General features: G+C 41.4%; 1 protein-coding gene across 2 annotated transcripts; it reads left to right on the top strand.

Annotated features, from left to right (window-relative positions):
• The first annotated feature begins 44363 nt into the window (after positions 1 to 44363).
• LOC117421116 (rab11 family-interacting protein 5-like) lies at positions 44364 to 120919 on the top strand. 2 transcript variants are annotated; one of them, XM_059034606.1, is made up of 6 exons: positions 44364 to 45030; positions 93536 to 94032; positions 95302 to 95953; positions 101736 to 105392; positions 115350 to 115506; positions 118062 to 120919. In XM_059034606.1, exons 1-6 carry the CDS (start codon positions 44654 to 44656, stop codon positions 118275 to 118277), a joined length of 5556 nt encoding a protein of 1851 aa, XP_058890589.1. In that variant the 5' UTR covers positions 44364 to 44653; the 3' UTR covers positions 118278 to 120919. The 2 variants fall into 2 exon arrangements, with proteins under 2 accessions (XP_058890589.1, XP_058890594.1); XM_059034611.1 differs by lacking the exon at positions 101736 to 105392 and having other exon boundaries at positions 44370 to 45030.
• Positions 120920 to 121896: the final 977 nt, after the last annotated feature.

The following is a 121896-nucleotide window of genomic DNA, read 5'->3' on the forward strand; positions in this document are numbered from 1 at the left end:
CGCCCTTATCCAGGGCGACTTACAATTGTTACAAGATATCACATTATTTTTTTTACATACAATTACCCATTTATACAGTTGGGTTTTTACTGGAGCAGTCTAGGTAAAGTACCTTGCTCAAGGGTACAGCAGCAGTGTCCCCACCTAGAATTGAACCCACGACCTTCTGGTTAAGAGTCCAGAGCCCTAACCACTACTCCACACTGCTGCCCAATTTTTTGCAATTTCACCCAATAATATCTTTTCAGTGTAGCCTTCTTAAGGGACTAAAATCTGACTTATAAAAAAACTTTTTGGAGTAATTTTAATAATAACCACATCAAGGAGGCTGTGTGGTCCAATGGTTAAAGAAACGGGCTTGTAACCAGGAGATCCCCAGTTCAAATCCCTCCTCAGCCACTGACTCATTGTGTGACCCTGAGCAAGTCACTTAACCTCCTTCTGCTCTGTCTTTTGGGTGAGACATTGTTGTAAGTGACTCTGCAGCTGATGCATAGTTCACACACCCTAGTCTCTGTAAGTTGCCTTGGATAAAGGCGTCTGCTAAATAAACAAAATAATAATAATAATTTCAAAACAGGCCCTGTCTAAACACCGGACACTAAAAAAAACATCCAATTGTGTTCATGCATGACTTTATACATATCAAACTCTGCTTCTGATACCACGAAGAATCCCCTTGCTATGATCCTGGAGTGTCTTTGTGACAATGTTACCTTGCAGTCCAAGAAACTGCACTGTATTCATTTCACAAGGCTAAAGCCAGCCACCAGTGTGCTCTCGATCGATTCTCACTTTGCGTGACAGCTTGCAAGTAAACATGCCATAAACTATTCATCAGCTCAAAAGCTCTCTGGAGCGTTCCCATTTAACCTCTCTATTGTCTCTTTATTCTCTGATAATTGTCTGACATTTCTCCCAGACAGCTCACTGAATGACTCTGTCCTAGGCAGGATCAAGTGTCTCTGGATCACTGTCACTGAACAGGCCCAGTATATCTCTCTGTGTATCATATAGAAGCACACCACCTCATGACATGCGACAGCGTTTTAGTTTGACACTGCACAATAACATCAAAGCAACCAGAACAATGGAAGAACATGAATGCATGTGACACAGGGTAAGAGGAGTTGGTACAAGACTGACCCCTAGGGTGTAAATGAGGTAATGCACATAAAGGGACATACAAGGGCTCTAACAGCTCTATCAAGGGAGCCTGGCTCTTTTGTACAGTGGTTAAGATGAGTGTGAGGTTTTGGGTTTGCTCCCAGCCCTCACATGTGAATTGGGTTGCCTAGTCTTGCCCTGTTGCTATCCTCTGCTATGGAACCGTAAACCCCACATACAATATTTACATGTAATAAACAAAGGAAATAGAGAAATGATTCCCCTGAGTTCTGTTTAGACTGACCTAACACTCCTCTCAGAGCAATCTATTTTCATAAGAGATGCATATCTATCAAACTGTAGGCAAGTGGATACAGATAGAAAGATAGATAGTCAAATAGTCATCAGAGCCCTTGACAGATTCCAGATAGAAAAAAGCCATGTAGCATAGATTCAGTTAGTTACGAGACATTAACTATAGTACAGTATACTATAGTAATCCATGTTGTGTGTAACAGTAAGCTGGTGTCTTTGCCACTTTTAAAGTATATATACAAAACCGTACTATTTTTATTAGTTCAGTCTCTCTTGACTTATTTCTTAGCAGACACCCTTATCCAGGGCAACTTACAATTGTTATAAGATATCACAATTACCCATTTATACAGTTAGGTTTTTACTGGAGTAATCTAGGTAAAGTACCTTGCTCAGGGGTACAGCAGCAGTGTCCCCTCCCAGGATTGAACCCACGACCCTCTAGTCAAGAGTCCAGAGCCCTAACCACTACTCCACACTGCTGCCCTTATTTTATATTTTGCCTTAATTTATCAGTGTATATTAACCCTTACTATTCACACACATACTGCAGTTTCCCATGGCTATGCAAGGCATTTACTATTGTCATGGTTAACATGCTATACCATACCCATCTGTGATTCACCATACTTGCCCATGCTTTCACTATGGTTTGCCACTTTGCTCTGCTTCTAAAAAGAGAATGAAGCATAGACTAGGATGCGATTGTGGCATCCACAACAGCTTTGTCATGAAGCACAGCCTGTTAACAAAGAACAATACTGTTACCTTGGCACCGGGCAGCTTGTTCCGACTAATCTGCTAACAGGCAATGCCCGCCAGCGGGTGGGGTTGTGAATAAATGTCTCTTGACTGGATACTGTGCGGGTGAGGAAAGGGCATTAACCAGGATTAGCTTGACCTGCAACGCAGACTACAGGACCCCAGCGTGTACCGTACACACGCGCTGGCTAGCACAGCTACGATATACCTACTGCCTTCGCTAGAGGGAGACTCCTTAAATGGTTACACCCACCCCTCTGGGTAGTAAAAAAAAGGATCCATTGACTGGGGCAATATCCATTTCAAAAAAGAAATGTAATTGCTAATTAGAGCAGATGCTGATGTACAGTAAAATGTTTTTTATAATACGCACAGGCTTCCAGGGAGCACAAAACACCTGACCTCAGTGGAATCGTAATCAATCCCAAACACATTTATTCTTTACAGAGGCTGTGTACAGAACAGACGAACTTACTCCGAAATCCACGTTTGTCAGACATATGATTTTGTATAGTTTATGGGGTTTTTTTTTTGTTTGTTAATGAAGTTGTTTTGTACTTTGAATGTAAGTCTGGCAAGGATGGAGTTAAAATCCTAGCCCTGCGAAGATCCATGTACAGAATGTGGTCAGATTCATGTCCAGTGTAAAAGAAGAGTCTGCCCCTTTGTTCTGGGGCTCTTGCTCAGAACACATGCCAGAGCAGTGCTGTGGATGCTTCAGCACCAATATTGGGTGTTGCTTTTAATTAGTATATTAACTGCTGTCTCCTGTCTCCTATCTCCTGGCTGTCCTACGTATCCCACTAGCAAGCCTTGATCTCTGTAGTCGGAGCTGGAGTTCAGAACACCCGAGTGACCTGCAAATTGACATTAAAACCTGCAGACCCTCAAAATAAAACTTATATGTAAGATCGTTGTTTGGGTAATGTAAAAAATTGGAGTTTGTAATTATCAACGTAGGAGTCTATGAACACCCCAATCACTGATGGGTTCATAATTCAAGTTGTTATTATTTTAGTAATTTATTTGGCAGATCACCTTTATCCATGTTGCAAATTGTATCATTTTAAATTAACAATGTTTTTATTTTATTTTTCTTGTATTGATTGGAAATGTCATTGAATAATTTAGGTCAGATTAATCATTATCTAAAATGTTCAAGAGGATTTCACATTAGGACAGGGCCTAATAGGAAATGAGCATGTCTCCTTTATACTGAGTCTCACATACACACCAGCATTCAATATGACCCAAAACATTATTTATCTATAATGCGACAAACTGTCTTTGAGATCATGGCTGTGAAAATCCCTAAAAGTTTTATTTTCTTCCAGTTCCAAAGAAGCACAGCACCCTGGGTTCTGATTTAATCAAGGGATTACCCCCTACATCCACTAGCACTGAAAAGCATAGTGGTATTAGGGCTTACAAGACACACATCTCCCCCCAGAAGGATCAAAGGCAGGCAGGCCTGCACCCGCAGGAGAGGCTCTGGATCTGTAGGCCCCGATGGGGATGATGAGTCAATTATACCCCGTCCCCTCCTATCTGCACACCCTGTTGTGTTATTGTGGAACCAGGGCTGAGGGTTACCCGGGCACGGGATCAACAAACTCTGACGCTGTTAACAAAACAATCTGCGTCAATTGAAAACAAATCACTGGACATGAAGCATGGGGTGCTAAGGCTGGCTGGCACACCTCAACTGAGCAACAGGCTTCCCTCAACTGAGCAACAGGCTAATTCAAGGACTTCATGGAGTTCATAGACTTCTTTGTGTTTGGAGGTCATGACAGGTTTGATTCCCAACACAATGGCCATGACTATAGGGAGGGGGAGTAGTCAATTCCAGTCTAGGTAGACAAGACATTCATTATTCTTTTACTAGGAGAATTATTATTATTATTATTATTATTATTGCTGTTGTTGGCAGTAGTAGAACTGTGATAGGGTTACCATTATTAGTATTTATTTCTAAGCAGACGCCATTATCCAGGGCGACTTACAATTGTTACAAGATATCACATTATTTTTACATTCAAGTACATTATTTTAATTTGTACACATAATTTTTTTACATACAATTACCCATTTATACAGTTGGCTTTTTACTGGAGCAATCTAGGTAAAGTACCTTGCTCAAGAGTACAGCAGCAGTGTCCCCCACCTGGGATTGAACCCACAACCCTCTGGTCAAGAGTCCAGAGCCCTAACCACTACTCCACACTGCTGGTCTACAACTATTCTGAGTGGGCCTCTTGCAATCATTCAAATATTATGTTTTATTGATTTATTGTTTTATTGGTTTATTTATTTATTGTTTCATTTTTTGATGCAGGTGTTTTTAACTGAGTTCAGGTTCAGCTGCCTTCTGTAGATATATGTGATGTAGGCCAAACTGTCTTCTCATCTAGTGCATAGCCACAGTGTGTATTGTCAGCTATGCAAGAGGAAATGTGACCCAAAGGAGCTGATCACTAGATAGCACTGACTCTTACTTCTGATACAACTCTTTCACTGAGCTCATCTATGGCAGACAACTAGATCTAAAGAGCAGCTCCTAAGCTTGGGTAAAAGCACCCTGACACGAATATCAAGTAATTGCAATAAGAACCACAAACAATTAAGAAAATGCTTGCGTCTCAAGTTGGGCTATAATACCGTAGCACTGAAAATAATAGCACATTACAGTCACAGTCCTGACAACTATGAATGATATCATATGACAATTTTGAAAATGCTATACTTCCTTGAGCTCAGGCATTTATCTTTTTGAAGGTGCTGGCTGATGAGATTGTACTGCACCTTTAGTGTAATTTTCACTTTTTCCAGTAGAGGTCACTCAAACTGCATGAAACCCCAGGGTACTGAGCTATGTACTGAGATTGCAGAGCTGCCATGTACTGATCTGTATTACTAAGTTCCACCAGTAGGTGGCAATGGAGAATGTCTTATCCAGGTGTTCATTTTAACTCTTTCTCTGCTGGTTTCTGTTGCAGGCATTCCACAACATGTTGTCATACTTGGGGAAACACTCCCAATTTGACAGTCTTCTATGTCTTTCATGAAAATCAAAGTTAGCAATCTTGGTGAATTAATCTGAACGTTACTAGCCTCTATTTTTACAGCTTCGTACTAATAAATGTAGGGTTAGGGTTGGGGTTGGGGTCGGGGTCGGGGTCGGGGTTGTGGTTAGGGTCCCATATTCCTATAAATAATACTTTACTAATCATTTCTGGCCTTTCTCTAGCACAATTAGTCTGCAAGACCTTTGACGTACTTATACTATATATCTGCTTGCCTGCTTTGTTCTGGTCGCTGACATCACAATGTCTTTGTTTACATTCTACTTCATTACTCACTGTTGCAAGAAAGTACAAATTCAATAACCCAATATCTATAAAAAAAAAAAAGAAAAGAAAAAACATTTATAAACACATTTCAGTGGTTCTCTAGCTGTCTCACACCCATTGGCGTTTGACTGACACCCCTACAGGTCACATATTCTGCTTTCCCATAACTGGCTTCCAACGACAATTTAGCAGATAATTAAAATTCTAAACCAAGTTAAACCGTACAAAGCAGCGAGTGTTCCTGAGCCCTGTAAACCAATCCTGAAAGAATAACACATGAGGGCCTGCCAGCTGTCAGCAACAAGTGCCCATCATTGCGGGTCACTTATCCCTCCTGAATGCCCGGCTGAATGACTAGAGGAGAAAGCTATGCTGGGCAGAGCTCAATTCATTAAAACATAACAGCCGCCGGCAGACAATGGAGCACTTCACACCGATTAAGGGAGAGGTTAAAGTGGGATTTTATTTTCCTAGAAGGGACTCTTCTACAGCAGGGCTACACAGTGAACAGCCTTCATCAGATTTCACAACCAAACTCAGTGACCGCTCCTACCTCCCAGAGCCCCCTGTCCAAACCACACTGTTTACTGTTTACCAATAAAGTGAACTTTTTAATAATCAACCAATATACACCCCACAAGCGTTCATGGAGTAGCAAGACGGCCAAATAACTATCAAGCCTAGGGTTACCATATGACTCCATGCACACGAGGACAGTTCTCACACCCCAATGCATTCTGGTATGTGTAATCCGGCTGTGAAAAGTACCTGAGACAGGTAAAATGTACCAGAATGCATTGCAATGTTAAATAAAAGATTAAAAGTATGTTTATGTATATATTTTTTTAAATGATGTCTCAATCCTAATATTCTAGGTGATGCAAAACTTTTGACCATAGCTGTAAGTTGTCTCTTACTATAACAGGACCCATTCCACACTGTCTGAGCAATCCACACTGCACAAGATGACATTGTTCATATCAATAAGAAACACCTTACTTACAAAGTATTAGCTCATATAAAACACCAGTCACAGAGAGCAACTGACAAACCAGAGCAGCATGGGAATGGTTTCAATGTGTTCATCTTCGCTTTAGCCAAGCTGATCAAATGGATTTACATGAGCAGCAGTTTTGGTTCTTGGCATCAAGCACCAGCTTCACTGCTTGGCTTTAAGGAAAAGGACACTTTCTCTGGGGCAAAGCTGCTTTGGGACGGGCCTAATCTCGCTTGAGCTCCCAAAATATTAGGGTAAGAAAGGAACCCCAGGACTGTCGGTTAGCACAGGCCCAGTTACTAGATAGGTTAATTTCTACACCCTGAAAGGGAGAAATCAAGACTCCCGAGACCTGATCTGCGATTGCTGTTGCAGGGTGGGGTTTCATATCTGGGATTGCTGTTGCAAGGTGGGGTTTCATATCTGGGATTCCTGTTACAGGGTGGGGTTTCATATCTGGGATTGCTGTTGCAAGGTGGGGTTTCATATCTGGGATTCCTGTTGCAGGGTGGGGTTTCATATCTGGGATTGCTGTTGCAAGGTGGGGTTTCATATCTGGGATTGTTGTTGCAGGGTGGGGTTTCATATCTGGGATTGCTGTTGCAAGGTGGGGTTTCATATCTGGGATTCCTGTTGCAGGGTGGGGTTTCATATCTGGGATTCCTGTTGCAGGGTGGGGTTCATATCTGGGATTGCTGTTGCAGGGTGGGGTTTCATATCTGGGATTGCTGTTGCAAGGTGGGGTTTCATATCTGGGATTGCTGTTGCAAGGTGGGGTTTCATATCTGGGATTGCTGTTGCAAGGTGGGGTTTCATATCTGGGATTGTTGTTGCAGGGCGGGGTTTCATATCTGGGATTGCTGTTGCAGGGTGGGGTTTCATATCTGGGATTGTTGTTGCAGGGTGGGGGTTCATATCTGGGATTGCTGTTGCAAGGTGGGGTTTCATATCTGGGATTGCTGTTGCAGGGCGGGGTTTCATATCTGGGATTGCTGTTGCAGGGTGGGGTTTCATATCTGGGATTGTTGTTGCAGGGTGGGGTTTCATATCTGGGATTGCTGTTGCAGGATGGGGTTTCATATCTGGGATTGCTGTTGCATTGTGGGGTTTCATATCTGGGATTGTTGTTGCAGGATGTGGTTTCATATCTGGGATTGCTGTTACAGGGTGGGGTTTCATATCTGGGATTGCTGTTGCAGGGTGGGGTTTCATATCTGGGATTGCTGTTGCAGGGCGGGGTTTCATATCTGGGATTGCTGTTGCAGGTTGGGTTTTCATATCTAGGATTGCTTTTGCAGGGTGGGGTTTCATATCTGGGATTGCTATTGCAGGATGGGGTTTCATATCTGGGATTGCTGTTGCAAGGTGGGGTTTCATATCTGGGATTGCCTTTGCAAGGTTGGGTTTCATATCTGGGATTGCTGTTGCAGGGTGGGGTTTCATATAAGAACATAAGAACATAAGAAAGTTTACAAACGAGAGGAGGCCATTCAGCTCATCTTGCTCGTTTGGTTGTTAGTAGCTTATTGATCCCAGAATCTCATCAAGCAGCTTCTTGAAGGATCCCAGGGTGTCAGCTTCAACAACATTACTGGGGAGTTGGTTCCAGATCTGGGATTGCTGTTGCATGGTGGGGTTTCATATCTGGGATTGCTGTTGCAGGGTGGGGTTTCATATCTGGGATTGGGATTGCTGTTGCAGGGCAGGGTTTCATATCTGGGATTGCTGTTGCAGAGTGGGGTTCATATCTGGGATTGCTGTTGCAGAGTGGGGTTCATATCTGGGATTGCTGTTGCAAGGTGGGGTTTCATATCTGGGATTGCTGTTGCAGGGTGGGGTTTCATATCTGGGATTGCTGTTGCAGAGTGGGGTTCATATCTGGGATTGCTGTTGCAGAGTGGGGTTCATATCTGGGATTGCTGTTGCAGGGTGGAGTTTTCATAAAATGTTAAATCCAGCCTGGGTCATGAGTAAAATGAATATGATGGTAAGGATTGCGCTGAACTGGAGTTCTTTGTGGAAAACCTCTTATACTAGGGCTCATTAGCACCCTGTCTGACTGTGCTCCTTGCCATCACTCCTTCACCTACAGAAACAGTAATCAAAATGATAGCATGGCAAAGCAACAATGAGAATAGTACTGCATCATTATAAGCCTGGGGACAGCAAGGTTACATGTATGGGGTGCTTGTAAATGGTTTTCAGTTTGTATTTGTTAAACAGTTTTTGTGAATCTCTGCTATTAATTCCTCCGAGACCACTAACCAATGAGCAACTCAGACTTATTCTTTCATACAACTTGCAATCCATTGTATTCCACTCTGCAGTCCATAGGCCTGACCAGAGGAGTCCAATACCTTCTTAATGAGCTGCTGCTGAAACTCATTTCTCAGATCAGATCTTTAACAACTGAGTTAATAGAATCAGAATCAGGTCCCGTGCTCTAAGGCAAGGTTCTTCAGCACCTACTGCATCTCAGCCTTCTAACCACTGAGCAGCACAACCCACTGCATCTCAGCCTTCTAACCACTGAGCAACACAACACCACTGCATCTCAGCCTTCTAACCACTGAGCAACACAACCCACTGCATCTCAGCCTTCTAACCACTGAGCAACACAACACCACTGCATCTCAGCCTGCTAACCACTGAGCAACACAACCCACTTCATCTCAGCCTTCTAACCACTGAGCAACACAACCCACTGCATCTCAGCCTTCTAACCACTGAGCAACACAACCCACTGCATCTCAGCCTTCTAACCACTGAGCAACACAACCCACTTCATCTCAGCCTTCTAACCACTGAGCTACACAACCCACTGCATCTCAGCCTTCTAACCACTGAGCAACACAACCCACTGCATCTCAGCCTTCTAACCACTGAGCAACACAACCCACTGCATCTCAGCCTTCTAACCACTGAGCAACACAACCCACTGCATCTCAGCCTTCTAACCACTGAGCAACACAACCCACTGCATCTCAGCCTTCTAACCACTGAGCAACACAACCCACTGCATCTCAGCCTTCTAACCACTGAGCAACACAACACCACTGCATCTCAGCCTTCTAACCACTGAGCAGCACAACCCACTGCAGCCCAGCTGTTCCTCTAACCACTGAGCAACACAAACTTACTCACTTCCATACTGCAGCCTAGCAATCCCACTACAACACTTCATAATCACTGAGCTACTCAACCCCTACCTTCCACATCGCAGCACAACACTTGATCCACTGAGCAATGGAAACTCACTGCCTTCCACGCAGCTGCGCACCACCCTAACCATTGTAGCTCCAGTGTTATAGTCCTAAAATATAGCCACTAAAATATAGATATTTTTTAAACAATAATTTTATTTGTACACTGAACTTCTAGTAACACATATAATCGGAAATGCATTCATCTAATTTCTAAAAGTATTTCCACAAAATGTCTTTTTAGAATGCTTTACTTTACGTGTCTGTGTGTCAATGGCTCATTGTAAATGCCTGAGCTGACTATAGAAAATAATACTGGAACTGTGTTCCGGCATGTTCTGGCTTGACTACACCACTGTTTAGCTGAGAAAGCACAGCAACTAACTACCCTTACCCCACTACAGCCCACCAAGCCTATCAAACTCATCATGGTCCAGCGCTCTGACCACTGAGCAACACAAACCCATTAGCTTTCTTCTTTCAAGCCCACTGCAGTGCTTTTGCATTGTGTTGCTGTTTGTTTCTTTGTTGGGTTACTACAGTCCAGAACTACTGCTGTTGCCAAAAGCTTTGCATTACCTACAATTTTAGGATTGAGACATAATTTTGATATATATATATATATATATATATATATATATATATATATATATATATATATATATATAAACATAATTTAGATATTTTATTTAGCGTCATGTAATCAAAGAAACTACAAAATGATATCTCAAAAGTCTACTGGAAGCCATAATAGTAGTACAGTATTTCATGTTAGATTTTGAAATGTCACATTTTTCAATTGTTGTCAGTTTTTTGTTAAGTATATGGAAAACTACAAAGTGTTATGTAATTCAGTATGTTAGTGTAACATTATTCAGCAGGTTTCATTTGACTTTATGAAGTAAAATGAGTTAATTATATAGGGTGCTGCAAACCTTTTAGCCATAGCTGTATAGCTGCAGGTTCCTGTTCCGAGCTTATATTTTATTACCTTATTGATTTTACCCCAGAGGAAAGACGTTTTTGAAATCTCAATTAAGAGGCTTCCACTTGGCAACTTTGGGAACAGTAGTGAAGTATTTAAACACTGGGAGCTGTTTAAGGAGTTAGCTGGGCCCCTTTGATCTGGAGCGCTTTCTTATCTTACAAATTAATCTTGCCTCCCGGAGCTGAACAAATGCATGTAGCATAAAGAGGATAAAGAGAGAGGAAGAAGGAATATAATTAAAAGGAGAACGACCTTTTCTAAGGCCCATGGCGTCCCCTCAGATAAAACGGATAAGACACGTACCTCCGTGCCTTTATGGGAATCCATGTTCATTAAACAGCTGCTTTATCAAGACAGCCATCAGGCATTGGTGCGTTGCTGCACAGTCTTATTACAGACCCAGTAGCTGAGATAAAGAAAGGAGAGAATGTCCATTTAGAACAGGGGATTAATGCATTTTAAACACAGCTTAATGAGCAAAATAACCTCTGCTGAATTGCTTCACTGTTTTATTTAATGGGTTCGTTAATGGGCCCAATTTGGAATGCGTGGGGGGGGGGGGGGGGAGATTTTTTTTATTATTATTTTTACAAGATTAGAAGGCCTAATGAAAGGGTAGTTAGTTTTGTTAATAAATTGCTTCATAAAAGGGTTTTTAAAATGTTAATGTTTGCAAAAAAAAGCTAGGGAGAACCAGAACTCCATTCTCCATTCTGAGTTGAATGTCCAAAGTTTTTGATGTCATGATGTGAAAGGTGCAAGTTAAAAAGGGCATTAGTTCATGTTTTTGTATTGTTTTTACATTCTTTTACTCAGTTTTTTTTAAAACAACTTAAGGTAATTTACTTTGCATTTGGTTTTGTCTTTAAATATAATCTACATTACTGCAGCAATGTCCCACAATTATGTGAAGTTTTACATCAACATTCATGCATTATTACTTAGCCTTTTGTGCTCTCTACATCATCAGAAACCTCAGCAGTTTGTATTACCTAAGGGAAGTGTAGCTAGTTTTAACTCCCTCCACGCTGTTTAAAGTCCTAAGTATGCCATTTGCACTTGTCACTTAAACTGTCTGGCCCTGTCTGGCCCTGGTCTTTTGTCATTTGGTATTGTGTTTTTTTTTTTTTTTTTTTTTTTTTCTTAATTTAATGAACATTAAACCTTTTTTTTTTAATTAATCAAAATTTCTTCTTGTTCATGAATTGCTTTTCCTCCAGTCTGAAAGCAAGCAAAGAGATAGCTGTCATCCCTGAGTTTTCCACCAGATGGTGCTAGAAGCTGAAATAATAATACCTGACCATGTGAACTGTCCCCTTGCATTTTTAGGGGTTAACTCTGAATGGTTATTTATTATAATTATTAAAATGCTTTTTGATATACTGTATATATATATACTGTATATATATATATATATATATATATATATATATATATATGTGTGTGTGTGTGTGTGTGTGTGTGTGTGTGTGTGTGTGTGTGTGTGTGACATGTTTTGTGTTCATGTTCTTTAATCCAAGTTCAGTGCCACTCCTCTGTTCTAGTTGCCTGCCATAGACATATGTAACCAAGGGCAGATCAGATAGTCTTGAATTCAGGGAAGAACTTTAACACAGAGAATATGAGTAATTGCAATAAGAGCCACTCAGAATGATTACATGCCTCTTAAAAAGACAAGGCAAGAGTAAAAAATAAAAATAAAATAAGTACAAAAACTATCATTTGAATCTGCTTACTCTTTAAAAGAACAGTACTTTACTGAAAGACACTTTCAAATGATGAGGATGCTTGCGTTAGGGGAACTGGAAAGGTCAAGTCAACTGTGAGATATCACCTCCAGCAGAAACTGATCAAGCCATTCGCATGCTGAGATTAATACAATATCCGTTCTGCCATGGAGAAAGATCTGAGAGTGTAAAACAACACTGCTGCAGTTCCAGGGGTGCTTTCAGCACACTTTTAACAGGACAGGTGATGGTGGGCTGGGCCTGAGGCACAGGGGAGAAAGGTTTGATCCCACATAGTTGCCTTTCCGCGTGTATTTGGCAGAGGGAATTAATACTTCAAGGACATTTGCTCTGACATTGATGGCACAGCTGTCTCTTATTCTTAACCCTCTGTATGCCATATGCCAAGGCTACCGTTTTCTCTCCACATGTCCCATGTTATGATGCTTTGCGGTGGTACAGGTTACCTGTCCTGGCTGTCACCATTGCAGAATCATTTTGTTGGGAGGGGGTGTGTATGAACAACAGATATCCTATCCAACCATTTTGCATTGGTAGTACATGAAAGGCATTTGACTGCTTTGGGGGGAGTGTTTTGCAAGGCTACAAAATATCCTTGAACCTGAGTCAGCCCAGTTTCCTGTACAGATGAAAATAAAGCACAGAGGGTGGGGGGTTCAAAGCAGGGAATCCCACTTGAAACACCCTGAAGTCTGGGGAGAAGCGCTTCAGCTGCTGTCTGTGTAGCACTCGTTCAAGGCCAACGCGCCCATACCTGAGGTCTCTCTGACAGGAGCTCCATAGTTAGTTACCAATCCCTTAGAAAAGTATACCCTAGTAAGAGCCTGCATAGTGTAGTAAAGCACAGGGAAACCACGGTCAAACATAGACAAGCATTGTAAAGAATCGTGAGATATGGTGAAGCATATTAATAAACATGTCCAACCAGGGTAAACAATGGAAAATGCATAATATAAAAAGGGAAAGCATAGGGGAAACACCAAGCAAAAGTACTGAGATAAACTTTTATAAAGAATATGTAACACACACACACACACAGTCTCACACACACATACACACACACACACACAAACTCTCTCTCTCACACACACACAGTCTCACACACACATACACACACACACACAAACTCTCTCTCTCATACACACACAGTCTCACACACACATACACACACACACACACACAAACTCTCTCTCTCACACACACACAGTCTCACACACACATACACACACACACACAAACTCTCTCTCTCACACACACACAGTCTCACACACACATACACACACACACAAACTCTCTCTCTCACACACACACAGTCTCACACACACATACACACACACACACACAAACTCTCTCTCTCACACACACACAGTCTCACACACACATACACACACACACACACAAACTCTCTCTCTCACACACATAGATACACAGACACTCACACACACAGGCACACACACACACACACACACACACACACACACACACACACACACACACACACACACGCGTTTATTTACACAGGCGTTGTTTGTTTCAGCGTCAGTGATTCACTGTGTGTCCTCTAGATGGAGCACTGGACCCAGCCTGCTTTTTACTCTACTTCAAATGCTCAAGCCATCTATAAGATCTGAACCTGTCAAAATACTCTTCAACACATATGTGACTCCATGCTTTCCTTGTCTGTGAATCAAAATCAAACACCCAGCCTAGATTTAAGAAACTAACTGACTTAGAAAAAAACTCCTACCGTTACTCCTACTTCACATTAACAAAGACCTATAAAAAAAAAAACGGGCTGTCCCTTTTAAAAGCATAGCAACGTGTAATAAATAGTTACAGCACAGCAAAGCATATGTAAGCATTGTAAAGCCCAGAGGGGTATGGTAAATCATAGAAAAACAAAATAAACATGTCAAAAAAACTACGGTAAATGCACAGTATAACCACAAGAAAAGTATTTAGGAAAACTGAAAAATGACTGTGCATATTTACCCTGGAATGCTTTTATAAGGGGTATCAACCTACAATATACCACTGAGAGAATATATATATATATATATATATATATATATATATATATATATATATATATATATATATATATATTGTATTGAATATATATTGTCTTGCTGCTACACTACAATTAAAAAACAATGAACTCCTTTGGTTTGGGCTAAAAATTTCAAAAGTGCCGATCCATGCCTTAGTAAAAGCATAGCAAAGTGCAATAAAACATAGTAAACGCATGGTAAAGCATAGATAAGCATTGTAAAGAGTAGCAAGGTATGATAAAGCATATTAATAAACATGGCAAACAAGGGTAAACTATGGTGAATGCACAGTACAACCATGGGAAAAGAATGCAAAACCTAGTAAAACTGCAAAAAGACTGTGAAAATGCAGCGGTAAACTTTTACAAGGGGAGTGGAGAAGTGTGCAGCAGTGATGTCATAGAGCAGCATAAACAAAAGGTAGAAAAACTAGTTTGGTTTCCAGTTCCAATTCTGGGGTGTTCTTTTGCTGATGTGGTGACCAGAATCTAACACGTTGGAATTCAGGGGGCTTCAGCAAGAGAAGCCCGGAGCTGGTAAACACATTACCCCAAATAAGCCAAAAACTAAACATGAAACTTACCGTGCCTCCTGAATTGCCAATGTGCATCATGATGGACATAATGAAAAAAATAATCCTGCTATGTGATGTGCTGAATCACTCCCAGTGTCAGACTTTGTAATTGATCTAATGGACCTAAACAAAGCCTCTGATTAGTGGAAAGATACATCCTCATCTGCCAACAAAAGCCCACTCACAGCCGGCTCGCTAAAACAGTGTGTCACTGCTGACAGCACAGAAACAGGGGTTAAAATATTGCATTAAACAATCTTAAAGAAAGTTCAAACATAAGAACATAAGAAAAGTTTGGGAATGAGAAAAGGCCATTCGTCCCTTGCTCGCACACCATTCTCCCCTACTGGAGGGAACTAATTTAAAAGCACAGAATCTAGTCTTTTTTAAAATGTTCCCAGTGTTTTAGATCCTACTACTATTCCATGAATGAATAACTGTTTGTGTAAAAAAGTGCTTCCTACCTTCTGTTTAAACATACTTTTTATGCCCTCTTCTCTCTGTGCTAAATCTGAAGTAGTCTTGGATTCATTTGATCTATACCATCTAGGATTTTAAAGACTTCAATCAAGTCCCCTCTTTCCCTTTTTTCTAGTCTGTTTCTAAAGATGTCACTGGAATGCCCTTTTTACATCCCCCTACCCCCTTAATATTGTACAATGTTTGCAAACCTAACCTGGCTTTGAATTTGCATTGAGCTTGTCTGGAGACTCCTAACTGCCTGCACTGAACTGCCACCCACATTCCATTCCAAGCATGTGACAATGTGACCTTTCAACTCTGCCATACTCTACAGATATGTAGGCAAAGAGAGTAGTTGGGGCTGGCAGAGTTGAAAGGTCATGTTGTCACATGATTCGATGGCAGGAGGAACGCTGTTTGGTCCCTGCACACCAGGTAAGAGCAGGTTTAGGGAAACATGATACGAGCACAGAACTCTAATACAGTAAATAAATGAATAAAACAAAACCAATAGAGTGACATTTGAAGATATTTAGTCTTAAATTCAGCTGTACAAACATTGCTTTCAAAATTAAATTATTCTTTAAAAAAATATTTCGATTATTTAGGGTTTAGGCTATTGTCCTTCCTTACTATGCATATGTTTATTGAACAGTATTGTTCTTGATAATATTGTGACGCGGACACAATTTTTTCAAACTCTTGAATGCATTCATTTCAGTGTAACACTTAGCACAATACATAATAATAACACCAGCAACTAAATACACCAATAGCTGGTCATTTATTACGGCAACATTTCTATATAGAACGTGCAGTACCTCTTGGAGTAGCGGGGGGGGGGGGGCTGTTGAGTCACATATTTGATAGATTTAAGTTAACACAAATGACTACCTTAATTCGAAAAATGGGTTGCGCCGCATGTTCAGTTTTCCCCTTAAGTTTAAGGCCTTTATTAATCCCTTTATTAATCTATTATGTCACTGGGTACTTCGCAACCCTGTGATTCTTAACTAACTATTGAAGTTTACATTTATGACTTGATAAAAAGGGTGCTGCTTTATTTAATGATGTATGTATGTGTGTATTTTAAATCACACTTCAGCTCCTTTGATTAGATAGGAGGCTGTGTGGTCCAGTGGTTAAAGAAACGGGCTTGTAACCAGAAGGTCCCCGGTTCAAATCCCACCTCACCCACTGACTCATTGTGTGACCCTGAGCAAGTCACTTAACCTCCTTGTGCTCCGTCTTTTGGGTGAGACGTAGTTGTAAGTGACTCTGCAGCTGATGCGTAGTTCACACACCCTAGTCTCTGTAAGTCGCCTTGGATAAAGGCGTCTGCTAAATAAGCAAATAATAACAATTGGTGTTTTTTTGCTGTTATTTTTTTTCTTTAAACCCTTCAGTGTCAGTCTGTTATTTTATAAGGGAGTCTGGTAGCTTGTTTCAGACATTAGGTGAGTATAAAATCTTCTACAATACCTGTTCCCTTTTGGTATTTTAAAAGGCACATGGTAAGTTGCCACAGAGACGTGCCCACTCCCCATGTGAAATGGTGACAGACTCAGAACAGGCCCTGGGTATACAATGGAATCTGGGAACCACAGAAAACATGAGGGGGCTGCAATGCAACTTTAGATACCATAACAGAGCCCTGTCCAGGGAACAAACAACAAGCCAATTTGCATGAGGTTCTCCCACACATCCAGCCAAATATTCAGAGCGTTACTGGCCATTCTGAGGAATCTTAGTTTTATTGTCAGCTGTTGTCTTGATGGTGTATTTTGTGATAGGGAGCAACATCAAGACCCACGGAATAGATTTAAAGTAGGTTAAAGCTAATTAAATAATTGCATCTTATCTGCCGTTCTGTTCCATTTGTGTGTGTAAATATTATAGTCTCTTCTACAGGTAATTTCAACTCAGCAATGTGAAATTATCTTAGCTTCAATGACTTCCTGTCATTAACCAACCAGCTGGTCCCTCTGATCACAGACATACTTTGACCCCTGAGACATTGCTGTGGTGAAATGGGAAGTACAAGTTTAATAGACTACCTGAAAGTAATGAATGCAAACTGAGAGCTTTATTTAATCTAACATGGTATGGTACCAGATATATATATTTTTTAAAGGGTAATGTTTGCTAGAATATTTTATGTGCTTCTTTCAGAACTGCACACGAGACATCTATATCGTGTACATGTGTAATGCACCAGGGCTGAGTTATGGCTCAGCCTCTGTTCCACTCAAGAACAGATATTCTTCTGGTAAGCACAGCAGAACTTCTTGTCTGAAGGCCGGGGGCTGGAGATTGATGTGCTCCCTGCAAGGAGCTCTTCTGAACCGTATGTTTAAACAGCTGCTGAGATACTCCCATTAGTAATCCTCTTAGGGTTTTAATGGGCATCCCCTGGCAGAGCACCCAACCTTCAATCTACTCAAACACAGCTCTGTAGCCTGGTGTCAAGAGTTACAGCAACCGCCGGTAATATCATTCGATTTCTTCATTTGCGCTAGTGTTCCCCTTGTAGAGTAACATCATTGACTCAGGTTATAAACATCATTAAAACCTGGCAACTGTGCAATTGCTGGCTGGTTAATTAGTGATTTCCATTACACGAGAGTAGATGTTAAAACTTCATGCTGATTTGAACTCGGCTCTCGCCAAGATAAGCACCAACTAAGACGTAGCTTTACAGTAAACTAATGTGATCCATATTGTGATAAAGAGAGAAAGTATCGATGCTGCAAATCTCCCTCCCGATTAGAAAGGGCGCTGTGTAAGGGGGAAGGTAAGCTGCCTCCTAGATCTGCCACCTCGATGGTAGGTGGAAACCGGAAGGTGACCATATTAGGAGGGGCGCGTAGCTGCAAGTACTCAGGACGATTCCATTGCAGTCAGCTGCGGGGCAGCCCTCTATTGGAGAAATCATGGCGACGCGTGGGCTGCAGGGAGGAGTTTGCTGGGTACAAAGGGGAAGCAGCTATGTCAAAACCTCCCCTTGCGCTGATAATGAAAGGCAAACGGCCGGAGCCTGTATTGTTTTTATGATTTTGGTTTACGTGTGTTTTGTGTTGCAGAGGAGGAGTGAGCCGCGGACCGGCGGTTTATAAAGAGCACGTCCTTGCACTGCACAGCACAGCACCGCACCGCACCGCACCACTCACGGCACCACGCTTCTCTGGAGCGAGAGCACTGCGCGCACAGAGAACGCGGGGACGGACAAAGTCCCGTTGTTGTTTATTTTTAGAAAAGCTGCCGTGTACCCCCCCCCCAATACCATCGCTGGTAAAGGGGTGGACTTATTTTGTGTTCTTTGTTATTATTTTTATTATTATTAAAGTCCACAGACTGTTTTTGGGAGAAAAGGATTGTGTGGACTGGATTTATTTACTGCACCACTGCACATGATCACACTATGTGTCTCCATTCATTTACGTTTCCTTCCATATGATGATGTAGATATCCTTCTGTCTGGTGTTAATGGCTGAAGTGTAATGCTGGCTCCAGGGATCAGCTTATTTTGCCTCCCTGGCGCATCAGCACACACAACGGCTGCGATGCTGGCTCCGGGGATCAACCACAGTGCGGCCTCCCCAGCGCATCAGCATGACAACCGTCTGGATTGAGCTAAGTAGGGTACATCTCTGGGGTTTTCAAGTGGGCACCTTCCATCCAAACACAAAGGACATGAGGGATCCTCTCCTACCCAGAGGTTTAGGTTCTGTGGTGATGGAAGAACATCATATGTTGACCTGTTGAGGAAACTGATCCTGCTCTGTTCCATTGACCATAGGTCTTGCCAGCCAATCTTGCGTTGTTCCACACTCTCCAATCTCATCCATTCTCCCTGCTTGGCCTGGGAAATGGCCTTTATACACCTCATCCTCTCCTCCTGCTTTTGCACCTCGTTGACTACCAGCTTCCTCCTTTGAGCTGGGGCTGCCTTGTGCCATGTAGGAGGAGCTGAACTGAAACCAAGACCCCCTCTTCCATGCTGAACTTGCCCCATGATATCACCAATTCGAAGGGCAGCCTTTGCATCTTCCACAGCTTTCTTTGCCGCCCACTTTCTTCCAGTTTTCAACACAGGTGCTGCCTCCCTTACGCATTTGTCGCGTGACTCTACTAATGTCATTTCCAGTCTGACCTTGGCGCACTTAAACTCCTCGGTTAGAGCAGAGACTGGTAGCTGCAGTATTCCTTTACCATAAAGTCCTACTCTGCTGAGGCAGCGTGGAACTCCCAACCATTTCCTGATGTATGAACTGATTAAAGCTTCCAGCTTCTCTACTGTTGTCAAAGAAACCTCGTACACAGTCAGTGGCCCCAGCAACCTCGGCAGTAGACCAAACTGAAAGCACCAGAGTTTTAGTTTACCTGGTAGAGCGCAGCTGTCTATGCTCTTCAACCCTTCCACTGCTTGTTGTCTAACTTCTCCCACACGAACTGTGTCCTTTAGATCCCCGTCGTACCATCTCCCAAGACTCTTCACTGGCTTCTCAGACACTGTTGGTATTGCCTCACCATTAATGAAGAATGTTTTATCTACTACTTTGCCTTTAATTATAGAGATGCTCCTTGATTTAGTGGGCTTGAATTGCATTCGTGCCCATTCAATGTTATTGGTTAATTTGCCCAATAATCGATTAGTGCAGGCTACTGTTGTAGTCATGGTTGTCATGTCATCCATGTATGCTCGAATTGGTGGTAGTCGCATTCCAGAAGCCAAGCGCTCTCCTCCTACTACCCATTTTGATGCCCTAATGATTACTTCCATTGCCATGGTAAAAGCCAGTGGAGAAATGGTGCATCCTGCCATTATTCCAACCTCTAGGCATTGCCATGTAGTGCTGAATTCTGAAGCTGAAAAACTGAATTGCAAATCTCCAAAATAGGCTTTCACTAAATTTGTTATTGTCATCGGTACACTGAAAAAATCAAATGCTGCCCAAAGTAGTTCATGTGGCACTGAACCATATGCATTAGCCAAATCCAGGAATGTCACATGGAGCTCCTTCCTCTCCTTTTTAGCTGATTGAATTTGTTGCCAGATCACATTGATGTGTTCTAAGCAACCTGGGAAACCTGGAATGCCCGCTTTTTGTATTGAAGTGTCAATGAAGCAGTTCTTTAATAGGTAAGCTGACAATCTCTGAGCAATAATGCTGAAGAAAATCTTGCCTTCTACGTTTAATAGGGAAATGGGACGAAACTGACTGATGCTTGTAGAATCTTTTTCTTGGTACAACCTCTTTTTCCCATGCCACTTTCATCAATTTCCACAGAATTCGTAGAACTCCTGAAGCACTCTTGTACACTCTGTACGGAACTCCATTAGGCCCTGGAGATGATGAAGCCCTTGCTTTTTTCACAGCTTGCTCTATTTCTTTCCACTTAGGTGCACAGTCCTCCATTTGGTATTCTGGTGGATTGATAGGTGGGATGTCTGACGGAATTGACATAGGCTCCTGCCTTTTTGAATCTGTATGTGTTTCCTCCAAATATCTCTCCAGCTCAACCTTAGATGCTTTTAGTGTGCCATTCTTCTCACTGGTGAATAACTTCTTTACAAATTTGAATGGGTCTTTATAAAAGTTAGCTCTCGCACGCTCCTTCTTTTTGTAGCGTTTCCGTAGGCGCTCAGCTCTGCGCAATGTTGCAAGCTTATCTTTTATGACCCTTTGTAAGAGATTGAGTCCCTCCTTCTGACTTTGTTCTGCTCTTCTCCATTGGTTCCTCAGCTGTCTCCTTTCTCTAACTAAGCGTTCAATCTCCTGCTGCCGTATAGACTTTCCAGGAATAGTTTGTACTTTTTCCTTCCTTTTTTCAACTCCAAACCTCTCACTTCCATATGCGTAGATGATGTCCCCAAATTTATCCAGCTTCTTTTCAACTGTTCCACTTAATCTTTCCAATGCAACGCAGAGATCTGTGTTTACTGTGTCCCATGCAGTTTTCTCACAAGCTCTTGGCCATTTAACTCCAGGCTTGTGCCCGTTGAGGTTCTTTTCTCTCTTATGCTGGTTTGTCTGACCGGGTTCACAAGGATCATTAGGTTCATCACTAACTGTGTCCATGCAAGTCCTCCTCACATCTATGACAGGGGTGCTGATATCCTGCGAACTGTGGTTTGCTTCCTGTCGCTGGATTTCATTCGACTGGCTTGACTGACTTCGTAAGAAGTACTGATCAATGCAAGGCCCTTGTCCCTTCTCCCTCAAGCATTTCATTCTCCCTTGATGAATCTTCATACCCCTGACCGTTGTCGCCTTGCTCCAGCCGCAGACACAAACCTGGAGTTCCATGTCTTTGTTAACTGCAGATCTTGAACTAGTCTTTTGTGAAGTACTCTCCATACTCATATCCGTTTCCGTTCCTAAGTCGTTAACCGTGTTGTCCAACATTGAGTCATCTTCCGCCCCCGCTCTCGCAGACTCTAGGGGTATTTTTCTCTTTAATTTCTTAGAAGCCTTGGGCGGTGTCTCCAGCATCCTGTAAACAAAGAGCTGGATACTGCCGACAAGGGTAGCTAACCCTTACCAGCCCCAATGGGGTCTCTTTCCTCCTGTCAGCTGTCTCTCCAGGCTGTCACAAGGTCTTTCCCTTGTTGCCAGCTGCAGTAAGCAAGGCAACAATTATCCAACATGAAACAACAGTAGAGTGATACAGAACGCACATAGTAGGATAAACAATAAATAATCAAACAAAGACGGTGTGACTAAAACCCGACCGGTACTGTCCGATACCGTCCGGTACTGTCCGATACCGTCCGGTACTGTCCGATACCGTCCGATACCGTCCGGTTCTGTCCGATACCGTCCGGTACTGTCCGATACCGTCTGGTACTGTCTGATACCGTCCGGTACTGTCTGATACACTTTTAGTCCCATCTAGTCCAGTCCAATACACCTATAGTCCTGCCCGGTACCGTACACCTTAAGTCCCGTCCGATAAATCTGATAGAGTGATGGAGACGAATATAATATTAGTGGGTACACACTGTATAGGAAAGACAGGCAGGACAGAAGAGGCGGAGGGGTAGCGCTATACATAAGAAATAGCCATGAAGCCCAGGTGTTAAATCAGGACAAAGAAAACAATGCAGAATCAATATGGGTCAGAATAATGGACACAAATTCAAAGGGCATAATAATAGGAGCATGCTATAGACCGCCAAATTCAGACGCTGAGCAAAATAATCTGTTGTACAATGACATTAGAAATGCGTGTAGAAAAGGAGAAGCTATACTAATGGGGGATTTCAACTTCCCCCATATAAAATGGGAAAACCCAATGGGGGGAACGACGGAAGAAATTGAAATGGTGGAAATGACAAATGACTGCTTCCTAACGCAATTTGTCAAGGCACCGACTAGAGGGGAGGCATGCCTTGATTTAGTCTTTTCAAATAATGAAGACAGAATAACTAAAACAGAGGTCAGAGAGCCATTGGCAAACTCAGACCACAACATGGTCTCATTTGAAATATTTTTTAAAACCCCAAAAGTAATGACTAAAGCTAAGGTTTACAATTTTAGAAAAGCAAACTATGAAGGTATGAAACAGAGACTAACAGAAGTAGATTGGAATAAAATAGAGAAAACATCCACAGAAAAAGGGTGGCTGTTTTTTAAAAATGTAGTACTAGAGGCACAAAACAATTACATCCCAAAAGTAGACAAATCTAAATCTAAAACAAAATGGCCAAAATGGTTTAATAGGTTTAAAAAGGCACTTTACAGAGCGTTTAAAAGGGACCAAAAACAAAGCACACAGAAAGAGTACTTGGAACTGCAAACACAAGTCAAAAAGGAAGTTAGAAAGGCCAAGAGAGAGATAGAAATCAATATTGTAAGGGGGCTAAAACCAATTCCAAAATGTTTTTCCAATATTATAACAGCAAGAGAACATTCAAAGAGGAGGTTAAATGTCTAAGAGACACAAATGGCAAAATCATAGATCAAGAAAAAAAAATAGCAAATATATTAAATGATTATTTTTCACAGGTTTTTACAAAGGAGGACACGGACAACATGCCCCACATGTCGACCTGTTCCTATCCAGTTTTAAATAACTTTAGCATAACAGAGGCAGAAGTGTTAAAGGGACTAGGAGCTCTTAAAATAAACAAATCCCCTGGGCCGGATGAGATCCTCCCAATAGTACTCAAAGAAATGAAAGAAGTTATTTACAAGCCGCTAACCAAGATCATGCAACAGTCTCTTGACACAGGGGTTGTACCGACAGACTGGAAAATAGCAAACGTAATACCAATCCACAAAAAGGGAGACAAAACCGAACCAGGTAACTACAGACCAATAAGCCTGACTTCTATTATATGTAAACTTATGGAAACTATAATAAGATCCAAAATGGAAAATTACCTATATGGTAACAATATCCTGGGAGACAGCCAGCATGGTTTTAGGAAAGGGAGATCATGTCTAACTAACCTACTTGACTTTTTTGAGGATGCAACATTGAAAATGGACAACTGCAAAGCATACGACATGGTCTATTTAGATTTCCAGAAAGCTTTTGACAAAGTCCCGCATAAAAGATTAATTCTCAAACTGAACGCAGTAGGGATTCAAGGAAATGCATGCACATGGATTAGGGAGTGGTTAACAGGTAGAAAACAGAAAGTACTGATTAGAGGAGAAACCTCGAAATGGAGTGAGGTAACCAGTGGTGTACCACAGGGATCAGTATTAGGTCCTCTGCTATTCCTAATCTACATTAATGATTTAGACTCTGATATAGTAAGCAAACTCGTTAAATTTGCAGACGACACAAAAATAGGAGGAGTGGCAGACACTGTTGAAGCAGCAAAGGTCATTCAAAATGATCTAGACAGCATTCAAAATTGGGCAGACACATGGCAAATTAAATTTAACAGAGAAAAGTGTAAAGTATTGCATGCGGGCAATAAAAATGTGCATTATAAATATCATATGGGAGATAGTGAAATTGAAGAAGGGAACTATGAAAAAGACCTAGGAGTTTATGTTGACTCAGAAATGTCTTCATCTAGACAATGTGGGGAAGCTATAAAAAAGGCTAACAAGATGCTTGGATATATTGTGAGAAGTGTTGAATTTAAATCAAGGGAAGTAATGTTAAAACTCTACAATGCATTAGTAAGACCTCACCTAGAATATTGTGTTCAGTTCTGGTCACCTCGTTACAAAAAGGATATTGCTGCTCTAGAAAGAGTGCAAAGAAGAGCAACCCGAATTATCCCGGGTTTAAAAGGCATGTCGTATGCGGACAGGCTAAAAGAATTGAATCTATTCAGTCTTGAACAAAGAAGACTACTCGCCGATCTGATTCAAACATTCAAAATTCTAAAAGGTATAGACAATGTCAACCCGGGGGACTTCTTTGACTTGAAAAAAGAAAAATGGACCAGGGGTCATAAATGGAGATTAGATAAAGGGGCATTCAGAACAGAAAATAGGAGGCACTTTTTTACACAGAGAATTGTGAGGGTCTGGAACCAACTCCCCAGTAATGTTTTTGAAGCTGACACCCTGGGATCCTTCAAGAAGCTGCTTGATGAGATTCTGGGATCAATAAGCTACTAACAACCAAACGAGCAAGATGGGCTGAATGGCCTCCTCTCGTTTGTAAACTTTCTTATGTTCTTCTTATGTTCTTAACCTACTGCTATTTTTATTTTCTTTTGGTATGAGTAAAAGGTATGAGTAAGACTTTCTTTGCAAATGCAATTAAAGACTTCAGATTCTGAATTATAAGTTCACACATCAGCTGGTGTTCAGTGACACCAGCTATTAGGTTTTAGCCTATAGGTCACAGCCAGATACATGCTTGAACTTGCAAGTGGGAGCACCGTCGCTGCCTTCATGAAAAAGGCTTTCCTGTTAAAAATGTCATGATGGGTTTGCCTTTGCGTCTTAAACATAATATTGAGGTCCTTCTAATGCTTCTCATTAATTAATTAATTAATCTGTAAATATAGGCCTGTTATTTATTATTCATATTTATTGCTATTCATTCTTATATACACTGCTGTGTAAAGGTCTTAGACACATTCAGGAGTTACGATATATGACTGTTATGAGCACCAACAATTTACTCAAAGCCTCCACTAGTGTTTTCCACTATTACAACAACTTTGACTGTTATTAATACAGCTTAGTTTGGGTGAGAAGAAACCAAGCTTGTCATTTAGCAATCTTTAATTCACATTGATCAGAATCTTCAAAAACTTGTGATCACAGCAACTCAAAGTAAACTATGCATGAGCAGCTAATTTGAAGTGTTGTAGTAGCTAATCCAATAATAGTAACAAAAGTAATGTGTAAAAATAAGCGTGATTTATACATAGTGTAAAATCATAAAGACAAGCATTAGATCAAAAGTGACAAATCAAACAGTGAATCAACTACAAACCATCGTTAACAACACGTGGCTAATTAAATTGATGTGAGCAAGCCCGTTACATATAAATATTATTTTTGATAAAATTGTACAAATGTATATTGTAGCCGACTGAAAATGTTGTAATTAATATATATATATATATATATATATATATATATATATATATATATATATATATATAAGATAAAATATGAATAGTAAATAACAGATATGTATATTTACAGATTAATTAATTAATATGTAAACAGATAAGCAGGTTCATCTACCTCATTATTCAGAACTATTATTATTATTATTATTATTATTAGTTATTTCTTAGCAGATGCCCTTATCCAGGGCAATTTACAATCGTAAGCAAATACATTTCAAGTGTTACAATACAAGTAATACAATAAGAGCAAGAAATACAATAACTTTTGTTCAAGCAAAGTACAAGTGTGACAAACCAAAATTCAATAATACAGCAGATAATAGTGATAGTTACATCAGGATATGATTAAATAGTGATAGTTACATCAGGATGTGATTAAATACAAAGTACTACAGGTTAAACAGATTAAGCAGATTACAGTATTCTGAAGTACAGGATTAAATGCAGTAAAATAGGGGGCAGATAAGAGCAAAATAAAGCACATTTACATGAAGGGTGATAGTGTCCCAGGATACAACCAGAGGAGTTCTACAGGAACCATGAACAGCGTTCCCAACATTCCTACTTCGAGTTCTGCCACTGCAAAAACTAGGCTATGTAAAATATATCAAGTAATCTTTAAATATACATTTATTATTAATATGTATTCGTATGTGTATTGGACGGTACCGGGTGGGACTAAAGATTTATCGGACAGTACCAGACTGGAATAAAAGTGCATCAGATGGTGTAGCGGAGAGTACCGGACTGGAATAAAAGTGTATCGGATGGTGTAGCGGACAGTACCGGACTGGAATAAAAGTGTATCGGATGGTGTAGAGGACGGTACCGGACTGGAATAAAAGTGTATCGGATGGTGTAGAGGACGGTACCGGACTAGAATAAAAGTGTATCGGATGGTGTAGAGGACGGTACCGGACTGGAATAAAAGTGTATCGGATGGTGTAGAGGACAGTACCGGACTGGAATAAAAGTGTATCGGATGGTGTAGCGGACAGTACCGGACTGGAATAAAAGTGTATCGGATGGTGTAGAGGACAGTACCGGACTGGAATAAAAGTGTATCGGATGGTGTAGCGGACAGTACCGGACTGGAATAAAAGTGTATCGGATGGTGTAGAGGACGGTACCGGACTAGAATAAAAGTGTATCGGATGGTGTAGAGGACGGTACCGGACTGGAATAAAAGTGTATCGGATGGTGTAGAGGACGGTACCGGACTGGAATAAAAGTGTATCGGACGGTGTAGAGGACGGTACCGGACTGGAATAAAAGTGTATCGGATGGTGTAGAGGACGGTACCGGACTGGTATAAAAGTGTATCGGATGGTGTAGAGGACGGTACCGGACTGGAACAAAAGTGTATCGGACGGTGTAGAGGACGGTACCGGACTGGAATAAAAGTGTATCGGATGGTGTAGAGGACGGTACCGGACTGGTATAAAAGTGTATCGGATGGTGTAGAGGACGGTACTGGACTAGAATAAAAGTGTATCGGATGGTGTAGAGGACGGTACCGGACTGGAATAAAAGTGTATCGGATGGTGTAGAGGACGGTACCGGACTGGTATAAAAGTGTATCGGATGGTGTAGAGGACGGTACCGGACTAGAATAAAAGTGTATCGGATGGTGTAGAGGACGGTACCGGACTAGAAAAAAAGTGTATCGGATGGTGTAGAGGACGGTACCGGACTGGAATAAAAGTGTATCGGATGGTGTAGAGGACGGTACCGGACTGGAATAAAAGTGTATCGGATGGTGTAGAGGACGGTACCGGACTAGAATAAAAGTGTATCGGATGGTGTAGAGGACGGTACCGGACTAGAATAAAAGTGTATCGGATGGTGTAGAGGACGGTACCGGACTGGAATAAAAGTGTATCGGATGGTGTAGAGGACGGTACCGGACTAGAAAAAAAGTGTATCGGATGGTGTAGAGGACGGTACCGGACTGGAATAAAAGTGTATCGGATGGTGTAGCGGACAGTACCAGACTGGAATAAAAGTGTATCGGATGGTGTAGAGGACGGTACCGGACTGGAATAAAAGTGTATCGGATGGTGTAGAGGACGGTACCGGACTGGAATAAAAGTGTATCGGATGGTGTAGAGGACGGTACCGGACTAGAATAAAAGTGTATCGGATGGTGTAGAGGACGGTACCGGACTGGAATAAAAGTGTATCGGATGGTGTAGAGGACGGTACCGGACTGGAATAAAAGTGTATCGGATGGTGTAGAGGACGGTACCGGACTGGAATAAAAGTGTATCGTATGGTGTAGCGGACGGTACCGGACTGGAATAAAAGTGTATCGGATGGTGTAGAGGACGGTACCGGACTGGAATAAAAGTGTATCGGATGGTGTAGAGGACGGTACCGGACTAGAATAAAAGTGTATCGGATGGTGTAGAGGACGGTACCGGACTGGAATAAAAGTGTATCGGATGGTGTAGAGGACGGTACCGGACTGGAATAAAAGTGTATCGGATGGTGTAGCGGACACTATCGGACTGGAATAAAAGTGTATCGGATGGTGTAGAGGACGGTACCGGACTGGAATAAAAGTGTATCGGATGGTGTAGAGGACGGTACCGGACTGGAATAAAAGTGTATCGTATGGTGTAGCGGACGGTACCGGACTGGAATAAAAGTGTATCGGATGGTGTAGAGGACGGTACCGGACTGGAATAAAAGTGTATCGGATGGTGTAGCGGACAGTACCAGACTGGAATAAAAGTGTATCGGATGGTGTAGAGGACGGTACCGGACTGGAATAAAAGTGTATCGGATGGTGTAGAGGACGGTACCGGACTGGAATAAAAGTGTATCGGATGGTGTAGAGGACGGTACCGGACTGGAATAAAAGTGTATCGGATGGTGTAGAGGACACTATCGGACTGGAATAAAAGTGTATCGGATGGTGTAGAGGACGGTACCGGACTGGAATAAAAGTGTATCGGATGGTGTAGAGGACGGTACCGGACTGGAATAAAAGTGTATCGTATGGTGTAGCGGACGGTACCGGACTGGAATAAAAGTGTATCGGATGGTGTAGAGGACGGTACCGGACTGGAATAAAAGTGTATCGGATGGTGTAGAGGACGGTACCGGACTAGAATAAAAGTGTATCGGATGGTGTAGAGGACGGTACTGGACTGGAATAAAAGTGTATCGGATGGTGTAGAGGACGGTACTGGACTGGAATAAAAGTGTATCGGATGGTGTAGAGGACGGTACCGGACTAGAATAAAAGTGTATCGGATGGTGTAGAGGACGGTACCGGACTGGAATAAAAGTGTATCGGATGGTGTAGAGGACAGTACCGGACTGGAATAAAAGTGTATCGGATGGTGTAGCGGACAGTACCGGACTGGAATAAAAGTGTATCGGATGGTGTAGAGGACAGTACCGGACTGGAATAAAAGTGTATCGGATGGTGTAGCGGACAGTACCGGACTGGAATAAAAGTGTATCGGATGGTGTAGAGGACGGTACCGGACTAGAATAAAAGTGTATCGGATGGTGTAGAGGACGGTACCGGACTGGAATAAAAGTGTATCGGATGGTGTAGAGGACGGTACCGGACTGGAATAAAAGTGTATCGGACGGTGTAGAGGACGGTACCGGACTGGAATAAAAGTGTATCGGATGGTGTAGAGGACGGTACCGGACTGGTATAAAAGTGTATCGGATGGTGTAGAGGACGGTACCGGACTGGAACAAAAGTGTATCGGACGGTGTAGAGGACGGTACCGGACTGGAATAAAAGTGTATCGGATGGTGTAGAGGACGGTACCGGACTGGTATAAAAGTGTATCGGATGGTGTAGAGGACGGTACTGGACTAGAATAAAAGTGTATCGGATGGTGTAGAGGACGGTACCGGACTGGAATAAAAGTGTATCGGATGGTGTAGAGGACGGTACCGGACTGGTATAAAAGTGTATCGGATGGTGTAGAGGACGGTACCGGACTAGAATAAAAGTGTATCGGATGGTGTAGAGGACGGTACCGGACTAGAAAAAAAGTGTATCGGATGGTGTAGAGGACGGTACCGGACTGGAATAAAAGTGTATCGGATGGTGTAGAGGACGGTACCGGACTGGAATAAAAGTGTATCGGATGGTGTAGAGGACGGTACCGGACTGGTATAAAAGTGTATCGGATGGTGTAGAGGACGGTACCGGACTAGAATAAAAGTGTATCGGATGGTGTAGAGGACGGTACCGGACTGGAATAAAAGTGTATCGGATGGTGTAGAGGACGGTACCGGACTAGAAAAAAAGTGTATCGGATGGTGTAGAGGACGGTACCGGACTGGAATAAAAGTGTATCGGATGGTGTAGCGGACAGTACCAGACTGGAATAAAAGTGTATCGGATGGTGTAGAGGACGGTACCGGACTGGAATAAAAGTGTATCGGATGGTGTAGAGGACGGTACCGGACTGGAATAAAAGTGTATCGGATGGTGTAGAGGACGGTACCGGACTGGAATAAAAGTGTATCGGATGGTGTAGCGGACACTATCGGACTGGAATAAAAGTGTATCGGATGGTGTAGAGGACGGTACCGGACTGGAATAAAAGTGTATCGGATGGTGTAGAGGACGGTACCGGACTGGAATAAAAGTGTATCGTATGGTGTAGCGGACGGTACCGGACTGGAATAAAAGTGTATCGGATGGTGTAGAGGACGGTACCGGACTGGAATAAAAGTGTATCGGATGGTGTAGAGGACGGTACCGGACTAGAATAAAAGTGTATCGGATGGTGTAGAGGACGGTACTGGACTGGAATAAAAGTGTATCGGATGGTGTAGAGGACGGTACTGGACTGGAATAAAAGTGTATCGGATGGTGTAGAGGACGGTACCGGACTAGAATAAAAGTGTATCGGATGGTGTAGAGGACACTATCGGACTGGAATAAAAGTGTATCAGATGGTGTAGAGGACGGTACCGGACTGGAATAAAAGTGTATCGGATGGTGTAGAGGACGGTACCGGACTGGAATAAAAGTGTATCGGATGGTGTAGAGGACGGTACCGGACTAGAATAAAAGTGTATCGGATGGTGTAGAGGACACTATCGGACTGGAATAAAAGTGTATCGGATGGTGTAGAGGACGGTACCGGACTGGAATAAAAGTGTATCGGATGGTGTAGAGGACGGTACCGGACTGGAATAAAAGTGTATCGGATGGTGTAGAGGACGGTACCGGACTGGAATAAAAGTGTATCGGATGGTGTAGAGGACGGTACCGGACTGGAATAAAAGTGTATCGGATGGTGTAGAGGACGGTACCGGACTGGAATGAAAGTGTATCGGATGGTGTGACTGGTTTTAGTCACACCCAATAAAGATAATCTCTGTCGCAATTACCAATAGAACGTTATTTTTACCATTGTTTTCTTTAAAAAAAAATATATATATATATAAAGAGAAAAACAATGAGCTTTTATTTTATAAATTGATTTTTGGTTTTGTTTATTGTTTGGGTTTTAAATCCTTATTTATAATCTGGACATTGTCTGAGGAATGAACGGAGCAATTACTGAACAGTCCACGATGGAGTCTGAACTACCAATACAATCTCTCATTAAATACCACTTTAAAATGCCTCCTAAATCCTAACTCACTATGTTTCTACATTCAGCTAAAGCTTTTCTCTGCTGAATCTATATGTGAATGCAGCAACATTACTGAACTGTCTGCGTCTCGCTTTGTTGTTGTTGAAAGATGCTGTGTCTGTGCTCGTGGAGCTGACCGTTTGTGATTGGCACTCGGCAGTTGCAGGTACAGAATTGGTAGCTTTCGTCAATGCAAAGTATTGATTGGCTGGTTTTGGTGGACAATAAAATGAATTTGGACCAATTATCTTTGTTTAGTATTTACTGAACTACACTTAAAAATACACCAGCGGGCATCTACCGTCTAGAGCCCACTAAAACTGGAAGCTGATTGGCTGACAGTACTGAATCGTTTTCTAATAGACGGTAGATGGCTGCTGGAACATCTCAGCACCAACTGTGAATCAAATTTGAAATCAATCCGAGCAAGTGTTGCCTTGTTCTTTTTGACTTGCTGTATTTTTAAGCATAGTTTATTGGACAGTAAATACTAAACAAAGACACAATGGTAGAGCCATTATCAACGGGCACTATGGCTTAAATGAACAACAGTACTTGAGGGTCTGGATGGACGTTTAATTGGTTTAACTGGAACAAAGAGCAGGCCTGGAAGAGCCAACTTTGACCACCCCTGCTCTAATGAAGTAATTTGTCTGGAACCAATAAGATGACAGAGGAGGGAGTTGTAGCTTCATTACCTAAGGCAAGCCCTTCACAGAATCACTGGATCTCTTTATGTTCCAGTGAACACAGTGAGAGTCTGATGAATACAGTGAAATTCAATGGCTTCACACTTTGTTGAGCGCTTCACAGATACTGTGTCCGGGAACTCGTCCAACGATCAATTGAATAATGTTCAGATTCAGTCATTGCATTGCCATGAAACATCATTGCTCATTTTCTTCACAGACAAACAGCTCTGTCAGTGTGATCATTTCACAGTTATGTTCTTGAAATACAAATTCAGAGAGTGAGGCACAGCATTGATAGATGTAGTATAGGAATGTATTGGATCTGAATGTTTTGCTCAGGGTCTCGCCTCAACTGAGGTGCGACTTCCAACAATGATGGATTAATAACAAAAAACATTTACACAAAATACAAAACATAGAAAGAAATCAATGCTCGTCCAAGCTGAGCTATTACAGTGAACAATGCAAATCAATTAAATGTATTTATACAGCGCCTTTCATACTACAGTATCTGCAAGCGCTTTACATGTCAGTTAAAACTGACAGAAGTGTGCAATATCAAGAAGCAGTGCAACTGATAAAATAACAACAACAACAACAACAACAACAACAACAACAACAATAATAATAATAATAATAATAATAATAATAATAATAATAATAATAATAATAATAATACAAAAATATCAATAAAGTAATTTAAGAAAACAGGAAATGAATGAGAATGATTGATAAAACACAAAAAATACAAAAGGAAGTAAAAAAATGTATAAAAACATTTATATTTTTAAGCCAGGTCCCAAGTCCCAAGAGCACAAGCATCCTATCCTATCCTGACTGTATGACTCATCCAAAAATAATGAGGCCGCTGTCCAAGAGACTGAGCCACAGAGCACGATGTTTATCACACCCCTGTCTCTGCAGTGCTGGCAGCATTGGTTTTAATTGCAAACTGGGTGACATGACACTGTCAGTAATTAATACTGTGTTGGCTCTCAGGGCAAGTGACGGTTACACCACTGCGCTTCAGGATACCAACAGGTCATGTGCATCCTTCAAGATTAAAAATGTGCCATTCAACCCCAAAACAAACATGACAGCATATTTAGCAATGTTGCACTGCTATTTTGCATCTAGTGGTCCAACGAGTGCTGGGATATTAATTGACCTTTTTGACCATTAGAGACAATACTCACAAGACACAGGGATTAAAAATGGGATTGACTACAATCACCAAAAATGAAATATTTACTATGTAAGATGTTTCATCTTAAATGGAGCTACCATATAGTAAATTTGCAGAACATGACTATAGTCACATGTATAGAATTACCTTAAAAGTGGTCCTATATATATAGTTTAACATGTTAATTTCAGTAAATATGACATTAAAGCTGGCAGTCCAATTTTATCATTTTATTTTATCCTCTTGTTCATTCAAGAATAAACTGAAACAAATATATTGTTAATTATGCACTGTAAATGTATTGTTAATCATGTAATGTAAATATAATGTTAATTATGTACTGTAAATACATTGTTAATCATGTACTGTAAATACTGTTCATTCATTTGTACAGTTTTATTACGCAGTTTTGTAACATTCCTTTCTGCAAATGAACTGATACAGCAGGTTGCATCTGTAGATAAGCATTTGATTGTAACCTCTACATTACTTCATTTTATTTAGATATGTTTTAGTTTTCTGTCAGCTTCCTTGACCTGCTGTACAAGTTTTTTTTTTTTTGTAATATTGCATTTCCACTCCATTGTTCCAGAATAACCTTCAGCTTCTGTAGATATTTGTATTATACAGATGAAATGTGAATTTGAACTGAGCAACCAGGAGATGCAGCTTTTATATATTACAAAACAAAAGTGTGTGCTACATACATATCATTTTTTTCACGTCTGTGTTCCTTTTTTAAATAACAGTGATACTCAGGAGACACCCATCACCATTGCAGTCCTACTTGAATCTCAAGCACCACTCCACCCTAACCACGACCCGTTGCTAAGGGCAGCAGTGTGGAGTAGTGGTTAGGGCTCTGGACTCTTGACCAGAGGGTCGTGGGTTCAGTCCTTATGGTGGGGGACACTGCTGCTGTACCCTTGAGCAAGATACTTTACCTAGATTGCTCCAGTAAAAACCCAACTGTATAAATGGGTAATTGTATGCAAAAATTATGTGTAAAAAATAATGTAATTGTATGTAAAGATAATGTGATATCTGGATAAGGGCATCTGCTAAGAAATAAATAATAAATGAATCAACGGCATTACAGCATTTCTTGAATCTCAAGCACCAGTCCACTCTAACCACGACCCGTTGCTAATCAGATAAATGAATCAACTACAGCCCGACTTGAATCTCAAGCACCACTCCACTCTAACCACGACCCGTTGCTAATCAGATAAATGAATCAACGGCATTACAGCCCTACTTGAATCTCAAGGACCACTCCACTCTTCCTGCTTCCACTGCGGTATTTGTTTCATATGCCAGTCATGCTTAGTGTGCAAGTTAAAGGTGAGTGATGACACTGTCTAATGAAGATTCCAGTGTCCTACTGCAGTTCTCTCATGTGGGTCTTTCTGCAACATATCTAGAGTATTAGATCATTACCCCCCCAACCCAAATATGATCTCACTACACTCGACTGTATTTAAAACACAGTAACATTTTACGAATCTCATTTACAAGTTTTATTTTCTTCATTCAATGAAGGGCTCTTTGGCTCTCTTGAAAGTCACTCTTGAATGGATTGCAGTCAGACAGCAGTCAGGGGGTGTTTGTCAGTTACAACACAGACTATGAGAGTTCATGTTATTTGATGCATTCAGATAATGAATTCCACTGTCGATCAGCTGCAGCACATGAAATCCGATCAAGCGTTTCCCTTTTACAACTTCGTCAGCAAAAGAAAACTAAAAACAAAATTAACGCTTAAGGCAGCTTATACTGTAAGAACTGTTCATTTTCAAGAAAAACCTTTACACAGCAGTAGGTTTTGCCCCATAATGTTTTCTCTGTAAGGTACTGACTGTCCCTTAAAGGACTTTCAATGAATTACCCATCTGCAGCACTGGCCTTGGGATACCAGTCTCTTGTCTTTCTCTCCTGCAGCACCTCTGGAATCAGGAGGCACAGTTGCTGACTTTTCCATCCCTGTGGAATTATTTTCCTCTGGATCTCTGTGAAATCAAACCCCTGACTACACTTGTACTCATTGGATCTCTGTGAATTAAAACCCCTGACTACACTTGTACTCATTGGGTCTCTGTGAATTAAAACCCCTGACTACACTTGTACTCATTGGATCTCTGTGAATTAAAACCCCTGACTACACTCTTAATCACTGGATCTCTGTGAATTCAAACCCCTGACTACACTCATAATCATTGGATCTCTGTGAATTCAAATCCCTGACTACACTCATAATCATTGGATCTCTGTGAATTCAAACCCCTGACTACACTTGTAATCATTGGATCTATGTGAAATCAAACCATTGACTACACTCGGAATCACTGGGTCTCTGTGAAATCAAACCCCTGACCACACTTGTAATCATTGGATCTCTGTGAAATCAAACCCCCGACCACACTCGTAATCATTGGATCTCTGTGAAATCAAACCCCTGACTACACTCATAATCATTGGGTCTCTGTGAATTCAAACCCCTGACTACACTCGTAATCATTGGATCTCTGTGAATTCAAACCCCTGACTACACTTGTACTCATTGGATCTCTGTGAATTCAAACCCCTGACTACACTCATAATCATTGGATCTCTGTGAAATCAAACCCCTGACTACACTCATAATCATTGGGTCTCTGTGAAATCAAATCCCTGACTACACTCATAATCATTGGATCTCTGTGAAATCAAATCCCTGACTACACTCATAATCATTGGATCTCTGTGAAATCAAATCCCTGACTACACTCATAATCATTGGATCTCTGTGAAATCAAATCCCTGACTACACTCATAATCATTGGATCTCTGTGAAATCAAACCCCTGACCACACTTGTACTCATTGGATCTCTGTGAATTCAAACCCCTGACCACACTTGTAATCATTGGATCTCTGTGAAATCAAACCCCCGACCACACTCGTAATCATTGGATCTCTGTGAAATCAAACCATTGACTACACTTGTATCCAACTGATTCATTTGTTCAGAATTGCTTTTACCTAATGGAGCTGGCATCACTGATGCCTTGCATGAACGGTGGTCTATAAAATGACGATGATTATTATTATTATTATTTATTATTATTATTATTATTATTATTATACAAGCACAATGAGAATGTCCAATAACTATGTCCCCTCTCAGGGGTGTCTAGATGACAGTCTTTTCAGAATCTTTCCCACTCACAGGGGTTCAAGATTGCACGATTCACCCTGCACAGCACACGGCCGTGTCTTTTCTAGAGCATAGTGAGATCTGCAACATCTGCAGAGCTGCTGGGGCCATGGTAATGCGCCTTTCCTCTTGAACCGCGCACACGAATGACTACGTGTGAATGTTAGTCTAAACCCTGCCTTAACAACACTGGAACCTAATTATAGAATCATCTGTACCCCATAGGGGTTCATTGATTGAGTGACCATGTAGGAAAGATCCAGACCATTCCCATTAGGTCAGTTTCTACATACCATTGACATTGCATGGACTTGTAACTTTGAAAACAAAAATATGTGATCACAGTTTGCATTCCTGGTACTACACGCCAGGTGTTCTCAAAGGTCCATTGAAGACTGTCTGACAGTATCTGAGCTACCAAGTGTAATAGACTCCTTTATTACTGTAATTAAATATACTAGTATTCAGACGTATCTGTTTTTGTACATTTTAACCCTTACAATGAGCTCCTTGTTACAGGACCTGATATATAAAGAGTTATATGTGACCCCCTGTCACAAAGACGGCCAGAGTGGGTGGCGTCAGACCAGAAAAGGAATACACAGAGACGGTGATGGTGATGAGCTGAGTGCAATGGCTGCACTCAGCGTTTAATAACAAATAAAAGGTTTTAAACAGTACACAAAACAGGACACGGCACTTGCGCCAAAATAAACAGACAAACAAAACGGACTAACACTAAACAAACGGTGCACGGACAGACAGACAGACACGGTGAGTACAAACAAACTTATCTTTACGTTTTTACTGATTTACTTATTTTAACTCTCCTCTCTCTCTCACCCGTTCTCCTCTTCCGAACACCCAACCCTGACTGAACGAAATGTGCGTCTATATATACTATTGTGCTGGGATTCAATTACTAATTAATTATTCACTTGAATCCCAGCACGTGAATTAATTCTGTGCAACCCCGTGCTCACATATTACATTTAACCAGCACGTGAAGTGATTTGTGCTCTCCTCGTGCCTAAATACAAATCTACAATTTAAACACACGTGAAACACAGACCTGTTTATATCCCGTGTACCAATCTATACACCGACATTAACACACGCAACATCCAACATACAACACAGATCACACAAATGCACACAGGGGCGGGGCACTTTGCCACACCCCCCTACTAGCTAGGCTTATTTACCTTGCTCAGTACAGCACAGATTCACACCTCTGTAAAGCTCCAGAACCTAATACTAACAGTACAGATTGAAGAGAATTTACCAGCTCTCAGGTAGGTAAACAATCGCTATCCGGATCAGTAGCAATATTCGTTTAAAAGTAATAAGATAAGAACTTGATAACCACTATATATTTTCACTTGGCATATCATTTAGCTGCACTAGTTTCCTGTATTGTACTTATTTTCTTATCAGCGGTCAGCAGATTTGCATTGAACACATAGCAACTAAATCACAGTGACTCTTGTTTTTTTCAATCAGGTGAGGCCTCGTACCAACTTTCTCTTTTGTTTTCCAAACCAAGACATGCCTGGATGTGAATTATGTTTGTCATCCATGGCCTGACTACTTTAAGCCAAAATGATAGCAGGACACAGCTACAATACAGCTACAATACAATACAATACAGTCATTGCAGAACTTTAGTACAGTGCTCTATATCTTCTGCCCTGCTCTAGATAACATCCACGTTAATTAGACTATATAATTAAAAAAGAAAATCAGCAATACAAGTATGTGATTAATGAGAATAATGTGGTTATGGCTTCCTGCTCAAACAAACACAGTACATGTGGCATGGAAAATTGCTTGCTTACTTTCCAAATGCATTCATTTTTTATGTGAGCAATATCTTCAAACTTCAGTCTCCTGCATGCTGTTTAGCATCATTAGATAAATCAACAGCAGTTTATTTAGTAATAGGGACACACAGCAGTTACAAGATCAATTTGCATGACCAAAAAAAAAAATGGATGTATATATTTTTTTCATGTAATTTTTCAATGCTGGGGATTCAGACCCCATATGATTAACCAGTACCATCAGAGTCTTTGTATCATATGCTTCCCAATTCATGTCAACTAGGTGGTCACATGGTCACAATTACAGGAAGTAAATGTTTTTTTAAAAACATTTAAACACATAAATAAATAAATAAATAAATAAATAAATAAATAAGTAAGTTATTTCCTACTCAGATCACACTGCTGGTATTTTCTAGTAAAAAAAAAAAAGAAAAAAAATAGCTTGCAGTATGTGCATGTTCTATAAAAGCAAATTTGCCGTTTACCACACCCCTTCAGTGAGTGGACCACAAGCACGTGTTGATGGAGATAGGTAAGTTTAAATGCCTCTTTTCAAAGCCAGTGACTCTTTTAAGAACATAAAACTGGATGATAAACATATGTGGACTAATGCTAAGTAAACCTTCCATACCTTTACAACATGCAATCAGAATTTTAAGGCAAATCAGTAAGAAATGAAGCCAACAAGCCTGAACATTTTGGCTAGTACACTGAAGAAGGTACTGGCTGAAGCGACTGTCTGCTTGACTTTGTTAATTATAGAAAAGGGGAAGGAAAACACAAGTAAACAGAAAAAATAAAACACCAGGCTGAGGCCTGACAAACCTGACCCAGATTGACAGCAAGAGACTCCCCATAGGGTAGACTGGAGATATGCTGTTGTGCTGTGTGTTTAATGGTGGTCTGCAGTCTGCCGTGTTGAGTTGCTTGTCATGCCATTGGATTTCTAATATGCTCATAGGGGTTGGCAGTGCTATTCCAGCTCATAGGCTTATTAAAGTTCCCCTCTGATAACAGAAAACATGTTCTTCATATAGGCTGTGCATTGAGTGCTCCTGTGAACATTGGTTAAGATGCAAAGAATTGGAACTTGTAATAAAACTAAGGTGACCACATGGCTCTGTGTTCAACGGGACAGTCTAGGCATTTCAACTCGCAACCCAATGCATTCTGGTAAGCGTAGTCCTGCTTCTCTTAAAGGAAAGAGTGGTACCTGAGACAGATGAAACGTACCAGAATGCATTGGGTTGTGAGTTGAAAACACTGAACTGTTCCAAACTGTCCCGCTGAACACAGAGCCATATGGTCACCTTAAATAAGATGCACATGAGCCCAATTAGGCCCATAACATGCTGTCTTAGATGAGAATGAGACAATGGTTTTGTTATGGTATCGGATGTACTCCAAGACATTATTATTATTATTATTATTATTAGATTTTTTTTTTTTTTTAATTTGTTACTCAAGTAGGAGCGGAATAGCACGTTGGTTTTGGAGGATGGAGTAGTTTTTTTATGTTAATAAATAATAAATTTAATGCCTACCTGTCTTTGAAGATCTGGGTTATTTGCAAACATGGTGCTTTTAGTGTGCATTCTATCTGTCTATCTATCTATCTATCTATCTATCTATCTATCTATCTATCTATCTATCTATCTCATTTGATATCATGCAGCTGCATAGTGTTTAAAGTCTCAGAAGCTGTTGCTCTATGGGATTGTTGGGGTGGGGGGGGGGGGGCATTTTTTAAACAAAGTCCCGACGCAAACATAAAGAACTGGTGGGATTCAGAGGACAAGGCTTGACCAGTAGCTCCCATTTTTTACTATAGTGGAGACCACCTTGGATTATACGGATCCCTCCACGGACCACGTATGGGATTAAAAAACATTTGGCCAGCCTTGCATCACAGAGCAGAGTGTGTTATCAGATGTGTACAGGATGGTGCAGGCTCTGTTGCTGTTTCAATGTTTGGAATGTACTCAATACTTCGATGCGTATGAAGAAGCGATGAGCCACACCTGCACAGATATAGACGGCTCTACTTCATTGCAGTTGGCCAAGACTGCCGTGTGCATGGAAAAAGAAAATGCTGAGTGTATGTGCTTCTTTTTGGAACTAGTTATTGTACAAAGTGTGGACTGCTGCAATCGAAGGAGTGTTTTTGGAGAAGGGCATATGCTAGTTTTGTGAAATATACCAGGGCTTTAGTTCAGCATTTTACAGCATGTTAAATTTCCAGAAAGCTTTTGACAAAAGTCCTGCATAAATGCATGCACATGGATTAGGGAGTGGTTAACATGTAGAAAACAGAAAGTACTGATTAGAGGAGAAACCTCAAAATGGAGTGAAGTAACCAGTGGTGTACCACAGGGATCAGTATTAGGTCCTCTGCTATTCCTAATCTACAATAATGATTTAGATTCTGGTATAGTAAGCAAACTTGTTAAATTTGCAGATGACACAAAAATAGGAGCAGTGGCAAACACTGTTGCAGTAGCAAAGGTCATTCAAAATGATCTAGACAGCATTCAGAACTGGGCAGACACATGGCAAATGACATTTAATAGAGAAAAGTATAAGGTAACCAGTGGAGTATCGGTGATCTGATTCAAGCATTCACAATTCTAAAAGGTATTGACAATGTCGAAAAAGGGGACTTTTTCGACCTGAAAAAAGAAACAAGGACCAGGGGTCACAAATGGAGATTAGATAAAGGGGCATTCAGGACAGAACATAGGAGGCACTTTTTTACACATAAAATTGTGAGGGTCTGGAACCAACTCCCCAGTAATGTTGTTGAAGCTGGCACCCTGGGATCCTTCAAGAATCTGCTTGATGAGATTCTGGGATCAATAAGCTACTAACAACCAAACAAGCAAGATGGGCCGAATGGTCTCCTTTTGTTTGTAAACTTTCTTATGTTCTAAGCCTAGAATCAATTTCTTTGTACAGACCTCTTGCTTGACAAGTACCACACCAGTGATACGTCCCATTTTCTCCACATGATTTATGTATCAATCAACCACAAACTCCTCCCCTAGAATTTAGTCCGATTGAGCTGCTGTAACCCATGTGAAAAACAAAGCCTTTTTTTATTAAAAAGATCAGCTGAATATGCATCTAAAAATACCAAATATATACAAAAGTGCTTTTAGACATTGTTAGGGCTACCGGTATTATGTGCTAAAATGTAATCTTTTAAAACATTATTTAGGGTACACTACATTTGTAGTTGTGGTAGGTGTTCATTTTGTTGGTTAATGGAGTGATTCGGTTCAATAAGAACCACTCATGAAGTATGCAAAATATCAAAGGCTTGTCCTGTTACGACACACATAAGCTGACTAATACCCAAAATGACAGTTGATGTCATGTGCCAGGTTTGGGCATACCAGCTTCCTCCCCCTTGAAACCTGCTTCCCACAACCTCTGTCTGCGAGTCAAAGGGCATGTTCCAGCAGCAGCAGCAGCAGCAGTCAGAGTAGGACGCTCAGCATGACACAGCCACAGCTCAGCAAACGCAACAGAAATTACAAAGGGATAGATAGGCTGTTAATACAAATTATCATTTTCGCGTACTTATTTATAGAAACTGAACAGCTGGTATTTTAACTATGAGCTGATTTAAGGCAACAACCACCGTAAAAAAAAAAAAAAGACCGACATGAGGAATGTCAGCAACATATCCCCTTGACACGGCTATACATTCAAAATTAGAGCTCCTGGTAGACGAAACATTTCACCACGACATATATATCAACAGTACAGAATAGTAAAAATAACAAATTGGCAATTAAATGTTTCATCACAATTTGAAAGCAATTCTCTAGATATACATGTGATTCTCTCTCTCTCTCTCTCTCTCTCTCTCTCTCTCTCTCTCTCTCTATATATATATATATATATATATATATAATCATATATATGTGTATGATGGATGCAGAAAATGCAACACTGTGATAAACTACTGCATCCTGGTCACATGGTCTGATTGCAGACAGTCCATTGGAGTTGATTTGAACTCATGAAGTACCTACCAGGAAGCAGCAGCTTGATCTACAGTGCTGTATTTGAGATCTGTGTATTACAAACCAAAATATAAAAAACACTAGCAAAGGATTGTTTATCGGAAATGGGGGCGGCAGTGATGATATTACTATGTGCCGATAAGTTGAAAGAAAATGGATTTAAAACCTTGGTTAGCTCATTTTAACAGTTTTTGTAATAGAGACCCCCCTGCTGAAAACTGAGAGACAAACAATAAAACAGTACTGTACTGCAGTGCATGGAAATGGGTATAATATCTGCAAGTACCTTAAGGCTTGTCTCTACAAAAGTCAAAGACTACTTTTATGAACTGTAAATTCAAAGAAAAAAGTGTCGACTGTATGCAGTATATTGTCCAAGTATCACAAAGCCTGTCTTGCACTGGACGGTGAATAAACATTTCTGTACAATAAATGGTTTTGTGTGTGTTTTGTTTTTTGACATGTTGGCAAGGAGGTTTCAAGCGTGTGAGGAAGCTTATCCCTCAGTCTCACACTAACTTGTAATCTAAACAACTTTTACCACCAGTCTTCTTTCTGATTAAATGATCCTAGCTGCGCTGAATTACACATGTCATAATAGTGTGACTAGAACCAGTAGAAAATCTGTTGGATGCCAGTTGAGGCTTTACCAGTACTATCAGTGAGAACCAACAACCCAAACCCCCCAGAGCTAAATAAGTATATGTTATTGGCCATTAGTTTAGATAAAGGGGAATGGGTTGTTATATTAAGACATGATTTTGTGCAGATACTGGCAGTACCAAAATGTAAGTGCCAGTACAAATCCACCTGCTTTTAATCCCTACCTTTTTTTATAAGAACAAACCTAGTTTAGATAATGTAATTGAACCCAGTAGACAATCCACTGGCAGCAGTGTTTTGGGGGTTTCTTGTTAATACCAGTACAAATTATACTGCCAAGAAGCAGCTCCAAAAAGTCTGCTGCCAGGAGATTAAGATCAGGGCTGAAGAAAGAGACAAACTTCTATTTTATTGACTTCAAGTTTAGAGAAAAATACAAATTCTGTTAGTCCTTGCTCAACTAGTTACAGTAACCTAGTTTCATGCCAAGTATTTCATAACAGTATTTGTGCAAGATGCAATATTCTTATTTATTTCTTAGACACCCTTATCCAGGGTGACTTACAGTTGTTACAAAATATCACATTACGAAATAACACATCACAGAGCAGTTATAAAGTACAGTAAAATCAGTAGAAAATAAGATCAAAATCAAATAAGAGCAAAGTAAAGAATACAGGAAATTACATTTAAGAGCGAATTTGACTAAAAGCAGCAACATTGTATTAAAAATGTTTGCTTATAAGAGTCAATTCCATTAAGAGCATGTAATAAGTAATATAAATGCACAAGAACGATTTCAAATAAGAGGAATTACAAGAACCATGAATGCAAATGCCTTGTACAAGATACAGAAAATAGTTAACTAACAGCAGTAGTAGAATACAGCAAAATATGGAGCAGTTCAGTGCAAGTACTGGTACAACTGGGTGACATAGTCCATTATAGTCGAGAATTTTCCCGTTTGTTTGCAGGCCGACCTTAAGACACCCACCCAAACGCTCAGCCTGTCACTGATAATATGATATGAGACGCACATTATACAGCAGTTTTAAACAGCGACCGGTCTCTTCCTTCCTTGTATTGCAGGGCAGACAGATAACGGAGAAGTGACGTCACCCCAATGCTTTGGTCTCCCAGCCATTCAGTGAAGTTGGAGCAGCGCTGCGGAGATCAGAAAGGAACTAGCTAGCATAGCAGAACAGCAGGCAGCGCCGGACAGAGCAGGAGATGCAGAAACCAGAACGATAAACATAAAATAATGCGCAACTGTAATTGAACAGGTTCCAAGGCTAGAGCAAGGGGTGGTGACTACCAACACCGCTAAAAATCTGTATTTTTAAAAATTATATATATATATATATATATCATGTCGCTATTCAACGTAGACGATGATCATAGATGGATGCCGACCCACGTCCAGGTGACAGTTTTACGGGCTTCGGGCTTGAGGGCAAAAGGGAAACATGGGACCAGCGATGTGTACACTATCATCCAGGTGGGGAAAGATAAATTCTCCACCTCTGTGTTGGAGAAGACAACGTCTCCCGAATGGAAAGAGGAATGCTCGTTCGAGCTGCTCCCCGGGGTCCTGGAGGCAGACGATAGGTCCGCTTATCCCCCGGGGAGCAGTGATCTGATCCTAACCGTGATGCATAGAGCATTGATCGGAATGGATAACTTTTTGGGGCAAGCTGTTATCCCGCTGTATAACATCTTTCAGGAGAAGAGGTCGCGGAAGAACGAGTAAGTTATTTTCAATTTCTGGCTTTAAGTTGTTTTGTGGGAGGGAGGGAGGGAGAGTTTTCAACCATCATCCTGTGCTCACGACTCGTATTTTCTTGTCAGTCTAGAATATGTATGTAACACAGTTTACACGGGCCTTGCCTGAGTGTTATACTGCACAGAGTTTTATTTGGGTGGCAGCACACATTGCATTAAAAGAAAGACGTTATGATGAATGGTCGGGCGTGTTTCGCAGGTGTAACCATGCAAACATGTCCTTCATTCAGTTAAATTACCGCTATGCTGTGAAGCTGTTTAGGTGCCTATGTAGGTGCAGAGCATGAATTTCAAGTGATGAACTAAGTATTATAGTTACTGACTTTGCTGTAATCATACAATGCGAGTTTAATTACTCGTTTTAATATTTCATATAATTTTTTTTAAAGTGTTGTAAGCCTAGTGTTATAATTTGGTATAATTTGATCAAGGTTGGAAGAGTTGGCATCAGTCTATGAAATGCTTTTTTTTTTTTTTTTTTTTAAACATACTAGACACGTGTTCAGGCAAAAGTACTGACCTCCTTAGGGATTTAATTTAATACAGATTAACCGAGGCCCTGAGAGCAAATTGTTTTGCTGAGGCCTTGCTGAACACGACGCTGCATGCCCCAGTCATGTGGAAAAGAACTATAAATTAGAATGCACTTACACCTGTCCAATAATACAAGCCCATTTTCCAATTGCTAACTTTACTGGGATGTCCTACAGTAAAGGCTGCCACACACCAGACACGGTGCCAATTTTTTAATTGTCGACAAGACACTTTCGCAGCGACCTGACCATACACCAGAAGCAACACAGAGGCGATGCTTTGAAAACTGACAGATCTCGTTAAATGTAACTACTATCATGACTGGTACATATTGGTCAACACGATGTGGAAATTGAGTGTCCTAATCTGATGGTATTACAACACCTATGGCAATAAGTCCTACATACCAGGCTCATGGATTAGGGAGTGGTTAACATGTAGAAAACAGAAAGTACTGATTAGAGGAGAAACCTCAAAATGGAGTGAGGTAACCAGTGGTGTACCACAGGGATCAATATTAGGTCCTCTGCTATTCCTAATCTACATTAATGATTTAGATTCTGGTATAGTAAGCAAACTTGTTAAATTTGCAGATGACACAAAAATAGGAGGAGTGGCAAACACTGTTGCAGCAGCAAAGGTCATTCAAAATGATCTAGACAGCATTCAGAACTGGGCAGACACATGGCAAATGACATTTAATAGAGAAAAGTATAAGGTACTGCACGCAGGCAATAAAAATGTGCATTATAAATATTACATGGGAGATACTGAAATTGAAGAAGGAATCTATGAAAAAGACCTAGGAGTTTATGTTGACTCAGAAATGTCTTCATCTAGACAATGTGGGGAAGCTATAAAAAAGGCCAAGATGCTCGGATATATTGTGAGAAGTGTTGAATTTAAATCAAGGGAAGTAATGTTAAAACTTTACAATGCATTAGTAAGACCTCACCTAGAATATTGTGTTCAGTTCTGGTCACCTCGTTACAAAAGCGATATTTCTGCTGTAGAAAGAGTGCAAATTATTATTAAAACCTTAATATTATTATTTATTTCTTAGCAGATGCCCTTATCCAGGGCGACTTACAATTGTTACAAGATATCACGTTATTTTTACATACAATTGCATTATTTTTTTACATTATTTTTACATACAATTACCAATTTATACAGTTGGGTTTTTACTGGAGCAATCTAGGTAAAGTACCTTGCTCAAGGGTACAGCAGCAGTTTCCCCACCTGGGATTGAACCCACGACCCTCCGGTCAAGAGTCCAGAGCACTAACCACTATTCCACACTGCTGCCCAGAGCAACCAGAATTATCCTGGGTTTAAAAGGCATGTCATATATATATATATATTAGCTCAAAGAGCCAGATATATATATATATATATATATATATAATATAAATTTAGTCGTCGTCAATTTTTTACCCCGGTTTTCTCCTCAATTTAGTATGCCCAATTATTATCTGTATCTTTGGCTCCGAAAACGTGCTCCTGCCAAGCCGTCATTTTTCACACTACAGATCCACAGCAATGCCACCAGACCTATAGTGCCGGAGGACAACACAGATCTGGCGGCTCCACTGCAGAAACAGAGGCGTCCTATCGACCACAGCGGTTGCTGATGCGCGGTGAGCTATGGATTCCCCTGCTGACCTAAGCCCTCCCGACCCGGGCAGCGCTCGGCCAATTGTGCGCCACCCCCTAGGAACTCCCGGTCACGGTTGGCTGTGACATAGCCTGGATTCGAACCTGCGATCTCCAGGCTATAGAGTACATCCTGCACTCCGCGCGGAGCGCCTTTACTGGATGCGCCACTCGAGAGCCCCTAATCTATTCAGTCTTGAACAAAGAAGACTACGCGGCGATCTGATTCAAACATTCAAAATCCTAAAAGGTATAGACAGTGTCGACCCAGGGGACTTTTTTGACCTGAAAAAAGAAACAAGGACCAGGGGTCACAAATGGAGATTAGATAAAGGGGCATTCAGAACAGAAAATAGGAGGCACTTTTTAACATGGAAAATAGTGAGGGTCTGGAACCAACTCCCCAGTAATGTTGTTGAAGCTGACACCCTGGGATCCTTCAAGAAGCTGCTTGATGAGATTCTGGGATCAATAAGCTACTAACAACCAAACAAGCAAGATGGGCTGAATGGCCTCCTCTCGTTTGTAAACTTTCTTATGTTCTTATCCAGTTCCTTCGAAATGGACTCCCATATATTGTCTTTCAAATCTGTATCTATATAATTGTGATGACCTTTGTCATGAAGCTCTGGGTAGTTTAAGTATTCAAGTATTATTGTTTCCTCCATCAATTTGGATACTGCTGCGCCTTGTTGGACCACGTGCATTAAAGCTGTTCTCCAATTGCACAGTTCCCTAGTTATTTATTGTGCAACAAATCACAAAAAATAGGATTCAATCCTTCCTATATCAAAAGTATAGGTTCTATTCATTTTGTCGTATCGCTGCACAGTTTCGCTTGTCATATTGCGTCTGTTGGGTAGCAGCCTTAACACAGCGATGACATGTCCTCCAACTGTACCGATTTTTCCGGTGTAATACCATTTGTCTTGGTTTGGTACCCGATCCACATAGCGTGGACCGAATTGTGAAATCCACTCCGCCCGAGTACAGTGAGTATGTCTTATGACAGAAGTCACAAAGCTCACATGTTTTAAAACAAACTGAATGCTCTTCTATGACATTTTCAAAATTATTCGAAACATAAACTTAAACATATTAAACTACGGTCAAGGTAAATACAGCCATTACCTTGATAAACTGAACCCCGTCCACAACATAAACACACAGGATTAATTCTGGAAATATAATCATACATTCCTGCCTGTGGCTGTATTTCTGTAATGTGTAGTTTTTATAGTTTAAAAGGCAAAACTATCTTCAATTTGTGCTAACCTTGTAATGACAATATCAGCAATATAGTGTACCTAAATTCATCTGTTAAACGTTGGAGGGTATGCCATGAACACGGTTGTGTTCTGACAGAGCTGTAAACCCACAAGACCTTCCCAGAAGGTTAGCCTAAACCAGGGGTGCCAAGCTGGGGGGGGGCTGGGGGGGGCTGGGGGTAGAGGGCATTCACATAGTTGACCATCTACGATGGCTGTGTTTGCAATGTCCTCCTTGTCCGGTAAAAAAAAAGATTAGTATATATTGATGCAAATTTCCACAACATATTCTCACATAATCCTAAGCAACGTTTGAAAAAATACATACTTTCTATAAACTACGCAGGACTGATTTTAACGGTGGGACATTGGAGCAAGAATGATGTTTATGGTAAGCATGAGAGATCACAAAAACATCAAAAAGTCAGCGACGCTCAGAAAACCAGCGCTTCAATAACATCTTTCATTGCCAAAGAAAAAATGCAAACAAGAAAGTTAGGTATGCAGAGACCTTGACATGTTGTGACTAGTTCAGCAAATCTGTAGTAGACATGTTCCCAGACGCACAAATTGCAAAGTATTCTACAGGAAAGTCTAAAAGTCACGCAAATAGTGAAAGAATGTTTCTATTACAATTTCAGCATCAACATTGCTTTAGAAGTTACGTTTGCTAATATGTGTCCATATACAGCAATAGTGTGTTCATTTAAAATAGAAGATAGTTGACAATGAAATGTTACTGACAGTTACTGTTTTTCCCATCACAGTATGTTAACTGTATTTGTAGATAATCCATTAAGTGCTGTATTAACTAAAGTGTAGAGCTTCCCCATGTTTTGGTTGTTTTTTGAAAGAAAAAATATATAATGAACTAAAAAGAAAAAAATAAGTCTTAAACAATCTGATTTACATTTGCCACCTTAATTGATTTATTGTTTTAGAAAAAATATTTCCAAAACTTCCATTTGAGAGAATTATTTGTAAATGTAATATAAACTGATATTTGTATTTGTTTATTTAGAAGATGCCTTTATCCAAGGCAACTATGTGAACTATGCATCAGCTGCAGAGTCACTTACAATTATGTCTCACCCAAAAGACAGAGCACAAGGAGGTTAAGTGACTTGCTCAGGGTCACACAATGAGTCAGTGGCTGAGGTGGGATTTGAACCGGGGAGGTCCTGGTTACAAGCCCTTTTCTTTAACCACGGGACCACACACGCGAGTCTCATCTGAAAAAAGCATCGCTTTAGCAGCGGTTCTCAAAATCAATGGTATTGCGAACATCCCCCCCCCCCCCTTCTATTAATAAAAATTACTTCACGACCCCACTGCCCTGTGTTACTGCAGAAGTATTGATAAGTAAAACATGTGTTACAAGGCATTGTCAACAAAATTAATATAGTAATTGCTTATTTTTTTTACAGCCAACAGTATAAAAAATAATTGCATTCCTTAGCCTACCTAATGGGAGGGGTGAGCTTGCATGGTGCTTCAGTGCCGGCATAGCCTTTCACACAGGAGTTAAGATGCTTCAGTGCCGTCTCTGAACCACCTCGAGACGGCATAAAATATGACGGCTCTGTGACGGTATAGGCAATTCACACAGACCAAAATGCCTTATCAGTGCCGGTACTGAGCCGTCATAACTTGTCTGTGTGAAAGGGTATTTAGATTGTTACATCAAGGTTGTGGGATATTAATATCTTCCTATATTATCTCCTGAGTGTTCTGAACTTTTATATGTTTAAAAATAAGGCATTATTTGGTACTGGGCCTGCATGCCACAGGTGCAGATTGCTTAGCTTTAAAATGTTGGTAATTTTGTAATTTGTATGATTTTATAAATCTAGGAAAACACAGAAAATGCTCCTGTAATAATTTCAAAGTTATCTGCAAAAAAACCAAGAGCTTCCAGGGGCCTAAGCAGCCCCTGGACCCCCGCTTTAATGTTGCCCCTCCCTTCTGAAATCTGAGTTGGTGCCCCTGGCCAAACACAGGAAAACAACCCAGAATTCACTTTCAGTGTATAAAGACACAAGTGGACATTCAATTGTACAACAAAAGGGCAAAAACAATTGTGTCTTGGTGCTATAGATGTTGTTGTGTATGGTTTATCACCTGTCCCTGTTTTCCCTGGATCGTCCTGGTTTTGGGGAAGGTGTACCGGGATTTCAATATGCCTTCCCAGGACACTAAAAGATCCTGGCTTTTAAAACTAACCTGGTTTTATATCTTATGCGGCCACATCCATGTAGATTACTACAGCAACACCGCCATTTAAGTATCATGAGTTGAGCACAAGTTGGATAACAAGATAGAATATCACTGCAACAGATGCACAATATGAATTGGTTGTCAATACTATAATAGTAATATATCAATGTTACCTATTCGATGGACTATAGGATTTCAAGAGAGTTTACATTTTTAATAACCGCCCTTCTGTTCAGATGTCCCAGTTTTTTTTATACCTTAGAGGTGACCACCCTGATGTGATGAGGACACAGTGCTGCCCTGGCCCTTCAGAATTTGCCAGCTGGCGTCTCGGCAGGTGGAGAGTATTGATCTGACCTTTTCAAGGGCTCTGCGCAGTGGGAGTGTGATGTGCACAGGGTCAGTGGTACTGTAAACACCATCTGCTGTGCAAGGGATAGAATACTGTATTACTGCATGTCAGTGGCTTGGGCATTAGTAGAAATGACTGTGGAGTTCAAATCGACACCGCAGTGTGACTATAGCTGTAAATAGGTTAACAACTTGGCTTTTTTTTTTGTGTATGTGTTGTTTGCAGGCCAGAGTAACTCAAATGCTGTGCAACATCTGCAGTGGTTTTCAGTGAGGGTATTAATTTCAGTCTCTCTGCTCCCCTTCAGGTACTGCAGCCCATTGGGGAGCATGGGCCCCCCAGGAGACAGCCTGCTTTCATAGACTTGTGCTAGTCACATGGTACACTGTACCGTATCAAATGAGCTTGGAGTGAATTACATCAGACTCACATTCAAGTGCAGAGTCATGCTGTAAAGAGCTAAAATCAATGTAAACTTCCTGGAAGGTGAAGTAAGCTTAAATAGTAGAGGGCAAGATGAAAAAAACAAAACCACAGACACATTTGCAGTTAGAAATCCATGTTTTGAATGATCAGGTACAGCTGCAACATGGTCAAATTAAAGCCTGTGTCGTGCACTATAAATATCAAACATCCAAACTTTCTACTGTTGACTATCTGTTTTAAAATATGGGGCCCAGAGTGAGGGCTGAGGTCAATTCCTGTTTTTCAATTCAAATTCCTTTTTAAAAATACATATTTTAGAGCCATAACAATTGTGATCTGCTTTCATTGAAGCCAATTTAATTGACTAACAGTGACTTCAATTAAAGTAATGTGTTACCACTGTGAGCAGCTAATTAACAGAATACTGCCAATTGCAATTCTGATCAAAGATGTGTTGGAATTGATTTCATTTGAAGGAATGGGAATTGAAGTTGGGGATTGATTTTAAAAAGGAATTGGAAATGGATTTGGAATTAACTCTGACCTTGCATACAGTTCCTACGGTATACCCTAACTTTGGCTGTGATGAGAGGTACTGCCCACCATACTGCCAAAAACTAAGGAACGCAGTTTTAAATTGTATACCTGTATCAAGTGAAGTGGCAATGTGTTGCCGTGGAATAAGTTCTAATTTACAAGACTATGATTAGGAGTAGAAATCATTGGTTCATCTACACTGTAGAGTGCTGTCCTGTATCTCTGGGAGTGATGCACTGTACAGTATCACGTGTCTGTGCTGCATTCAATACCTGGAGCAGTGTAGTTACTCATTCCAGATGATTCCCATTGATCATGCCTTCAAATTGCATTTCTGAAGTTTGGAAAGAAGCGACATCTCTTCACTGTAGGGAGTCTTGGGAGCTATGGAAGGGCTCATATTGCAGTATCAGTGTATGCAGGTACAGTACTGAGGTTATGATGTTTATTACTTGGAGAATATTAAACCGACCAAGACAAGCTCGTGTGAATAATACCGAACTTTGATTTAAGCAGCAATGACGGCCAGTCTGGTACTGCTCATCAGCTCTTGATCTGGGATACTGTATATTCAGATGCATGAATGATGTTTACAGAAAGAGGCAATTGCACTGTATTTGGTTCTGGACTGTGACTGCACGCTGCTCTTGGTCGGTTCACATACGCAATACTGTGAAACTCTTGGGTAGCTTTTCCCTGCTTCTCCATTTCCACAGTTAAAATCCAGTACACATTTCATAGAGATCGTGTTGAAGCTCTTTATGTTTAGGGAGGGGAACACATCAATGCAGTTATCCAGGGGTAAGCATGCATCAGTATCTAGTATCGCAGTGTATTCCAGCTCTAATGTCCCATCTTCCCTGTTCCTGTGCTAGCTCTGCTCACTGCTGGGACAGTGATGGGAGATATTTTGCTCACAAAAATGTCAAGCAAGATCATGATCAACTGTAAAACAAGCTATTAAATGTGTATTTACATAAGAAAAAAAAGTGTATTTGCTTATACCCAGATACTCCTGTTTCCTTAGACCTTTCAGATTGTAAGTTTGGACAAGGTGTTTGCATTTCAGGGCAGTTCCTGTTTTCACTAGCGTGTGACTAAGACCAACCGATATGATCAGTGAATAAGGGTCCACATATTGCGTGAAGGTCCGATAAAGATCAGAAGCAATGTTTTGACTGAGAGGCCATGATCCGGTTTTATCCAGAAAGAAACTGGAGAAAATAAATTGCTAGTACTACTTTTATTTTAAAATGCAAAAATAGTCACATACGTAGATGTTTTGTAAAGAATACATTGGGAGTGAAACCTACAGACTATCTACTTTATTCTTTATTTTTATTTATTTTTTTGAACAGTTTAACTATTTTGGTGCTGCAAACGCATAAAAAAGTGTATTTGTCATATCTCTATCTATCTATCTATCTATCTATCTATCTATATGTGTGTATAATATATATATATATATATATATATATATATATATATATATATATATATATATATATATATATAATCTCCTTCATTCTTTCTTCCGGGTAGCAAGTTAAGGCTTATAATTTAGGAAGGTAATGCTTTATTTTTCAAATAAAATACTTGTCGTTTATTACCATAGAAACCTTGCATAGCAGCCAATTATTTTTCGCTTTCAATCGGGACTTGGAGTTCTCATCATATCTGCCATATTTATGATGATTTTACAGGTGCCCGGATGTGCAGAAAACCCAATGTCGTCCGATATTGATAATAAAAAAGCAAGTTTGACTGGCAATATGAGGAAGTTTGGGTTGCTGTAAATACATATTTGTCTTTAAAAGACAAACAAGCTAAAGTTTATATCCATTGTCATAATGAATGCAATGTAGCTGTGTTGGTTTTCAAGATTCCAAGACTAGAGCCATGGTTCTGTAACTCCACTTTGGGTACCGAGGTGGTTAAGTGTTCAGTTATCACGGCATGCAATTAGCTTTGCTAGTAATTAGTATTGCTCTTGGAGGCTTCATGGTATTCACTGTTATTGGTGGAAACACATCAACAAAAGAACTTTGACATTGTTTTGAAATCAGCGCTGCAATTAAACCTACTTTCATTATAATCTTAAATCCCCAGCTAGGTCATGTGACAAGTAATGCGCTTGACCGATCCGGTAGTCACTTTTAAAATGCAGTAATACTGTACAGTACGAAAAATGTGGTGAAAATAGTAATTGACAGACTGACAGGGTTGCATCACAGCCCAGGATGTTGCCAACAGGAAGAGAGACTCAGAGCACAAAGCTGCAGTGAAGCGCTAATGTGCATGTTTATTACAATGACACCCTTTTGTATACACCTTTTAACTGGAGCCTAATTAATCCATTAATCATTTATTCAACTTCCGGCTCCAGCCACATTCCATGTACACCTTATACAGACAGGGCTTTCACCCTGCCACACAGACGTTTAGAGTAGACTAGAAGTCTTTTTACTCAGTTTCTTTAATATTACAAAATATTACAAAGTGTTTAGCCGTCTAGTGCTATTTAACAAAACAAACACAGACAGTTACTAAACAGAAAATACCAACAAAACACTCACAAACTCTTTATTTTATTTTGGGGATATCTCCCGGTCCTTCCAGTCTCCTCGTATCTCTGAAACCCAAGCGAAGGAAAAGATTTACAATTTTCCGGCCCCTTTTATGCGATTATGCATGACCCCTTGGCAAACGATTACAGCTGACTCTATTGCCTGCAGCTGCTACCTTGTTTACCTTCCAGGTCAATACGTTCCTGCAGCTGAGTCTTGTCTTTTTCCAGGCTGACTGACCTCCCGACCCAGGGAATGAACTGTCAGGCCAACCAGTCCAAAGCCTTTCCCTTTCGCTACTTAGTGCCCACACAGGTCTAGAGGGAGATTTACAACCAGAAATCATATTTCCGTCACAGTTCCGAGTACTATAGTTGGTGCATCAGTAACCCAGACTTTTGCTGCAATTTGAAAATTAAGGGTCGCTGCAAAGACCTCAAGGAATTGCAAAGACTGCAAAAGTCAATTACAGTTTTTGTGTAAATGCTGTCATAAACAACTGGAGGAAGACAAAGTCTGCAGAGGATCTTTGCATCAGAAATCCATTAATCCAATGTCCTAATATCTCATTTGAATGTAGGATCCTGTAGTGAGCAAAATGTATTGAAGTGTAACGCAGGACAGAGGAACCTTTTTTCACTGGTCCAGGATGGATTTATTGGGTCCTGTTAATTTCCCTAATGAAACTGGCAGGAGAAAGGTACAGGTGATGTTGACGCCTGCCTTGGTGGTGTCGATGTTGGAGAGATTGAGTATACAGGTTTTAATGGAACAGGGCTGTCCTGCTGTCATTCATCTGCTAAAGATCTAATCCTGGGCTGTACAAGCCCACTGATCTCTTACTTCACATGTGTTCCTCTTTCGTAGCACCGTTTTGTAAGGTTTTCTTAAATGCAACCTGTTGTGGTGCAACACTCACAGCCTCTGCCAGTAAAACAGGACAGGACATCTCTTTTGTGTAGTGTGGTTGTTTTTGTTGTATCCTGCATCCATCATGTAAGAGTATAGTAGAGTACTTGCTTACAAGTCACATTTCCAGTTTTAATTTCGCGCTGAATGGGCCAGATGATGGAAAAACTGTTTTTAGCTCAATTCAAACATGTGCTGCATAGAATTGAAAGTGACTGACAACCAGAGCCTCCAGAATCTAATCCTTTACCTTGGGTTTGGATGTTCTTCCAAGTTTTTTTAAACAAATCTCAATGTTGTCCTCGAGACAGAAGGGTTTCAGATGTTTACAGTAAGGGTGCATCTCTGTTTAACCTGGACTCCATGCAGCTGATTGCTGAGCATATTTCTTAATGCTGCTGCTGCTGCTGCTGGTGGTGGTGGGAGTTCTACCTCTGAAAACATGTGATTTACTTTGTGCTAATATTGGACTCCGCTTTCCTAAAGATAATATTAAGTAGTGGTGGTGGGAATGAACAAAAATTACCTTAATGAGCAAAATTTGGAGGTGGGGGAGATTACGTGGCAATTGACAGGTTAATTTCTGCCTATGGTAGTTCCATTAAAGGTAAATCAACAAATTTTTGGCTGACTTTAATTTTAGGCGAACTTCTTAGCATATAGACCCTTGTCCATTCTTATACTGTAGGTCTGTAAATAGCATGAGTATTTGTCGCCATACTTTAAGCATTGTAAGTTTTGTGGGGCACCTTATTTTACTATACAGTAAGTACAGATGACCACATTGCTTTAGCCTAAAATACACAGTTTAGCTCTTTGGTGCCGAATACAGAGCTGCCCTCGGAGTAAGCTGGTTCCTGCCTCCTCCTGTGGCTGCTTCTCCTGCTGCGCCTCTTCAGTTGCATTTAGGTCTGTACTCGCTGTACTTCCCACACCCAGATACCCACAAGATGAACCAATCAAAGTGCTGAACTTGCCAGCTGCTGCCAAGTCCTGTGTGAGCAAGGCGTGGCCATGTCTGGGATAAACTTGTCTCCCGAGGTGCGTGGCCAAGCTGTATGGAAGCATGTCCACATGACCGTCAACTGTTCACCACTTGCTTAGTTACAGCATCATTGGGCTTTATGAATAGAAAATGATAAATAAGACAGCGATAGGAATTGTTTCCGATCACTGGGCATCATTGATCAAAGTAGCTGGGGCTCCATTTGTATTATAGGGAAGCTTATTCTGCTGTCGTTTTGTAAATTATATTATAGACATAGATTAAACAGAGCGGGCTGTATGGGCAGAACCATGAGTTTCTTGTAATACATCTGTTCAAGGACATTTTGAGAAACCAGGCACTGTGGATTATGGGCTGTCAAGTGTGATGGAGCATCTTTAAAGCACTTTCTCTGTGTCCTGAGCTTGTGGAATTGAAAGTGGGTTGGAAAACCTTTTATGCAGAGACCCTGTGGTGGGCCAGTGTGTAAATTGCACATGCACCTGTGAGATAAAAATGCTGGCGCTCCCTTTTAAAAGCATGTGTCAATATTTATGAACAGTTGTGACGGTGACCAAACGTGTTTGAGTTGTGTAAACATTTAGTATTTAATATCATGAATAGCAGAACCAACTCACTGCAATTTAAACTTGTTTTTACTGAAAAAGTCAACGGTAACATGTAATCATAAGAGCTGTCTGTTTATATGCTGTCAGATCAGGACTTGTCTGACACAGAGCATGGGAGCTGCAGCATGCTATTTCCCATGTTACACTGCACACAATAAGAGGCGTCATCACCAACTCCAGACACAACACTTGCAAAACATTTAAAATAAACATGCTTTCATTTCACATGAGTTCATTGCAGTCATCAGCTGCATAGATTAACCACTCAGCAGAACGTGGGAACAAACAAGCGAGTACAGACATTACTGTTTTAGTATCACTTCAGTGTCTTAACAAGTTGTTGTATTTTAAGCAGTTGAATACGATAGCAACTAACTTGCTCCTGAAGTGGCACCAGCAATTGAATTTGGCAACCAATTTTTTGGGCCTGAAGCCATTGCCTCCAAAAGGCAAAAACTTTGTCTGGAGCCCTGATTTTGTAATTTTGTTTTAAAGAAATGTATTTTTAAAGAATAAATAGGAAACAAAAGCAAAACCATGCTGTGAAGCTTTTTGGACGTTCTTTACCAGTGTTACTGCAAACACTTGCACAAGCAAATTAGACAATTGTGTGGGTTTTTTTATGCTGCTTGCTTAATTCACTGTATCGTGATATGTATCCTATCGTGAAGACACTGTCGATACCCAGCCCTATTTTATATACAGTATCTTCCTGAGAGGTCTTGCATCGTTGCTCTGTTGGAACATTTTATTTTGAGAGAAATTAATTGTTAGGTCTTAGAATACAACTCACAAACTGAGAATAGGTTCTGGTTAAATTTCTAATGAGACTAGGGATGTGAGTAACATTTTTTTAGTCTGGTTAGAAGCTGGTTGTATCCTGGCTTTTGTCTTTAGAGCAAAAGACTGACCTACAGGATAATGTTGTAAAAACAAGTCCTTTGATGTCCAGCCCTAACATGAAATATGTTTGCCTTTTGGGGAGACCACTGTTTTCTATCGTAGCTACAAACTATTGATAAACCTCTTCCCAAATAGTAAACTAGATATAAGCAGGTTTTGCTTAGAAAATAGTTGGTTTATGAGGGGTCATAAAAGCTAGCCCCTTTAGGGGGAGCTGGATAGAGCCAGATACTTCAAGGGCTGATAAGAGATTTGTATTTATACTAAAAGAAACTTGTTTTTCTTCTGATTGTGTTAAAGGAAAAAATGATGTCATGTGGGAAAGAGTATAATAATCCAAATAATGTACTGTTTGTTGACTTGTGTCTTCTCCGTGCTTGGAGGGACAGAGTTCCTAATTCTCTACCATATTAAAAGAATCTCTGTTGTAACTTTTGCAACCAAGACTTTGGCTGACTTTATTTTTACTCACAAATGAATGAAGAAATGTGTAACTTCTTAATTTTTAAATCAAAACATTTACAACATTGCTCATCAAGCTCGGAGGTTTAAGAACTGGAAAGAGCTCAATTACTGGTTAAACCACTGAGAGTTGCCTTTACAAGCCAGCACAGGAAATGGGCAATGCTGAGCAAGGGAAAGGTCACATACAATAGTAGATAACCAAAATGTATTGAATAACCTGACTTAAATAGTGAGCCAGCATAGACTGGACTTTCAGAAGACTAGCTAAAAGCAAACTGGTCAGATTAAACCCAAAGATGTATTACTGGTCCCCCACCCCCATTATCAACCCCTCATTTGTTTAACTGTCATTGATTTAAAGCCACTCAGCTGTGCTAAATCCCATCAAGTCACTTTCATGACAGCAGCTGCTCTTGTGCAAGGACAGGTTTCTATTGAAGGTTATGTCCAAGGGAGTCCGGGTCGCGAAGTGTGGTGCTGATTCTTAACAAATAAGAATCACATGGCAAATAGCAGGCACTCATTGAAGACCACAGTCAGACCTTGAGACACTTGTGCAAACGCTGTACTGTAATGCCATCCCTCGTCTTGTCAGTTTGGTTCAACTGTTGTGCATTCCACTTCATTCTGTCATAGCCACTGTACAGTGTGAACCCTATTGAGATTCATTCAGTAGGACTGATCCCTTGGGTCTCTCGTTTTCTATGAGATCTATAAAAAATGAATTAATCAGGGAACTACAGTACTTTAGATTTGCAACGAAAGTCAACTATTTATTGTCAATTTAAAAAAAAAAAAAAAAAAAAAAATGAATTAATTTTGCATTCAGATGTTTAAAATGATAATGAGCATTGACCAAAGCACAAGTGGTTTCAGTAAACTTGAAAAGAACCTTGGTACACCAAGCACTCAGCAAATGACAGCTATCAAGCTTGTATCTTTTTATTATTAAAATATTTTTTATAGAAACTGTAAAACAAGAGAAGTCATGCTCATGCAGACACGATGCAGTCAATAGCCTTCGTCAGTGCAGTACAAATATTTAAAAAAAAAAAAACACACACACCGGACAGGCTTAAGTGCCTTAGACACTAATTGTCCAATTAACTTTTCTAGGGAAATAAATCTGACAAATGATTTTTTTTTTTTTTTATCAAAAATACTTTATGTATAAAGTAAAATAATGTTAATACAATCGTAACTAACCTGTTTTATTGTTTTTGAGGATGCAGCATCGACAATGGATAATTGCAAAGCATATGACATGGTTTATTTAGATTTCCAGAAAGCGTTATACAAAGTCCCGTATAAAAGAATAATTCTCAAACTGAACGCAGTAGGGATTCAAGGAAATGCATGCACATTTATTAGGGAGTGGTTAACATGTAGAAAACAAAGTACTGATTAGAGGAGAAACCTCAAAATGGAGCGCGGTAACCAGTGGTGTACCACAGGGATCAGTATTAGGTCCTCTGCTATTCCTAATCTACATTTAATGATTTAGATTCTGGTATAGTAAGCAAACTTGTTAAATTTGCAGACGACACAAAAATAGGAGGAGTGGCAAACACTGTTGCAGCAGCAAAGGTCATTCAAAATGATCTAGACAGCGTTCAGAAATGGGCATACATGGCAAATGACATTTAACAGAGGAAAGTGTAAGGTACTGCACGCAGGCAATAAAAATGTGCATTATAAATATCCTATGGGAGATACTGAAATTGAAAAAGGAATCTATGAAAAAGACCTAGGAGTTTATGTTGACTCAGAAATGTCTTCATCTAGACAATGTGGGGAAGCTATAAAAAAGGCCAACAAGATGCTCGGATATATTGTGAGAAGTGTTGAATTTAAATCAAAGAAAGTAATGTTAACTTTAAAATGCATTAGTAAGACCTCATCTAGAATATTGTGTTCAGTTCTGGTCACCTTGTTACAAAAAAGATATTGCTGCTCTAGAAAGAGTGCAAAGAAGAGCAACCAGAATTATCCCGGGTTTAAAAGGCATGTCGTATGCAGACAGGCTCAAAGAATTGAATCAGTCTTGAACAAAGAAGACTACGCGGTGATCTGATTCAAGCATTCAGAATTCTAAAAGGTATTGACAATGTCGACCCAGGGGACTTTTTCGACCTGAAAAATGAAACAAGGACCAGGGGTCACAAATGGAGATTAGATAAAGGGGCATTCAGAACAGAAAATAGGAGGCACTTTTTTACACAGAGAATTGTGAAGGTCTGGGACCAACTCCCCAGTAATGTTGTTGAAGTTGACATCCTGGGATCCTTCTTGAAGTTGCTTGATGAGATTCTGGGATCAATAAGCTACTAACAATCAAACGAGCAAGATGGACCGAATGGCCTCCTCTCGTTTGTAAACATTCTTATGTTTAAACATTCGATATAAGCAAGCAAAGACGCGCAGGTCACATCATGCCCTAATGTATACGTTTGTATCAAAACACAGACCTCTGTGGAGTCAAATCAAATAATTGACTGACGATTCAAACAAAAACATTACATTAAATACTATCAATATATTAGCATTTCCACCCCATTTCTTATACGCTCTTCCAATCAGTATGGATCCACCCTGCTATCACACACCTTCAACACACCTCCTGGTAAGGGGACAAACACGCCCAAATCTATCACACTCTATAGTGCATCACATTTAAGAATTTTAACCTACTCTGTTAGAAACGATTTCAAAACATTCCTTTGTTTGTGGTGTTCTGTTTTCACACTGTGTTTCCACTCCTCCACACATCTTGATTAGACACCTGGTAACTTTGGCGCTCTGCCCAGACGCCAAGATATGAGAGTGCAAATGTCTAGTGGGTTTTTTTTTTTTAGAGACAGGAAAATTGTAGAGTCTTGCTTAGCTAGTTACATGTGCTTTTAAGATGTATCAAAATATGAAAATATAAAAACCTCATACAAATAATCAACTACATAATTAATACTTTATGAAGAATGTCATCTCCTACACTTTCAATTCTACAACCTCCATCAATTAATTATAACAAGCAATTTCAGTCTCTTGGTGAAACGCTGTTGGTCCAAAACAGTTACAATATCTATTCAAAACAAATTGTACGATGTTGAATGACTACAAACTAACCAATAAATCCATAACAGAAAGCAAGATGTTCATCTCGTGGATAAAGAAATTACTTTAAAAAACGAATACAAAAACTGTGTGAACAACAGTTCCTCATTCATACCACCAGGTGATTCCGTTTGTAAAGTATTTATCCGAGAGGATTCCCTTTGCAATAAAAGTTTGTTACGATCTCCACCCCGACGTGGGTTATTCACAAATTCAATCCCCTTAAATCTGAGAGTGCAAACACTATTTAAAATGTCTAGCTACAGGTGATCGTATGTCCTTATTTGTAATAGCGCTTTTGTGTTCAATTATACGTGTTTTCAATTCCCTAACGGTCTTGCCCACATAGCAAAGACCACAAGGGCATTTCAACAAATAGACTACAAATTGATCCTGCCTCTTACTTTAAATTGCTTATTAGTGTTGGGGTGTGTAATTGTATCACTTTTTTTATCATTGCATTGCAACACATGCAATTGTAACAAGGAACATTACCTTGCGGTATCGTTGTTAAAAAATGAGACGGTGGAAAAAAAGGGTCTGTTTATTTTGTCATTTTAAACATAAAACATGGAGGATTCTGCAAAACAGATATTACTTTGGGGATCGGTTGACAATATATGCCAATGAGTATGTATTATGTGTGTGTGTGTTTTTTTTTTTTTTTTTTTAATCCTATTTGAAATAGGCGAATAAGAAGAAAACAGGTATAAAATGTTTACTTTTATCTTTCTTAGTCTGATGTGCAAGTAACTGATCTATTTTTAAAGACATTGAAAAACACACTTGTCAAAACTCCTGTCTGCAAGATTACTGCTTTCTTTTAGTTTTAAAAAGTAATACAGAAACGTATGGCTTTTAGCTGGGAAGAAAAGTGGATCAGTTGGTAATTACAAAAACATCAAAATACTAAAACACAGCAATGACGAATCACAAAAGAAAAGGATCCACATAAGCTGTGTTTATTGAATTCATTCGTATTTTCCTAAACCCTGTGCCTGTGGTTCAGAAGTGCCACATTTAGCTGCAGTGCCTTCCGAGACGGCCCTTTCCATACTCTAGCTCCTGAATTCGTTTCGTATGCCCTGGGTGTTGGCTGCTCACATTTCAGAACTTTGTTTGAGGAAGCTGTTTGTTGAGATTCTCGATCGGCCCCAAAGGCTTTGCAGTTCCCTTGGAACAGTAGTCAACAGTTTAACGACTGTGTCTACACATTTTATTTCATGTCTGTTTGTCTGTTTATGTTTTTATTGTTGGTGGCTTGTCCTGTTTGTCTGCCACATGTGCTGGGGTGCTGTGCTCTAAAGCAGTGGTTCTTAAACTGGGGTCTGGGTTTGAGAGAGTTTGTGAGAGGCCTTCATAATTTATAACTAGGACTTCTGATTTTCATTTTTAAACGTTAAAACAAAATGAAATCGGTTATGACCAGTAAACACCGGAAAAACAATTGTTACTCAATTTACGTTGACTTGACCCCTTTCCCTGTGAAATTTATTTTATTTTATATATTTTTTTTAATAACCTTAAAAAAAAAAAAAAGTGTAGTTGGGCAGTGTCCCTCCTTCCTGATTTGTATCTCGCATTGATTCATTCTGAATACTTAAACCCACCCCAACTACCGAGTGACTGCAAATTCCTACATTTCTATTGGAGGATTGTAAAACACTTGCAAGATTTAAAACGGGATTACAAGAAACAGAGGATTGTTCTTTCTTGCAAGATTTAAAGCTATATTAGTTTGATAGGGAGTATTTTACACGCTTTGGAATTTAAAACAGATTTGCAAATTGTGGCAATATAAATAAATAAATAAATAAATAAATAAATAAATAAATGCCTAAACACACAAAACCCACGGAAGAATATGCCTGTGACCATAAGGATTTCGTTGTGGAAGACCAAGGAAATAAGGTACAATTGAAAAAGTGTTGAAGTACTGTTGTTACTATACATATTGTGACAGAAAAAAGGTAAACGAAAACATAGCAAAAAAATAAGCACTGAAATGTAATTAATAAACAAAAAAACAGTAGCTGAACCCTTTGTCAATTGCCTTTGTTGCGTGCAGTAAGACACTCCTTACATGTATGAAAGCTTTGTACTGGGAGATTAATAACACTGAGTAAACACAACTCTGAATATCCTTTTAATATAGGCTATTCAATGTTAATACCTGCACACTGTGGCTACTGAATTAAGGAGAAAAAAAAGACCTACATTGTATTAAAGTTCCTTGATTTAAAACCTTTAAAAAAATATATAGTATTTGTCTGTAGTTGAGAAAGTTGCAGTCTCGCCAGCATGGGGACATAACCTCTTTAGAACAGGCCGCGCATTCATTCTCAAAGGGGTATCTTTCAATAATAATGTGCTTTCATCTACCCAGCACGTGGGCACATTTGTCACTCCATTAGATATAGGGGATGATTCAGTGATTAAAAGCATGTATCTTTAAAAAAAAAAACATCTCTTGCAATATCAAGCAGAATAAAAAAACTGTTTTACCAAGGAAGGGCTGTAATAGCCGCCTCTTCCTTTTTTTTTTTTTTTTTTGTTCGGCATGATTTATGTAGAGCTGCCTCTGGGACATTTTTCAAATAACTGAGCGAGGCAATCTAAAGATGATCGGTCTTGTGTGGTAAAGCTACAGTTCAATAACGAGTCTCCAGTCGCTGCTGCTAAGGCATTTCGCAGGTGACGAACGCTGGATAGTACCTCCTTGTGCAGCACTTGAAAGGCACTGGCAGAACATTCGCAACTGGAACAGCAAGCCAGTCAAAAACAGGTTTGCAGTGGAAATGGACTTCTAAGATATTGCTGGAATAAGCTGCTGATACCTCCTGGTACAAGTGTGGGGAGCGCTAAAATATCAGCACCGTTTTTCCTAAAAGTGACATTTACATTTTGAAGCCTGTGATAGCTTGTTTTTTTTTTTGGGGGGGGGGGGGGGGGGGGGGATTCATCAGTGCTCCTTGGACAAACAAAATTCAATCTAGTAAATGTGAGGCCTCCAAAAGCAACCTAGACTGTACAGTTCTCTTTTACATTGTTCCCCCAGAACTGGTTATAAAGTAAAACCTGGATTGGCTCAAACTTCTATTCCTTTGGAGTCTCCTTAAGGTGAAACACACAGACTCCATTAGTCTACAGTGAAACTGCAATCCAATGTTATTTTATTTGACAGCTTGGAGGTCAACTATGAATGAACACTGTTGGGGAATTGTGGCAAAGTGGTAATGACGTGCAGGTGAGTGCAGTGCAGAAGAATCACACAGACAGACGTTGGTACAGGTGCAAGGGTGTTTATTTATTTTTGTAAATGTCCAGAGCCTCAAGGCAAAACCTGTAAATGATAATAGTGCTGGAAGTGATACAGCGGTGTGTATCACTTCTAATTTATAATCCCGCGGGTTTGACCCGCAACCCCAAAGTCCCGTTCCGACACCCACACTAAACACGAACACAAAAGACAGTGCGTGATTCAAGTGCTAAAAGGTGCAAACACAAAGACAGTTGGTAGTGAAAGGTGAGTGGTGAAGTCCGGGTTTTTCGCTGGCCTGCGGCTGCAGCTCCGGATCGTGCTCAGTAATCCTCTGTGACAAATAACACACAAGACACACAGTGTTAATACACAGACACAGAACACTCACGGTTTCCTCACAGTACGGGCTCCTTCTCGGTTATTAAACTTAACCATATGCAAAGGAACAGATCACTCAAGCCATGCCCCCTATTTATACCCTCGCCCATGACCCCGAGGTTAACGAGCGCATCCGCTCCTCCAGTCCTCGGATGCCACGCCGCTTACCGTCTGGGTCACTGAGCTCGGGTGCCATGGCTCCGCCCCCTTCCGAACTGACCGACTTCCATCTACCCTACGGAATAAATTGTCGTGCCATTTCATTAAGGGTACTCTGTTCCTCGTATACCGTGCTCTCACAGGTCGAGAGGGAGATCTAACACTAAGACTCATTCGATCTCTGTCACATATCCCACCGCTCAGAGTGGAGCCGAAGGAACACTCGGCTAAACCTACCTTTCCCATTACTCCCCCCTCCCGGGAAAAATAATCCGCATTTTGGTGGTCTTTCCCTGCACGGTGTACCATATGGTACATGAAGGGCTGCAATGCCAGATACCACCGAGTTATCCGGGCATTGCTGTCCTTCATTGTGCTTAACCACTTGAGTGGGGCGTGGTCAGTGACAAGATCAAATGAGTGTCCCAGCAGGTAGTATCTTAAAGAGTGAGTAGCCCATTTCATGGCCAAACACTCTTTTTCGACGACGGAGTAGTTGCGCTCCCGAGGGAGCATTTTTTTACTTATGTACAGAACAGGGTGTTCTACTCCGCCTACCATTTGAGACAGGACTGCACCCAAACCGACATCCGAAGCATCGGTGTGGAGGATGAATCTCTTAGTGAAGTCTGGAGTGATGAGAGCAGGGGCCTGGCAAAGTCTCTGCTTAACAGTATTAAACGCCCCCTGACATTCTTCTGACCATTTAATTAAATTTGGTGCGCTCTTTTTGGTGAGGTCAACTAAGGGATTAACCACTGTGGCATACTCGGGGATAAAGCGGCGGTAATAACCGGCTAACCCCAGTAGCGACCGCACCTGAGCCTTGGTTTTGGGGATTGCCGCGTCTACCAAGGCCTGGACCTTGGAGACAACGGGTTTCACCCTGGCATTCCCCATTACAAATCCCAAATATTGTGTTTCTCTTTTGGCAAACGCACATTTTCGCAAGTTAGCTGTCAGCCGGGCTGCCCTTAGAGACTGAAGGACGGCTGTGATCCTAGCCAAATGCTCTCGCCAGGTGGAGCTGTAAATGACCACATCATCAATATACGCTGCCGCATATTCACGATGTGGGTGTAAAACCTGGTCCATCAGTCTCTGGAAGGCAGCAGGCGCACCATGTAACCCAAACGGCATGGTTGTAAAATGAAACAGCCCCTCTGGTGTTGAAAATGCGGTTTTCTCTCTAGACCTACGAGTTAACGGGATCTGCCAATATCCTTTCGTCAGATCCAGAGTGGAGATGAACCTCGCCGTCCCCAGTCTATCTAGGAGTTCGTCGACCCGAGGCATGGGATACGCATCAAACTTGGCAATAGCGTTTACCTTGCGGAAATCAACGCAGAAGCGGTTGGTGCCGTCCTTTTTGGCCACTATCACAATTGGACTGCACCACTCGCTCCTGGAAGGCTCAATCACCCCAAGTTCGAGCATGTCCCATACCTCTTTGCGAACGCCACTCCGTCGACTTTCCGGGACCCGGTAAGGTCTCTCTCGCACTGTGACACCTGGGGGAGAGATAATGTCATATTCAGCGAGGTTAGTTCTACCGGGCGTGTTAGAAAAAACATCGCTAAATTCCTCAATTAACCTACGTAGTTCACGTTGCTGATCAGGAAGTAACTGTTCCCCCATCGAAATGTTCTTTGTGCTAGAGGGTTCTAGCTCGGGCCCTAAATCATCCTCTATATTGCCTGGGGCTATAAATAACACCTCTCTTGCCTGCCAGGGCTTTAATAAATTTATGTGATAAATTTCTTTTTTGTTACGGCGATCGGGCTGTTTAATTTCGTAATTCACCTTTCCTATAGCCCGAATCACCTCATATGGCCCTTGCCATTTGGCACATAGTTTGGATTCCGCTGAGGGAAGTAGCAGCATTACCTTGTCTCCAGGTCGAAAGGTTCGGATTAATGCATTTTGATTGTAATGCTGCTGTTGTCGATGCTGAGCCGATCTGAGATTGTCTTGGGCCAAACGACCGACCAAATCTAGGCGATCTCTCAGTAGGAGCACATGCTGCACTACATTTTTGGACGAGCCTTTGTGCTCCTCCCACCCCTCTCTCAACAGATCGAGGATGCCGCGAGGCTGTCGGCCGTACAAGAGCTCGAAGGGGGAGAACCCTGTCGAACTCTGCGGCACCTCTCTCACTGCAAAAAGGAGGTAGGGGAGAAGCGATGCCCAATGTTTTTGCTCCTGATTCACAAATCGTCTCAGCATCGCCTTTAGAGTCTGATTAAAACGTTCCACCAAACCGTCCGTCTGTGGATGGTAAACCGACGTTCTGATGGGACGTATTTTTAGTAATTTATATACCTGCTGTAGCGTGTTTGACAAGAAATTAGTTCCATGATCAGTCAATACTCCTTGGGGATCCCTACTCTTGCCATAATCTGCACTAGTTCTTTGGCTATCGCAGCAGCACTAGTGGACCTCAATGGAACTGCCTCTGGGTATCGCGTTGCGTAATCTACCACCACTAATATATGCGTATACCCGGAGTCAGAAGGTAGCAAAGGGCCGACTATGTCCACTGCGATGCGTTCAAAGGGGGTGGAAATAATCGGCAGTGGGACCAAAGGGGCGGGGCGCACTCGACCCGGCGCTACTCTCTGGCAGTCTGGGCATGTGGCTACATATTTCGACACTTCTTTATAAACACCTGGCCAAAAGAATCGAGCCAATATCCGTTCCCTTGTCTTGTCAACTCCGAGGTGCCCCGCAAAAGGGATATCATGCGCCAGCCTCATGACCTCCAGCCGACAAGACGGGGGAACCAATAATTGTGTTACAGGATGTCCTGTGCCCGCGGCCAGGTTTACCCTATATAGTAATTGCCCCTTGATAATGAAGTGTGGAAATACTAGTGCCCCAGCGCCTTCAACATCCTTACCTTCAATGGACCGGACCTGTCCCCGAATGTGCACCAGTGATGGGTCATTGTCCTGCTCCCACACTAGGTTCACATTCGAGTGCCACATGTCCGGTATATTGAGCGGGGCGGGAGTAACATCTGCCCTTGATGGCCCAGTAACCTCGCCCTCTCGGTCACACTGCGTTCCGACCCCCTTTGACTGACGTTTTTCACCGTTATAACAGGCTCCCACCAGCCCCCAGCCTTGTCTCATTAACGCTCCCTCCCATTTCCGCAGCCTTCTCTCTTTGTTTGTTTTTTTCGGCCGGAACAGGGAAGAGAACATTTCCGCTTGAAAGGGAAAAACATTACCAATTATTTCCCCTTCTACTTTTTCTGCCACATTTGCGTGTATGGCCGGGACTGCCCTTAATTTCAATAAATCTTTATAGTTGGGCCAGTCCCGACCCAGAATAATGGGATGTGGTAACCTTTCCGCTACCCCAACTACCAGGGAACGTTTCATCGGACCGACCGATAAATATGCTTTTACTGTGGGGTATGTTGCCGTGTCTCCATGGATACAGGAGATCGCCACCTGACCTTGTGGCTGCCACACCATACCGCCCAAGAGAGATGCTCTAATTAAGGTCTGACCACACCCTGTGTCCACTAATGCATGGGTTTTCACATTTCCAAAAATCACCTTAACAATACAAGGCCCCTCCCGACCATTTTTCCCTCGCTTACCCGCTTCAGATGCCAGATTACAGACGGCCACGTCACACTCCATCGCAGATGGGCATGACCTAGCCTGATGTCCCGGCTGGCGGCACCTAAAACAGGTAGGGGGAAAGGAGGGCACAGTATTAAATGGTCTGTCCCGCTGCTGGTATGGCAACGGGGCAGGGGCAGCACCTCTACCCCCGCTGGGGGCCAACCTTGGTCTCCATGAAGAGGAGGCAAGGTCGCCCATTGGGGTTGGTGCTCTTGGAGGTCGTTGAACCGGTCCTGGTGGTGGGGCTGATGGAGCAGAGAGAGGAGGTGGGGCTCGGCCGCTCCGTTGAGGTGGGGTGAGTAGCCCGGTCTGGGCGGATACCAGGGAGTCCTCGAAGTCCTCAGCGAGCTTGACTGCCTGTTCCAGGGTGTCGGGGTTGTGGCGCCGTATCCATCCTTGGGTCTCGGCGCCGACCACATGACAAAACTGCTCAATAACGATGGCCTCCCCCATCTGGGCAGTTGTTTTTAGCGCCGGGGTGAGCCAGTGTATCATGTGGTCACAGAGCTTCTGCGCGACCACCCTGGGGCGTACGTTCGGGGACCTCCTGTACTCCCTGAACCTCACTCGGTGCGTTTCCTGCGTAATATTCAGACGGCGGAGAATAGCCAGCTTTACCAGGTCATATTGAGCGGCGTCGTCATCCCCCATTGCCTGGTATGCTGCCTGCGCTTCCCCAATCAGGCAGGGTCCCAGCTGGCTTGCCCAGAACTGTCGGGGCCATGACGCGGTGGTAGCCAGCCGCTCAAATGCCACCAGGTATGCCTCTGGATCATCATCCGCCGTCATTTTATGCGTCCTGGCTTTGGGCGCTATGAAGCCGCGCTCCGCTGATGCTGTGGGAGGTATTGCCAGCCCGACCCTCTCGATCAGCGCGGTGTACCTCTCCTCTCTCCGTCTTTCCTCCCCCTCCCGTCTGTTGTCCAGCTGCTCCAGCAGCGCCGACAGTGTGGCGTAGTCCATCCCACTTCTGACACCACGTGTGGCAAAGTGGTAATGACGTGCAGGTGAGTGCAGTGCAGAAGAATCACACAGACAGACGTTGGTACAGGTGCAAGGGTGTTTATTTATTTTTGTAAATGTCCAGAGCCTCAAGGCAAAACCTGTAAATGATAATAGTGCTGGAAGTGATACAGCGGCGTGTATCACTTCTAATTTATAATCCCGCGGGTTTGACCCGCAACCCCAAAGTCCCGTTCCGACACCCACACTAAACACGAACACAAAAGACAGTGCGTGATTCAAGTGCTAAAAGGTGCAAACACAAAGACAGTTGGTAGTGAAAGGTGAGTGGTGAAGTCCGGGTTTTTCGCTGGCCTGCGGCTGCAGCTCCGGATCGTGCTCAGTAATCCTCTGTGACAAATAACACACAAGACACACAGTGTTAATACACAGACACAGAACACTCACGGTTTCCTCACAGTACGGGCTCCTTCTCGGTTATTAAACTTAACCATATGCAAAGGAACAGATCACTCAAGCCATGCCCCCTATTTATACCCTCGCCCATGACCCCGAGGTTAACGAGCGCATCCGCTCCTCCAGTCCTCGGATGCCACGCCGCTTACCGTCTGGGTCACTGAGCTCGGGTGCCATGGCTCCGCCCCCTTCCGAACTGACCGACTTCCATCTACCCTACGGAATAAATTGTCGTGCCATTTCATTAAGGGTACTCTGTTCCTCGTATACCGTGCTCTCACAGGTCGAGAGGGAGATCTAACACTAAGACTCATTCGATCTCTGTCACAGGAATACATTCTTCTTTCGGAAGGTTTGATTTTCATGCCAGTTTCCCTAAATGTAAAAGAGTAAATGGTAAGTTCAGGCACAGCAGGGTGCTATTTTTTTCAAACTGGACAGGAATGCAGGCGGGGGGAGAGTATGAACTCTCCCCCTGTTATACAATGACATTAGAAATGCGTGTAGCAAAGGAGAAGCCATATTAATGGGAGATCCCCCCCCCCCCTCTTATAAAATGGGAAAACCCGGTGGAGAGCATGACGGATGAAATTGAAATGGTGGAAATTACAAATGACTGCTTCCTAACGCAATTTGTCAAGGCACCGACTACAGGGGAGGCATGCCTTGATTTAGTCTTTTCAAATAACAAAGACAGAATAACTAAATCAGAGGTCAGAGAAGCATTGGCAAACTGAGACCACAACATGGTCTCATTTGAAGTGGGGAAAAAAAAAATATATATATAGCTGGCTCTTTATATATTCTGAGAAAAAAAGCACTTTACAGAACATTTAAAAGGGACCAAGGACAAAGTACACAAAAAGAATACTTGGAACTGCAAACACAAGTCCAAAGGGAAATTAGAAAGGCCAAGAGAGATAGAAATGAACATTGCTAAGGGGGCTAAAACCAATTCCAAAAAGTTTTTCCAATATTATAACAGCAAGAGAACATTAAAAGAGGAGGTAAAATGTCAAATGGCAAAATCATAGACAAAGAGAAAAAAAATAGCAAATATATTAAATGATTACTTTTCACAAGTTTTTACAAAGGAGGATACGGGCAACATGCCCCACATGTCGACCTGTTCCTATCGAGTTTTAAATAACTTTAGCATAACAGAGGCAGAAGTGTTGAAGGGACTAGGAGCTCTTAAAATAAACAAATCCCCTGAGAGCCTCTCAATAGTACTCAAAGAAATGAAAGAAGTTATTTACAAACCGCTAACCAAGATCATGAAACAGTCTCTTGACACGGGTTGTACCGACAGACTGGAAAATTGCAAACGTAATACCGATCCACAAAACCAAACCAAGTAACTACAGACCAATAATTATATATTTTATTATATGTAAACTTTTGGAAACTGTAATAAGATCCAAACTGGAAAATTACCTATATGGTAACAGCATCTTGGTAGACAGTCAGCATGGTTTTAGGAAAGGGAGAGCGTGTCTAACTTGCTTTGATTTTTTTGAGGATGCAACGTTGACAATGGACAACTGCAAAGCATATGACATGGTTCATTTAGATTTTCAGAAAGCTTTTGACAAAGTCCTGCATAAAAGATAAATTCTCAAACTGAATGCAGTAGGGATTCAAGGAAATGCATGCACATGGATTAGGGAGTGGTTAACATGTAGAAAACAGAAAGTACTGATTAGAGGAGAAACCTCAAAATGGAGCGAGGTAACCAGTGGAGTACCACAGGGATCAATATTAGGTCCTCTGCTATCCCTAATCTACATTAATGATTTAGATTCTGGTATAGTAAGCAAACTTGTTAAATTTGCAGATGACACAAAAATAGGAGTGGCAAACACTGTTGCAGCAGCAAAGGTCATTCAAAATGATCTAGACAGCATTCAGAACTGGGCAGACACATGGCAAATTACATTTAATAGAGAATAGTGTAAGGTACTGCACGCAGGCAATACAAATGTGCATTATAAATATCATATGGGAGATACTGAAATTGAAAAAGGAATCTATGAAAAAGACCTAGGGGTTTATGTTGACTCAGAAATGTCTTCATCTAAACAATGTGGGGAAGCTATAAAAAAGGGCAACAAGATGCTCAGATATATTGTGAAAAGTGTTAAATCAAGGGAAGTAATTTTAAAACTTTACAATGCATTAGTAAGACATCATCTAGAATATTGTATTCAGTTCTGGTCACCTCGCTACAAAAAGCATATTACTGCTCTAGAAAGAGTGCAAAGAAGAGCGACCAGAATTATTCCAGGTTTAAAAGACATGTCATATGCAGACAGGCTAAAATAATTGAATCTATTCAGTCTTGAACAAAGACGACAACGTGGCGATCTGATTCAGGAATTCTAAAATTCTAAAAGGTATTGACAATGTCGACCCAGGGGACTTTTTCGACCTGAAAAATGAAACAAGGACCAGGGGTCACAAGTGGAGATTGGATAAAGGGGCATTTAGAACAGAAAATAGGAGGAACTTTTTTACACAGAGAATTGTGAGGGTCTGGAACCAACTCCCCAGTAATGTTGTTGAAGCTGACACTCTGGGATCCTTCAAGAAGCTGCTTGATGAGATTCTAGGATCAATAAGCTACTAACAACAAAACGAGCAAGATGGGCCTTCTCTCGTTTATAAACTTTCTTATGTTCTAACTGTTTTGTAAAGTTGCCATTTCATGTTCAAATGAAGCCATAGTTAATAATCTGTAGTGTTGTTGTGTGCTATCGTTAAACACAAATGGTTTGGGTGGGCTGGCTTCCTGTTGACATGGGACTAACTGTGCCTTTTTTAGCTATGTATGGAATGCTGTCTTTATACAAGCTGTCAAGTTCTGTCAGTTTTACCTACCTGGTATTAATTCGGTGCTAAAATCCTTAACCATATGGAGTTTAAGATTACCAGATCTCCACAATTAAAACATGGACTTTTTTTTTATTAATTCACTGACACCGTAGTAACTCCTGAAGCCGTTAACTAAAATAACAGTATATAAAATAACACAATAATATTAAACAAATTAAACATCGGGTGAATTTATTGCAGATCATAACTGCATTTGCTTAATATTGTCATCTAGTCAAAACATGTTTAAATGTACAAAAAGCCAGATATAAAAAAGATAAGCCATTACCATTTAAACATATGGAATCAGAATGATTAAACAAATAATCCATATTGTTTGTTTTATTTTTGAATGGCGTGAACACACAACCTAATACATTTACTCCTACTATTAACAATCTCAGTTTTCCCAGGATGTCTGGATGTAGTTCCCTGAAACATTTTTTGTATATGCGTAACATGGAGAATACTTTACGTGATGTGGTTGTGCTGCTGACGTGTTATTTTGCGTTTTTTTTGGTGCTAACAATGTCAAATCATTGCCGAAGTAACGCAACATGCCGAAAGAGTGTCTAGTATTTGTCGGAAAAACGCTGTTTTAGAGGAAATGCCAAAGACAATCATGATTTAAGAAAATGGACCTTCAACCCACTGCAGTTTAGATGATGATGATGATGATAGCTTGTTGTAAGTGTTGTATTCATGAGTGGTGTTAGATACAGTACAGATGCAACGGAAGCTGGTTCAATAAACTGAGGTAGAGCCGCTCAAATGCAACAGTGACTCATGTCTGTACAGACAGCACCGCATTGGCTTGGCAATGTTTTCCCTGCGAGTGTATATGACACAATATTAATAAAGCCAGATGTAATACATGTGCCAACTCCTTATTTTCATACTTTGTCTTTGCTTGTGACAGTTTTGCTATTATGCTTAAAGAACACACTTGCTGCAATAGTGATTCAATCTCAAGCACTGTCATCGTCATATCATTGAATAGCCCGGGTTGTGCCAGTTAGTAAATCAGCCCCATAGTATTTTTTTATTATTTTGTTTATTTTTTTGTGATTGTGCTGTTGTGTAAATGTGACATTATGGTGTTCTCTGGTTTCGGCAAGAAGGTCGGGCCATGCGGAGTACGGCAATTTGCCTCATCAGCTGTGTTCAGAGAGCCATGGGCTGAATTAAATGAAGTGCAGCTGGCTGCATATAACTGATGTGACGAAGCAGGTCAGGTCAATGCAGTGTGGTGTGCGACAGACTGCTGTTTGTGAACACAGTATCTGTAGCCAGTGTTAATAGTACACAGAGCTAAGAAAATAATTCCAATAATTTATCTAATATACATTACAATTGCATTATGATAAAAGAAGTCGGCAACTCCCAGAAGCCACACTCATTGGCTCACCTTTGAGTCAATCACTGCTAATCCAATGACTGGGTGTTTTCAATGTACACTTTGTTATACACGTATAGGAACACCTCTTAAGAGAACACTTCATCTAAGGGAACACCTTTGTGGTGAAATTGATTTTTCTCATTTGTAAATGCTCCGGCTAACGGAACAGGAAAGTTTGCTTAAAAGAACACTTTCTTGGCACTGATAGCGATTCATTCACCATGGATACAGTACTGTTTTGTAAAAAAGCGACTTGTCATCGCGAGAGTGTCTTGAGGGACACCGACTGGTTTATTAAATCTTTCTTTCTTGTTTTGTATTCTGATTGCTATAAAATGGCGTGTAAACAAATGTTTCTCTTGCTACACAAAGTTGGAAATTGTTCGGGCTCTTGAAAAAAACCTGAATCAGACACAAGTCGCTGAGCAATTTGGTGTTTCCCGTTCTGGTGAGTTGCTTCACCACTCTGTTAAATAATGTGCATGTCTTGCATAGTGCTGCTGCATCTTGTATCGTGTGGAGGGGTGCTGTGTTCATTTAGTTTGACAGTTAGTTTATTAACATTAAGTAACGCCCATTATTTTTGTCTCTGCCATTGTGATAGACCGAAACACACACACCAACTAATTTCATAGTACATAGCGATTTAAGCTTTTTGACCATGTTGTTTTCCTTTAGTTTTATTAACGTTAGTTTGTCTGTTACTTTTCTTCTTCTTCTTCGTTTATTAACATGCACTTGCCTATTGTTTTGCTTTTACTTATTCAGTTCATTTCATATGTTGATGCACGTGCGTCACGACAAGTAATGCATATGTATTTATTTATCAATTTCATATTTTGTCTGGTGGCTAACTCTGTCTTTAGAGAACACTTTGGTGAACACTTTGCTTGCTTCTCGAGGGGTGTTCTCTTAGCCGGAGACTACTGTATATACAAAGACATTTTTTTTTTCTTCAACAGCTTTAAATATTACTATATTAAAAACATTAAATAATCAAATGTAGTATAAAGGCCAGTCAGTGCCCCCATATGTAGTGTTGGGAATCTTTGAAACCAAGCAGATAGTGCTGCTTTTACTGACATGCATACAGGTGGAAAGTGTGGCCGTCAGATTGTTTTCATCTGCGGTTCACTTTTAAACCAAAAATGAAATATTTCTGCACAGTGGTTTAGAGAATATGTAATACGTTAATTTCTATTTGTGCGTTTGAGTCGTTATGCGTACCCCCTATAACCCCCATTGGAAGTACCATCAGGGATACGTGTCTATGGTATTGAGAGTACAGGGTGTGAATTGTTTTTGAGGGAGTGTTTCTGCAGAATGGATTGTGGCACAGATCCAATTCTTCCTCGGGTGTTTTATTTTTATTTTTTTTATGTATAAAAGAACATGTTGAAACATTGCAGGTTTAAAGACAGAATGCATAATGTGAAGTCAACCTTCTGTAACGCAAATTCCATGTAATGATTTGCTGCTTTTATTATTTATTTTTTTTATAAATACATTCAGTACTGTAGGTATCCCTGTAGTGAGGAGGTTGCTTAAGATGTCATTCCATCTTAATATTTCAGAAACCATTTGGAGCTGCTGTAAAAGATTATCCTCAAACAATGTCTTTGTGTACTTTGAAAGAACTTTAGTCTTCTATAAAGTAAAATGCTAAATGTTCTGTTGCCAATACTTCTCTATATAGTAAAACAGGTAGGCCTTAAGTATCTAATTGTGCTGCAACATGAACTATTAATTATATATTATTTAAATTCTGTCCATTTACCTTTTGAAATTCCTTGGATAAAGTGCTGTTTAAGTGTAGTGTGTGACTATACTGGACATTACAGTATATGCTATGAACAAGAAATAGTGTTGCAAATAGCCTTTTTTTCTGAATACAATGAATTGATCAATTTGCTGTCCTTGTGAAAGCGTTCTGCAGTTCACTTGTTTGTAATTTAAGTGGTGGCTTATCTACCCTGGTGGGACAGGAAGCCTTGCCTCCTGAATCACTGAGTTTTTTTTTTATAGATGTTCGCTGTCACTCTCCATCACCTGAGCTCTCCCCTATCTCTCTCATGCTGTTGCTGCAAGGGCTCTGTAAATAGACCCAACAATGGCAGCGCTGTCTTATCGGCAGGAAACGTCTTGGACCCCGCCTGCAAAGTGCAGCTCTGCTGGGCAGAGAAAGATCACCACTTCACGCCTGCTGCGTTTCCCCATGACTGAACTGCTAAGCTGTCACTTCTCTAGATAAAATTATTTATTTATTTATTTCAGGTCTTGCGACATGCTTTGCCTCGGTCATAATACAATTTACGAACAAGAGGAGGCCATTCGGCCCATCCGGGGTAGTCTGGTTCAGAGTAGTTGATTAATCTCAAAATTTCAGATCTTTTTTAAAGGATCCCAATGATTCAGCATCACCGACATGGCTATGTAACCTATTCCATACCCTCACAATGCTGCGATCAATTTTCAGTCCCAGTCCCAACATCGTATTTTGGTTTTTGTGGCATTAATGCACCTCAATCCTCATGTGATCACCCCAACTCAAACACCATTCAGTCCTAGGCCTTGCGAGCAGACTGGCCAGTTGTGGTCAATTGAGCCATGCTACTGTATGTGTTGGTTACTGTGGAGCAAGGTTGAGACTGGTCAAAGTCGCCTGACTGGGCCAGACGCTATCCCAATCTTCGCGGTGAAAGGCCTTCCCAAGAACCTAGTAAATTAGCCTGCCGCACCACAGCCCCAACAGAAACCAGGACTGGAGGACATAGCTGGACATAAAGTGGCTAAAGGCAGAACAGGGTGAAGGAGACGCAGAGTGATGACAGGATGGAATGGGCTACCTAGTTTAAGATGAGTAGAATCGCTGATCCTTTTTAAGACTCAACTTGACAAAGTTCTGAGATCAATCGGCTACTTGGAACTGGACGAGCTTAGATGGGCCGAATGGCCTCCTCATTCGTACATTTTCTTATGTTCATATGTATTTAAGCATTGCTGTACAGTGTTTTTTCTCTAGCTATTCACAAATGTTTTGTGTAAACCAAGAATTATAATGCCTACTGATCTCTGCCAAGAATAATGGAAGAAGTTGCTAACGGGCATACTTGGTACACACACACTGTAAATGTAGAAGACTTGGCCTACATCCGTTAAATGTAGAAGTGTTGATATGCTGCCTATTGTGTAACTTCAGATAAGAAATTTAAAAATGAAACATTGCAGAGAGGACATCCTGTAGCTTGAACCATATTTAGATACCTCAGTTGTGCTGTATACTGGTCACTGCATTGAAGCAGCAAGTTGTAGGCTGTAAACCTTGTAAGGGTTTGGAATAGTGCGTTACAAAAGTTTGTTTTGGAGTAAGACTAGTCAATGTTTGTCTGAGAATGTTACTATGTTTATTTTAGAATTACTACACTTTTAATGTACTGAACATACAGCTTATCCCGGTTTTATGTAAAAGAGCAGAGACTGGGCATGAACTGGCGACCACGCACTCCCAACCCGAGCGTTTGTTAACAATTCTGCTGAAGTCAGAATCCGTAACAGTCCACCGCACTGCTGCATTACATGATGCAAGAATGATTAAAAAAATAAAAAAACTAACTGTCCTGTCTTGAGCTCCCTGTAAACCTGATTCTCAGTGTTCATTTCTGCTGGGTTTTAAAAACTGTATGTTCTTGCAGATAACCTTTACTGGCAGCCTAAGTTAACACTGAACACAGGGTGGTGGTGTGACCATGGGACGGGTTCTGGAAAAGCCTGGCCACCATTATTGTAAACGCGTTTGTATTTATCTGCTAGTAGTTGTGGCGTAAATGTACAAAGTGCAAAATTATTGTTTAAAGTATTGCACAGATCTTAATGATAGAGAGCCCAACGTCATGCCATGCCACAGCAGCTATGAGTGTGGCGTTTTCATGAGGTGTTGATTTCAGTACCAGTGGACGATGTCTGCTTCTGTCCAGGCAGAGACCACCTGAACTCTGTTCACTTTGCCCCCGGAGGTCGGAAGATGTTTCCAACATGCCTCTTGGGCTCGACAGAAGAACTCTTCTGCTGTCAGTGGAGATTGCAAGTGTTTGAGTGCTTGCTTTTTTTTTTTTTTCCCACTCTGATTAACCTGGCAGCTCCTACTCTTGATTGATGCAGCACGGATGTGGATCCGCTGCAGCCCCCACAGCAGTAATGCCCATGGGTATGTTTCAGTTCAACTTGTATCATGAGAACAGTGGGACCTTTGAAGAAAACTAAGTTTCAAAGTCTTGGATCACTGCACCTCCCAGTTCCCCCTTATACTGTAAGTGAACCAGTCTTTTTACATTTCCCCTGGCTGCCAGGTCTTTATGCCACTGATGGGTTACAACAGATATATACATTCTTTAAAGACAATGAGGAGATTCCAGTAATGTGTAGGGCTGCTGATTTTCCGCGAATGGAATGAGGTATTTTGAGAATGGAATTATGCAGTGTTGTCTTTCACCTTGCAGCTTCAGTTTTCTGATTCTGTGTTTTTTTTTGGTTGTTTTTTTGCACTACACCCAGCCAAATGAGTTAATTCATCATGTGACTTCACTCAGCGCACCAACGAAGAAGAAAAAAATGCAGTGTTTCAGCAAAAAACATTAATATTGCTGTCATTCGACTGATCATGTACGAGTCGATACCATTAAGAACATATTGCCAGTCATAAACACATAGAGAACAAGAGAGCATAAAAGATGTCAACAAATGTAAAGCACTCAGTGGCAACTCGTAGGGGGGGGGGGGCACGCCTGGTCACGTCCCCCCCCCCCCCCCCCCCCCCAGATTTCTACCAGGCAGTGGCTTAGCCACTGCATTAGGATCGTTCACACTGAAACATGTGTAAGAAATTGCATTATTGTTATATTTTTCGCTTCCCATTATAGTCTACCTGTGTGTTCACACAGGACACGGGGCGGACGTGGCACGGGTGGCGCTGATTTTTCTTTTCGCTCATGTGAACTTTTTATTTACCGCATTGCTATCAACCAATGAGAATACATAAGCAAGCTGCACTCGCTCAACCACACACACAGATGCATGTAACATATAGGCTATGATTACCGTATATGCTATGTAGCCTAGCTACTACACACACAGATGGGGTAGAGGACATCTCCTATGTAATGAGTAGCCTATGTATTTATGTAGAATGCACTCGCCTCTCGACATGTCTTACTGCCAGCTGACCTCTCCAGCGGCCAGCCTACTAATAAGATTATCATTTTTCACGGATTGTGCAGCCAGCTTCATCAAGGGACGGTAACCGAGTCCATCCAGGTTTTGGAGATGGAGCGGTAAATGTACAACCTATTATTAATTGAATAACCTAAAGAAATAAATCAGAATGAAAACAGTTCTGGACGCTGCTGAGAGAGAAACAGCAAAACTGTTTCATTTCTTGAGTTCAGTTATCTATTCGTTTTCATTCTGATTATTTGTTTAGGCTACAGCGCGTCTGTCAGCTCAACAAAGCCTGATAGGCTAGCGAATGTCAGTGCAGTGTGATACCATAAAAATGAGTGGTTGGTTTTGCTGTCAATCAACCAAAGTTTTTTTTTTTGGCTCAGCTGTTCGTACATTTTTTTTTTTTTAAAGGCGCTGTAGTTATACAATGTAGTTAATGCAACTGTGTGCACAAGTCCCTCCTCCCCCGAACCTCCAGAAGATTAGGTACCACCGCCAGTCCTGCGTCAGTCAAACGGTAATTAAATTAATCAGGATTTGTGAAATTAAATAAAATGCTTTGCTTTGAATACCAAATGTCAGTTAACAAAAATGAACAACCATAAGTACGAATGAAATTATATATTATATTAAAAGTTCAAGTCCTTTGCTTTGTATTTCCTTTTTTGTTTTAATCGGAAGTGTTCTAAACTAAATCTTTTTTTTTTTTTGCACAACAGTGTATTTGGTTATTGGATCTTCTGTTAAAAAAAAAAAAAAGATTGTTCTTTATTTTTCGAAAATAAAACGTCAATGCACTAATAAGAAATCAGGTTGCCAACTGCACCACTGTGACTACTCACCTTAAAAAAAGTTACCATTTCCACCCTCTCCCGAAAAAAAATCCTGGCTACGCCACTGTTGCCAGGGTTTATTATTTAAAAATACGTAAGTGTGCAGTTTTTCAAACTTTCAAAACTTAATAACATAACCAAAGAGTGTCTAAGACCCTTCACCGTTATATTTGTTCTCGTGTGAGACTCACTTTTTCAGTCAGTGAAAATATGTGCTAAAAACTGAGTGCATTTGAGCCCTGTTAAAATGGCAAAAAGACAGCTACGTTTGGAGTTTTTCTACAACAAAAATTCTAAATCACCAAAGCCAGAGACATCAACAGAAACTGAACCTGACTCTTCTGTAGTTCAGGATGTTATTAACAGCACGAGAGTGTGAAAAATGGTTAAAATTGGACATCGGGTTTGAGCACAGTTTTTTTTTTTGGGGGGGGGGATGTGCCCCACCAGTTTTTCAAGCCATGAGTCGCCAATGAAGGACTGCATTCTTCTATACTGAAACCTAGACCTGCGAAGGTACTGCACTCAAGCTGAGGCTTTCCCAAATGAATTGCCTATTTAATTATTGTTTAGTTTGCTTTAAATATTGCTATAAATAGCAATATTAAACAAGGACCATTTCTTAATTAAATGATTATTATCAGATGAAGGAAGGAGCTCAAAGCTATTTTTCTAGCTGTAGATTCTTAAGGAAATTGATTGCTTTACTATAAGGATGTAGTCACTACACTACACAGTTTTGTTTCCATGGTTGCCAGATTTCTGACAGAAAAAAGCAACCTCGTTCTCCAAATCAAGTTGAAAATAAGCGAAACCCTAGTCATGGCCCATTTGTGATCACAATTGAGTCTTTCAGAAACAAAAAGTGGGTTGGGGGGTGTGGTGGTATAACTTTCCGGTCTGCTAAAGAGGCTGATCAGTGCAGATGTGGAAGATGATAGACCGGGAACCTACCGATTTTATGCATGTATTGACCACAAACGTGTGTGTGTGGGGGGGGGGGGGGGTAGTTTTTGACATTAGTGACCAGGAACAAGAAAATACCAAAATGTGCTGTAAGCGACAAAGGAAAATTGGAACAGGCAGCCTGCACGGGCAAGCCCAATGCCGCTAGAACTGCCAACCCTGTTTCCATAAAGACATTCTGTCTGGAGATGCATCTTGTTAAATTTAGCAAATAAGGCCGAACAATTGGCAAAGAAACAATTAGGAAGATTAATTGTGCATTTACATTAAAAGGGGGCGCTATTTAAATTACAATCGGGTGATACACAGCAGTGAACCTGTATAGAGCAAAGAGTTAGTCAACAGTGCGTCTTTATCAAAGGGTTTCATATTTTATCCTTGTTTATTGTAAAGCCAGTAAAATGCTAAACTTCATTTGTGGAGTACTGTACATAGGATTACTCTCACATGACACTGCTGGACTGTTACTAAACTGTTTCGTGTTTTTTTTTTTTATATTATTATTGTAATGCCAGCAATTAGCTAAACCGGTCTCTTTCAAAACACCTTCATTTGTAGACACAACTACGGTGTCCGTGGAAGACTATAAATATGATTTTCAACAGTGCTGGACTATTACAGCAACAAAAGTTAATTTTGGCTAAATAAAAAATAAAATAAAAACTCTGGCAATATTTTAATTTACTTATTTTAATTTTCAACTAGAGGTTGACACAGGTAGAAAACCCCCCCCACAAATGTTATAAGTGCATGATACATATTTAAATACTATATAGTCCATTTAGTCCTTTCAGAACTTGTGTAACCTTTTTCAGTACTGGAAACATCAAAATAATATAATACCTTCATTACTCATTTCTTGTGTGAACAGTGGGCAGTGGACACCAATAAACTACATTCCCAGAGTACATTACGATTCAGCCATGAGAGTTTAGATTTTTTTTTTTTTTTTGTCAGCTAAAAATAATTCACATTATTTTTTTTTATAGTCAACCTTTTAGAAGTTTCTAGTGGTACACGTGCGCCTAAATTAAAATTTGTTCACACAAGCATATATGACCAAATTAGTCGCACTGTAGAGCCCTGTTATGTTTCCGATTCAGTTCCTCAGAAGAATAGTCTCTGCAGTTATTAGTATTGAGGTCTGCTTGCCACTTTCTGTAAACATTGATATCCTGTCAGTTAAGAAAAGGCTTAATGCAAAGCTTGTATTAATGTTGTCTTTATTATGCTGGCCAGAGACCCGCGCTTACAACTGCATTGTCATATTTTCTACATTCTTTAAATTCTCAAATTAATAAATCAAAACCCGGACAGTAAAGAGAGACCCTGGTAGCGTCTGGTAATTTAAAACCAGGGTTTTACCAGGGTTTTCAGGTACCCGTGTCAACATTATATTTATATGTTCAAATACCATGTTTTAATAAATGGGGGGGGGGGGGGGGACAGAATTTGCTATTACCCAGAATGGAAAATCAGTAACCCTGAAAGTGATGGTACTTTTTAAGGAGTATTGTTAGGGTTATTCATTGAGCTATTTTGTCCTCATGAACTTGGGAACAGTCTGTAGGGTCTGCCTCTATGCTGTGTCATTGCCTTCTTGCTAGTCTGGCACTTTCTTATGCTGTTTGCACACAGATGTTAAGTATAAAACACTAAACTTAGCTGGGGCTGCCCCTACAATGATCTGTGCCTCGCCACACTACCCACGCCAGAGACCATATAATCTCTGTTAATCTTCAGTGAAATAAATACAAACATATATGGAGTATACTAGGTGCTTAATATTTCAATTTATCGCTCGTGGCTTATAAACTGCTACTTCCACCAAAATACAGAAACGGTAGTTCAGGCATGTGGTTCTTAACTTGACATGGGATAAAAGCGTTCTGGCTGAAGCTAGTGGTTGTGTGTCTGATGACACAGCATACAGACATCCAAGGCAAGAGTTCCTTTCTGATGTGTCTGTATAACTTGTACCTGATTTGGCTGTTAGAATGGAATGGTCCTGATGCTTTGGGGGGGGGGGTATGTAGGTCAGGGAATTCTGCTGTGGTGCGTTCTCATCCTGTGCCGTTAGTCTTTTATTGGGTACAGTACTGCACAGTCCCGCCCCCATTTTCTGAGAGATCGAGAAGTTTTACATGACCCAGTTGTGTGATCTGGTTGGAGATTGATTGACTTCTTTAACCCTTTGCTGTCCAGTGTCCAGTATAATTGACATTGATTAATAGATAATGTATGGGAAAGTGGATCCTTTCTAATACTTTACCAGAGGACACAATTGGAAATTAAATGGAGACAGACCTTCTGGGACACTTATTTCTAGAGGGAGAGGGATGGGTGGGTTATCTAGTCTTATTGATGCATAAACATGGGGATCCTTTAAGACCAGACTCAACTAAAATTAGAAAAACGACCAGATCCTAGGAACAGGAAGAGCATTGATGGACAGAATGGCTTCCCCTCTTTCATACATTTTCTTATGCGTGTGAGCTGAGCACACCTCAATCCTAACTTGAACTTCCTCTGCCTGCCCGGACCTTTCTCACTAGGGAAGGCAAATTAGGCAACATTGCGTGGTGTTTTTATGATGTGTGCACCATCTCTGGGGGTTATATTGAGACCACTGAACTAATTTCACTTATGACCTGAGCTTGATTGTAATACTGTAAAGTAAAGTGTGGGCCTATCCATCATCCCCACACACACACACACACACACACTCTCTCTCTCTCTCACACGCACACACACACACACACACACTCTCTCTCTCTCTCTCACACGCACACACGCACACACACACACACAATTGCACAGCATTTAAGCGGTTTCCAAGCTCCCAGACAAAATGTGACCACTAGGCAGTATAGCATTACAATAATATTGTAACAACAATAGTAAAACAAACGTTTAAATGCATTCCACGTGATTCCATGAGGATTACATTTGGCCTGAACGCTACCTGACTGTACAGTAGTCAGTCCCACTGTTTTTCTTTTCCATTTTAGGATCTTGAAGGCACATACTGTACCATCAGGGCTTGGTTAGTTAGTTTTATTTTACATGGAAACACCTTTGCCCGAGGGGAAGATTACCATTTTGTGCATTCAGTAGGGGCTAAGGCAGCTTTTCATTTCTACTCTCCAATCCCAGATGCGTAATGAGATCTTGTGAGAGGGGTGGCAGCGTTTCTGTTTGCAATAGAGAGGTTTGGGTGACTGCCGTCAACGCTGACTAAATTAATCCAGAGCAGTGTTAAACAAAATCTTTCCAGATCTACATGAAACCACTTCTACTAACTAGTTTAACAGGGGACTTAAATTTTCTTGTGTGTGTGTGTGTATATGTGCGTATGTATTTTTAAAAAGACTTGAATCACTAAAGCACAACCTTCCAGAGAATACAATTTTATTTTGCATGGGATGTAAAATCCTTGTACCCAAGTGTCCCTCGTAAAGAAACTTTAGAAGCTTGTCAAAAAGCACTAGATAATAGACTAGATCAGGAATTCCCATGCTGTCAAAAACGTATAAATACCTCCAATGTTTTGATTCAAACACATACAACATCAAAACGAAGGGCTTTTGCCAGAAACGTCCTGAAATAAATGATTTTTTAATCATTTAAACTTTTTGTGTACATTTTTTTATTTAAATATTTTTCTTATCAACCTATTATATATATATATATATATATATATATATATATATATATATATACAGACGTGCTCAAATTTGTTGGTACCCCTCCACAAAAAAACGAAGAATGCACAATTTTCTCTGAAATAACTTGAAACTGACAAAAGTAATTGGCATCCATCATTGTTTATTCCATATTTAATGGAAATCAGACTTTGCTTTTGATTTTTTATTCAACATAATATTGTAAATAATAAAACAAATGAAAATGGCATGGACAAAAATGATGGGACTGCTAACCTAATATTTTGTTGCACAACCTTTAGAGGCAATCACTGCAATCAAACGTTTTCTGTAGCTCTCAATGAGACTTCTGCACCTGTTAACAGGTAGTTTGGCCCACTCTTCCTGAGCAAACTGCTCCAGCTGTCTCAGGTTTGATGGGTGCCTTCTCCAGACTGCAAGTTTCAGCTCTTTCCATAGATGTTCGATAGTATTCAGATCAGGACTCATAGAAGGCCACTTCAGAATAGTCCAATGTTTTGTTCTTATCCATTCTTGGGTGCTTTTAGCTGTGTGTTTTGGGTCATTATCCTGTTGGAGGACCCATGACCTGCGACCGAGACAGAGCTTTCTGACACTGGGCAGTACGTTTCGCTCCAGAATGCCTTGATAGTCTTGAGACTTCATTGTGCCCTACACAGATTCAAGGCACCCTGTGCCAGGCGCAGCAAAGCAGCCCCAAAACATAACCGAGCCTCCTCCATGTTTCACTGTAGGTATGGTGTTCTTTTCTTTGAAAGCTTCATTTTTTCGTCTGTGAACATAGAGCTGATGTGACTTGCCAAAAAGCTCCAGTTTTGACTCATCTGTCCAAAGGACATTCTCCCAGAAGGATTGTGGCTTGTCAATATGCATTTTAGCAAATTCCAGTCTAGCTTTTTTATGTTTTTCTTTCAAAAGTGGAGTCCTCCTGGGTCTTCTTCCATGGAGCCCACTTTCGCTCAAAAAGCGACGGATGGTGCGATCAGAAACTGACGTACCTTCACCTTGGAGTTCAGCTTGTATCTCTTTGGCAGTTATCCTTGGTTCTTTTTCTACCATTCGCACTATCCTTTTGTTCAATCTGGGGTTGATTTTCCTCTTGCAGGCGCCCAGGGAGGTTGGCTACAGTTCCATGGACCTTGATCATGTCTGTGTGTGTGTGTGTGTGTGTGTGTGTGTGTGTGTATATATAATATATATACTGTATGTGTGTGTATATGGGGGGGGGGGGGTAAGGTATGTCTTGTAGCCAAGCCTCCTTTAAAAACTGGTCTGTCTCGCAGCAAACACCCATTCATCCTGCTCTCTCTGCAACAGGTGAGGCTGCACTCAGGTACTGTGTGCATTTAGAAAAGCTTTACTCTCAGTGTTTCAGTAACTTGTCTTTAGATGTCTGACTTCTTGTTTGTGTTCAGGTTGTATGATTTATTTGAAGTTGTGGATGCATTTTCTGTACTGCTATATCTCTTGTAGTCTGTCGGAATGTGATTTAGTGTGCATGTACAGTACTATACACGAGTCAAACAGCAGGCTATTGAAATGAGGTGGAATGGGGGAGGGGTAGCATTGACTGTAATGGATTGGACTGCACTGCCCAAAATGGACATGTTATCCTACCAGTAATGCAAGTACAGTAAAATATTATTTCAAATGTAAACCACAAATAAAATGTAAACCATTTTGTTTTCAGTATTGTATAGTATTCTAGTCTTGGATAAATTATTGATTGCATTCTCAATGTTGATTGTCTGATGGTCCTCCTGAAACAAAACCAAAAAAAAAAAAAAATAGCACTGCTGCAGAGATGCTTAGTCTCTCTCACTTCCTGTAAACACCCTACTGTGTCCTATTTTGAAAAATGTTTATAACTTCTGTACAGTAACTGACCAGCAATTACTGTGCAAAACATTTTCAGAAGCATTTAACAGAACTGCCCGTATTTAAAGAGCATTGTGGAAAGTCCTGGATTTGAGATGTGCTTCACTTCAGAGGAAGATTAGACCTAGAAGATGTCTTTTATAAACTTGCTGGGCTTTATCTGATGAGACCTTGTGTACAATAAGTGATGTGTCCATGCACTTCTCTATTCAGTCACTGTACTGAAACCTGATTGGCTCAGCTCTTAAGAGCTTTATATTGAGGTCCACTTGCCCCCTTCTGATAAAAAGTTGTGCATTTAAGAAATCTAATTTTACATATGGTGGATGTGGGTCACTGGTGTATAATGCAACGTTTATGTTCTTAGCGCATGGTGTTGGTGACATGCCTTTCTCAGGAGTGTTTTTAGCTGGACTGTAGCTGATTATTTACAATCTGATAGAATAATCGGTATGCAGCAAAACCTGTCCATGACTCACGCACACCCACAGACCAGAGAGTAAAAGGGATCATTCAAATCTGTGGGGTGGGAATGTTTCTAATGACATTCAGGATGTAGAAGTAAACACTGCCTGGTTCAAGATTTTCAAAGTACTTTTGCTCAGGGAGATGGTTACAGTTCGAAGACTGCAGTTCTGTCACCAGGATTTAATATTTAGATCCCAGTATCAAGTAACAAGTCAGGTTTCCTTCTAATGCACAATGATTTCTCGACCTGTTCAAAGTTATTCATTGTATAGGCCTATGCTATATGCTGTATCCCAACGTAACTTCCAGTACAGTAAAAAGACATGTAAACAGGAGATGGCTTGAGCTTAATGAACTGGCTTGGGGCACAGAGCCAGACTCATCTCAACTGGCTGTACACAGTCTGGATGAATTGTAGCAGTGTGCGTGCCCTTAACCAAGATTATCCAGATTTCAGTCAGCATGTCTTCAGGTTTGAAGATTGAACATGTTGAGTCTTTCCGTCGCAGTTTTGTTCAAATGCGATCAGTCTGTCTGTGCGGTAGTGGTGGGAGTCGCTTCCTGATTCTGATGTTCGAAATTGAGAATTGATTCCATGGATGGGTGGGGGGACAGGGCCAGGGGTGGCATGTTTTGCATAGAGCCGACCTGCAGTCACATCCAGTATTATTAAAATGCGCTTTTGGTCATCATGAATACATGTCTAAACCAATGTAATGTGTGTTTTAAAGTTAACATTTCCTTATATAGAAAGAAAACTGTATTCTAGACACCCCTATTTTAGGCAGAGTTTTGGGCTGGAGGAGGAAAAGCGAAATCTCTTTGGGAATATTTTGTATTAGAGGGCGAGGAAAGGAAAAAGGTAAAATGCATATAATCAAACGACGTCTCATGAAACATTTGAAAATTTACCACAAGGAAAACATTGGGCAGGATCCACAGGTACCGGTATGTTTATTTTTGTTTACATTTAAATGTGTAACATTGCTTCCCTTATTGCTGCTACTACATAGTATTAATAATGATACCTTTTATATTTGCAAATTTTATATATATATATATATATATATATATATATATATATATATATATATATATATTCAATCATTCAACATTTGCTCACTTTTGAGGGTAATTTTAGTTTATTTACTTACTTATGTTCATACTTTGTTTTAGAGTGTTGAATATGATGGTGATTAATGACTATTATTAAGGACAGGTGTTAGCGCATTCAGTCATAGGGCACCTGAACTCTGGAATGCTCTACCATGCACAGTGAGAGACCCACCTACATTGGCTATTAAAAAAATAAATAAATAATAATTTTCATAATAGGACTTTTATATCTTTATAATATTTCTTTTTTATATAGTTTTATTCCTATTTATTCGGATTGAGTTCCTCATCTGTTGCATTTACTTGCTTTAATTTTAAAATGGCTTGCCATGAATTGTATGCAGCAGCAGTGTCCTGACCTAACATACTATTTGGGTATGAAATGTCTGCCTTTAAATAACAATCAAGTCTCGTCTTTAAATATACGTATCTGATGTACATACGCAAGAATACGAAATTGCATCAGCTACTCCAGGAACCGCAAATTCTTTTTTTCCGTGTCATACACACGTAGAGAGTTAATAATTGACCATAATAACGCTCCAGTCTTGGAGCAAAGCAAGTGAAAATCGCGATGTTCCTACACTGTAACCTGCCATAAGGGACAAAGTGACAGCTACTTTTGTTTTGTTTTATTTATTTATCTTTCAGTTATGTTTTTACACCATAACCTGCTAAAGGTGACAAAGTGACTGGTTGGTGGTTTTGTTTTTGTTGGGTTTTTTCCAATTTTGTTTTTTACTTTTTTTAAATTAAAAAGCAGACCAAATTGTAAATAGTTTTGTGATGCAGTAAATGTGCTTCTTTACACAGCAGTATGTGGGAGTTTCTTTATCTTTTATTTATTGGAATCGGAATCGACAGGAATGGCTTTGGGAATTGATTCCATCGATTCTTCAATTAAGAATCGATTCTGGAATCGACTCCAAAAACTTTGGAATCGAACCCCCTTACTGGGGAGGTTGCCAACCAAGACTTACTGAGACCGATTAGTCATAAGGGTGTCAACCAATGGTGAAGAAGATTTAACTGACGTGGTTCCACAGGTGAAAATACATTAGTCTTGAACTGCTCCGTGTGTCCCGAATTAAAAAATAAAATAAAATATGTGCACATTTTAATTGTTTTTTTAGGCATTTACTAATCAAAGGTAAATAATCAATTTACCTTTTAATTATCTATCTACTATCAATATTTTCTTACTGCGCTAAAACAGAAGTAACCGGTGCGTCGATCTCCAGTAGGTCACAAATCACAAGCCCCTAAACAAACTATACAAAAAGTCAAACACTGCCTGAAACATTTGCACGGTGTAAATGGTCAATAGCTAAATGAATAGGCTAAGCGCTTCTTTTGGTTGCCTCGCGGCGCTGTCTCTGCCGTCTAATCAGCATACGATGCCATGCATAATATGAGGGTCGCTATGTTGGGCTAAGTTAATACAAAAAAGTGTACAGGGCAGTATTAATTAAATTTGCATACATAGAAATCACCAGTATCTAGTGGTCAGTCTAATTCAGTCTTGGCAGTGTGCGACACCCAGTCGGGAAAAACTCAATTGTGACGTCAAACCGAAACTGAGCACAACTGATAGCAGAATCTGAGCAAACTCAGATGAGATGAGTCGGGACAACTTGAGCCGGGCTGTGTGCGGCAGAATTAAGAATCCTTAAAACTAGTGCTAATGCGCTTCGATCCCTAGCACTATTCCAAAAATTAGGAACACTTTTGGTACAGTCCTGCAGCCTTGTGTAAACTGCCTGGATTTGACTGTGTTTGGTTTAGAATTTACAGTAAGCATGGCTAACTATATGACATGTATTGTAACTATATGACATGTATTGTAACTATATGACATGTATTGTAACTAGGCTTGCTACTGTTCGATATTAATCGGTAAAGCTTGTTAAACGTCAAATTCCCCAAAAATATGAGTTCGAAATAAATTTATATACGATAAACATCGGTAAAACCACTCGTTATTTTTTATTCTCTTACCAAAAATAATCATTTAGGAATCCTCTCTAGTTTGTGTAGTTTTTATACTTGCTGTCTCTCCCGTCTCTGTTCCTCTCTGAATGGCTGGGGGTCGCTGTCAGTCATCTCAGTGGTCCGTTAGTACTGTAGTTTCACCGTGTTCCGACAGATCTCGTTGACTGAAGCAGTGCTAGAATGCTTTCATGTGCCAGCAAAAGCGCCTGTAATTCAAAGCGCCTACTCTGAAATTAGCTGGTTAAGGTGTACGTAAGCTTTTGCTTTAGGTATATGGTGACAGTTACTAGTTTGATTTCAAAATGGGGCGCAAGAGAAAAACACTTATATGCTGCCAAACATTAACTACTTTTAGATGTGTAATGGCTGCAGTATAGGATACTGACCTTAGGTTTAGGGTTTCGGTGTTGGGAGAGAATTATTCATTGTTTTATTAACAATAGTATGATAACCAATCAGATTTCAGTGTCCTGACAGGAACATTTAGTGGTACCTTTGTAAGGACAGCGTGTGTATGCAGTACTCCTAGCTGAAACTACGACTGCCTGAAGGTAAGCCTCTCATCATGTGACAGAGTTCACAGCTTAGGTTTTATTTTGAGCCTATTGCACCATAGCAGCTAGACAGAAAGGAGCGGTATCGTTGGAAAGCTTAGAAGCGCAGCTTCCCCCCCATGTTAATTTCATATTGAGGTTCAGTGGTGTGGTGTTGTGTTTTTTTTTTTTTTTTTACAATATGTATTGCAGTGACCAAACATTTTATTTATATTTTTATCTTATTTTTATTCCTATATTCTCATCTCTACCACATGTAGTATAACTGATCCTGTTGCAACACATAGAATTGTGAGGGTCTGAAACCAACTCCCCAGTAATGTTGTTGAAGCTGAAACCCTGGGATCCTTCAAGAAGCTGCTTGATGAGAATCTGGGATCAATAAGCTACTAACAACCAAAAGAGCAAGATGGGCTGAATGGCCCCCTCTCGTTTGTAAACTTTCTTATGTTCTTCTTCTTCTTAATATGAAAAGAAAGTGTGTGGCCTTTCATTTGATATGTTACATGCGTTCAGTACAAACTATCCAGTAGTTACACATACATAAATGAAAACAGTGAAAAACAGGCGGAAATAAAAAAAAAAAAAAAATGGAGCACTGGTTAAAAAGAAAAGCACCTTTTTCTTCTGCTGCAGCAAAAACTTCACGTCAGGCAACAGCAAAAGAAATGGCGAGTGCTCTGTCTCACCGTGATGAACAGCTGTTAGGTCTCCTGAAAGCAGCTTATTTTAAAGCAACACCAGTGTGAATGGTGATGCAGTAAAATATATATACAGTGTTTTATATGCAAAAGTGCCTTTTCTTTTGCCATACCCCTCTAAAATTTTGGAATCAATGTATTTTGTTTTAAGTTCTACAAGAATGCAACCATATGTCATCTAAGCATTTGATATGCAGTCAGTACGGTTAACCACATTGTGTTTCATCGGTGCAAATGAAGTGGTACGAAATTATCCTCTTGTATTGACTGAGATTTCGGTAACTAACAAATCATACACACTTATAAAGACAGCGATTTTTAAATAAAGTAACATGTGCCACATTATCGTTGTGTCCTGTATCGTATGACCTTTATAAATTATGAGCTTACAACCACAACCAAGCTGTTTTGAAAATGAAAGCTAATTCCATCACAGTACTGCTACATTTAAAAGTTTCATGCAAGCTGTTACACTAACTGGTTTGTTCAGAGATCTGTATACTCCCACCCTGCCTTTTCAATGCATTTTTAAATGCTGCACAATTTTGAAAATAATAGCTAAAGTAATTACAAATACATAAATAATAATTTAAAAAACCCACACACGCTGGGTTTGTTTTATTAAATAGGGTTAACATTATAGGGTTAACATTATAACAAACCGGAGCCACCATTCTCCATGACAGATTAAATTAGCATTTTAGACACTGAATAAACTTAATATCCTGTTAGGTCTTTGTCTGTTATCTTATAAAATCATAATGTTTTTAACAGTTATTTAATTTGACTTTTGGTCTATAAAATAAACTTCATACCTTGAAATTGTATCCATGTTGTTCTGGTACTGTAGGTATGTGTACTCCACTGTCCAATAAGATTTGCAGTGTGTGCCTCGTGCGTATCTACATGGGGCAGTACAAACCTCAGCCAGATAGGGAAGTTAGCAATGGTTTCCCGCTTTATGAAAGATACAGTACTAATGTATGTGTTAAATGGTAATTGTGCATGTGCGAAGTTAGGGTCGGTCAGTATAAGCTGCAGCGTGTAAGGTAGCAGGAAAATGCCAATGCATAAAAAAAATAAATAGCAAGTATTGGGTAGCAAAATGCTACCAAATACATGTACACTTCGAGCCTTGCATTAGATGAGTGCTAACCTAGATTATAAAGTACTGTTTTTTAAATGTATTTTACTGTTAGCACCAGTGCCACTAGTTCCCAGTTTTCTTCTGTTTGGAATACACCGATTTTTATTTCAGAAGCAACAATAAAAAGTTGCTGCTTCTCTTCTTGTTGCTGTTAAAACGCACTTGTCTAGCTGTACTGTAGTCAAAGACAGGTAGTTAATCCAGTGCACGTTTCTCCCCTCAGGTGGTACACACTGCACTCCAAGTCTGGGAAGAAAGAGAAGGAGCGAGGCGCGATCCAGGTGACCGTGCAGTTCACCCGCAACAACCTGACGGCGAGCATGTTTGATCTGTCCATGAAGGACAAGCCCCGCTCCACGTTCGGCAAATTCAAGGACAAGATGAAGGGGAAGAAGAGGGGCGAGGGGGAGTCTGCCTCGGCCATCGTGCCCAGCGGGATCGGAGCACTGAGCGAGAGGGGGGGCCGCAGTGCCAGCGAGGGGGGTGGGGAACAGGAGGACGAGGAGCACGAGGAGGGGAAGAGGAGCGGAGTGAGGGGCTTCTTCAAGAAGCCCAAGCTGCGCAAGTCGTCGGACAGCCACTCCAACACGTCCCTGGCCTCGGGGAGCAGCGTGTCGTCCTCGCCTGGGGGCAGTCTGAGCCCCACTGCAGGGATCAGTGTGGTCGTGTCGGACCTCTCCAACTCCCCTAGCGTCAGCAGCAACCTGACGGACAGCCCTGGTGAGAGACTTAATAGAAACACATGCAGTGGTGTTCACCTGTGACCTGAGCTGGATTGTAATACTGTAAAGTGGACCCATCCATCATACACACACACACACACACAATTGCACAGGATTTAAGTTTTTTCCAAGCTCCCAGACATAAGATGTGACCACTGGGCTGTATAGCATTAATATATATATATATATATATATATATATATATATATATATATATATATATATATATATATATATATATATATATATATATATATATTATTTCTTAGCAGACGCCCTTATCCAGGTGACTTACAATTGTTACAAGATATCACATTATACATTATTTCACATTATACAGATATCACATTGTTTTTTTTACATACAATTACCCATTTATACAGTTGGGTTTTTACTGGAGCAATCTAGGTAAAGTACCTTGCTCAAGGGTACAGCAGCAGTGTCCCCCACCTGGGATTGAACCCACGACCCTCCGGTCAAGAGTCCAGAGCCCTAAACACTACTCCACACTGCTGCCCTGTAATAATACTGTAATAGCAGAAATACATTCCATGTGATGACATGAGAGGGTTACATTTTGCCTGTCCTGAACAGGTGGAATTATTAGCAATGAGGGTGGTAAACTATTTTTTTTACATAGTTGTTGGGGTATGCAATAGGATCCTTTTTGAGAACTGACCAGACAAATTTCTGGAATAATAGGAATAGTACTAGATTAGCATTTCGGTTTCAATTTGTGTTGAACATAGTTGTGATGGTCTGAGGTAATGCATAGGGACTTTGTGAACACAGTCCCTGTGTGTACATTTTAAATATGTGTTCTCTTTGCTGCCTTAAGAGAACTAAGTTAGTCAGAAAACTTGAACTATTATTGCTTTACATCGCTTGCTTGGTGATGAAATACTAATGTCTTAACGTTTTGGGGGTTAGGCTCTTTCTTTTGAGAGGTAGATGGGGCCATATTTTGAAGGAAAACTTTCAGAAAGTTACATATAATTTTACTAAAGGTATCTTGGATTTTTTTTTTTATATGTATTTAATGATAGTCCTCAGTGTGTTTTGGGTTGTTGTGTATTTTTTTTATTTTTTTTAAAAAATTTTTACTAAAGCAAAAGCTATTTAAATAAAATTAATGTCACCGTTTTACATAAAACAATCAAACGTATAGACAGAGACAGAGCTCAGTTGATCTGTTTGAAGGTTTGTACCCCTCTCACCAACTTTTCTTTCTTTCTTTCTTTCTTTCTTTCTTTCTTTCTTTCCTTAGTTCACACCAGCCAGCCTTCCCCAAAGCTGTTGACCCACAAGAGGGCGTTCAGTGACGAGGTGAGCCAGGTCATCTCCATGCCCCAGCACAGAGAGGTGGAGAAACTGAAGGCCAAGGACAGCCCACTCTCTCAGTCCTCTCTGTGCATCAACGGCAGCCACATCTACGCGGTGGACACGCCCGCCCCCTCCACGCTGCCAAAGGTCACCCTGGGAGTGCTTCAGAAATCCTCCACCCTCTCCCGCTCCCTTCAGAACCTCACTAAGAAGAGCGAGGAGACCCCCAAAGTGAATCTGGACACCCGGCGGTGGTCCCTGGACAAGACGGGCAACAAGGAGGGAGGCAAGCTGGTGGAGCTGCTTGGAGGACAGGAGGATTCCATCAAAGCCACACCTGGGCGTAAAGAAGGCAAGCCGGTACAGATAGCCACCCAGATCGTCTCCACATCCAACGTGGAACCGGCCAGTGTGAAGCGTGCAGAGGAGGTGAAGAAAGAAGAACACAAGAAGCACAAACTGCACTTATTCGGGGGGAAGAATGAGTCGAGGGGCAGCGAGCCCGTCAAGAGTGGAGACATGAGCCCCACTGGCCAGCAGCCAGAGGAGAAGCACAAGGGCTGGTTTGGCTCCAAGGAGGCCCAAAACAAACCCAGGTCAGTGAAGGCTTGCAGGGAACGGAGTCTGCTGATAAAATCTGTACAAAGGGACAAATAATGTAATAATGTGGGGATGGGGCTATTTGATATAAATAGAACCTAGTAAGAACTATTTTTGTTGCATAGAACGCACAGTTGGAGTTTTATTGGTAGTTTTCAAAAGTGAAACATTGCACTGGAGCACAATAAAAAACAGTGTCATCCCTTGATAAAGAGTTACCCCTTAGAAAGTTGGTCATTTTCACGTGACAGTGTGGCACCTGCTGCAGCCGTTTTGTAATTCACAATGTCCAACAGCAATGGTGGTATATGTAATAAGGACTGATGTCTGCTAAAGATCACCTAAGATTGTATGTGTGTGTTTTTTTTTCCCCCTGAATTGAATCAGTGGCATTCATCTATTTATTTAGTTTATTTATTCTAGAATATTGAACCTTAAAGACAATACATTAGCAGCAATATAATCACAATGTAAAGAACAATCACAAAACAGTCAAACGTTATACCCAGGGGTGACTCAAGCATTGTTTGGTCATTGCCGCTGCATGCTTAGAGTTACAGCAGTGTTCTCTTTGGTCCTGTATGGGATGGATTGATTGTTTGGCCAACTTTTCAAAGCAGGGTAACCTGACAAAAACTACCTTATGGAGGCACATGTCCCTGTACTGTGTAAACATATTTCAAACATATAAATAATAAGCAAAATATTGTATTTACTTTAGCCCCGTTTGCCATTTATTGTGGTGTTCCTTATGAGTTTTGAGTATTTTAATTTACACTACATGGCAGTCAATTCAAGTCCTCAACAAGTATAATTATGTAACAGAATAATTAAAAAAAAAATCCCCAGTCGAGGTTTTTTTTTTTTTTTTTTTTTAAATGTAAAGTCCCTTTTAAGTTGTGACTCATTCGGAAGGATACCAGCGATAGCTGTCAGTCCTTCACAGAACTGTCAGTCCTTCACAGCAATAAGCAACTCGAGCAATCAGACCAGCACATTCCCTGTCAGTATTTGGTCACAGTTTGAAATATGAGGCGTGCCTCCTGGGGTGGCTGGATTCATGCTCATGATCTGAATAAAGATGAAGGGGATTTGTGGGATCTGGAGGGTGAGGGTGCACACAGAACATAGGTTTATTATTTTATTTATTTATTTATTTATTTATTTATTATTTTTAAAGCTGTGTGTTACTAACATTTAACAGCACCTGTGTTCTGCCCAGCATCCTGCTGCCAAGTGACCCAGAAACTGCACTGAAATTGCACTGAAACTCTGAGTGGGTTTATTACTGCTAACAGGACTTGTTAGTTTCCAGCAGTTCCTTTTTTCATGTATGTATTATCCATACACTAAGCTGACTAGGGACTAGGAACATTATCGTTCAGCAGTTAAATCAGAAAAAATTGAATCAGGGTTTTCACAAAATAAATTATTTTGCCAGTGAAATCTGAAGCTAACATGCAAATGAGCCCCACCCATTGACGCGTTTGATTTGGCATTGTATGCTGCAGACCTGCTCTTACACTCGGAGAGCCAATCCCTCAGCTTCCCCGCCTCCTCTGCATACAATGCCAAAAAATGTACCCATTTCAAAACTTAATGTGTTTGTTAACATTTATGTATTTAGCTAAATCTGGACTTTTTTTTTTTGGTTAAATCTAGGAAATACACAATTTTACATTAAATCCGGGGGGAAAAACACCTGTTAAAATAGTGGTGCTTTTATTTTTTTGTTTAACAAATACTTGAAGCTGCATTTCGGCTCTGTTCACTGCAGTTTCAGTGACACTCGCCACTTCAAACATAATTTCTCTGCTTCTACAAGCCCTAGAGTGATCATCAATGTCTCATTTTGAAAGGTAAGAACTTGGACTAATTAGCTGTCACTTACTTATTAAATGTTCTATGCTTTTTAAATAATAATAATAATAATAATAATTTACAGAACTGCCCCTTTAGTCGTAGTTGCACCCACCTTACTGACTCTCCACGTGCCCCACACTTTGTGCACCACTGCTCTAGGGATCTGGGTTCAAACAAGATGCACATTTGCAAAGATATTGCAGCCCTGCTGAGCCCTACTGAAAAGTAACTTCTTGGAGTTATGCTTAGGATCCAGTGTGTGTACCTCTGCTCTTCATTGACTCAGGCTGTTGGATCTTTTGTCTGGATTGCAGACAGAACTTCAGATTGGCATTTTGAACGAAAGCTGCTTAGTGGGAGGTGGAATCTACAATACCTTTTGGTGTGTGTGTGAAGTATTTTGGTGGCAGACTTTTGTCACTGCATCTTGAAGACTGAAGATGTTTTTTCTTTGTTTGTTTGTTCCTATTTTAGGTATGTACAGTGTTGAGCTGAGCGTGTGGTATACATTTTTAGTTTTTAAACCACAGTGGTGATTTTTGCATGCACTGGGTGCAGTATTCAGGGGGCCGAAGCTTGCTTCCGGACAGAACTGTAAATGAGTCTTTTATTGGTACATGTTTATTTACATATGTAGAACGGACCTCTGAATACGTGCCGTCTCAATGTTCTCAGACAGTTTGCATTAAAGAAAACACCTCTTCGTTGTATTCTTTGTGCTAACAGGAGCTTGACATTCTCAGCCAATCTTTAGTCGGATATAGTCCGAGACAAAACCATGGATTACAGGATTCTCCTATTTATTTATTTATTTATTTATTTGTTTGTTTATTTCAATCAGTCTGTTAAATGTGGAGCAATATTTGTATGAGATATGCAGCTCCACTTTTTCTAACTGTTCATCATTCACAGCTCTGATAACACAGTCTTTTGACTTTGATGCATTCTGTCTGAGAGCGCTGGGAACTGAAGGTTGTGGTTTTTCGGTGAAATAAGGGCGGTACAATCTGTGGCACATGCTTTGACTTTTTGGGGCTGCCAGCTGATTTGGTAGAGCCCTTCAAACGCACCTAGTTACAGTATGACTAAGGTTGTTTAGGTTGATCGGTGTGTTAAGAATATGATGGTGTGGTTGACGTACGACTCTGCTTTTCCAAACAATCAACCATTCAGACTTACTGTTTTTTTACTCAGTAAAATGGTTTTGCTGTGTAATTGCACAGTAAAATGAATGTATAATTGCCTTTTGGGAACTGGCTACAACCGACAGCCTGTTAACAAAAATGTTTCTAAATGGTCCTCTTGAGATTTGAAGCAGAATGTACTGGTAATTCCTTGTGAAGTGGTGTCCCATTGCTAGGGTAGAGAAGCGAGTGTTTAGACTAGCACTTCTAGAATATTTGTTATCTCTAGAAGTTCTGTAAAGAAAAAGGGAAGTTCAGAGAACCAGCTGTTCTGAGGGATCTACAAATGAATCTCTTGCACAGCCTTCCTGCACTTCACCTGAAAGTTGGTGACCTGTGCTTAGCATGTGGAGATACAGCATCATTTTGGTTGGGTATGGTAAGATTTCTATTTATAGAGTCAACTCTCATTAATACGAATTAAGGGACAAGCAAAAATTGTTCCTCAGTAATTATCAGGAGTCTAAGCCAAGTGCATACTCTCTTTGTATTTTATTGAAGTTACAGTAACACTGAAATCAAAGTTCAATAACTGTACAATGAAAGGTATTATACATTTAATAGTATACATTGCAAATGAACTGCACTTGAAATCTGCATGTCCCGTTTTAATCACAGGCATTTTTAAACCACAAAAGCAAGACATCCTCAACAGGGTATTGAGCAAATCGGAAACACTGACAACTTGCATCCACAGTTTGCTGTTCATAGGCCTGGTATCCCGGATTTCCAAAATAAATAAAACAGGAAATGTGTTTTTAGTGAATTCGGATTAGAAATAATTTTACAGGGGCTCCCGAGTGGCGCACACGGTAAAGGCGCTCTGCCGGTTCGAGTCCTGGCTATTCCATTGCCGACCGTGGGCGAGAGCTCCAAGGGAGCAGCGCACATTTGGCCAAGCACTGCCCCAGGGGGGGTGGCTTGGGTTGGCCAGGGTGTCCTTGGCTCACCGCGCACCAGTGACCTCTGTGGTCTGGCCAGGTGCCTGCAGGCTTGCCTGTAAGCTGCCCAGAGCTGCGTTGTCCTCCGACGCTGTAGCTCTGAGGTGGCTGCATGGTGGGCCTGCAGTGTGAAAAAGAAGCGGTCGGCTGACGGCACACGCTTTGGAGGACAGCATGTGTTCGTCTTTGCCTCTCCCGAGTCAGTGCGGGGGTGGTAGTGGTGGGCTGAGCATAAAAATAATTGGCTATTCCAAACTGGGAGAAAATGATTAAAAAAAAAAAAAGCAATTGGCGAGTACTACATTTAAAAATAAATAAATAAATAAAATAAAAATATTCTTTACAATGAGCGACTGCTAAATTTGTCTGGGACTGTGTAGAAATTTGTAGTGTCAAGAAATAAAAGTTTAATCAATTTGTTTTAATGAGAATTGACTATTTTAAATCAAACAAGTTTTCCAACATTTTGAACCAAGACGTTTTCTTGCCTAAATTCCTAATTTAAGTACTGGCGGGCTGACTAAAATTTGGACCTATCACAGTTAACCATGTGTGTAATTCAGTGGTTATTGCACGTGGCTAACATTGAAATGAATTGAGTCAAAAGGCTTTTTAGGCCTATTATGAATCCGTCCACAAAGAGGTCTGTGTTCTAAGGGTTAATATTTTGGGTCTAAGTGGTTTAATGTCTGGATTATAGTATTCTGTTAAAAGGGTTGTGTGATCCTTTAGTGAAACCTAAACCACACTTTTGCTTGCTAATATTTGGTGTTAAGTGTTTAGCTTAATTTTGTTCTCCCTGGTTTGTCTAGTCTAATACAGAGGTTTGGATTGTTTGTACAGTGTTGTATGAGGGTATCCACAGCCCTATACACTCTGCTTTTAGTAAACGCACTGCTATAGTACTAGGCTCTCGTTTGGTTGGCAGTTCTGCTCAATGGGATACACACTGGGATTGCCGGCACCTACACATGAATCAATGGGCAACACGCACTTTAAAAGTTTGTTTGCGGGAATTATTCTGCTTGCAAAATATTTGTAGGCCAATATTCAGGTGTGCAGTTTCCAAATGACTGTTGAAAAGCACCATAGCCATCTGTTTCGCTTGCTTTTGATGGCTGCTGCATAACTAATTGAATTGCCCGGAAACAAACTTTTTTTTTTTTAGGTTATATTTTTGTTAGTGGGGGACCTTCTACAGCAAAGTAAGGGTTTTATTTTATTTTTTTGTCCATGTTTCACCCAAACAAATAAATTTAATTCAGTGAAATCAATGTTTTGGTGGAAATCAACTACACAGTAGCCAAAAAAATAAATTCTAAGACACTAGTCAGTTATGTTTTGGCTACTAAAAAACCCTGATAATCTGACCTAAATAATAAAAATGTGTTACCCGATGATGGACAATATATGGACAATATATTTTGCTGGAGAATGTTGCCTGTCATTTCAAACCTGTTGGGCTCCCCCGTGGCACAGCACTAACCAAGAGGACTGTTTGTGCCTTCCCTCCACAGCCTGGAAGTGTCTCCTATGGTAGAAACCAGCTCAGACACTCACTCTTACCTCTCACCTTCCTTCCCTATCCACTTCTTTCCTCCTTCTGCTGTTGATCCTGTTTCACTGTGCAGCGCGCCTCACACAAACCCCTTCACTCCTGCACCCATCACCCCACACTGCCAGTTCCCCACCAATCCCTTCTTTACCAATATCCAGAGTAACCCTTTCTTTGAGGAGCTGTTAGCTGACCAGTTGCTAAAATCTCCCCCACCCACTCACTGTCTCTCCAGTTTTGCCCTTGAGCCTTCCCATGCTGCCACTTCTTGGGCTGAAGGTCCCCATTCCCCTGTTGATGTGTCAATCCCAAAACCTGCCGATGCAGAGGAGAAGTCCAGGGGTAACGCTGTTATCCAAGGACCGGTTCCAACGCCAGTTCCGAGGGCCGTCATTCGGATGCCAAGGCCTGTCAGGACACCCTACCCTTTTTCGGTCCCCTCCACAGGGGACTGGGACGAATCATTTGACTCCTTTGCTGCCAGCAGGCTCAAGCCAGAGCAAAAAGGTAAGGGTACACCCAGGTCAACAGGTGGATCGCTCCACTTGGCTGGGACAAGGGTTTCTTTGCCTCTGGTGACAGTAGGCCCTCAAGAAGATTCTTCAAAGACACAGGAACTTGTTGAAACCTCGAAAGCAAATGGTTTAGTGGAACAGCCTTTTGTACAAGCTAGCAACTCCAGTGCCTCACCAATTCCTCTGTGCATGTCAGTCAAGGCCAATGTCAAGGACTATAACAGAGAAAGCTGGTTAGATAGTGCACAGGTGATTGCAGTTGAGAAAGAAGCTAGCTTGCTTTCCCAAACAGATGCTGCAGCCATACAACTTCAGAAAGAGGCTTATGGAGACAAGAGTCTGCTGACTCTGTTGCAGAACTCTGCGTTGGAAGCACTGGAAAAGGATGGCGTTTCTTTAACAGAATCGAATGTTAGTTTAAATGAAGAACTGAAAAACAAGGAAAGGTCTAGCGCTAATGATACATTTAAAAGCAACAATGCCCTGGTGGATACTGTAGAAGTTGTATATAAAGATCCAGTGGCAGAAATTGGTCAGTCTTATCTGCCAGGTGAAAATAGCCCAAGATATGTGAGTACTTGCTCAATAGTATTCAGGTCCAAAGCTATGCAGGAAGCAAATGAAGATTTAGACAACCTTGTGAAGCTGTCGCCTTCACTGACACAGAGTGTTGCCTCCAAATCATCTAGAAGCCACCCAGGTCATTCTAAGGACTCCTCTGTCTCGACCCAGGAAGAGGGAAATGAAGATCTAGACAAGCTTGTGAAGCAGTCCCTAACAGTGATGCAGAGCGCAACCTCTGAAATGCCTAGAAGTGATTCAGTCAATTCTAAAGACTCTGTCTTTACCCATGAAGCAGGAATTGCTGAGGAATCAGGAAGGGAAGCAGATAGTGGCACGAGGAGCTTATCTAAACCAGAAGGTAGTACTAGCATCTCAGGGAGCGACATCGACATTCATGAAAAGAATTCGAATGGCTCAAACCAAAAAGTATTTGAAAGCACAGGAAGTGAGACAGATAGTGGCACAAAGAGCCCTACTTCTTTCAATCAAGACCACAGTGCTGGGATGTCAGGAAGTGACATATATAGTCGTACTAGCAAGTCAGATGGGTTGCTTCCAGAAGTTTTTAGTAATGGTTCAGAATCTAACGCTAGTAACCCAATTGGCTCACTCCCAGATGTTTTCACTAATACACATCATGCTAACAAACAGTTTGGCATCTTTTCTGAAGTTTTTAGTAATATACCAGAAACTAATGATAACAAGCCAGTCCGTTCACTCGCTGATTGTTCAAATACACCAGAAACTAATGATAACAAGCCAGTCCGTTCACTCGCTGATTGTTCAAATACATCAGAAACGAGTGCAGCCAAGCAAATGCACTTGTCCCTGGAAGTTTTTACTAATGCCCTGCAGACTAATGCTAATTCAAATGGTTTCCTTCCTGAAACGTGTACTAATACACCAGGAATTCAGATAGATGGCAGTGTTGGAGGACCATCGGCCATGATGGAGAAAGACGTTGCTGAAAGAGATCTAGACAATAATAATAGAAGTTCACTTGTCTTGACTCAGGAAGTCAAAGTTGCAACTCAGGAGGCCGACAGGCAGGAGAGTGCCAAAAAAGTGCTTGCTGTGATCGAGGAAGTCACTTCTGACTATCTTGGTGGCAGACTAGCAGTTAGCGTACGCAACAGGCCACTTTCTATGAAACCGAATCTTTCTCCCGATGTGCCTTCAGCTGTTGTGGAGAAGGGTTCAGCTGAAACCTCTGGACTGATGGCTCATGGGTCCATCACAAAGAGAGACAATTCAAAGCATGATGGCATAAACCTGCTCTTAGACAAAGATGCCAATACTGCTCTGCATTTGGAACCTGAGGCTGAAGTTGAAAAACCAGAAGAAGGTGCAGCAGCTTCGAATGAGGGAAAGTCCTTGTATAATGCCAAAAAATCAGGCGATGTCTCAGGTGACGAGAGTAACAATGGTGAGCAGCAAACTGCAAATGCAAGTAACTTGCCACTAATTGCGGTTGCACCACCACCAAAACCTCCAAGGTTTGGCTTTGAGCTTTTTCCAAATGTTCCGGAACCGAACCCAAGCTCACAGGAAGTCCAATGCAATGTGAAACAGAAGGATGTCTCCAGGTGTAAAAAAGAAAACTATTCTGGGATGGCGGAGGTAGAAGATTTGATTAAAAAGGAGGAAGAAAATGTTTCGTTTGCGGTTCTTTTAGACTCTTGCAGCAGAGCTGATGAAGTTCTGTCCAGTGAAATGCTGGCTGCAGATGGATCTCGGTTGAAACCAGGAATTATTCCAAATACAAAACTGGAGTCTCTTGGGGATGGAATGCTAAGCTCAAACGAGGGAACAGAATTAGAGCAATACAAGACGTGCAAGTCTACATTTTCTTTGGAAGGATTAGACCCGACTCCAGGCACAGACGTCAACATGAAACCAATGACCCTAGGTGAATCCAAACAACCTTGTAAATTAGAGATAGGCAGCTCCAATACAGAGACAAAATCAGACTTTGCAGGACAGACCAAAGTGAATTCAGGAAAGAGCCCCTATGTCAAGCTTGATTCCTCTCAGAAGGATGAGACTGAGCAATCCTCAGAGAAATTTAAAAGCAGTACACAAAATACAAAAACTCATACAGACGTAACATCAGAAAACCCAGTATGGCATGGCACTGAAGCACCTCTCATCCACTTCAGTGGACTTGGAGCCATGCCTTCCAAGCCACCAATCAAAGCACAGGAAGCAACACTTCTCAACCAGTCTCCGGCTGCTAGTTGGCTCGCGTCTAGCGTATCTCAGGATGTGGTAGCAGACCTCAAGGGTGAGGAGTTTTGGAAGCCTGGGCGCGAGGACCTGCAGAAACGACACAGTATTGGCTCTCCCTTTGAAAATCCCTTTAAACAGTTCATGTCCCGCCCAGTTTTTGGCAGTGGCAACCCCTTTGTGCAGACCCCCCCTTCTCAAGGCCATTCCTCAGAGCACTACTCTTCTTCAATATCCTCTGCTCAGGGAGGGAGCTTCAAAGACCTTCACATGAGGGTGGCTCCAAAGTGCGTGCGCTCAAGCAGCCTTCCGGGGGATCATTTGTTCAGGCCTTTCCTGCATGAAAACCCCCTGGCCGCTTCCACCCCCTCCCTAGTGGCTGAGACTAACTTCAGGTTAACTCGCTTCCCCTCCCCCATCCTGTCCTCTTCGACTGTGGGGCCAGCAGCAGTGATCGCCCAGGAGGCCGCAGCCGCCACCCCCTCCTCCTCCTCCTCCTGCCCTCCACCGCAGATTGCTTCAGCGCTCACGGTTTTGCCTGAGGAGACACAGCCAGCTGAGAGCTCCCCACTGGGTCACAGAAGCAGGTGAGACAAAATAGAAAATATTAAGAAGGGGGGCTCGTCCCGAAAGCAAGTCCAGCATCATTCCATACGGCTGTGTCAGGTGCGGAAAGAAAGTTCCCCTCCCGTTTTACACGCATTGTGGAACACTACCATAAGCATGCAGTTAAACTTGTTCTGTTGTAGTTCAGGTGGCTAGTTTCTTCTGCACTTGACAAAAGTGTGGCGTGATCTTTAGAAGAAAAGGAGATATTACAGTAGGGGGATAATTTAAGGTACCTGTAGCAAATGTGAGTATGTATGGTATTAAATTAAGTAAAAGTTTGGAATGGGAGTTGATTCATGGAGCAGTTTCATTCAAGGGTAGTTCATCCATAACTATAAATCAATGGTAGAATGTGCAGTAATACTAAAAAACAGAATTATTTGACTATTGTTTTGACCTAGAAGTTTTCTGAAGACATTGAGAGACTTCTAGTTGAAACATTCATTAAATGTTTTTTTCAGTATTACTGCTAAATGCAAATTCAAAGATTTAAATATAGTTTTCTGGATTGGTTAGGGGGGTATAATTTAAAGTCATGCAGCTGACTTCACAAAACCGAATTAGATTTAATCAGAGAAATTACCTGGAAATAAATTTGGCATTTAAATTGAGATATGAAAGAAAAACCATCTAAAACGTATTTATTAAAGTAAGAAATGCTGAACCATTTATGGTGGCACATGTGCATCTTGTGACAAATCATTAAATAAAACCAAAGACAATCTTCTGGTTAAACAAAGACCGGTGTCTATAGTGGCTCTTTTGTGCCTTATTAAAAAAACATGTTGAAGAATATTCATAGTAATGCCTAAAAGAAGGACAACCTGTGCCTGTCCAGCCACCTCAGTCTTTGGTGAAGAGCATTTCAGGAGACCTGTATAGGTGCATCATTCCAACAGCCACCAACTTGGATTTTATGTGAGTATTGGGTACTTTTAGTTTGAAACTTCAATAGGTGATGTGAGGTGAGTAGTCTTTGTAAATTTCTTATTACTGTAATACAGTAAGCTATTGGACCAGCACCAAGCCCAAATGGAGATATCTAACATTGCATACTGTGGGATCCTACTATAAACAATGACAAATGAAACTGACACACAAGTCTTGCATGCACTGTAGCAAAAACAAATCTACCCCAAACCCCAACCAAACTTGATGAGTATTGCATGCTGGTGTTCTATGCTTCTGAACTTGTGAAACCAACAAATCTTTGCTGTTGAAGTAGCTTGTGGTAAGTTCTCAGTTCCCTATCAAGTACCTAATGGGTATTTATCCTAAAGACCCTGTAACCTGAATAGATATGTCAAAGCTGCATGTCAGAGCCTGTGATGCAGTCATGCCCGTCTCCGAGGGCATACCTGGACTGCAGACACAGACATAGTCATCATTTTCCTGTCCTCCAACCTGAGCGGGAGAGACTACGAATGGATAAGTGTCAAGTTACTTGTATCTTGTTATTCACTTGTGTAATTACACTAATTGATGTGATTTTATTGTTACATGCTTATAGTAATTACTACTTACACGTGTTGTGCACTCAGCCGTGGTTTTAGTTCGTCCCACAGCGGCCTTGCGCCCCACGTGAAGCGGGTGGATCTGTCACCCCTTCCCTGGGATCAAACAACCTGAATCGGCTCCCTGTTTCTCTCTCAGGCTGCTGGCTTTGTTTTGAAGTTTAAAAATACAATTTTAGTTTTTTGTTATGAGAGTTGTGTGAGAATTTGTGTCCGTGTGTGTCTGTTTTTTCCACAGAAATTCGAGCGCAGCTGCTGGGCTCAGCAGTCCTGCGTTCGATCGAGACACTAGCTTCGGGCTAAGCTTCTTGCAGCTTGACCCACAGTGTCTCATTGCCACATTAGTTCTGCTTGCAGTATTCTGAAGACTGTTAGGGCTCTAACAGTTAGGTTTTCCACTGTCTTAGGGCTGTGTTGGTTTGCCTCAAACTATATAGGTGGGCCTCCTTATATGTTGCTTCTGCAGTAACTGTGGGTCACAGACCTGCCCCGTTTCCAACCCGGTACACACAGCGAACAAGGTTACTGCACCAAGGTACCTAAACTGTACCGTACAGAGTACCGTACCAAGTGTACCACCACCATACCGTTCATCATTGTTCAGTTCAAAGTTGGTATTGTGTTGCAAACAGTGATACCATCCCTGGTCCAGTACCAGCAGACCTGGTTTGAGTCTCGACTTGCGCTGTTTTTATTTGGTTACAGTACTTTTGCCTGCAGCATTGCTGTGTGTGCTGTCTGAGACAGCTGCTTCTCGTGGCAAGTACTGTGTACTAGGGATGCACCGAATCCAGGTTTCGGATTCGGCCTGAATACCTACTTTTTTGAACAGGGTTCAGATTCGGCCCGAATACTCTGAATCCTATATTCGCCCAGACACACATCCATTAGAATACATCCCCCACAATATGCACAGTTCTTTAAATAAAACACAAGTCTGGTATTGAACGCAATTGTCGTATTTAATAACAAGAACACGTTTGAACTCTATCACAGCTCTCAACTCCCTAAATTACTGGTGGCGCACGCACTAAACCCATCACTCAGATGCTGAATGCAAACATACCCCTGTATGCAACAGCACATCACATCACATTTTTCAGAGATAAAGATAATACTAGAGAGAATACTGAGATCAAAAAAAAAAATGGTGCACAGAAATATACAGACGTGCTCAAATTTGTTGGTACCCCTCCACAAAAAATGAAGAATGCACAATTTTCTCTGAAATAACTTGAAACTGACAAAAGTAATTGGCATCCACCATTGTTTATTCCATATTTAATAGAAATCAGACTTTGCTTTTGATTTTTTATTCAACATAATATTGTAAATAAGACAACAAATGAAAATGGCATGGACAAAAATGATGGGACCGCTAACCTAATATTTTGTTGCACAACCTTTAGAGGCAATCACCGCAATCAAACGTTTTCTGTAGCTCTCAATGAGACTTCTTCACCTGTTAACAGGTAGTTTGGCCCACTCTTCCTGAGCAAACTGCTCCAGCTGTCCCAGGTTTGATGGGTGCCTTCTCCAGACTGCAAGTTTCAGCTCTTTCCATAGATGTTCGATAGGATTCAGATCGGGACTCATAGAAGGCCACTTCAGAATAGTCCAATGTTTTGTTCTTCTCCATTCTTGGGTGCTTTTAGCTGTGTGTTTTGGGTCATTATCCTGTTGGAGGACCCATGACCTGCGACTGAGACAGAGCTTTCTGACATTGGGCAGTACGTTTCGCTCCAGAATGCCTTGATAGTCTTGAGATTTCATTGTGCCCTGCACAGATTCAAGGCACCCTGTGTCAGGCGCAGCAAAGCAGCCCCAAAACATAACCGAGCCTCCTCCATGTTTCACTGTAGGTATGGTGGTCTTTTCTTTGAAAGCTTCATTTTTTCGTCTGTGAACATAGAGCTGATGTGACTTGCCAAAAAGCTCCAGTTTTGACTCATCTGTCCAAAGGACATTCTCCCAGAAGGATTGTGGCTTGTCAATATGCATTTTAGCAAATTCCAGTCTGGCTTTTTTATGTTTTTCTGTCAAAAGTGGAGTCCTCCTGGGTCTTCTTCCATGGAGCCCACTTTCGCTCAAAAAGCGACGGATGGTGCGATCAGAAACTGACGTACCTTCACCTTGGAGTTCAGCTTGTATCGCTTTGGCAGTTATCCTTGGTTCTTTTTCTACCATTCGCACTATCCTTCTGTTCAATCTGGGGTCGATTTTCCTCTTGCGGCCGCGCCCAGGGAGGTTGGCTACAGTTCCATGGACCTTTTAACTTCTTAATAATATTTGCAACTGTTGTCACAGGAACATCAAGCTACTTGGAGATGGTCTTGTAACCTTTACCTTTACCATGCTTGTCTATTATTTTCTTTCTGATCTCCTCAGACAACTCTCTCCTTTGCTTTCTCTGGTCCATGTTCAGTGTGGTGCACACAATGATACCAAACAGCACAGTGACTACTTTTCTCCATTTAAATAGGCTGAATGACTGATTACAAGATTGGAGACATGTGTGATACTAATTAAAGAAACTAATTAGTTTGAAATATCACTATAATCCAATTATTTATTATCTTTTCTAAGGGGTACCAACAAATGTGTCCAGGCCATTTTAGAAAATCTTTGTAGAATAAGCAATAATTCATCTCTTTTCACAGCTTCTTTGCTTTATTCTATGACATACCAAAGGCATGCAAGTATACATGATAAAATAGCTTTTAATTTCATCACTTTTCAGGAGGAATGAAGCATTATTTCAGTGAGCTGTAAGGGTACCAACAAATTTGAGCACGTCTGTGTATATTATTTTTATAACTTTACAACAAGTTGAAACATTTGGGAACTGCTGTGTTTTATTAAAATATTTTTTAAACTATATTTCGTAGCCTATTTGATATGTGTTACACACACAGTGCATTGAAATCAACGTGGGTTTTATTTTGCAGGGAAACTCAAAACTATAGATTGTGCGCATCCCTTGTAAGTAGCTGCCAGTCTGTTTTTCATTCAACAGTTTCCTTCAATTTTCTTGACAGTTTTTGTAGATTCAGTATTCAGTTCAGTATTCGGCTGAATCTTTTGAGATGGTTCGGTTTTCAGCCGAATCCCAAAAACTTGGATTCGGTGCATCCCTACTGTGTACTGCACCTGCTGCAGAGTACTATATATAAAAGCACCAGCTTGAGCAGATTGGGGCAGCAGTTGTCCCAGAGTGCACTGTTTGCTGCTTGCATCATGCCAGGATTTTACCTGTGTGACATTTGCAAGGCCAGTCTCCCAATAGAAGATAAGCACTGTAAGTGCTCTTCCTGTTTAGGAGTGTGCAAAGGGGGCACTTGCAGACCATGGCTTCTGTGAAGTTCTGCGCGTCCTTCTCTAAGCGTACGATACAGAAAACAGTGTCTCGCAGCTCCATAGAGCGGTCCACGTTTATACCACCTGGACCGGACTCCCCAGAATAATCTCTTAAAGGGATGGCTGCATCCTCCTCTGAGGGCGCTGTGCCAAGGGAGAGCAGGAGAGTTGAACGGGTGGCACGGTCTTCCTTGTCATCCTCTTCTAGGAAGAGGATGAGAAAGAGTCACTGGTCTCATAGATCAGCGGACTCTGAACAGCTGGATAAGCTGTGGGCAGCTGTTTCCCAGCAGGGCACAGTACTGGCTGAGTGCATTGCTCCGTCCGCCCCTGCTGTTCTCTTGGAGCAGCAAGGGGTAGCAAGCGCAAGCTCACGACCAGACGATCTGCTTTCCATCCCCTCATTCTGAGGAGATGGGTGATCCAGAGTTACCTGGACTCGGATAGCGCAGTGCCAGTGGCTCGCCTTTCTCTGTCAGCAGAACTTCTGCCTCTGATTTTAAGAAGGCAGCTGAAGACTCACAAGTCCCATGGCCTGTTTGAGACACGGAAGCAGTCCATTTTTCAGGACGAGCCTGCTCCCTCTCATACATTCCGCCAACACAGTGCATCCGGATTTTCTTTGAGGTACACTTATCCTGGGGTCATCCGGTTACAGCCCCGGCTGTTTCCTGGTCTATGGGGACCTTGTATAATATCCATGACGCAGGGAAACTCGGCTTGGCTAAGTTCCCTCCAGTGGATGCGGCCTTCACTTCTTTGGTGCAGGCACCCAAGTTAGCTCTCCTTGAGGACTCTACCTGCCCAAATAAGCAGTGATGTGTCTTGGGTTGTCCTTAAGCAGGCTTACTTGGCTGCCATGTTCACCGCATGGCTGGGTAATTATAAAAGTATTTTTTATCTTGTCAAAACTGTTTGCTTAGATCCCTCTCTCTGAACCACAGGCCCACACCACACCAACTAGATGAGCTGCGGCTTGTTAATAAGAACCCGCTCCATATCTCTAAGCTGAATGGACAGACGGTGGGCAGGAATCTTGCGACGCTGGTAACCGCAAGATGACAGCTGTGGCTGACGGAGATAAGTGCCGCTGTTAGATGCTCCCTTTACACCAGGACATACCTTTGGACCCGCAGTAGATGAGATGCTACACGGCTCTCAGTGCACAAGAGAGTCCACCAAGGAGCTGGTGCGCTTGCTTCCCAAGTGGCCACCCCAATGCTCAAACCAGTGACGAACTGGCAGCCAAGGCCTCCGAGACCGGCAGAGCTGGCTGGCCAGAGGGGGTTTTCATAACCAGCCTGTGGCTGCGCAAAAGGGGAATTAACAGACAACAGAGTGCAGAGAAGAGCCGCTTGTCAAACGTTTTCAGCTTAACAAAAAGCTCACAGTAGTGACATTCCAGAGGCTTTTGGGCTTGATAGCAGCAGCTTCCCCTTTGGGTCTTCTGTGTATGCGCCCTCTCCAAGCCCGCATTGAACCGTGTCCGTGTGCTGACAATATCTCGGCACTATCTGAAGGCTTTTTCCTGGTGGACACAGTCTGATCACCTGCTCTTAGGCATAGCGCTGGACAGCGTCACCAGAAGTCATCACCACGGACGCGTCCAGTCTAGGCTGGGAGTGCTGTGTGGAATGGCAGGGGAGTGCAAGGGGTATGGAACCCCCCGTGGCAGGGTCTCCATATCAGTAATTTGGAGCTGCAGGCAGTGTTTCTAGCCTTGCAGAAATTTACAGGAAGTTCAAGAGAGACAAGGGCGGACAACACTGCCGGTTTGGGAGAGCACAGATAGACCTCTTTGCCTTCCAGGAATCCACTCACTGTACCCTCCTGTTTTCCATAACAGGAGCCGGGGACCCGCTGCCAATAGGTGCCTTGGCACATCAGTCGCCGAGGCAGCTGCTGTATGCCTTTCCACTGCTCAGAATGCGCCCCCTGTGCCTGGCAAAGGTCAGGCAGGACCGGACCAGGGTGCTATTAGTAGCCCCTTATTGGCCCGGGAGACTGGTTTTCCGCCTTGATGCATATCCTAAGCAGCCAGCCGTGGAGCCTGCCCAAACGCCGCGACCTGCTTAGTCAGCCGCGGGGGACATTGTGGCATCCCGAGCCATCCAGCCTGCGTCTCTGGGTCTGGCCCCTGAATGGCAACATTTGACACCTTACAGGATGCCAGAGCAGCATCCATGCATTCCAACTATGGGTTCAAGTGGGCCGATTTTCAGATGTGGTGCTTGCCTATGGGTTTTGACCCCCCGACCTGTCCATGGCAGTTATAATGCAATTTTAATAGAACCTATTTGATGAGGGGAAATCCCCCTCTACATTAATTTGGTAGCCATTTTGGCTTGCTATATCAACATTGATAGAATCTCCCCAGGAGTTCATTTCCTGTCACACTTTGATGTATTGTATCTAGAGAACCACTTTATATTCTATCTAGAGAACCACTTCCCCTCAGCCTTAGCTCTATCTGTTGTGGCTCTGTTCACCAAGCTGCTTCCCAGCCCTCTGCTCCACCCACCAGTTTGTGTATGCTACTCCCTTGATTTCTCAGGGGATTTGTGGTCTCTAATTTCTCAGCAGACACCCCTTCAGGGGGACCCTGAAGGCACCACACAAACAATTTCCCAGAAGGCTTTGTTATAGAGCACACATTTTTCACCTGGCTGGACTGAGATTTGTGTGGCCCTGCCCAATTACCAGACAATAATGTCCTGCCATGATGATTTTTCCAAGCGAGTTTCTTGACAGGATGTGGGGCCCAAAGCACAGGGTCTTGCTCTCCTGAGGTGTTCGAGTCAACACCTTGCGAAGCTGACGAAAGCCAGCTCGCCTCAGGGGGTCGGTCCAGGGGACTGGTGTATGTAAACAAAATCAGTAAACAAAATGACACAGCAGCACAAGTGTTTGTACAAATGACATTAGTTAAGAGACACTGCCTTTGGTCTTCGGCTGTACAATGTTCTGGTGTGGTGCTTCTTAACCTTTTTCAATGTAGGGACCACATTGGTGTTTGGGTTTTTCACACGGACCACTTGCCACGCATTTTTTCACAACAACAATATTTAAACTAATTTGTATGTGTATATGTAGAAGTACATGTAGAAAGTAAAGTGTTTATATAATGTACCCAACTTAATAAGATTCCTGGTCTTGAATCTTTGCTATCAGGTCAGCAGGAATGTTGTCATTTTGCAATTGATAGTTGCTGATGGCAAAGTTCCTGTTACTTGCTTACTTTTTTTTCACATTTGGAAGACTTTTGTAGATAAATGGTGTCTCAATTTTGTAGATTTAAGAGTTTTGTTGGTTCTGACAAATGCTGCACTGGGCCTTCTCCGATCCAGTAAATGTAAATACCAGTACTGGTCCCCGCAACCGTTACCACGTAGCAAATTAATCTATCCGTTTCTAACGCAGCTTATTATTCGCCAACTTCACTCAATGTACATGGAAACACTGAAACTAAGATGAGGTGGGTGGGAAGCAATTTGAAATGATTGGAGAGTGTACAGGATGTTACCACTGGTGGCACACAGTCGATAGGATTTATAGCATTTTGGTTAAATATGACAGCGTCAAGAACAGACTGTACACATTATTTCCAGAAGTAGTGTTAATAGAATTTCCTTTTGACATTTAGTCTTGCGATATTAAACCTGGCTGAATAAACCCATAAATAACATGGAGCTGAAATCGATCATTCACACTATGGTACAGTTCACAAGTCAAGTTACAAAAATAGCCTCTTTGTTTCACATTAACTTCTGTTACTATGTGCAGCTAATCTCTCCAAAAACATATGGAAATAGATATATATTCATATATCACTGGCAAAACTGTAGCACATATTTTATAGTTGAAAATGAAAAGTACTAAAACTGTGGTTTTAATGTCTGAACAGTGAACACAAGCAATAGAATGAGCACAGATTTGAAATATGTGCATTATGTGAGTGATCCATACTCCTCATTAATTTTAAAGGGCAGAAGTGATGTAGGGTGACATTGTTGGGTCGATTAACTCTGTTCACCTTATCATGGTTGGGTCTACCTGTCACAGGTACATTTAGCTGTATTTTAAGAGCCGCTTATCCAAGAGATTAAATGTGCTATGAACATTCTTTAGGACAGGTTGAGGGTATCACGATCTGGGTCAAGATTTGGTGCTGATCTGCTGGGCTAAAGCAGGGATAGACAACAGTGGCTCTTCCGTTCCCTTCCCTTGCAGTAGTTCCCGTTTAATTGCCCCTGCTGAAGGTTGATTCAGTAAATAAGAACTGCAGTGGAATGCATACCGCAGGAATACGGGAACGGATCTTCAGGACTTTTCCAGAATTTGATAGAACTTTGCATGGACATTTGTAACAAGGACTCCAGATTGAATGAGCCGTTTACCTTGGGAGCAAGCTGTATGATTGTGATTACATTACTGTATGTAGTTGGCATTTCTGGGGGCAGGTAATCATTGCATGGTTTCAAGGTGTTGACTCCACTCATGGGATGACTTTGGATAATGCAGGTTTTTTTTTTTTTTTTTTTTTTTTTTTATAAATTTAAAGCCTTCTTAATGTGATTATTCTTGATTTATTATCACTGTGTGGGGGGGGGCTTTGCTTCCCCTCGATCGTATCCTCTGTTCATTGATCCGCTTTCGCTGAATGAACGTGTCACTGTTCACTTTATTCACCCTTGTAGGGATGCTGCTTTTCACTGTTGTAGGCCAATTTTCAGAATGACGTAGTGCAGATGAATTTACCTCACTTTGAAAAAAGACAGCTGGTGATTAGGTGACACTGTTTTTCCAATTTCTGATTCCATTGCTTGTTTGCCGAACACTGAATTTTGGTTAGCTGTTGGCTCTTTTTTGCTGCTGTTGCTTTGAAGTGGGTGTCCTGGTGCAGGTGCGATGGTGAGAATTGAAGCAGAGAGCAGGATTATCCTTACAAAAAACTGGGGTCGGAGAAACAGAAAACCACTTGGTGTAGTTGTGAACTGGTCTCTCTCTCTCTCTCTCCCTCTCCCTCTCTCTCTCGACCCTGATGACCGCTTGTCTTCTCTGCAGCCCTCACCCGGTGAAGCCCCTCAGCTCCTCTGTCCACCTGGATGAGAAGAGACAGGGTGGCAGCTCTGTTCCCATCAGTGTGCTTGAGAAGCTGAAATCCACCATGCGGCCAGTACACAGCACCCTGCAGGGCCAGCATCACGCAGAGGGGATCAAGGTACAGTACACCAGAGATGTAGGGGCACCCTAAACTTACTACAGATACTGGTGTTTTGATGCTGCTGTTTTTGTGAACGACTCCCACCCCACACCCCCCCCTCTTGATGGTGATGGTGCTTTCCAAAATGGCTGTCCGTGCATGACAATTTATAAAAAACAAATAAATAAAATAAATTAACTCTATGGTGCACATCTATAATACATGGAACTTAAAGCAGTTTATATTGAATGTGGTCTGGGGAACATTGGTAAGTTTTTGTAAAATATTATACACATTAAAAATACATCAATCGGATTACAACCAGCTGAGTATAAGTACAGAAGGTTCTCCCTGATCCAAACTAGTTGGGATTGGATCCAGTTGAGGTCAGTGATTTGTTCCAAGGTACATTTTGTAATCTGTACCAAACTGAAATGTCCTAGTGTGTCCATGTTAATTTCTGCATTAGAATGCAGTGCAGTGTGCTCCACACAGACTGCAAGCACTCAACTCGGGTGTTTTCATAAAGCATTAGTGTGCCGGTCACTGCATTGCAGTCTCTACTGCAGTACAAATTCATTGGGAAGCTACCAGGATCACATGCACTCCCCGAGGTGCTGGCCAAGAATATACAACAGCACACACGTCCTGAACTGATTTCAGCTGTTAAGTACCGTGAATCCATATGCAATTATGCATTCATTACTAAACAGTTATGCAACCACACTTTTAATGGAGTCAGACATGTAATCTAGTTTGGATCCATACTCCAGAGCATAGCACTTCAGATGTCAGACTTGAAGATCTCGCACTAGATATTAAACTGAATGAATGTTTAAGTCAACAGATATTATTGTGCTATCTGTGGAGGGAAAGCAAACCTTCCATAGTTAATGTTGTACAGATAGTTTCTGTTAATGTTCTAGTTTCCCCTGGCATGTACAGTCCTACATATATGTTGGACATAGTCTGGGATTTTTTTTTTTTCTAGTGCCTGTCCATTACTTGTGCGTTCATTAACTTAAATCAAGCTTTCACGATAAAACTCTTTATCTTCTGATTAATGAGGTCTGTACCTGTCCCTGTCTTTTGTTATTACACTAGGTTTTACTATATGAGGTTATGTGGACCTGAAGGCGCTTTTTTTTTTTTTTTTTTTTTTTTTTTTTTTCCTTTTGCAGAACAAAGGATGGTTGAAATGTAGTAATCATGATTTAAAATAATATTTGGAAAAAATCTTGGAAGGTACAACACTCTCCTTTCTGTTGTTGGTGGTGGCACTAGTATGCCATCACTATCTGGTACACGTGTACAGAAGGAACAGTGTGTGTCTGCCCTATACAATTACACCTAAGGGGGTATCCGAGTCTGGTTAGATGACCCCCCAGAAGAGTGTGTGCCGAACTGTTGATTTTAGAGTCATCAGTCTGAGATGTTTGCAAAATCATTCTACTACAAGCACACACAGTGTTGCTGAACTGAGAAGGCTGGCTTGACAATTCGAGTGGCCCCTGGCATTACCAGGTAAAGTGAACTGCAGCAGCGGCAGCTAACAATCTCAGGTTTTATGTTATGAGGATGGCGACCATGAGATTGAAGCTTGTCGAACAGATGTGTCTTCTCCTTATGTATTGAGGATGTTTGTGCTCCTAAACCGTGTCAGTGGAGTCCCCTGTATCTCGGGTTACACAGACAGCTGCAGTCTTGGGCAGGGCTGGGGGGTAATGCCTGTTTTTATTCCAATTCCTTTTTAAAATGTCTAGTTCTTTTGGAGGAATTGATATTTGGGAGACTTTAATCATTTGTTGTGATTTTGTTCATTTGCTTTCATTTGAATTTAATTGACTAACAGTGACTTCAATTTAAGTAATTGTGTGACCACTGTGCTCAGCTAATTAATAGAATACTTTGAATTGCAATTTTGATCAGTGATGTGTTGGAATTGATTAAAAGGGAATGGTCATTGAAATTGGGAGTTGATTTTAAAAAGGAATTATAATTGAAAAACAGGAATTGACCCCAACTCTGGTTACAGCTTCCCCCAACATGACTACATAACCAATAAGCCACGACTACCTTGCCTTGAGGTGCCATCTGTATTGCCACGTTTCCATCTGCCATTGGGACAAATCGGTTTCAAAGACTGAAGATTTCAGTTGGGAAGATCGGACGTGGTTTTTGAATGGTTTTGAGCCCCTATTGAATGCTCTGCCCTCAAAACAGGCTAACCGTGCTTAATCAGTCCTAGTGGATTCCACACTTTAACCACTACATTTTATGCAGTGCTTTTATCATTACCTGCTCGACTGTGGTGGTTTGCTTTGCAGATGTTTTGACTTTTTAAATAAAATTACTTGAAGTATAATCAGGAGGCATATGATAGTGAAGTTCACAGGCTGCTTTAATGACGAGGAGGATACATCCGGTAATGCATTTCTTCACAAAAAGCTTAGAGTAAACATACTTTGTAAAATATATCTTTTAATTTTAAATTGATATTGAAATGCTTTACTTTACCCTCTGCTGCCCTTTCTGTTTCTTATCTCCGTGTCTCCCCCCCCCCCCCCCACCAGGCCCTGACATCCCAGGACCATGCAGCCCTCTATCACCTGACCCATGATGAGCTCATTGCACTCCTGCTGGAGCGGGAGGCGGAGCTGGACAAGCGAGGGGCGGAGCTGCAGAAGTTTGAGTGCAAGGTACACGACCTGGAGGAGTACATTGACAGGCTGCTGGTGCGCATCATAGAAGAGACACCCACCATGCTGCAGGTGCCCCAGGGCAAGTAGACAGGGAACCCTGCCCTGCCCTGCCTCTGCCCCACCACACAACCACAGGCTTCAGTAACTAACACAGACACAGCAGCACACAGCCCCAGCACTGCTGATGACAGAACTGCATTGCAACACATTGGTCCTAGGCAGTGCATTGAGTGTGCATGCTTCACAAACATCGGGGGGGCGGGGGGTTGAGCAAGCTGGCCAATGAAAGTGAAGGTGACCTTTCAGACATGCATGCCAACTTCCAATGAGGGTCTGCCCCCATGCTGGGTTTGGAATTATATATTGCCTTTGCTGGATTTAGAAATATAGGAATGTTACGTGCATCACGCCTATGTGTACCCACAGTGTAAATGCCAAAGCACCAGACTCTGATGACAACTGAGGTGGCATCCGACTTCGCTGCTTTAACTACCGTTGTTCCAGATATTGCTTCTACTGAACCCATCCTCCGCTTGGATCTCTGCTGCATCACTTCAGTATTAATGGCTTCCAGTTTTGCTACAAAACCAGTCTTCTCGAACCTTTCACTGAAAGATCTTTCAATGTGATTGAAGCAGGATTGTCATCTGCAGTGCATTCCTGCATGTACAGGGAGAGCCTTGGGGGTGGTCTGTTTAAGGGGGTGACATCACACAACGCATGCTGGGTTCTTGTCAGGCAGTCAGTCATGCTGCATATTCCTAGGCTGCTTACTTGGGCTAAAAGATTATTCAATATAGCTGGGCTCCACATGACAAGTATCAGCAAGCAGCTGAATTCCTTACAGAAATAAGTGTGTGCTTCTACTTTCTTCAGGTGGTAATGATTTCCTTCATGGTAACTGAAACTCTTTAAACAGCTGAGAAGAAAACAGAAATATTGGAGTTATGGCTCATTGTATCCCTTGTCTTACCAGTTGTTGCTACTGTTGTAAGTTACAAGTGATGTGTAATACATATGATCATAACAGTTGTTTTATACAAATTGTGGTGAACAAAAGGCAATATTGAAAACTTGCCATGACCATTCTAATGTGTATGTCATTACCAATAAATTAAAAAAAAGTGAATTGTATAAAGACTTAACAGGACAGGGCTACTGGCTGTGTGACCTTGCTGAGCCAAAGTAATTGTGCTGCACTTGAATGTACCGTAACCAATTGAAAATGCCTGCGTACCTCTGTATTGTGGGACATAGATAAACAAATGACACCAAAAGAGTATTGATCACCCAGTGACTGGTTTCTACACTGTCACCTGTTTCTGTATGTGTCACTTGCTGTGATTTGTGTGTGTCTATACCGTCTACCCGTTTTACGTTTGTGCTAAGTTTGCATCCATTTATACATGCCTGTTTCCTTTTTTTTTCTGTTTTTCCTCCATTTTGTTTTGAATCTCACCTTTCCCTTCCGTGCGTCTGGTTTTCCATGTTACATAGTCCATTGGCACTGCAGATTGGAAGGTGTGTACTGAATGGAGCCCCTGCCTCTGCTTACTTATGCCCTTTCTGGAAGGAATGCTATAACTTGACATTAGTGATGTCTGCAAGACATACATTTTAATGAGCTGGTTCGGGCAAGATAGAATAAGTGCCATGTACCGAATGCCAAATGCTGCCTTATGCTTATGTTTTTGCTATTTTTGTATTTGTTATATTTGTTATATTTTTGAATGCTCATTTTAAAGGTGCCCCACCCCCAAAAGTGTAACTATAAAAAATGTACATATGAATATGTATTGAGCACTGTAACTGTAGTATTGTTTCTCAAAGTGTGGCACGGTGGGTTCAAATCTTTCAGTAAATATGTCTTCACGCTGCCACCAAAAAGTTCAAGAAAACCGTGTTTCTCTGAGATCCTCAAAAGCAATGATCTGTCTGTCACCTGGTTCCTTGTTTGACGTGAACTCTTTGTGACGGGGGTCCTAGTGTGGGGCTGCCTGTGAGAGGGGTGGGTCGCAGCCTTACAGTCTGCTCAACCTGGGGAGGGGGTTTCATTCATGGGCAGCCACCCCTACACCCGTCCTTACGATGATTCCTAATATGTGTAGCATGCTCTCAAGCCTTCCAGGCTGCCAAAACAAGCAGTAGCAAACACCCCGACTGTTACCTTGCAAGGGACAGAGACCATTCCATTCAGTTGTAGGGGGGGGGGGGGGGTTCTTCTGGGCATCCAGGTATTGAGCAGCACCATTCCTATTTGAATGAACACTGTGACGTGGAAGATGTACGCGGCACTGTGCGTCTAGCCAAGCGCACTGGATCAGCTGCTCCTTACCCTGTTTCAGCCTGCAATTGTGGTTAAACACCCACTGGTAACAGCTTGAAAAGGTGGTCATTCGGAGGACCGTTTATAACTCAAGTCCCGGCATTGAAATAATACACCACTTCTTCCCTGTTTTTGTCTTTTACTTGCCCTGCAGTGGGAGCTGCTGCTGCTGTTGTAAATGATGCAATAAATGTTGATAGTGCGACACAAAAAAATAAGTTTACAATTGTATTAAAGATGCTTCTTTCTGTTACACTTTGTTTTCTATATACTGAGAAGAGTGTTGGTTTTGTGTTTGTTTTATATATCTGCAAATAACCTTTGTTTGTATTAAGAATTCTGTAATAAAAAGCACTTTTCAAAGAAATAAACCACTCCCGCTCAAGCAGCTTTACTTTCTAAATGTTTCTCCTTCACTGTGTTTGGTTCATGGAGAGCTGATCTGCATCCCCCTCAATCACAAATACCTCTTCTCCAGTGGCACATCCGACCCGTGAGAGCTCGGTACAGGTACGGGTGGTTCTCCAGTGGCACATCCGACCCGTGAGAGCTCGGTACAGGTACGGGTGGTTCTCCAGTGGCACATCCGACCCGTGAGAGCTCGGTACAGGTACGGGTGGTTCTCCAGTGGCACATCCGACCCGTGAGAGCTCGGTACAGGTACGGGTGGTTCTCCAGTGGCACATCCGACCCGTGAGAGCTCGGTACAGGTACGGGTGGTTCTCCAGTGGCACATCCGACCCGTGAGAGCTCGGTACAGGTACGGGTGGTTCTCCAGTGGCACATCCGACCCGTGAGAGCTCGGTACAGGTACGGGTGGTTCTCCAGTGGCACCTCCGACCCGTGAGGGCTCAGTACAGGTATGGGTGGTTCACCACTGGCACATCCAACCCGTGAGGGCTTGGTACGGTACGGGTACGGGTGGTTCTCCAGTGGCACATCTGACCCGTGAGGGCTCAGTACAGGTACGGGTGCCTCTCCACTGGCACATCCAACCTGTGAGCGCTCGGTACGGTACGGGTGGTTCTCCAGTGGTACATCCGACCCATGAGGGCTCGGTATAGTACACAGGTTGTTCACCACTGGCACATCCGACCCGTGACAGCTTGGTACAGTACAGGTACGGGTGGTTCACCACTGGCACATCCAACCCGTGAGGGCTCGGTACAGTACGGGTACGGGTGGTTCACCAGTGGCTATTTGTCAAGGGGAGCAAGAATCAAACCGTGAAACTCCAGCCTCACAAGACATCTGAACCCGGCTGCAAGCCGAGCTAGGGGCGGGGTTAAGGATTTTCATCAGTCAGTACGCTCCAGAAAGAAAAAACGCAAACCTGGCGGGCAGTGAGTGTGATGAGAGAAAAGTACAGCCTTGGGACGC

Source organism: Acipenser ruthenus, chromosome 1 (genome assembly GCF_902713425.1).
Source record: "Acipenser ruthenus chromosome 1, fAciRut3.2 maternal haplotype, whole genome shotgun sequence".
In the NCBI taxonomy this organism is placed as follows: domain Eukaryota; kingdom Metazoa; phylum Chordata; class Actinopteri; order Acipenseriformes; family Acipenseridae; genus Acipenser; species Acipenser ruthenus.

Coding starts and splice junctions, on each gene's coding strand:
- LOC117421116 (XM_059034606.1), top strand. CDS start 44,654: ATGTCGCTATTCAACGTAGACGATGATCATAGATGGATGCCGACCCAC. Junction 45,031..93,535: donor AAGAGGTCGCGGAAGAACGA/GTAAGTTATTTT, acceptor TTCTCCCCTCAG/GTGGTACACACTGCACTCCA. Junction 94,033..95,301: donor CAACCTGACGGACAGCCCTG/GTGAGAGACTTA, acceptor TTCTTTCCTTAG/TTCACACCAGCCAGCCTTCC.